The 129,677-nt window shown below is 39.6% G+C and overlaps 8 protein-coding genes, 1 long non-coding RNA gene and 1 pseudogene across 10 annotated transcripts; 4 read left to right on the top strand and 6 right to left on the bottom strand.

The window, feature by feature from the left end:
• Window positions 1–289: 289 nt before the first annotated feature.
• LOC139950022 (33 kDa inner dynein arm light chain, axonemal) lies at window positions 290–27,448 on the bottom strand. Its single transcript, XM_071948647.1, has 6 exons — window positions 27,252–27,448; window positions 25,340–25,488; window positions 17,006–17,175; window positions 4,382–4,560; window positions 3,385–3,549; window positions 290–1,130 (listed from the first exon to the last, which is right to left on the bottom strand). Exons 1-6 carry the CDS (start codon window positions 27,330–27,332, stop codon window positions 1,095–1,097), a joined length of 780 nt encoding a protein of 259 aa, XP_071804748.1. The 5' UTR covers window positions 27,333–27,448; the 3' UTR covers window positions 290–1,094.
• Window positions 21,754–23,757, bottom strand: LOC139950050 (uncharacterized; annotated as a pseudogene).
• A 57-nt stretch (window positions 27,449–27,505) lies between the features above and the next one.
• Window positions 27,506–38,465, top strand: LOC139950021 (ER membrane protein complex subunit 2-like). The gene is made up of 10 exons (XM_071948646.1): window positions 27,506–27,536; window positions 28,676–28,786; window positions 29,826–29,976; window positions 30,092–30,149; window positions 31,323–31,408; window positions 31,884–31,943; window positions 32,409–32,490; window positions 34,948–35,058; window positions 36,181–36,285; window positions 36,885–38,465. Exons 1-10 carry the CDS (start codon window positions 27,512–27,514, stop codon window positions 36,963–36,965), a joined length of 870 nt encoding a protein of 289 aa, XP_071804747.1. The 5' UTR covers window positions 27,506–27,511; the 3' UTR covers window positions 36,966–38,465.
• A 133-nt stretch (window positions 38,466–38,598) lies between these two features.
• Window positions 38,599–53,001, bottom strand: LOC139950020 (tRNA (guanine(10)-N(2))-methyltransferase homolog). 2 transcript variants are annotated; one of them, XR_011787608.1, is made up of 10 exons: window positions 52,887–53,001; window positions 51,451–51,519; window positions 50,387–50,773; window positions 49,484–49,757; window positions 48,592–48,723; window positions 47,557–47,683; window positions 46,931–47,062; window positions 45,726–45,846; window positions 43,665–44,472; window positions 38,599–43,614 (listed from the first exon to the last, which is right to left on the bottom strand). XR_011787608.1 is itself a non-coding variant. In XM_071948644.1 (9 exons), exons 1-9 carry the CDS (start codon window positions 52,950–52,952, stop codon window positions 44,344–44,346), a joined length of 1,437 nt encoding a protein of 478 aa, XP_071804745.1. In that variant the 5' UTR covers window positions 52,953–53,001; the 3' UTR covers window positions 38,599–44,343. The 2 variants fall into 2 exon arrangements, 1 of the variants encoding a protein (XP_071804745.1); XM_071948644.1 differs by having other exon boundaries at window positions 38,599–44,472.
• A 254-nt stretch (window positions 53,002–53,255) lies between these two features.
• Window positions 53,256–60,346, top strand: LOC139950024 (uncharacterized). Its single transcript, XM_071948649.1, has 5 exons — window positions 53,256–53,852; window positions 54,653–54,773; window positions 55,208–55,331; window positions 56,241–56,401; window positions 57,638–60,346. Exons 1-5 carry the CDS (start codon window positions 53,300–53,302, stop codon window positions 57,804–57,806), a joined length of 1,128 nt encoding a protein of 375 aa, XP_071804750.1. The 5' UTR covers window positions 53,256–53,299; the 3' UTR covers window positions 57,807–60,346.
• A 5,114-nt stretch (window positions 60,347–65,460) lies between these two features.
• LOC139949768 (aquaporin AQPAe.a-like) lies at window positions 65,461–90,254 on the bottom strand. Its single transcript, XM_071948303.1, has 5 exons — window positions 89,665–90,254; window positions 86,951–87,113; window positions 70,106–70,310; window positions 69,573–69,665; window positions 65,461–67,056 (listed from the first exon to the last, which is right to left on the bottom strand). The coding sequence occupies exons 1-5, from the start codon at window positions 89,924–89,926 to the stop codon at window positions 66,856–66,858; spliced, it is 924 nt and encodes a 307-aa protein (XP_071804404.1). The 5' UTR covers window positions 89,927–90,254; the 3' UTR covers window positions 65,461–66,855.
• Window positions 90,255–103,612: 13,358 nt separating this feature from the next.
• Window positions 103,613–120,443, top strand: LOC139950023 (uncharacterized). The gene is made up of 3 exons (XM_071948648.1): window positions 103,613–103,798; window positions 117,583–117,716; window positions 118,194–120,443. Exons 1-3 carry the CDS (start codon window positions 103,753–103,755, stop codon window positions 118,404–118,406), a joined length of 393 nt encoding a protein of 130 aa, XP_071804749.1. The 5' UTR covers window positions 103,613–103,752; the 3' UTR covers window positions 118,407–120,443.
• On the bottom strand, window positions 108,989–110,362 carry LOC139949910 (uncharacterized). The gene is made up of 2 exons (XR_011787592.1): window positions 110,272–110,362; window positions 108,989–110,047 (listed from the first exon to the last, which is right to left on the bottom strand). It is a non-coding gene; the product is annotated as an uncharacterized lncRNA (long non-coding RNA).
• A 1,457-nt stretch (window positions 120,444–121,900) lies between the features above and the next one.
• LOC139950189 (perlucin-like protein) lies at window positions 121,901–122,611 on the top strand. The gene has a single exon (XM_071948826.1). It carries the CDS (start codon window positions 121,901–121,903, stop codon window positions 122,609–122,611), a length of 711 nt encoding a protein of 236 aa, XP_071804927.1.
• A 3,516-nt stretch (window positions 122,612–126,127) lies between these two features.
• On the bottom strand, window positions 126,128–126,853 carry LOC139950134 (perlucin-like protein). The gene has a single exon (XM_071948761.1). The coding sequence runs from the start codon at window positions 126,851–126,853 to the stop codon at window positions 126,128–126,130; it is 726 nt and encodes a 241-aa protein (XP_071804862.1).
• Window positions 126,854–129,677: the final 2,824 nt, after the last annotated feature.

Raw genomic sequence — 129,677 nt, forward strand, 5'->3', positions numbered from 1 at the left:
ATAGGAGATGTAGGAGAATGCAGGGGGTGATGTCAACAAAAAAGCAATTTGTTTGTTTCTTTCATTTAGAGAATCTTACACTCCATCAAATTATAGATGTTGTTTTCTGAAGTAGTTTTGTTACAACTGATGAAAATGGGTCGCTTGTTGCACAGCCCACTTCCAAGAAGAGGGCTGCTGAGTGTTTGGAGGGTGAACAGAAAAGTTGAAACAAATGTTTGTGAAAAGCTGTGTCTTGCCTCTGAAGGGTTTGTACTTTTATAGTGCTGAAATATGGAGAAAAAAAAAATTCAATAGAGATGAATAAAACAGGTTTTCCACAGGACCCTTTTGTTTTGTTTCATTGTGTACTCTGTGTCCTTATGTGTTTTTTATTAAACAGGCTGTTTCTTCATTATAGAGGTCATTTTCAGATAAAGACATAAATTATCTTTCATAACTTTAGAGCCAAAATTGACACAAGTGTGTAAGATATCACAACGAAGCTTGTTTTACCCTCTTTCCAACCACGAATAAAACTTGATTTGTACATGTGCAGCGTATTGGTGTAATACTGGAATGCATTGAGTATGATCTGTTAATTAATTGCATCAACGCTGTGGATAACTTTATCAGCAATGGATCTTATTAACTGGTGTGAAACATAATAAATTTCGCTTTGTTTAAAAACAAGTGTCATTAGTAAACAATTTTATGTCAAGTTATAAAACTTGAATGACGACAGTGGACGGATGCACATGCTTAACTGCCCAAGGAGCAACCAAGATTAAGACACACTGTGGTGATGGTGGGAGGACTTGTAACCACTCTACTCTCAAAGAACAACAACAACAACAGGCACTGGCGGGTGTGGTTGTATAGTGCCATGATGCATTGACAATTATTATACGTCAAGCTATAAAATTTGAATGACAACGGTGGACGGATGCACAGCTTGATTGCCCTAGAGCAACCAAGATAAAAATGAAGACACATTTTGAGGATGGTGGGAGGACTTGTGACGTCTCTACTCTCTCAGAGAACAACAACAGGCACTGATGTCAGGTGTAGATAATAAGCGCCATGGTGATGCAGAGAAGACAGCTCCATTCAGTTTACTTCTTAGGGGCAATGATGCCTTCAAGTTGAGTCTAAAAATAAAAATAAATTTAAGAGAAAGTGTCAATTTAGCACTGACAGTTGTCATGACAGCGCAAGGAAAACAAAACCATTCAGTTATGCTTGGATTACTTGTATTTCAGAAAAGAAATGCCAAGCGTTAAGGGGAACATGTACATGTAGGCCTACCTTTGGTTTTGGAACCTTTTTATTGTTTTAATCCTAATACAAACTTAGATGTTTAAAACTAACACGCGACAATTTCATTTCAAAAGGTGGTCCCGTTTTTTTATATCACCGAAAATCCGGAGCAAAAATGCCCATTCAGGAAGACTAACTGTAATTGGAATACACAATCGGAGAAGCGTTACTGATAGGAACGTTTCACGGATTCAAATTTTGAGCCACTCAAATTTTGTTATTCAAATTCTGGGCCATAAAAACTGATATCGTTTTTACATAACCACATTACTTCGAAATGAAATGTTTCTCCAAATACTTCATACCATCATAAGCTGCTGAAGGCTTCCAACCCAAAATGTTTGATTGTCGCTAATTTTAAGAGTGATTAACAAACGTAAAAAATTCCCTTAAAGGCAGTGGACACTTTTGGTAATTGCCAAAGACCAGTCTTCTCACTTGTTGTATCTCAACATATGCATAAAGTAACATCCTTGTGAAAATTTGAGCTCAATTGGCCATCGAACTTGCGAGATAGTAATGAAAGAAAAAATACCCTTGTCACACGAAGTTGTGTGCGTTTAGATAATTGATTTCGGGACCTCAAGTTCTAAACTTGAGGTCTCGAAATCAAATTCGTGGAAAATTACTTCTCTCTAGAAAAATATGACACTTCAGAGGGAGCCGTTTCTCACAATGTTTTATACCATCAAACTCTCCCAATTACTGGTCACCAAGAAAGGTTTTATGCTAATAATTATTTTGAGTGATTACCAATAGTGTCCACTGCCTTTAAATACATGTAGGCTAGATTAAATTAATTTTTTTAAATATTAAAAATACTTAAAAATACAACCATAAAAATAGAAAAAGCTGCAGAATTAATAAAATACTGTTTAACAAATTACATAAATGAAAATTACAACAAAATAAGTACAGGCAAACTACAGCTTTACACTACACACAAAAAAACAATGACAGCAATTAACTCATAACAAAATGGTCTGAGTAATGACACCCTCAAGTTGAATCTACAACTAAAATAAATTGAAGTAAAACAATATGTCAATTTAGAACTGACAGTTGCCACGACAATACAAGAAAGACAAATCCATTTAGTTTGCCACTACGGAGCAATGATGCCTAGGGGTTCAGGCTAAAAATATGATAAATCTCAAAAGTGTATCAATTTGCGAGTGTGCAAGGTCTTGCAACCGTAGTACAAAAAAATGTTGGCCATTCAAAAAAACGTTAGCGTCCCTGAGTAAAGATGGTGAACAATCTGTCACCGCTTTCATAATTTTTTTTCAAAACCTAAGAGCAATAATTCAATCAAACTATGTTCAAATGACTCAATTATCCAAACAAGTGTGTCGATTTGGGGGTTGAAAGAATTTTTTCCCCAGAATTTTGAAGGTTGCTTGGACAGGATGACTTCCCATTCATTCTAGCACCGCTGAACGATGTTTTTAATTTAAACATTCTTCTGTGACTTGAAGAAGAAGAGAAGCAGAAAAAAAAGTAGTAGTATATATAACTGTACCTGTATTAATTATACAAATGTAATAAAACAATTCGAGTATTTGAAAAAAAATTCTCTCAATTGTCACCCTACGAATAATAATAATCAAACAGAGAAATTTATAAAGCGCAAAAACAAAAGCAGAAAGAATCCGCCTCAAGGCGCTGGAAAAGAACAAGAAAAAAAACAAGAAAAAAGAAAACAAATCTAGACCAGACAAAAATTATACAAATCAGGGTGTTACACAGTAAAATAATTTAAGGAATCCAGACACAGAAAGCTGGCAAAAAGTTAAAAAGTTATCAAGAATACAATTCCTTAAAATGAAAACAAAACAACAGGTTTTTTTTATGGCCATATGACAAAAAACAATTTATAGCTAAAGTCAAAACGTTAGATTCAGTTTAAACTTTAAATTTTTGGGGAAAGTTACAAAATGTATCTTGTGCTACCAGGAGAGTGCTATTGCCTCAGCAATGCCTGCCTGCCAAAAAGATCATTAAAGCAAACAAGATCATTAAAGCAACTGCCCAAAACCGGTCCCATCTGGTTCCAACTGGTCTTGACCGGTTTACTACACATACCTTCAGTTGCTGATTGGTGCGTTTCAGGAACTGGATCTCCTCTGTGTGTTTCTTCTCCTCAACCTGACGTCGTTCGGCCTCTCGCTTCTCGATAGCATCACATTTGGCCTTCAGTTCGTTGACCTGTCTCTCTAGTTCTCGCTTGTCTTGCTCAAGCTCAACAATCTAAGAAAACAAAAACATTTTAAGTTAGAGGATCATACTGTACATTGGCGTGTCGTGGCTGAGTCTGAGGTCAATCTGAGCACTTTGAAAATGTCCGAATACGCTGAGATTCAACTAGTCGCTTTAAAACACACATGTTTCTTAGTAAAGAATTAATGAGCATCTCTAGCACTTTGACAACTTGCCGTCTCAAATAAGCTGAGATTAAAATTGTAATTTTACTTTTAAAACATCTTTCAAAATTTGTTCCGTACAGAATTAATCTGAGCCGATAACAACATCTGACTCAAGCTCTGGTGTTTCTGATCAGCAGAGTGTTAGTTCGAACCCAGGTCATAACACTCATGTCTTTGAGCAACAAACTTAATTAAAGTTGATTTACTTCAGCCAGGGGTATAAATGGGTAAATGCGAGGGTAGAGGTTGATATTGTGCATGAAAAGCCTTTGGAGCACCACAGCAGCTCTTGGCTGTATGCCGCTACATACCTTCCAGGTGCTGAGAAAGACTTTAGAAATGTCTATGGCCCGATAACCAGGGCCCTACAGAAATAACTGTTGAGCAAATCTCTTTGCCAAGCAAAAGATGAGTGGGGCACAGTTACAACAATGTTAACTTCATTGAATTTTGGCTGGTAACCAGTTTCTGTTAAGCAAGATTTTTCTGTGCTTAGCAAATCGTTTATGCTTACAGCCTTTATGTAATTGGACCCAGGGAACCAATGAAAACAACAAGTTATAGTAATGCTGTATAAGAACTCGTTATTATTTACGGAGCATTATTTTAAAGTACAATACACTATTGTTCTAGATTTTTGGGTCTGCCCTTTTTACCTTTTTCTCCATGTCAGACTTGCCCTGCTCGGCCTGGAGGGCTTTGCGCATCCCGAACGCCACACTGCTCTCGTAAAGTGTCTGGTACGCTGCGACTGTCATGCGGATCTCGTCACGTACTCGCAGCAACAGGAGGCCACGCTCGGCACATTCAATCGTCACCTGACGAATTAGCTCATCTGTAATTAGACAGAGTGAAAAAATATGATGGTCAAACAGAATAAGTTTCGAGTGTTCAGGACAAAATTCTAAGAAATGCTAAAAACAACCTTTTGTTTTAATTAATCCTAAATAAAATCTTAATAAATTCTCATTAATATGCTTATAAATTGTGTAATTATAATCCACTTGCGGGTAATATTTTTTCAGGAAAAGTATATCTTCGGATTTTGGAACCGTTTAATAAGTTTAATCCTATATGCAAACAATAAAGTATTTGGGGTGGCACAGAGAAACTTCATTGCCAAGAGTGGGATTTGAACCTTTAAGACCTTTAGCTGCTGTCAACCAACTGAGCTTTCTAAAATTTCACAGCCTTAAAGGAAAGTACACTATTGGTAATTACTCAAAATATTTATTAGAATAAAACCTTAATTGGTAACGAGTAAGGGGGAGAGGTTGGTAGTATAAAACATTGTGAGAAGCAGCTCCCTCTGAAGTGGCGTAGTTTTCGAGAAAGAAGTAATTTTCCACGGATTTGATTTTGAGAACTAAGAATAAGATTTTTGAGGTTCGGAAATTAAGCATTCTTTCATTATTATCTCGCAACTTTGTCAACCAATTGAGCTCAAATTTCCACAAGTTCTTTAATGCATGTGTTGAGATACACCAAGTGAGAAAACTGGTCTTTGACAATTACCAAAAGTGTCCAATGTCTTTAAAGGGAAGCACACTGTTATAAGCTTTGGTTTCTTGAACCGTATAATTGTTTATGTGAACATTTGTTTTCAGAGGTGGTCACCTTTTTGAGATTTTTTGGAGATGTTGCCGAAAATTTGATGTGAATATGTATGTCCATGCAGAAAAAACAGCCCCTAATAGGACTACATCTGAGTCTCATATTCAATTGCTGGGGGGCATACAAAATTTTATTTTTTTACATTACCACATAACTTCAAAGAAAAACATTCTTTAAAGGCAGTGGACACTATTGGTCATTACTCAAAATAATTATCAGCACAAAACCTTTCTTGGTGACGAGTAATGGGGAGAGGTTGATGTTATAAAACGTTGTGAGAAACGGCTCCCTCTGAATTGGCATAGTTTTCGAGAAAGAATTTTTTACCACGAATTCGATTTCGAGACCTCAGATTTAGAACTTGAGGTCTCGAAATCAACCATCTAAACGGACACAACTTCGTGTGACAAGGGTGTTTTCTTCTTTCATTGTTATCTCGCAACTTTGATGACCGATTGAGCTGAAATTTTCACAGGTTAGTTATTTTTAATGCATATGTTGAGCTGCACCAACTGTAAAGGCTAGTCTTTGACAGTTACCAATAGTGTCCACTGCCTTTATCATGTTTATATTATACACTTTCGGCGAACACAAATAAAAGTTCACAGATTACAAATAACTTTACAGGGTTTACAGAAGGTAATGGTGAAAGACTTCTCTTGAAATATTATTGTTCCATGAAATGCTTAACTTTTTGAGAAAACATTAAAACAATTATCAATTCTCGATATCGAGAATTAGAGATTTATTTTAAACACATGTCATGACACGACGAAACGTGCAGAAACAAGGGTGGGTTTTTTTGCTATTTTCTCCCGACTCCGAGCCTAAATTTTCACAGGTTTGTTATTTTATATATAAGTTGTGATACACGAAGTGTGGGCCTTTTGGACAATACTGTTTACCGAAAGTGTCCAATGGCTTTAAAATGCTTTATACTATCAAAAGCTCCTATAGGCTTCTAACAAACAGTTTTTATTGCCATTCAGTGATTATACCCTTAACTGACGTACGTAAGTTCCCTTTAAGTTAGCGCAGGACACAACCAAAGTATTTTTGAAAAGCTTTTAGTCCAATTATTTAGACATCGACAAATAATAACCCACTGATGTAGGATTCAAAATCAAAATTATAGTTATCGGTCCATGGAACAGACAGGTTAAAGGCACAGGACACCTTTGGTAATTGTCAAAGACCAGTCTTCACTTTTGGTGTATCTCAACATACACGTATGCATACAATAAACAAACCTCTCAAAACCTGAACTCAATTGGTCATCGAAGTTGCGAGAGAAAAACAAAAGAAACAGCACCCTTGTCGCAGAAGTTGTATGCTTTCAGAAGCCTTGAATTTGGAGACCTGAGAAATTACTACTTTCTCAAAACTACACTACTTTCAGAGGGAGCGGTTTCTCACAATGTTTTATACTGTCAACAGCTCTCATTGCTCAGTACTAAGTAAGTTTTTATGCTAACAAATATTTGGAGTAGTTACCATTAGATAGTGTCCACTGCCTCTAATGTTGGAAAAAAAGTTTGCACGCAATCCCAATTTGAATGTTTTTTTCTTCTTCAATTTAAAAACAAAATCACAATGTACAATTTTAAGTACGATTACACAAACTTTGACAACTGAAAGAGGCACATTTTCACCTCATTATTTGAAACTGAGAGAGGCTTCAGGCATCAAGCTTTTCTCAGCCATTTGTAAAAGACACAATTCAACGCAATAAGGGTGTCTTTTTGTTGTTCTTTTTTTTTATTGCAACTTCGATAACCAAACAAGCCCACATGTTCACAGATTTTTTTATTTTATGCATTTAAGGGGTACACCAAGTCTTTGAAAATAACCAAAAGTATACCCTGCTTTTATTGTTTCATTTAAAGAGGGGAAACTAGAAAATGTGACCTTCCTATACCACAAGGGCACAAGAAAAAAAAACAAGGAGAAAAAAAACAAGCAAAACAAAATCTCAAAGCTTTTTACTTGCCATGATAATTTTAAAAGCCCCTTGCAAACCACAAAGTAAAATGATGTAAATAAATAAAAAGTCTTAACTAAAATCTAAATTTAAGACAATTATGCTTGGAAATACAAATGCAATGCGTCCATCTCTATTTGACACTGCCAAAGAATTTTAAGAAAGCTTTTAGTCTGATCATTTAGACCTTGACAAATAATAACCAACTCACGCAGAAATTCAAAGGTATAATTGTTCCATTGTACACATATAGATCAATGTTGGGAAATTGCAGTATTCAAGGAAGGAAAGTTTGCACACAATCCCAATGAATGCTACATGTATTTCCATCAGACGGAATCTTTTACGAAAAAGAGATGTGCAATTTTAAAGGAACATTACAAAATTGTTTTTTTTTACTAACAAAACAGTTGCTGACAATGTGAGCACTTTATGTAATCCACCATACATACACTGACAAACCTGTAGAAGTTTGAGATCGATCGGCCATATGGGTCACGAGACAATGGTGGAAAACAGATTACACATTTTGCATTGAATCGATGCCAAAATGAAAATGAATAAATTGCTCACTGAGCGATAAACTCCAAACGCGAAGTTAGATTATTTATTTCTCATCAAATATGACATTTCAGACAGAAATATTTCAAGGGATGTTTTCTACTATCATCATCATTAGACCGTGTAAGTTTTATGTAAATCTGTGATCACAATTTTTGTTTTTTACCAATTCTGTAATGTTCCTTTAAGGAAACACAAACCTGGCCAACTGAAAAAATTATTCACTGCAGACTTTTTAGGGGGAAGGACAGTGTAAAAACAAAGTTCAAACTAGACATTAGGTGTTTGTGAACAAACACAAAGCTGTTCCGTGTTCTTTTGCTTGGATTATGTGCTAAAATGACCAAGGAGCCTATAACTGAAAAAAAAGTTTGAAAATGTTGAATAGTGTTTTGAGTTATGGTGCCACTTCCGGTTGACCCCAAAGTAGAGGTCGACATGGGGTCACGGTAACCTAAGGCTAATCTCCAATGCCCAAGGGGTCTAAAACTGAAAACAAGTTTTAAAATCGGTTGAATAGTACTTGAGATATGGTCCCACTTCCAGTTGACACGGAAGAAGAGGTCAAAATGAGGTCACGGTTTTTCCCAACAAATTTTAAGTCCTAAGGAGTCTATAACTGAAAATTTGTTTTTTAATCGGTTGTGTAACTCTTGAGATATGGTCCCACTTCCGGTTGACCCGGAAGTAGAGGTCAACTTGATGTCACAGTTTTTCAAAATTAGTGTCCATGCCCCACGGAGTCTTCACTACAGTGTAAAAATTGGTCCTACACTTCTTGAGATATGGTGTTGCAAGGATTTTCAGTCACTCGTCAATAGAGGGCGGTATATAAGATAAGTGGTCTCTAGTTGAATAATGTAAAAACTTGCATTTGACTCAGGATTGTTTAATTTGGTTGGTTTCTTGAGTTCATGCTAGTATCTTTAGAGTCCATTGCCATGTGACAAACTACTTAAGGATAAAATCCTTGTATTTGGTTGGTGGTTTGATGTTTGATCTTGTTCGAGTGGATTTTACTGAACTCGTAACCACCAAACTCTGCACCTACGATCACCATTTTCGGCTTAATGTGCATGCGCGGAATAAAATGTGCGAGCTTAGAAGCACACAAACAAAAGAAATCCCTGCTAAGCAGTGTATTTTGCTTGACGTAAGCGCAGAATTCACTGCTTCTGCTAAGCACTGAATCTTTGCTTCCAGAGCAGAGCACGACATTGGGCCCATTTGCACAAGATTTTTTCATAAGGTTTATTGCGATTCAGAACCGCAATGCATTTTGGGAAGGAATATGGGGCGGTTACTATGCAGTTTCTACGACTCGCGCTCGCAACGCCCTCTCTTGAAATTTTGCAATTCGCGATAAAACCTTAATAGGCAAGTTCCCATCATGATAGGCCTGGGTGACTAGTGAAATTTACAAACTCAACTAATCGCCCCTCAAACCCAACTACGACGCTTGTCGTGATAAATTACGGATTCTCAAGACTTGTGCTGCAAAGTGTTGCAAGCGCACGTTTTATTATATGTTGCGAATAGTAAGAAGCAACACAACCATATTTCACCAGGCAGGTAGTCGGGACAATTTTTGTAGTCAACGTTTGAGCACGATTATAACAGAGTAGAGAAAAATAGTAGTCGCGACTCAAATAATAATTTGTAGTCGTAACTCAAATAATAATTTGTAGTCGCGACTTTAACACTAAAGCACACTAGTCGCCCCGGCCTACTTTTGCACGTAAGTAAACCACGGGTATTATCCTGAGAATGCAAATTAAGTTTTTAAGTCACTGTTGTTTTCAGTTTTGCAGGACTTGAGCACAATTAGTCAACTGTAGATTTTTTTATTGCGAATTGTGACGCTCAAGAACACATTCCCTGCTAAGCTGTTAAATACGCTTAGCGTAAGCACAATTCCATGATTACGCAAGCGATGCGATTCTTTCCTTTAAAAGCCATTGGCCCTGGACCAAACTACACTAAAGATTTTTAAACACAAAAAGCAGCTAAACACAGCAAATACAAGTACAAGTTGTGAATCAAGGTATTCTGCTGATCTGCAATTTTTTTTAAAGCAAAATGTTTGCCTATTGATTATATTAGCAGCTCTATAACATTAAGCCACTATTCTGCTCAATTTATGTTTTTTTATAAAGCAAAATGTTTTGCCTATTTATTATAAGCAGCTTTATACAAATGACCCACTCAACCACAAGAGAAACGTCAGCATAATAAAATCGCTGCTTTTGTATTCCTGCCAAAGAGTTTTTGTATGTCATGGTATAATTTCCGAAAAGAAAGCGAAATACTTGAATTAGTTTAGGCAAGTGGTCCCCGACGCAAGCAAGGTGACTTCACCCGTAAATGATTCAAAATCCCTGGCGTTCTGTTTTCGTCGTTCACGCTCGTCGCCTGAAACGAAGCCGGTCAACTCGGTCCCAAACCAACTCGGTCCCAGTCATACGTTGACAGTTTTTTCACTAATTTCTCAAAAACTACAACACCACAGCAAGTAATATGTTAAGGGAAGCTTTCAACTATCATTATCTTCAAACTGTTTAAGTTTAGTGTAAACATGGAGGTAGAATGTGTGGACACGATGGTGTGTCGTCGTCGTCAAAAACCCCTATTCAATTGCGCACGTTCGTTAAACGAAAACCCTATGCCTTCGTGTACGTCCAGAACTCGGTTAGGAAACGAATAAAAAGAGAATTCGCTGTGGTCCAGAACGTAAGTAGAAAAACAACAAAAGGAGACTTGATTAGACTTCTCTCAAGAAGTCACAACTCATGATAGGTACATACTGCTTGGCATTTTCCATAGAGAATGTTTAACAATAACATGGAAGTGACTGCATCCAGTTATATTCAAACGCGCAGACTCATCTCAAGAAGTCACAACTCATGATAGGTACATACTGTATGGCATTTACCAAAGAGAATATTTAACAATAACATGGAAGCGACTGCATTCAGTTATATTCAAATGAAGATTACGTGGTTAATTAATTAAGATTTTCAATTTTTTTTACGTTTAGAGTAAAGCTTATGTTCTAAGCTACAATTTGGTATAATAAACTCACTCTTTCGTATTATGGTTTGGGAGATTAGGCTTAAAGAAAAAACGTGTACAAATGCAATGGGGTTTTGGCGAGAAACAAAGAATAATAATAATAATAAAAATAATAAAAATCTCGACGAAAACAATACCTGTTCCGACGGTAGGTCGGAACAGCTAAATATTAAAACCTAACTCAAATCATTTATATAAATATGTTTTTTTAAATTGTCATAGAGAGTAATATTTTCATAGGGATAAAAACTGAACTAGCTCATGCAAACTGCTTAATACCAACCAAAAGGACCTATGCAGCCCCGTATGCTTCCTTATTTTTTTTAAGGGCAAGGGCACCAAAGCATTTTCTCTTTGGTAACAGGAACCCCATGAGGAAATTCTAAATTTCTACTGGCAGAGCATTTCTACTTGACTGATTTCAAGGGCACCAAGGCAATGGCCTGGGGCAACGGAGGCAATTGCCTTTGTTGCCTCCATGAAGTATAAAAAAAAAACACCTCACTGACTATGTACATTACAGGAATACAGAGACAAAACACATTACATGATGTACTTAGGCCTACATGATATAACTTGCTTTTAAGGCCATTGGACACTTTCAGTAAACAGTGTTGTCCAAAGGCCCACACTTCGTGTATCACAACTTCTATATAAAATAACAAACCTGTGAAAACGGGAAAACCCACCATTGATTTCGCACGTTTCGCCGTGACATGACATGTATTTAAAATAAATCCGTAATTCTTGACAATGAGAATTGATAATTGTTTTAATGTATTCTCAAAAAGTAAAAATCTTTCACTATGACCTTCTGTAAACCCTGTAAGTTATTTGTAAATCTGTGAACTTTTTTTTTCCGTTCCGAAAGTGTATAATGGCTTTAAATCATTCTCCCACGCCTCACATATAATAAAGCTAAATGAGTTATCACCATTAGTGCAGATAGCTAGACAAAGGGTCAAATTAAATTGTCGCGCCATTAACTATTTTTGTGATAGAAACATGGCCGACATTGGTCCTTGCGTAAAAGCTAGTAGGAACATTTTGTTGAGCAGAAAGGCTGACCCACAAGGTGTAGGCTTTAAAAGACTTTTCATGCCTGCCATTTGGTCAAAAAAACTCTGATTTTTCAAAGGACCCACAAATTGGGAATCAGGATGAATTCGCCTGCTAGTATTAATAGCTTTATAGTTGCTTCAAATAGTGATGGTTGTATGTTAAATTGATGTCCTTTTCAACCTTACAGTAACCCCTTCACCTCCATAAAGATTCCAAGGAGCTTCTGTGAACAGTATCCTAAGAACTAGAGAAATGAATCTTAAAGGCACTGGATTGGTAATCACTGTCAGCATAAAAACTCATTGTTAAAGGCAGTGGACACTATTGGTAATTACTCAAAATAATTACTAGCATAAAACCTTACTTGGTGACGAGTAATGTGGAGAAGTTGACGATAAAACACAATGTGAGAAGCGGCTCCCTCTGAAGTGCCATAGTTTTCGAGAAAGAAGTAATTTTCCACGAATTTGATTTCGAGACCTCAGCTTTAGAACTTGAGGTCTCAAAATCAACCAATTAAATGCACACAACTTTGAGTAACAAGGGTGCTTTTTTCTATCATTAACTTCGATGACCGATGAGCTCAAATTTTCACAGGTTGGTTATTTTATGCATATGTTGAGATACACCAACTGTGAAGGCTAGTCTTTGACAATTACCAATATTGTCCACTGCCTTTAACAATGAATGGAGAGCTGTTGATAGTTTTTTTCTTTCATTATTATCTCACAACTTCGACGACCAATTGAGTTCAAATTTTCACAGGTTTGTTACTTTGTGCACATGTTGAGATCACCAAGCGAGAAGACTAGTCTTTGAAAATTACCAAAGGTGTCCAGTGTCTTTATTAAGACATTAAACAAGTCTGAATTCAGAGAAAAGTTTGGAATTTCTCATGTCACCTGATTGATTTACCATAAAGCGTTTTACATAAAGCTCCAAAAACGTTGTAAAGCGTTTTACATTAAGCTCCCAAAACGTTGTACACGAAAACATCACCAAATAGGCCTTCCAAGTAAATCAGTAAATAAGATAATTAATTAAGTTTTATACCCTAGAGAAGAAGCGCATAATGAAAAGGCAGTACAAAACAAGATAAAGGGAGGGTATACCTTTGTTACATGTACTCAGCTAATGACCATAAAGCTTACTTGGTACAGAGCACTGGAGAGCTGTATGACATTATATAAACATTATGAACGATCCCATTTTACCTACTCTAGTTTCAGAGAAAGGGGTATTTTTGAAAAAGAAAGTGAACAGAAAAACAAGAATCTGAGAAAGGCTTCAGTCTCAGACATCTAAAGGATGCAATTTTAAGGGTTGTTAACCGTTTTTCTTTCATCGGTTTTTGCAACTTCGATGACCACTCGAAATGATAAGGCCATGTTTGATTTATCATGCATTCAATCATATAATGTATGTTGGGATACACCAAGTGAGAATACTAGTCTTGGACAATTACCAAAAGTATTACCAGCAAGACAACAACTTAAAAAAATTATTTATAAATTCAGATTAAAGTTTTCAGTTTTTTATTTATAAAGATTTCTCAAGTTTTTTTTTTAAACACTTGCCCATCAAGTGAACAAAAGGTTTTTAAGCAATCGCAAAACATCGGTAAACAGTATTGTCCAAAGGCCCACACTTTGTGTATCACAACTTATATAAAATAACCACTCTGTGAAAATTTAGGCTCAATCAGTCATCGTAGTTGGGAGGAAATATCGGGAAAACCCACCCTTGTTTCCGCACGTTTCAGGTGTCATGACATGTGTTTAAAATAAATCTGTTATTCTCGATATCGATATTTTGTTTGAGTGTTTTCTCAAAAAGGAAAGCATTTCATGGAATAATATTTCAAGGGAAGTCTTTCACCATTACCTTCTGTAAATCTGTGAACTTTTTTTTTTTCTGTTCCGAAAGTGTCCGATTGCCTCCGTGTCCCCTTGTCATTGCCTTGGTGCCCTTGAAATGCTCCAGTACAAATTTGCAATTTCATCATAGGGTGCCCTTTACCAAGGAAGAAAATGCCTTGGTGCCCTTGCCCTTTCAAAAACGAAGCATACAGCCCTGGTGTCCAATGGTTTTAATCCGCAGAGTGAGTAAGTAAATTGAAGAGTCATGATCGCAAAGCCTTGCCATTTTGCCATACATTTGTACCCCCACCCCCCAATCCCAAATCCTAGAATGAGCTTTTATAATGAAGCCTACAAAGCCTCCCCTCATTTAAATGGATCCACACAGGACCGATTTGAAATCCTTTGAAATTGATTTTTATTACCTCCATTTGGAATAGCAGAGATTATAACTGAAATGCCAGAGAAAAACATTTCAAATTAAATTTGCCCTTTTTATTACCGGTACCGAGGACAAATTACTTTGAGTTGGCCAAGTCATAGCCTTCTAAATCAATCAAAGGAAGGAATACAACCAATTTCCAAGTTAATTGGCACACACTTTCGCCAAAGGCATAACAGGGGTGGACCTACTAATGAAAAATAAAAAAAAATAAATAAAAAGGAAAAAAAACACTGAAAAAACCTCAAAGGGAAGGTACACGTTTGGTAATTGTCAAAGACCAATCTTCTAACGTGATGTATCCCATCGTAGCCATAACGTAACAAGCCTGTGAACATTTGGGCTCAATTGGTCATCGAAGTTTTGAGAAAATGGTAAAAAGAAAGAACACCCCTGTTGGATGAATTTGTGTGCTTTCAGATAAGAATAAAAGACTTCTAGCTAGAAGTCTTTTACTATTTTAGTGAGAAATTACCTCTTTCTCAAAAACTATGTTACTTCAGAGGGAGCTGTTTCTCACAAGGTTTTATACTATCAACAGCTCTTCAACGCTCGTTACCAAGTCAGCTTTTACGTTAATATTTGTACATAGTAATATATTTCACCGTTCTAAAAAATTTAAGCTTACAGCAACAGTTTTAATGTCTGTTGTTTTAACACAGATAATTTCCCCAAGGGATCCATGACTTAGATATTTTTCAGGACAAAAGCAATACAAATTACCCAAGTCCGAGACTTGATCATTTTAACCCAGAACGCTATCACTTCTCAGTGATGCACAATAGATTAATCCTATTAGATTGCGTTGCTCCGAGTTATTAAACCTTGAATTGCTCTTCAATCAAACCACCTCAAGGTCAGATTGTTGTTGTTGTATGAGATCTTAGCTGAGTTAGTAGCGATGTCCCGCAGGATGATATAGGCCCTACTTGTGTTAATTAGTTCTCTGTTGGTTGGACAGATGTATCCCCATACTTCTGTTTGGGCACTGGCCTGGTGACCATTTTTTAATTTTTTTTTATTCCACTCTGTACTTTTTAACATGTGTTCTTTAATCATTTTGTATGTAAGGGATGCAATATAAATTTTAAATATTATCATTTCTGTTATATTTAAAATGCTGTGACAGGATGCACTGTAAACTAGGCCCGATTTCACTTAGTCCTAGGAGATATTAAAAGCATATGGCTAGTCCTAAGTTAGGACGAGTAACTTGTCCTACATGTAACTCAAGATAAGACTATAGTCTTACTCCTGGTGAAATCCACCTCAAATCTACCCCTCGCATGGACTTCACAAAGAGTTAAGACTATTCTTATCTTGAGTTAGGAAAACATAGGACTAGCTAGCCATACGTTTTTAATATCTTCTAGAACTAGTCCTATAAAGTTAGGACTAGTCTTTACTCTTTGTAAAATCAACCCAAGCTACTAGTGCAATAGACCGATCCATTAGGCTCCGTCCATGATGCACATGTGAGCAAGAACATGTGAGCCTCTCCAATGCCTTTCTGCAGCGCGCACCAACCATACGCGCACTCGCATGTTGGACTTATTTGTCAAACCTTTGTTGCGTTGTGATTGGTCAATATGCAATGGGGCGGAGCTTTATGAATCGGTCTTCTACTCGATTTGTTGCGCCTCAAATTAATTCCCTTGATGCATTGCGGCATATTGTTTACCGCAAGCGCAATTAGTAAAATTCACACTGAATGGTTTGAAGGTTTAAATGTTCTCGAAAATCAATTAGGGCGTTTTCTATATCCATAGCAAAAACATCCATTAAGAAAAGACAAAAAAAGAAAAGAAAAGACAAACCAAATTAAATTGCATTCAAAAATAACCTTATTCCGATCCCGTATCTCCTCAAGCAATCAAGACTGCTCTTCAAATTGCAAGGTGAAACCTTTTTATTCAAAATCGGTTCACGACTGATTACATCTGGGCTTTATTTCATAGAGCTGTTTATCCGCCAACTTTGTGATCATTGCATTGAGTTTTATGTCATACATGTCTTGTTCAATATGCCATAAAATTTATATCTCTTTTTAAAGTCACATTACTTTTCCTAAGACTCTTGTTGCTGTGGTGTGCTATTTGGCAGTAGTACACAGCTAATAGGCCCACTGCAGCTACAAGCCTATTACTATTAGTTTATTACTACAAGTGAAGTACCTTATTATTTTTGTTGGCGCAAGTATTGCCCCCTTTTTGTTTATATACAAACACGCCAAGAAGCCGAGCTCATAACACCTTTTGTAATTTCATCTAGTTATAAAGCCTTCCAGCAAAGAACGCGCTGCTAAAAGTGCAAACTAAAATTTTGTTTGGTGACCTACATGTTTTTCTGCTAAGCCTGTGTTTTGCAGGCAATTTGTTATCCTTGAAGTCTTATCAACTTGGGCCCTGCGGATGTTTTTTTTGTGGCAATTGAGCCAGTTGGGAAGGAAGATTCATCGTTAGTGGATTGTGTACAGTGGACTGAAGCCCAGTTCATACTTCTTGCGAATAGTTCGCAACAGTTGAACTATGTTTAACTCCTCCGAAACAATTGACGGGAAAACAGCCATGTGACATAAAAGTGAACTTCGCATTTGCATTTACAAGAATAAACTGGGCTTTAGACACCACAATCTCCAGTGGTATTTGGTGGCAATTGGGCCAATTAGGCAGAAGAGCACGAGACTTACCGAAACACTGTGAGTAGAGCTCTCTGCGTACTGGACAGATCCCAGTCTCTCTTGCTTGTCTCTGTTGCAGTCTGGTATCAAGCTGCTCCTGGAGGTTCACAACGTCCAGTCTGGTGGCCGGAGTACTGGACACCTGCTGCACCCACAGCTGACCATTCTCTGTCCATTCTCTATTTATCAAAGCAAATATTTCAATTTCAATTATTTCATTTCATAAACTCTGATTGTGAAGGAAAAGACTTTCAGAAAAGCAAACTTAAAATCACTGTATGGCCAAGAGCCGAAAGGAGAGACGCGTAGACGGAAGTTCAGATTTAGTTTTTGTAGGAAAACCAAAGAGAATTATTCCAGGGAAAACCCACGCAGCAGGTAGGAACTCAAAACCCAATTCCAGCGTGATTCAAACCAGGGTCCGGTCATAGAGGTGGAAAATATACCACTACGCCAACCCACCTTTTTGGGAGTCCAAATGAACACGGAATTCACTCCAAAAATGGTGGAATAGGTTGATATTGTGCAAGGGTCAATAAGAACATGCACTGTTTTAAAACAAAATTGTATAACTTGGTTTTAGCCTTACACCAATGTGTATTAACTACTAGGTGCACAAGGCGGTCGCTAGAGACCACCAAAATACGTTCAAAATGTACTTTTAAAAAGCACCACAACTTAAAAACTAAAACACCTATATCCTCCTTTTACCAGTTTTCACACTATTATGCCTTTTTCTTTGAATTGGGAAAAAAATAATGATGCCATATATATCAACCGATGCCCTAATTATCTTCATTTGTTAATACGAAGTATGCAAACATGTATTAAAACTTGATGGACATTGAAATGTTCACACTACACACCGATCTTCAATGACTTCAACTGGCCCCATTTGTTTTGAATTTTTCCTGTTTTCACGGCAAACAAGAAAGTATGGTTTCCCGGTGAAGCCATACATGGAAGAAACATCTACAGTGACTACAAGTGTTCTTTGAGACTCTGTGTATGACTCTATAGCCACCAGTTGCCTTCGTTTTATTCAAAATATTTTTTAATGAAATTTTAAAAATTACCATGGTAATTTGCAAAAAATAATTAAATAAAAAGTGTGAATAATTATTGGCTTTCAAATCCGATTTTTATTTAGTTTTTTCCCCTTTTTTTCTTAAAATTTATAATAAAGCGTATAAATAAACAGTGATAATTGAATCAACAAGCTGATGTTTAAATTTTAATATTAATCATAATATTGATATGAGGGTTAAAAAATAAAAATCTCCAACAATATTAGAAAATGATATAAGGCACATGGCTTCTTTAAGCCTCTGTACTTTTTTTCAGAATGCTCAGCAAAATATTTAAAAAATTATATGAAAGAATGAAATATAATTGTAATTCTATGAATAATAATGAAGTACAAGTCAAAGAGGGATTGCATTCCTTCCTACGTGATGGCATGCGGATCACACAATACATTCAAAGGTTGTATTGTTATTCAAATAAGTCCATGGGGCGATGCCCGTATATAAAGGCCCGGACACAAGTCCTGAGCCATCTTTTCTGAGGTCAAATAGTTTTTTGACCAAACAGTATTGGGAGGGTTCAAAACCCAGCAGCGGGCGGGACCCTCTTCGACTTGTACTTCATTATTATTCATAGAATTACAATTATATTTCATTCTTTCATATAATTTTTTAATTCTATTTCATAACATTCGTACAAGTCTTCAGAGGGATTGCATGTTCAAAGTAGATAAATAATCTGTGATGGTCAAAAAATGAAAAACCAGGTCAACAAACCGTATGAGGAACTCTTTATTTATTATATTTAACATATAACAAAGTATTACATACATGTACTAGAACTAAGCACTACTTTACCGAAGGATACTTCCTCGGTTGGCTTATTATAAAACTTAGCAAATGTACTTGCATTTGACCAGTCGGCTGTTTTCAGAATTTCTTGGAGCTTTATCCCATGCGCAAAAGCTGTCGATGTAGCTGCACTGCGAAAACTATGACTAGTGTAAACAGAGGGAACTATTCCCGCTGCACATAAAACGGCTTTCATTGATCGAGCCAATGTTCCATTGGCTACTTTTTTATGTGGCTTCTTGGTTGATATGAAAAATTTAGTTTCCTCACTAACTGTTCTAAGAGACTCAGTACGATCAAGTAATCGTTCAATGTGCGGAGAACACATAACTTTGGGTTCTCATCAAATTTTTGTATAACTATTTTGTTATGTCCCAATCCTCTTTTTGGGCAGTTCCTTTTCAATAAATCCAAAACGGAAATAACACAGGAATTAACTGATATGTTCAAGTGACTAGTATCTATACTAGCCAGCGTTTGGGTTCTTTGAGCTGATACAAGAGCTATTAGAGTTAAAAGTTTCTGACTTAAAACTAATAAAGAAAGTTCATTGTTAACTGGCAATGATTTTAAATAATCTAAAACAATTGAAACTTTCCATGTTTTTTTTAGTATCTCGGTTTCGGGGGTGTTGTATTAAATGCTCCCCTCATTAAACGTACTATTAGAGGGTGTTGTCCCGCTACATGTCCCTCAATTCTAGGTAGGGCTGAAGACAGAGCTGATCTGTAACTGTTTAACGTGGAATATGATTTTCCGTTTGAATGAGCCTTGGCTAAGAAATTTACTAAGTCTGCTACAGTGGGAGATAATGGATTAACTTGTTGTCCACTACACCAACTAGTCCAGCTTTCCCAAGCTGATTCATATTGCAGCTTTGTACTTGACCGCCATGAGTTTGCGATGAGGTTGGAAGCTTCTGCCGAAATGCCTTTTGTTTTCCAACATTCCCTGAGATGACCCAAGCGACCAGGTGCAGGTTTGGAACCAGCAGTAGTGGTTGATGCATCAGACAAAACTCTGGTAGTTTGATTGGGTTTGCAATTACCATCTGTAGCAACTGTGGAAACCACGGTTGGGCCTTCCATAGAGGGGCGATGAGAAGGCAAACAGGAGTTTGCTGTCGTGATATTTTGTAAAAAATTCTACAGAGCAAACAGAAAGGTGGAAAAATGTAAGGTGTTATACCAAACCACTGCATTGAGAAAGCGTCAATGGCCCATGCGTTAGAGTCTGATTTCCATGACACATAGCAATCTATCTTATTATTAATATAAGATGCAAACAAATCAACATGTTTACAACATCCCAGAATATACTTGAGTTGAGACTCAATTCTTTATTAAATTTCTTACGAGAAAGGTAATCTGCAGTGGTATTATCTACTCCTGCGATATGGGTTGCGGATAGAGTAATATTTCTTTCGATACACCAAAGGAAGATTTTTGATGCGAGGTCATTTAAGGGACCAACAGTTCCCCCCATTCTCGAAATATAAGACACCGCTGTGCTATTGTCTGATTTGATCAGAACATGAACATTATTGAGAGTTTCACAGAGAGTTAGCAATGCATTTTGAGCTGCCAATAACTCTAAAATATTGATATGCAACTGTTGTTGGGTTTTGGACCACGTACCCTGTGTGTAAGAGTTGTCCGTTTCGGAGACTGCATCCCCAGCCGGTATTACTGGCATCTGTACAGATAACAATAGTAATGGGTGGTTTTTTAATTGACGATTTTACATCATCGCATGGAATATCCAACCACCATGTAGTCTCTTCTCGTATAGTTTGGTTTACTGCAACATTTGCATCATAATTGCCATACTCATTTTTTAGGGTATTCGATTTGGCAGATTCGAGTTTTCGAAAATGCAATTTTCCTCTTGGAAAAGCATCAAATGTTGCAATAATCATGCCTATGAATTTTGCGAGATTCCGTAAAGTCAAGACTCTCTTTTCCAGAATTTGTGTTCCCTCCGATTTCAATTGTGTATTTTTGACTTTGGAACATTGATCGTCATTGTTTTGGAATCGATCTCAACGCACAGGTACGTTGAATGGGTCTGCGGTTTCAAGCAGGATTTTCCCTTGTTTATCTGGAATCCCAAATATTCCAATCACTGTACCACAAAGGTTGTTTGTTCATTGCTTTCAATTCTCAGATGAAGCCGTGATCAGAATATCGTCAATAAAAATTACCAACCGAATTCCTTTACTTCTTGCTGCTGCAATGACAGGTTTCATCTCCTTTGTGAAAATTCGAGGGGCTGAGCTCAGCCCGAAAGGTAAACAGGTTAATCTATAGAACTGATTCTCCCATGAAAAGCACAGATAAGATTGATCAATCTCACTCATTGGAATTGTGAAGTACGCATCTTTCAGGTCAATGGAAGTCATTGGATTGAATCATTTCCTCAACTAGTTTTATATTTTCCATTTTAAAATGTTCATATCTTACAAAAGTATTCAAATCTTTCAGATTTATAACCGGTCTCAGGCCACCAGATTTTTTAGGAATGAGGAAAATGTTCGATACGAACCGACAGCTAGACCTTTTAGTGGGCTGAATTGCACCCTTTTGAAGGAGTTCTTTTATCTCCTGATTTACAGTCTGAATTTCCTCATCAGAAAACATTATTCTTTTTGGTTTGACCGATTGTACAGGGCGTGCAATGAAATCAATTTTGCAGCCTGATATGGTGTTTAGAATCCACCCGTCGGAGGCAATCTGAGACCAATTATAACGGTGAAACTTTAACTGCCCGGCACAAGCCGAAATTGCAGTGGAGTCATGTTTTACATACCAGTTTTTTGTTTCAGTAAATTGCCCACTTGTAGCTGTTGCTGTAGGTTTATGGTGGGAAAACTTCCCACTATCATTTCTCCCGCCTCGGCGGTTGCCACTTGGGTAGTAGGGTTGCGTATACCGCGGTTGAGTTCTGTTTTCCAGGGGTACGCCCTGTCGTGAAACCCTGGCGAAATCCACGGGTTCTTTGGGAGTAAGGCTCAAACCGACGGTTTTGAGTACTTTTGTTATTTTCTGAATAAGTCAGCTTTCTACCGGCTTTAAAAGCCTCGGCAACCTGTTTCATTGATGAATTTAGATCTTGTCCAAATAGTTTATCAGACACAGGTGTGCTCCTTGAGCACAAGCCCTTATACATAGGGTTAAGGCAGGGTTTCAAATCATCCCGTCGCTTCATACTCAATTCATATGATGCATTTCCCGACAGTGTAATGCCATCAATCCCAACAAACCTACTAGTTTTTTTTTTTTTTTTTTTTTTTTTAGATCCGTTTTTTTTCCTTTCATCTTGTTTATATAAATTTTGTTTTTATTTGTTTATTTATTTATTTATTTATTTATTTATTACTTTATTTATTAATTGATTGTTTGATTGTTTGATATATTTATCTATTTATATTTATATATTTATATTTATTAATCCATTATTTATTTTTTTGGATATATTTATGTTGGAAAAGAGCTCATTTCCGTTGCGTGCTGTTTTATTTTTTTGTTATTTATTCATTTACTGATTCACCTATTTGTTTAGCCATATTTTGAATTTTCGTTGTTGTTTTGTTGTTTTGTTGTTTTGATTGCTTTATTAATATTTAATCATCTGTTTATTGATGTAAGAGTTTAAGTGGAAAAGGTGATTGCTTGATTAACTTTTTCGTTGATTGACCTATTTTTTGTTAAATCCATCCCTTTATTGAATTATTTGTTGCTTTATCTCTTTTTGACATGTACTTTTCTAATTATTTATTCATTCATTTGTTAATACTTTTTATTTATTTGTTTTAATTAACTATTTATTTGTTTATTTATTTATTTGCTATTTGCTTGTCTAATTTCTGGTTTTGGTTTTGTTATTTTAATTTGTACTTTGTGTAAACAGATTGTTTATATTAATATTTATTTATAATTATTATTATTTTCCAAAGAGAGTATTTTATATAGTGTGTTTGCTTCCCTATGTGACTGGATTAACAGGCTTTCGAGCTACAGTGTTTAATTATACTTTTGTTGATCCTGGCCATCACATTAGGGTTGTTTTATAATTTCCTGTGCCCTTTTGTTTTTCTTGCTTTGTATTTACTTTTGAACATGTACTAATTATCTATTTGACATACTGTCTGCTTGTATTTGTAATTGTTTATTGGCCAAATAAAGAATAAGAATAAGAATAAGAAAGGGCATACCGTTTGATTTTGTCGGTGTCTGCTACGGTACCCGCCTTGGCAGTGTCCCGTAGTTCATTTAGAATATGGAAGTATGTTACTGAATTTGCTGAGTGCCCACGTCTTTGGAGCGGGCCGATTCAGGAATAGTGCCCCACAAGTCTGCGTCCACTCTGGGGGCAGATACAGCCGGCGCATTAGCCGGTGTCGCATATTTTTCTGCGATCTTTGTATATATCTCCTTTTTGATCAGTAGTGTTACCGCTTTGGTTGCTCTGTCGGCCAAATTTGAGAAAATTTCTGCGCCTTTGGCTTCAGAAGTCTCATAAATGTCTTCGCAAGACAATAAATCAAAATTATCATCCTGTTTGGAAGGAGAACTGGCTGCCACGTTACTGGTCAGCTCGAAATTTTGGTTTGGGTCATAACAGTTACCCTGTTGCCCAACGAAATCATCAACGTCAAACATATTGTCGACTGGGATTGCAGCCGACTGTTGGTCTTTTACCATGTTCGTCAGCATGTTTTGCATGCTGGCGATGGAGAGGGAAAGCTTGTATTCCCGTTGAATTTGCCTGAAGCTTCGCTTCTAAGCTTACATTTGGTGTAGTATCTTCATCACCAGCGGCTTGGCCGCACTGAAACTCAGACTCAGTGTCTGACGGGAGCTCTAAATCAATCGAATTTTCCATTTCGATGTCCGCAGTGCTGTTACGCACGAAGAAAAGATGGCTCAGGACTAGTGTCCGGGCCTTTATATACGGGCATCGCCCCATGGACTTATTTGAATAACAATACAATCTTTGAATGTATTGTGTGATCCGCATGCCATCACGTAGGAAGGAATGCAATCCCTCTGAAGACTTGTACGAATGTTATGAAATAGAATCAGTCACATGATTTGATCATCATGAACTGTGAATTGAAATAGTGTTTGATGAAACTTTTTGGGTGGGCAAATATTTTTATATGGCCTCAACAGTATGACATATTTTTGTACCTTGTAGAAATGCCTAAAATACCAAACTTTTTGCATTTACAAGTGCAAATAACCAGTGGAGCCTTACGTGTTTCTAAGTTTTGGTCAATGGAGAGGAGACTCTTTGCTTGGCAAATAAAACCACAATTTTTTATCTAGGGACTGTTTACATCGCGCACAGAGAGGTAAAAGATTTGCCACGATTTTAGGGACACCTCGAAAACAGGACCTCCTACGATATATCACTTGGTTGTTTACAGTTGATTATGAAAAATTTCAAGAAAAACATGGATGGACGTGTTTTTTAAATTAAAAATAAAACTAATACAAGTGCAGCAAAGGGTTAAAGGCAGTGGACACTATTGGTAATTACTCAAAATAATTATTAGCATAAAACCTTTCTTGGTAACGAGTAATGGGGAGAGGTTGATGGTGCAAAACAATGTGAGAAAAGGCTCCCTCTGAAGTGCCATAGTTTTCGAGAAAGAAGTGATTTTCCACGAATTTGATTTCGAGACCTCAAGTTTAGAACTTGAGGTCTCGAAATCAACCATCTAAACGTACACAACTTTGTGTGACAAGGGTGTTTTTTTCTTTCATTACTACTCGCAACTTCGATGGCCGATTGAGCTCAAATTTTCACAGGTTAGTTATTTTCTGCATATGTTGAGATACACCAATTGTGAAGGCTAGTCTTTGACAATTACCAGTAGTGTCCACTGCCTTTAACTTATTAAGCAATTGTAAAACTCGGTGTTTTTCTGAGTTCTAGGAGAAAAAACCCCAGCCAAATCACTCGGGTGGGATCTAAATCCACGACCTGTGTATTGATAGCTCGATGCACACAAAAATCCAGTATTAAAGGTAGTGGACACTATTGGTAATTACTCAAAATAATTACCAGCATAAAACCTTACTTGGTGACGTGTAATTGGGAGAGGTTGATGGTATAAAACATTGTGAGAAACGGCTTCCTCTGAAGTAACATAGTTTTCGAGAAAGAATTAATTTTCAACGAATTTGATTTCGAGACCTCAAGTTTAGAATTTGAGGTCTCGAAATCAAGCATCTGAAAGCACACAACTTCATGTGACATGGGTGTTTTTTCTTTCATTATTATCTCGTAACTTCGATGACCAATTGAGCTCAAATTTTCACAGGTTTGTTATTTTATGCATATATTGAGATACACCAAGTGAGAAAACTGGTCTTTGAAAATTACCAATAGTGTCCATTGTCTTTAAACATTGTTAGTGCTTTAGTACATAGAATCAACCAGAATAGAATGTTCAAACCTTGGTGGCAAGATGGAGTTTAGAATCTCGTCTGTCTGTTGTGCCTTCTGAGCCTCAACTGGGGGCAGTTTGCTTCCTCCCTTTGGTGGTGGGTTTGGTACGGGACCAGCATTGGTGGGAGGCTGTGGGCTAGTCCTCAAAGCCCTCGCCTGTAGGTTCAAATACAAAATTCATAATAAAATCAAAGGTGGGCTTATAATAAACTTGTAGTGGTTATTATGAGTAAATGAAACTGATGGTATTATGAGGATATTCATGTATTGACTGCTGAATTATATAACTTGAAATATTTTCATAAATTGTGCTCTCGAAACGAGCACCAAAATTACACAGAGGCCTCGGAGGTGCTCTTTTTGCAAAATAAAAAATGGCCCTTAGTCCTGACCTATCAAAGTTTAGTTCTAGACCTGGTGTTTATGGAATTTTAAACTGGGTACTGCAAGATTCTTGTTTTATCCCTTTCATTTTCTGCCATTGCTGATTTACAAAAGTGTTAAGAAAACTGAGGTTAGGCCAGTCTGTTATTATTCCATGGAAGTTATCAGTAAGGGGGATAGCCACACCTGGACCCAATTGCATGGCTCTGCTTACAGAATCGGCGCTTACGGAAGCAGGGAATTGTGTGCTTATGGCAAGCGTATTTCACGGGTTAGCGGTGAATTTTTGATTCTGCGTGTGCGTACTCCCTTCTACTAGGCATTCTGCGCTTACAAGGCTAGCGCAGAAATTCGGCTGGGAATCGTGATTGCAAGCGCAGATTTGGCGGTAAGCAGAGCCATGAAGTTGGGCCCAGGTTTTTGTACAGTATTTAACAGATGCAGAATTCCAATAGCAATGGTGGCAATCAAAACCCCTTTACAATTTAATGATTCTTCTATTGTGCCATCTTGTTCAAGGGGGAATATGCTTTTCAAACGCATTTTGAATCAGAATTTCATAAACGCATCTGGACATGTGTGTGAGTTAAACTTTTGATTTTGAAGACAGCATTTGAAAAAACCCACATCATATGCACCCTGTTATACTTAAAACTACGTTAAGGAGAAATTTCTGTATCCTGCCACCACTTTTTCATTTGTTAAAATGTTATGAAATAAATGAATTAACTCAAATCTAATGACAGTTTGTCAGTAGTGTCAAATGAGATTCTTTTTGGTTCGTCTGGTAAAAATTAGTGAAAAAGTGGTGACAGGATACGGAAGCCTTTCCTGTGAAGTGTTGGCGTCACCAGGGCCCAATTTCATAGCGCTGCTTTACATACCTGACATACGGTAAGCAAATTTGCGTGCTAACTGTACATTGTACATGTAGCAGAAAAATTTGCTTAAGCCTTGGCCTATTTCACAGGTTAGCAGAAAAATTGGGCGGCCATATTGCGTGTTTACCATGGATTTGCACTGTAGTAAAGTCATTTATTTTCGTGCGGTAAGCACCGGAAGGTTAGCATGCTTTCTCGTGTACTTAATTTAAAGACAAGTTACCGTTTTAGCAATAGCAGGTTAGAAGCGTTATATGAACATTATGAAACAGAATCTGCACCGGGGCGTAAGTGTAAAAAAAATCGGCCGCTAAGCAGCGCTATGAAATTGGGCCCTGATTATTCAATTTCAAAATGATAAAAATAAAATTAACAATCGGATTTCGGAATAAAAAAATAATAAAAAAATATTTAGGTCCCTACTCCTGTACTGAAATTGCTAAAAATTAGGCTTATTTGAACATAATAATTCAGTAAACTTGTAGAGTTGTACATTAATCATGCAAGAATCAACCAAATTTAGCAAGTTTGACAAAAGTACCCAATTATTCCTCTCTTGTCAAGTAGATTGTTTTGTGAAGGTCGAGTTGACTACAGAACTGAAAATCTTAATAAAATAGTCAGACAAATTGTTTATCTAAAAAAATTACTTACCCTTGGTGTTTTCTTGTCCGTATTTCGACTGACGAGGACGGGAGTGTCATATCTGACAAGGGAAGCATTTGGAGGAATCATTATTAAATATAGTAATCGGTGTGAACACAGCTGAAATGCGCAATTTATAAGGGGCAAAATCAGTAAAAAGTCCGAGCGAAGTTCGTGGTAAAAAGTTGTTGACGGGCAGGTTCCATGGAAACTTGCCTCTACATACGCATGCGCGAATAAAAACGATCCCACAATGCTTGGAAAACAAAATGGCGACTTGCATTTCGTGGGATGGTAAGAATTCTCTTATATTTTTTGCATGTAACTTGGATTTAATTGAATTTTGTTGAATAAAATCTTGATTTAGTGTTGCAACCAGGTATAATTGTTAGGATACAATGGCTTATTTTGATAAAGTTTGCTTTTGTCGGTACACAAACACATTTTGAAAAACGCGAACGTGTTGGTTCACGTTGCTTCATTTGTTTAGCGCACAGATTTTCGACCCGCATATCGCGCACACACACACACCGTGCGCTCTGCAATGCAATAAATTTGCCAGTCATTGAATGATACGGTGTATTGTAATGGGAATGCTACCCATCGTAATTTCATAATACAATAAAGTATGCACAGCTTTTTACGAGGAGGAACGCAAAAACAAAGGTTCACTCGATGTTCTTTGTTGGGCCATGCATAGGAAAGAAGCAAAGTTTAATTTGACAATGGCCAAAAATCAAATAAATAAAAAATATGCACTTTTAATTAAAATAGTAAAAAAAAAATTAATATAAAAAAATGAGTTGAGTTGAGCAGGGCCTCAAAAACTTGGTGGTTATTTCCAATTTCAGTATTTCACTTTCAGTATTAACAAAGTGTTACTGTTATTGTTTAATTAACCTACTTGTTGTTTGCATGACTTTTGTTTGTTTTTGTTTTCTTAAAATAAAAATCAATTAAAAAGACAAGTTAAAGTTATAAGTATAATTTTTAAATTAAGTTTTAATTTTTCCTATAAAAATAAAATAAAAACAAAATAGGAAGAACAAAATTGCACCAAACAAAAGACAAAATCAGTCTTCCTCCTTGTCCTTGATTGGTTTGTAAAACTAAATATATTTTCAGGAATCAGTGTTATTAGTACATTTGTTGTGTGTTAATAACCTACACTTTCAAAGGCAGACCAGTCAGTAAAAAACAAACAGCCATATACTTTAATAATAAATATAACAAAATGAAGAAGGAAGAACTTTTTAACAATAAAATAAAAAAATCACTGTCAATGTATAAATCGCCGATGACGGCCGGGCTAGAGGGCACCCTTTAGCCTGGCCAGCGATAACAGTTATTTTATAGCGAGGGTGCGATAATTTCAAGAGTTGCTCATGATGTACACTGTACCTGCCCCTAACGATTATTATCTTTCATTGCAGAAGCGAGGGAACAGCTGAAGAAATGGAGAGAGGAGAATGCAAGACAAAGTGCAGAAACTTTGGAGCTAGGAGAGTACGTTCTTTTAAATCACAAGAAACTTGGTGATGAAGGTGTGTTAACATTTTGTAAAGAAAAAAAAATGGGATTTGCTGTGTAATCTAAGAGCGCCCTCTGGGGACCATAATCATTACTATGTGTTTTGACATAGAGTTATATATAAGAACTAGAGGGCGCACAAGTGATGCTTCGTGCACAAACGCCACGGGACCGCAAGATGACAAGCGCGTCATTCTGCACGCGCGTTGAATATGAAATACACGTTTGAGGTTTTTTTTATTGAACGCTCATGCCATGCTGTTTGTTCAACTTACAAAATGGCCGCACAAACACACGCTGTGAGATGCCAGTTTTGTCAACTTAGAAAATGGCCGCCTGCGCGCATGCCGGAGCGCGTATATAGGCCGGTGCGCCCTCTTGTTCTTATATTATAACTCTATGGTTTTGATGATCCTGTTTATAGCCTAGCCTGAACATCAGACATCACACTTGGAGGCTTGTGAATCGCCAGAGACCAGCCTCCAGTCGGCGTGTACTTTCACCATTGACCTACACTGTACAGTACAGTCATTTCACATAGAGACACAGTCTAATTCTATAGAACGTGATAGGAGTGTACTGTTAGGGCATCCAGGCCTGATACTTCACGGAGGCAACGGAGGTGATTGCCTCCGTTGCCCCTTGTCTTTGCCTTGGTGCCCTTGAAATGCTGCAGTAGAAATTTACAATCTCCTCATAGGGTGCCCTTTGCCAAAAAAAAGAAATTGCCTTGGTGCCCTTGCCCTTTCAAAAACGAAGCATACAGCCCTGGGCATCTATGGAAAGCTCATGTCACTGTGCATGTGTCCAATGGGATCACTGAATCTGAGTAGCAGGTACATTTGTGTACCTGTCTTCATCCTTGCGGATAAAGACAGGACCCCAGTCTAGTAGTGGTGGTCCCATTCAGACTTCTTCTTTTAGCCGTTGTTTAGCTTTCAATTACATGTATGTGTGTTCTTACCTTTTTCTGAACAGCACCTTTGAGCAATTTATTGGATATATCACGCTTTATAAATGCTGTTATTATTACGTTGCTGGTTTTGTTTTTAGTGTGGGCTGTTTATGAACAAGTCTGTATAGCAGCATTGGATGTCGGTGACATAGAAGAAGCAGTTGGATGCATCGAAGCATTAAAAACTAAATTCCCACAGAGCAAGAGGGTTAAGAGATTACAAGGGATGAAGCTTGAGGCTCAAGGAAGGTAAGTAAGAGGAAATGTTTTGTTTTCAATGGGAAATACTTTTTTTTTGCTTTTTTTATGTGATAATCGTCAAAATGTTTTGGTAATTGTATTGTTGACATTTCTGCTGTTGTAGATTTGAGGATGCCAAACTAGTCTATGATGAGTTACTGAAAGAAGATCCCTCCAATGCAGTAAGTAATCAATTCTGCCCCATCCCAAGGCTTGAACTCTCACTATTAATCCCTTCCCTTCATGGTGGCCAGAGCTTCATGGAGCCCCACGACAGTAACCAGGCATTCCCAGTACCACTCAGGCAGGCCATTGTTTTTTTTATTATTCACAAATTTAAAAAGTAAGGTCTTATTCTTGTTTTTCTTTTTCAAACAGAATTCTCCAGAAATATTGAGCATTGGGAGATAATTGATTCCCTCACGATTTACTGTGCTGTGCTCATTTCGGTGGATATACACCATCTAGCTTTATGACAAATTTTGAAATTTTTTACTTCACTGTAGTACAGGGGTTTGCCTTGAAACTTTCCAGTGACTGGCCAGCAGGACCAGTTATCTTGTGATTCCACTAGTCCATCACCTTTGTTACTGGTCCTTGGTTAGGGACACTTTCTAACACTGAACAAGCGAGCTGGACCACTTGGTGTAAATTTAGTTTGGTCCTAGGGTGCTTTAACTGGCATTGGAACAGCAGACCACTGTTAAAGACACTGGACACTATTGGTACTTGTCAAAGACAAGTCTTCTCACCTGGTGTATCTCAGCGCATGCATAAAATAACAAACCTCTGAACATTTAAGCTCAATTGGTCATCGAAGTTGCGAGAAAGTAATGAAAGAAAAAACACCCTTGTCAAACAAAGTTGTGTGCTTCCAGGTGCTTGATTTCAAGACCTCAACTTCTAAACTTGAGGTCTCAAAATTAAATTCGTGGAAAAATTACTTCTTTCTCGAAAATTACTCCGTTTAAGAGGGAACAATTTCTCACAATGTTTTATTCTACCAACCTCTCCTTGTTACTTGTTACCAAGTAAGGTTTTATGCTAATAATTATTTTGAGTAATTATCAATAGTGTCCACTGCCTTTAAGGAAGAACACTGATTGATGGGCTTTGGGGTGGGCTCTGCCAGACTGTTTGAAGCACCACAAAGACGGCGCGTGTTTTCTGAATATTCCTGGTGGAGCCTGGGCCCAGGCCCAATACATGGTATAGAAAACAACACATGATTCGACATCCATAGACCATTTGTGACAGTAGTTGCTTGTGACAAAGTGCCAGGGATCTGTAGCTGTACATATTATGCTTTTATGTATGTCATGTATGTAGTGTGTCATGTTTTGTTTGACCTCCAGATGATTAGGAAAAGGCTCGTAGCCATCTTGAAGGCTCAAGATAGAATAGGAGATGCTATCAAGGAGCTGAATAGATATCTAGAAAGGTAAGTAAAAGGAAAAATTATACCCTTTTTTTGGAACTGTTTGATTATTTTTAAATATACAAATGTATATGTACACAATAAAGCAATATAATTTCAAAAAGGTGGTCACATTTTTGAGATGTCGCTGAAAATCAGGCGCGAATAATGTCCATGCAGGAAAAGTAATCCATAAGAGGAACACACGATATGAGAAGTGTTGCGACAAAACGCTTCTCAGCTACAAATTTTTGAGCTTAAAAACTGTTAATCTTTTTACATACACATGTAACCACATTACTTTGAAATGAAATGTTTCTCAAAATGCTTTAAATACTACCGACCGTTGCTGTAGGTTTTTATTGACATCAAATTAATTAGCGATTACTAGTTGTTCGTATACCTTCCCCTTAACCATTGTAGCTATAAAATGATTGATTAATTTATTGATTGTTACTCATTAATTGATTGATTGATTTTAATGATGTATCTTTTGCAGTTTTATGGCCGATCACGAAGCATGGCTAGAGTTATCAGATTTGTATATACAGGAACAAAAGTAAGTTGAATGACCATCTGACTATCTGCAATAGTTAAATAGTTCAGTGGAACAATTGTTTTTAAATTAACCCTAATCCTATTACCCCTAATTTGAGTATTTATTTTGTATCTGTGATTATAAACATAATGATCACTCGGTTGTTGCCCTTTAGTTCAAGAGTGTGTTTTATTAGGCAATGTACACTCGGTTCGTTTCCCAGAGCAAGTCAACATGCATACCACTCAGCAGATGTCTTACCACTAGACCACCGAGCTGGCCCCATTATAATTTTAATTACACCTCTGCAAAACTAACATCTATCCTATAGGTTTTGAACCAACTTGTATTTAGAGGTTAATAAGTGCATACTTTATCAAATAAAATAAAAACACTTCTAATTCATTATCATAGGACTTCAAAATATTGTTTAAGGCTTTTTGATATGATGGTCTTATCAAATGTGTTGTATTACTTTCCCTGCAGTTACAGCAAAGCAGCATTTTGTTTTGAGGAGTTAATCATGTCCAATCCACACAATCATCTATACCATCAAAGATATGCAGAGGTAAAGTTACTTGAACCATACAAACTCAAACTCGCCCCTCTTGTCTTAAGCCCGGTTCATACTTCCTGCGAATGCGAAGCGAATTTGACGTGAATTTGACGCCACACCCTCCTTTCGCAGCAATTATTCGCAAGGGAGTAGAGCAGAGTTCAACTGCTGCGAATCGTTCGTTGCGAATTTGTGACGTCAAGATTCGCTTCGCATTCGCATTCGCAGGAAGTATGAACCGGGCTTTAAATGCTTATACTTTTTTGCAACAGCTCCCATTGGTTTTGTACACGTTTTCCCAACTGTGGATTTCTTCTGAACCGTGGACTCTATTGTCCTCTTTTTGTTATAGGTCCCTGGTTTTAATGTGCATATCTACTCATACTCATAGCCGCGAGTGGCATTTTTAAGTTACTCAATTGACCCCTTGCACGCGCGTCACACGCGGCGACTGATGCCAAGCTCACCATGTTGGTGGGCAGTTAGGTTTACGTGTATTAACGCCGCGTCGCCTAAAATCCTCACTTTACTGCATAACGCGCAGCATAGAGTTATATATAAAAAACGCACAGTGAAATTGCCCACCAGTATGGCGCATTCAAGATTTTTCTGCTGATGACGTCAGGTGAAATGGGTCAATACCCAAACTTCTACACTCTGCAGAGCTCATAAAGATTTTACTTAATCAGGTCACCTGTTATTATTCAATTGAAAAAGGCAAGACCACAGGACTTGCCCATGAGTTAACTGGCCTGATGCTAAAAACCAGTAGTAAGTTTTCTAGCAGAGTTTTGGTTTAACGGTTTGGGGGTTGAACAAAGAAAGATTCATAAATACCTCAGACAGTTTCGCTATTCCTTTTGAAGAAGAGCGCTTCACGTGGGTGTGTATAAACCTTTGTTTATGACTGGTAAAAAGTGTTAGTTCATGGGCGTGACAGGCGACCTTGCACCTGTTCTTATAAGACAGTTTCTTCATTCCTATTGGTCGAGCGCAACGGCTGAAACAGTTGTGCCACATCACGCAATACGCGCGACGCGCACAGCATTCCCATATAAGGAGTTGTTTACCCGAGGGCGGCGGAGGGCTTTACCATTTCATAGCTGGAGGGGTGTTGTGTTGAAAGAAATCATTTAACAATTATAATTTTTGCATTTATTTTACTTTTTGACCAAAAAGTGATGATGTGTTTGACCGAAAAGGTATTTATGAATGGGAATCAAAGTGTGTTGAATCGGTTTTCAACTAGTGGTTTAAACCCGCCGAGGCCTGGTTCTTTATAATTTACCTCGACTTCGTCTCGGTAAAATTATCAAGAACCAGGCCTCGTTTGGATTAAACCACTAGTTGAGAACCTCTTCACCACACATTGATTCCCTTATTGACTAGAGCGAGACTTGAACCTTGCGACCTCTGCAATAACATGTTGGCAGTTGGTGCTCAACCAGCTGAGCTATCCAGTCCCTTGTTGGCAGGCGCCCTATTTAGTCAATATCTTTGTTGCCAATCAGAAGCCATTCAACCTGTAACTGCCGTGAAGCCATGGATCACACCCAAAATAACACTACAACCTGGGAAGCAGCAGCCAGGGGATCACATTGAGGGAATGCACATAATGATGTTGTGGAGTGTCTAAGGAAAATTATGTGAACAAAGAAAATTTGAATGCCTTTTTAATTTTTGAGATTGCGTGGCACTGGTTGCATTTAAATTGCCTTGTGGGGTGTCGTGGCTGAGCGGGTAAGAGCATCAAACTCAAGCTCTGGTGTTTCTGTTCAGCAGATTGTGGGTTCGACTCCCGTCATGACACTTGTATCCTTGAGCAAGACACTTAAAGGAACACGTTGCCTTGGATCGGTCGAGTTGGTCTTTGAAAAGTGTTTGTAACCGTTTGTTATAAAATGCATATGATTAGAAAGATATTTTAAATGTAGAATTTAATGATCCACACAAGTATCACACAAAATTGCGTGGTTTTCCTCTTACCTCGTCGACAAACACGGTCGGCCATTTATGGGAGTCAAGTTTAAAGGAAAACCACGCAATTTCGAGGCAAATTTGTGTGGATCATTGTATTTTCCTTTTAAAACATCTTTCCAACCATATGCATTTTATAACAAATGGTTACAATACGCTTTTTATAGACCAACTCGTCTGATCCAAGCAACGTGTTCCTTTAAGCATAAGCTTCTGTCCACCCAGGGGTAAATGGGTTCCTGTGAGGGCAGAGATGGTTCTTGTGATTGATTAGCTTAGTGCGCTATATATTTGGCAGCACAGGCTGTAAACTCCCTAGGGAGCTGAGATGGTTTAAGGAATGATTTAAAGCCCAGTGACCAGGGATAATAATATAGAAGTGCTTTGAGACGCCCTTCGGGTGTATAAGACGCCACATAAAAAAACGACCATTACAATTATTATTTGTGGACTAAACAGTTTTGTTTTCCTCTGTTACTTGAATGTGTACAGATCCGCTACACTCAGGGAGGTGTTGAATCTATGGAGATTGCAAGGAAGTATTTTGCTCAGGCAGTCAAGCTTAATAGCAACAACATCAGGGCTTTGTACGGGTTGTTCCTGGTAAGCTTATAAATACTTCAAGGAATAGTTGTACCTTGGTTTCTCTATATGTTTTTTCGGATCACCATTTTTTTTCTCTGCCACATAGTGAATAGAGCTACGACGGTACAACGTATAAACAACCTAGCCTTCCTTAAACGTTTTAAAACCAACGGTTCGTTTCAGAACCACCCCAACTCATTAGAGATAGTCATTACATGGTGTTACCGCAAACCTTTTATATATCGTATTTCCACCATGCAAAGTTTCAAATCCCACGAATAGAGCTAACTTGTGCCTAGTGTACTGATTTTTTTCTCCTCTAAATTTGGCAAAGTCCAGACATGCTTAAACACTTTGATTTTAAGGAATAATTGTTGATTGGTTTCTCTTTATGTTAAAACGCCTGTCTCATAGTGAACAGAGCAAACTTCTGCTTACCATATTAAATTGTTGTCTCAAAATTTGACGAAGTCGCGATTCTTGGGACAAATTGGTTTCTTAGCAAACTCCTGATGTATGGGACCAATGCCCAGCAAATGAATAAATGTTAAATGTATACATGGCATATTGATCATTATGTTTAACATTTTTCCTACACCCCAGTGCACCTCTGAGAACCCCCACGAATCGCTAAGGACTAAAACTCATGCCAAACGTGTCACAAACGTATGACAGCTTTACACAAATGTACACCCAAATTTCCCAAAATATTGGGAACACTTGCAATAGTGTGATGAGCCATTATTTTAGTTTTGTTTTTCTTTTCTTCTGGGTGGTGGTTGGGTTGGGGGGGGGATACCATGTACGCGCACTATGTTTTTTGTTTGTCGTTGCTCAGTAAGGTGTGTGTGTTTTGAGCTGGCTGTAGTACTAGAGATGGACAGCTTGAGATTACACCAGACAGCCTTTGCTTTATCATTACTTTGATTTCCTCCAGAAATGAATCCCCCTTCATTTATGGTTCTGTAACTTAGTTTTATAACTTTGTTGATTTACTTGTAATCAATATTCTGTACTTTTTTGTTGTACATGTACAAAAGGAAATAAAACAAATAGTATGAAGAAAAAAATTGAGGCTGACATATTCATTACCATAGTCAGCGTACATGTCATCTTGATTACTTTTCTTCTATTGTACAGGCTTCAACACATTTGGCATCTCAACAGAAAGCCAGCGGGAAAAGCAAAAAAGACAACACCAGGTATGCTACCTGGGCATCACAACAACTAGCTCACAGATATAGGGTGAGTAATAGGGGTCTGGTTACTTTTTGTAGGTCACAAAAGACAATGTTCACAGATTACAGATTTACATTAAAGGCAGTGGACACTATTGGTTCTTCCTCAAAATAATTATTAGCATAAAAGCTTACTTGGTGTCAAGTAATGGGGAGCTGCTGATAGTATAAACAGAGTTTTTGAGAAAGAAGTAATTTCCACGAATTTGATTTCGAGACCTCAGACCTCGAAATCAAGCATCTGAAAGCACACAGCTTCGTTATTAGACAAGGGTGTTTTTTCTTTCGTTTTTACATGTATCTCGCAATTTCGAAGGACCAATTGAGCTCAAATTTTTACAAGTTTGTTATTGTATGCATATGTTGAGATACACAAAGTGAGAAGACTGGTCTTCGACAATTACCTTTAGTGTCCACTGTCTTTAAAACATTACTTACTGGCTCGTTTGGGCTCTGTATCGGGTTTTGCTCAGCACAATAGTGTTAGGAAACATCATTGTCTGCTTAAGTAGCTCAATTTGGGCCAAGAGCACAATTCCAGTGCTCTTGACCACTCAGTCACGACATGCCATTGATTAACTTATTTGTGTCTGTTTCTGTTTCCAGCTTGCTGAAAGGAAGGAGCCAGAGCATCAAGTACTGCACCTGGAGAAGATGATCGATTCATTACAGATTACTCCCTCATAACTATATGTCTTTAAGTTTAAAAACTTCATCTCTGGCTTAAGCTCTGGCTTTGGCTCCGGCTTAAGCTTTGGCTTGGGCTCCGGCTTAAGCCTTGGCTTGGGCTCCGGCTTAAGCCTTGGCTTGGGCTCGGGCTCTGGCTTAAGCGCCGGCTTTGGCTCCGGCTTAAGCGCCGGCTTGGGCTCCGGCTTAAGCCTTGGCTTGGGCCCGGCTTGAGCCTTGGCTTGGGCTCCGGCTTGAGCCTTGGCTTGGGCTCCGGCTTGAGCCTTGGCTTGGGCTCCGGCTTAAGCCTTGGCTTGGGCTCCGGCTTGAGCCTTGGCTTGGGCTCCGGCTTGAGCCTTGGCTTGGGCTCCGGCTTAAGCCTTGGCTTGGGCTCCGGCTTGAGCCTTGGCTTGGGCTCCGGCTTGAGCCTTGGCTTGGGCTCCGGCTTAAGCCTTGGCTTGGGCTTTGGCTCCGGCTTAAGCCTTGGCTTGGGCTCCGGCTTAAGCCTTGGCTTGGGCTTAAGTACCGGCTTTGGCTCCGGCTCAAGCTCTGGCTTGGGCTCCGGCTTTGGTTGTATATTTATTGGCTCTCAGTAGTTACTTGTGAATCAAGTTTGGTATGCAAATTGAGTTTGGTCCATGCAAAAGACCAAATCTCAAAAAAACTACCTACATGTACACCGACCGTAAGACATTGCTGAACAACTGAACTAGCTATGCAGCAACTCGAAAAGAGTCAGTTCCAAATAAGATGAGATTTCTTGGATGTCAACATTCCTGAAAATTGGCTTACTGGCATGGTTTCCCCTTATTTTATACCTAGGATCCCCTAGATGTTATACTACAAGAGGTTTACAAACTATAAGTGTTGGCACAATGTGGACAATTTCTTTCTCCTTCCGTCTGTTTTCTTCCATTTTGTGCATGTTAAAACGTGTTTGAACAAATCTTAAATAAGAGAATTAAGGGGTAGCGACAAGTTTTTTCACGGCCGTGTAGAACCAGCAGGGTAGTTGCCGTGTGATAAAGGCCCTAGCCGAAGGCGAGGGATCGAAGGAGAGGGCCTTATCACACGGCAACGACCCTGCTGGTTCTAAACGGCCGTTAAAGAATGAGTCACTACTCTTTTATTCCCATTCATTGCCTTTTTGGTTGAAAGGAACTCTGTAAAACTTATCCGTTTCCGACGTGCTCGTTATGTACATGTACGACGTCCGTGTGTTGCATTGTTATGACTGAGACGCCTATTTCCGACAGCTTCTGGCTCCGTTCGTGCACATGCGCGTGTAGTCTTGGTGCAACACGTTCTTGTTTTCCTTTCACACACAGCGCGGCCAACTTATCGACAGCATCCGCATCGCCCGCAACAAGAAATGTCTTGCACCAAGACTAGCGCGGAGTATCCGCTCACAACCGGTTATAAACACTGGTCATTATCAAAGGTTCAAACACCCCCATGTGACGCGCTCTCCACCAATAGGAATAGCGAAACTGTCTGAGGTATTTAGTAATGATTATTTAATGTTGTGAAGCAGGGAAATTCGCTTCACTGTGCCAATCATATGAACTATGAATGGAGCTAAAGCAAAAACCAGGTGTAATTATTTATAATTCTTTAATATAGGTTTTGGTATAGTATTACTTTGTAAAAATAATTTAGTTTTTTTTTGGGGGGGGGGGAATCTTCCTGCCATAGGTGCTGGAGTTTGTCAGAAGCAGAACACATATTTCCATTTTGATACTTGGCTTTCCGTGGAAATCATTTTAATTCCACCAGAAAACTTAAAATCTTAAATGTTTTCGCATTATTGAAAAAAGGACAAAGTAACAGGTTAAAGGGAATGACACTCTTTTGGTAATTACTCAAAATAGCTTTTGGCCTAAAAACTGACTTGGTAACGAGTAATGGAGAGATGGTGATAGTATGAAACATTTTAAATAATGGCTCCCTCTGAAGTAACAGTTTTTGAGAAAGAAGTAATTTCTCACTAAAATATTTGAATCGAATTTGAGACCTCAACTGAGGTCTCAAAATCAAGCATCTGAAAGCCCACAACTTGTGTGACGAGGGTGTTTTTGCTTCCATTAGTCTCTCAACTTCGACGACCAATTGAGTTCAAATTTTCACAGGTTTGTTATTTTATGCATATGTTGAGATACACCAAGTGAGAAGACTGGTCTTTGACAATTACCAATGGTGTCCAGTGCATTATAAATCTTTAACTTCAGGTTTTACTTCCCATTTTGTAACTGACAGGACAATTCTGTGTGATTTTGTTCATTCAAAACTCAATGAAGTGTAGTTTGGTGTAAAATTTGTTTGTGGATTTTTCTTGTCGGTTGATAAAAGTACTCTGTTTAGCAATCCACCATAGAGGGCATTCTGAACCTGCCTGTCTGACGAACAAAACAAGTCCACATCAGGGGTGCGGTTTCACTATCGTAACCAATTACTGTTCCGGTTGAACTTGCCATTGGTTGATCACTGACCATTGACCAAAACAGTAATTGGTTTAACCAATTATGACTGCGAAAATTGCACCCCATATCGTCTTGCACCAAGACTGCTTCTTGTTCCTTACAACTGGCCAGTACCGAATAATTTGTTAACAGTCTTTGAAATGTAAACAGATTTTTCACAGTTTATTTGTTATAATGTTGTATACATTTGATTTATTGGTGTTTTATAACTCAATATCATAAAGCTGTAAAGCACAAAGTTTTGCTTAACAGAAACGGGTTACCAACCAAATTGATGTGTATGTATGTATATTGTTTATGACTGGTTCTTTACGACTGATTGCTTTAAACATTAAAGGCAGTGGACACTATTGGTAATTACTCAAAATAATTATTAGCATAAAACCTTACTTGGTGACGAGTAATGGGGAGAGGTTGATAGTGTAAAACATTGTGAAAAACAGCTCCCTCTGAAGTGACATAGTTTTCGAGAAAGAAGTATATTTCCACAAATTTGATTTCAAGAGCTCATATTTAGAATTTGAGGTCTCGAAGTCAACCATCTTAAAGCACACAACTTTGTGTGACAAGGGTGTTTTTTTCTTTCATTATTATCTTGTAACTTCGATGCCAATTGAGCTCAAATTTTCACAGGTTTGTTATTTTATGCATATGTTGAGATAGAATGGTCTTTGATAATTACCAATAGTGTCCAGTGTCTTTAAGCATACTTTATTGCTAATCTGAGTTTTGTGATTTAAACTGAGAGCCCACTGTGCTGTAGTTTTCATGCAAGACACTCGTACGTAAGTGGTATGTCACCGCGCACCACAACTCCACCAGTAGAGGGCGTTTCATGGCTCGGCTTTTTGGGTTATTCTGCGCTAACGGTCACCATTCTCCCCTTGCCCACAAGGCACACAAATTCTGCGCTAGCTGTGTCAGCCAATGCCGAGTAGCCTCATTAAAGCATGCACACACACAAAAGACACTCTTTCCTTACTTGTAAAATATGTTAAGCGTTGATTTTTAAGCTTACTGTAATGTCAGCAGAGTCATGAAAATTTTACCCTGGTTTGAGGCTCGTACAGCAATGGAGTTTGGTGTTCTTTGGGGTGCAAAATGCAATGGTCCGAAGGACTTGGTTACTTTTTTTTACTGTAAGGGCATTTAATAATTCAAGTTATGTGAAACAAATTATGTTGTTGGCAAATGGTACTGGTAGATGATATGAACGCTGACACAATGTGAAGCATTATATAATGGCGCCTTATAAATATTCTTTGTATTATTATTTTATCATTATTATTTGAACCAAAAAAAGATAAGAGTGCCTGATGCACAAGATGGGGAACTGGAGCTCTATCTTTATTTGGAACCTGAAACAAGAATGGGCGCTATTTCAGCAAGCAATGGACCGTTCCAGCTTTCCACTAAGCTCCGCCCACCGCTCATGTGAGCAAAACACGTGTACGAGCACTCCCAATGACATTCTGCACGATTCTGCCGTGCATGCCCGAGTTTGTCCGACCACAATCATTGCTGTGATTGGTCAAATGGGTGAACGCGTACAGTTTGGATGACAGGCCGGATCGGTCCATTGTTTTGACATGATTGATAGCAAAGGTCTGCGCTCTATGGGTGCGTTCGATTAGCTTCCCTGTGTTGACCCGCGGTGGTCATTTGGATGAGCCCCTGACAAGAGCTAATCGAACAATCACTCAACTTTTCGTGGTGACGCTATGCATCTTGGGCCAGCCCCAAGTGACCCACTCCACAAGCAGGGCACTGGTGGCTGACCCGGTTGATGAACCCCTGGAATGACGCCAAAGCTATTCGAACGTACCAGGGGCAGATCGGGTTACCGGCCAACATTCCATTAATTTTACATTGTTTTGCTTGCCAACATTAACTTGCTAAGCACTGGCCAGTTGAAGGCAAAATCACTGGTTTTTATACAATAATTCTGACGTCGTTTGATCGCCCTCTTGTGGTACAGTAACGGTGTAGTGTACATCACTTTTGCCGATAGAGCCTTCTCGGTACATGTATATGTACCCAAACTCTGGAATAAACTTCCCAATCACATCAGGGGCACACCATCATTCAACACATTCAAGTCACGATGACTTTTTATTTCTTCTGTGCCTCAGCGCCTTTGAGAAAACTTTTGATTTAGATGCTATAAACAATGCGACCTATGTTTACATTCAAACCACCCTCGATGACAAAACACTGTACACGTCATGTTTCGCCGGGCAAAAAGAACCGTAGTCATGGCAAGGATTGCGTGTACTTTCTAGCTGGCTGCCAAAACACAAAGGTTTTGCCCGGCGGTATGCGTGCGAATCATGTTATGGTTTTCGAGTGACGTCAGAGGTCACATCGTCTATGCAAATTATTTATGATTGATTGATTGATTGATTGAGTGCAACAGTAGACTGTATTATATACCTCTTCAGGTTTGTCAAAGTAAAGCAGGTTCATTACATCAACACAGGTTAAGATTGTAGATTTTATTCACATTGATCAATGAAAAGCACATGCACATAATTGCAGTATTATGACATAATTTAATTTTAAATCTTGGATGAACTGCATCCGAGACTATCATTTGAGAACATGAAATAAATAAGAGTTTTGGTATTGTAACAAAATGTAAAGGACAGAAAATTGTTTCTATTTCTCTTGTTGTTTTTAATGTTTGTATTTGATATTTTAATATTGTTGTCCATTGACTTGCCCAACTAGCAAACTACATAGTAAATAAGCATTTAGTCTGTTTTCCCCTTTTTGTACCCCTGGAACTTGTTAGCATCAGGGATACAGAATATATTGTATACTCGGTATTTTCCCCAGGTTCTGTATAACAAATTCACAGGCAAATCACTCGGATGGGATTCAAACCCACAACCTTTGCATTTAGAGTATTGTGAAGTATTGCTCTTTTGTTGAATCCAAACATATGAAGTCTAACTCAAATCCACAGTACTTATTAAAGCAGCATGCAGCATCAGAGTCCAGCTTTCTCCAGAAGACGATCAGAGCATACTGATCGAAAGGTCGAGTTGAAACCAACAACGGTTCTTTTCAGAACGAGATTATTGTGTTACCGCAAACCTTTCTACATCATATTTCCACCATGCAAAGTTTCAAATCCTACCAAACAAATTCCTACGTGACGCAAATCTGCATTGCTTAAATGAATAATCTACCTGTCAAATTTTGGTCCCTGAAATATACATGTAGACCGATTTACGTTTTTCTAATGGTCAGATTCCCCCAAAAAACTCCTCAAAACGAATCTACCTGCCTTTCCACTGTCTGAGTATTATCACAAATCCAGCCTGCTATACAAACAGGGAGGTATATGACAATCTACCGCCACTATCTGAAACTGTAAAGCAGAGACGTCTACAGTTAGCTGGCCACTATTTGCTTACAGGTGATCAACCAATATCCCACCTGATCTTCTAGAATCCTTCTAGTGGACATCCAAATCATGGCAGGAGGAAAATGAGCTACCCAGACACCATCACCAAAGACACAAATCTCAATCAAAACGAAATCCAACAACTCATGAGGGATAAAGCAACCTGGCACCATTTCATCAAAGCTGCTTCTACTATTCTTATGAAGGATGATGATGATGTACATGTAAATGTATCACAGTGATTGTCTCATTTGATGGACTCCAAATTGTGGACCGTTCTCCTTCTACTTAATGGAGTCAGATTCCAACAAAGTAAATCTCAACACAAATCTCTCTGCTTGCTTTTTCCATGGCCTGGAATTACACAGAGGCCCTGACCTATGATGCCCTGGTCTTGGCATTGGTGCACCTTCAGAGGTTCCCATGCCCTATGATGCCCTGGTCTTAGCCTTGGTGCACCTTCAGAGGTTCACATGCCCTATGTTGCCCTGGTCTTGGCCTTGGTGCACATTCGGAGGTTCCCATGCCCTATGTTGCCCTGGTCTTAGCCTTGGTGCACCTTCAGAGGTTCACATGCCCTATGTTGCCCTGGTCTTGGCCTTGGTGCACATTCGGAGGTTCCCATGCCCTATGATGCCCTGGTCTTAGCCTTGGTGCACCTTCAGAGGTTCACATGCCCTATGTTGCCCTGGTCTTGGCCTTGGTGCACATTCGGAGGTTCCCATGCCCTATGATGCCCTGGTCTTAGCCTTGGTGCACCTTCAGAGGTTCACATGCCCTCTGTTGCCCTGGTCTTAGCCTTGGTGCACCTTCAGAGGTTCCCATGACCTATGATGCCCTGGTCTTAGCCTTGGTGCACCTTCGGAGGTTCCCATGCCCTATGTTGCCCTGGTCTTGGCCTTGGTGCACCTTCAGATGTTCCCATGCCCTATGATGCCCTGGTCTTGGCCTTGGTGCACCTTCAGAGGTTCCCATGCCCTATGATGCCCTGGTCTTGGCCTTGGTGCACCTTCAGAGGTTCCCATGCCCTATGATGCCCTGGTCTTGGCCTTGGTGCACCTTCAGAGGTTCCCATGCCCTATGATGCCCTGGTCTTGGCGTTGGTGCACCTTCAGAGGTTCCCATGCCCTATGATGCCCTGGTCTTAGCCTTGGTGCACCTTCAGAGGTTCACATGCCCTATGTTGCCCTGGTCTTGGCCTTGGTGCACCTTCATGAGGTTCCCATAGACCTTTCATCCAATGGAATTCCCCTTTTAAGTTGTAAAGTGCCTTGCCCTCTCTAAGATGAAAACTCCAGTTGTCGATTTCACCAAACTCTCCCTAACTTAGGATTAATCTTGGGTCGAGCTCAGTTCCGGATCTGAAAACGTCAGGACACATTGAACCCATACTAAGTTAGGACAAATTACCCGACCTAACTCCAGGTAGGATTAATCCTTGCGGTTTGTGAAATTGGCTGCAGTCCTGCTGTTTTCCACTGTCCGTATGTAAAACAATTCCAGCCTGTCATGTTTTACTACATGTCTGTTTAATCCGTTGGATCCTGAATTGTAGACCAATGACCTTCTCCCTGATGGAATTGTGGTCTTGGTAACAGTCTTGTTGGATTTCAGCAGCCACGTCTTCCTCAAGATCCTGTACGGAGAGAAAAACCAGTAGGCAAGAAAAACGTCCAGGTCAAATCTCAAACACCATCTTGCAGAAAATTGCTGGGGTTTGCCTAGGTTTAGTAATAATAACATTAAAGGCAGTGGACACTATTGGTAATTACTCAAAATAATTATTATCATAAAACCTTTCTTGATTACGAGCAATAGGGAGAGGTTGAAGGTATAAAACATTGTAAGAAACGGCTCCCTCTGAAGTGACATAGTTTTTGAGAAAGAAGTGATTTTCCAAGAATTTGATTTTGAGACCTCAAGTTTAGAATTTGAGGTCTCGAAATCAAGCATCTGAAAGCACACAACTTTGTGTGACCAGGGTGTTTTGTTCTCTCTTTAATATCTCGCAACTACGACAACCGATTCAGCTCAAATTTTCACAGGTTTGTTATTTTATGCAGATATTGAGATACAGCAAGTGAGAAGACTGGTCTTTGACAATTACCAATAGTGTCCACTGTCTTTAACTAGTTCTTATAGTGCATTTTACAGTAACTTATCAAAGTGTTTTACATTAGTGCCCAGGTCATGGTACCAATAATAATCATAATATTAAATATTAATAATTTATTGTATTCATATTGCACTCTCTCCAGAACCAGCCTGTTAGAGGGTGCATACCAGTAACAATGGCAAAAGAAAATCAAATTAATGTAGAAACACTTTAAGAATAGTACACCAGTGTAAAATTTAGGCAAAATAAAAAAACAAAGCCTTACAGGCAAAAAAGGTGCATGAACACCATAAAACTATAAAAGCTGTAAAAAAATGAAACTTTGGTACAATAAAGCATTTAAAAAGTTCAAAATGTAAAAAACAATAACCCTTTAATCTTTCTGAGGTTCCCGGGGAGTAAACAACCCTGGGCTGTCGTGGTGCATTTCAAACACAATATCAACCTCTCTACCCTCGCAGGTAAAGCTGCGGTCAACGCTACAGAAGGTGCGCTTGATTAGCTCCTCTGTGTCGACTCCGCGGTGCTCTTTTGAGTGAGCCCCTGACATACCTAAAAAGAGAGCTACTCAAAAGATCACTCGCCCTCTCGAGGTGATGTCGTGCACCTCGGGCCAGTTCCAAGTGACCCGTTCCAAAAGCTGGGCTCTTGGGGCTGACCGTGGTGAGCCCCTGGAATGATGTCAAAGCTATTCGAACGCAACGGGGGCAGATTGGGTTGATCCGGGGAAGCTAATCGAACGCACCCAATATGGTAAAAGAACAAGTGCCTACCTCTAAGTGTTTTGTCTTCTCCATAGTTATGAGCCGTCTACCCATATATGAACTGAGGGGCTGCTCACTGTTAGCGATCAACTTGAGGCATGGATGGTGGGGTACTTGGGCCTCGGTGTATCTTGAAGAAGGAAATAAAAGTATAATAGATGCTAAATTTGCATCTGGAATAAAGAATATTACTTTTGTTTTTACCAAGGCATCGATGTGTGCGAGCACTGTCTATTAAGTACTTTCCCCTAGTCTTGTGAACCAAATCACAGGCATATTACTCGGGTGGGATTCAAACCCACGACCCTTGCCATTCTAGTTCAGTGTCTTACCAACTAGACCACCGAGATTGCCCGGTAGCTAGAGGCAGTTCGAATCCTATGTTATTACTATTGTTATTATTTATTTGGCATAAAAACACAAACAAAATACAAATATCAACAAAACAAAAGCCAGGGACGTATGCCTGGAATTAAAAGTTTACCAAAGAAACTGTAGACCGAAGGCCTTCAATTCCAATATCCATGGCCATGTATTAAAAATCTATAGTTATTTACAATAAGTCTGTAAAGACCTTAAAACATTAGACAACAATAGAAATATGCTAAAGAAATAACGCAGAATGAGCTAAAATGCAAAATATCCCCCAACAGGCAAATAATTAACCAAAACCCATCAACAATTGAAAAAAAAAAAAAATGTTTATACAAGATTTGAAATTGGCAAGAGAGACAAAGGTTTAGCGGCGAGTACGGCAATAATCAATGCTAAATTTGCGATGGGATAAAGAATATTTAATTTTGGTTAAAAAAAAAGTGTTTGAAAGAAGAGCTTTTAAGTTTGAAGATTGTATTCTGGGAAGTATTCAGAATACTACAGAATGATAGTAAAAAAAATTAAAATATGTACAGGCAGTAGGTAGCTTGGTATAGCTGGTAGAGCGACGGCACGATAATGCGGAGGTCGCTGGTTCGAATCCCACTCCAGTCACTTTTTCTTTGTTCAACCCCAAAAGTCAAAGAATGAAATTGTGAGGTTTGCAGTTTTAAGTAACAGAATACTACTTGGGAATGCCAGGTTTGCAGTAATGGTAATCTGCATTTTTGTGGCCAAACTCAGAAAATTCTTTAATGGGCGTTTCACAAAATCATTCCCTGTTGAAAGCTCCTAACATGGTAAAAAATACTGTCAACTATAATTTTTGGGGGACTTACTCTGGTCTATAAACAGGCAACCAAAAGACGAGCCTGCCGTTTAAACAGAGATACTGAGCTGAGAAATTCAGCAGATCGGTGAAGATATCTGACAGGACGTAGGAGGTCTTTGCTGGAATGTGCTGCTCAGACCTGGATTGAGAAAATATGACAAAAATCGTACATTTCAGAAAGATCTGTTTCATTTTTAAAGGCACTGGACACTATTGGTAGTTACTCAAAACAAAAGTAAGCATAATAACTTACTTGGTAGCAAGCATTGGAGAGCTGTTGATAGCAGAAAACATTGTGTAAAATGGCGCCCTCCGAAGTAATATAGTTTTTTTGAGAAAGAGGTAGATTCTCACTAAAATATTAAAAGACTTCAGGCCTGACGCCTTATATTAGGCATCCAAAAGCACACAAATATGTGCAACAGGGGTGTTTTTGCCTTAATTATTCTCTTCAAACTTTGATGAACAATAGAGTCAAAACTTTCACAGATTTGTTATTTCATGTACATGTTGGGATACACTATGTGAGAATACTGCCCTTTAATTTGGCAATTACCAATCGTGTCCAGTGCCTTTAAAGATGGTGGTTTGACCTTGTGTTTATCAAGTCAGCAAAGAACCACTTGTACTTACTGTTCATCAGTTCCTGTTCCTGGTTCTGTGGCTGGTATTGTGGTTGGTCCTGTGGTTGATTCTGTTGGTGGTTCTGAGGGTTTTGCAGTCCCAATCTTTCTTGTTGATTCACGAATACCATATGGAGCTGGAAAAAGGGGTCATTGACAGGGTCAAAGTCAAGAGGAAATACAATAAATCCTCACAGCTGTGAAGTGAATGCTCAGATGTGTTAAATTACCCTCCAGCGATGTGGTGTTAAACACTGTGTACTCAGGACTTTCCCCCAGAAAGCTGTAAACCTCTGTACTAATAATGTTCTGGCGCTCTACCACCTGTATTTTCTGGCGCTCTGCCTATTTTGTCAATATCTTTGTTTGGGGTACCAGTGCCATACAACCATTAACTGGTGTTTATGAGAAATCACACCCTAGTTTACAATAAAACCTGGGAAGCAGCGGCGAGGGATTAGCTGAAGGGATGCACTTTCTATATCTGATATCAAATAATAAACCACAAGTTAAAGTGACAAAAAATACTTACTTAAAGGGAAGGTACATGTTTGGTAATTACTCAAAACAAATATCAACTTTAAAACTGACTTGGTAACGAGCATTGGAGAGCTGTTGATAGTATAAAACATTGTGGGAAACGACTCCCTCTGAAGTAAGGTAAATTTTTTAGAAAGATGTAAATTCTCACAAAAATAAAAATAAAAACTTCTAGCTAAAAGTCTTTTATTCCTATCTGAAAGCAAACAAATTCGTCCAACAAGGGTGTTTTTTATTTCATCATTTTCTTGCAACTTCGATGACCAATTGAGCCCAAATTTTCACAGGCTTGTTATTTTATGGTTATGATAGGATACACCAAGTGAGAACACTGGTCTTTGACAATTACCAAACAACCAATGACCTCTGGATTAAAGTGCCGCCTCTACCAAATGAGCTATCTAGCCTGATATTAACATCTTTGAAATTATGCTTCATTTGTTGTTTTCCTGATTCTAAATTCAAACTTTATGGAACAGATTTTGAACATGAAAAATCAACTTACGATCGGTGATGATGGCATCGAACAGAGGACGCTCCCTCCATACTTGACTGGAGAAATCAGACACGAGGACATCCAAGTAGAGATGCTCCAAGCCGTACTGTCTTAAGTTGGCTCGGATGTTCTCATCATCACCTCAAGATAATCACATAGAATAACAATAATAATAAATAGTGGCTTATAGTGCTCATATTCATCACTGAGTGACACCCAAGGCGCTTCAATGTTGTATTACAAGTATTCATTCATTCATTCATTCATGCGGAGCATCGGATGATGGCCCTCCAAACACATTGGTCCTCCACAGCTGTACGCAGCTCTTCCCGACGCAGTCCAGAGTCCCGGCACAAGGTGTCCACATAGGTGGTTTGTGGTCTGCCACGGGAACAGTGACCCTGAGTAGGGGCCCATAGCACCAGCCTGTTCACTGCCAGCTCAGCATGTCTGAGACAGTGACCTGCTAATCTCAGCCTTCTTGCCCTTATCTTGGTGCTAACTCTCGGTAGCCCACCGTAGAGTTTCAGGTTTGTGACATGCCTCTCCCAATGATTCTGTTTAACACAGCGAAGCATTCTCGTATAGCTGCCGTCCAGTCTCTTCTCTAGACGACTGACTAGTGTCCAGGACTCACATCCATACAGCAGTACTGATTCCACAGTGGCAGTAAAGAACTTCACCTTCAGGGACTGGGACATCTGACTTGACCATATGTTCTTCATGGAGTTGAGTGCCTTCCAGGCAAGTATTATAAGCATTATAAATCGGTTGTATTACGAGCATTACGCAACACATGGACTGAAAAAAGTTCCAGTCCATAATCTGAATGACGAGGCAGTAATGATCAAGTTTTTTGCTTAAGAACATAAAAATAATTGTCGAATGAGCACAGCCTTACCTCGGTACCGAGGAACTCCTTTCCTACTCGTCTTCCCCCGTCCGTGAATAATGTTTGCGTTGATGTCGCCCCCCATGACGTAACTCCCGAAATGCGCGGCGGCTATGAGCAGACTCCCCGTGCCAACGAACGGGTCAAAGGTCACGATACCGGGCTTGACCTTTGCTTGGTTTGCCATGAGGAGTGAGAGAGTGGCATCCATGCTTGTGTTGCCGATGAAGTGACGCTTCTTGATGGAGTATTGCTGTTCCAGTTGACGTTGGCCTTCGGAGATCTGGTCATTGGACAAAAAACAACCCTTTGAACTTTTTTATTTCAAATATTCAGTCAAGCAGACACTCCCTTCCCAAGCCTATGTTTTGTACAATTGTGAACGTTGCGGTTATTTTGAATGGTCCCGTAACTCAACAGGGCTTAAAATGAACCATGGATCAAAGGCCTGAGGTCAGTAAGTATAGTGTCGGGCCTGTGGACTCGAGATCAACAAGTCCAGTGGTTTTTACTTAAATTCTTTTATTTTTATGTTCAAATTTGACTCCGAGTGTGGTGAACATATTTCAACTCTGTTTAAGTATCAAAGTATATTTACCAGAAAGACAAATAATTTAATCTTCCGTTTGTTTTGTTCACAAAAACAGACTTAAAAGTATGCTTGTTGTTTATATGATCTTCCCAACAAGGGAACTTATGTACAGTCTTTTATCATGTTTATTATTTTGATTCTGGTCTTGAAAAATGTCATTCTGAAAAATGCTGACAACCTACAAGCCCTGCAGTCTTGTGAAGTTTTCACCCAAATTCAAGCCCTACTCAATCATGTCAATGGTATGTTCATGTCTTTAAGGCTTAAGGCAAGAGACAAATTTGAGACGCTGTACAAAGTTCCGGTACTGTGATACTCACCAAGCGGCCAAAGTAAACCTTGTATGGTTCTTTCGGACCTTGATTAGGTACCAAGCCATAGTCGGCGTACACATGAAATACATGCTCCGGATTCCTCAAATCAACTCTAGCTTTAAAGTCCAGGCACTCTGCAAGACCCTCGATCGTGGCCAACTTCTCTTCCATTCCGAGCTTTTTTCCAAGCGTCCGCATTTTAAAACAGAAACTCGTCTCCGGAAGGTTATACGGTGCCTTGTTCTCTTCGGGAACTTTATTGAGCGACTCGTAGAGTTCGGACCAGGAGTTTCCGTGACCCCAGACTTCTATCATGAAGCGACCCAGCATCGTCCTACCCATGATCTTGTGGGCACAGGATTCCGAGGGAAGTCTGAGAAGGAGGAACGGATTCTGTGGACGAAAATTAATACTAATAGTAATTAAGATCTTGCTCATGGCGCAGTGAAATGTTGAAAGAAAGGAAAGTTATGGAGTTCTCATTACATGAGTTTTGAGGGAAATTTTAAACAAAGCTAGTGATGAAGAAAGTTAAAAGGCACTGGACACTATTGGTAATTACTCAAAATAATTGTTAAAAACTTACTTGGTCACAAGCAATTGAGAGCTATACAAAACATTGTGAGAAAGAAGTAAATTTCCACGAATTTGATTTTGAGACCTCAGAATTGGATTTGCAGGTCCAGAAATCAAGCATCTGAAAGCACACAACTTCGTGTGAGAAGGGTGTTTTTTCTTCCATTATTATCTCACAACTTCGACGACCTATTGAGTTCAAATTTTCAAAGGTTTATTATTTTATGCATTACATGTATGTTGAGAAACACCAAGTGAGAAGAATGGTCTTTGACAATTACCAAAGGTGACAGTGTCTTTAATCAGGGTTCGAACTTAGCAGTCGCCCGAACCGGAAAATAAATGATTTTTCCACAAATTAAGGGTTTTCCGAAGACCAAAAATTAGTCACAGTTATATATCGCTAGTCAGAAGATAATTGTTGGTAAGACTCTCCACTTTTTGCAGCAATTCCACCTTAAAGAAAACATTCTATAGACTTTACAAAAACTTACATGGTGATCATACTCGGTGTCGTTCAACTCTGCTTTGATACCAAAAAATGAAGTAATGGCCCTTAGTTCCTGTATTGAGAAAATACAAAAAAAAGTTATAGTATGTAAAAGTAAAACAGCTCAGGTGACTTTTGACCATAACAGGGTTCGAAATTACCGGTTGCCCGATCACCAAATCAGGCGCGGATCCAGGGGGGCGTAGGGGGCGCACTCCCCCCTTTTTGTCATGCAAACAAAAATTTAAAAAAGAGGGAGAAAAAGAAAAAAAGGAGAGAGAAAAAAAGATGGGGAGGAGGGGCGACACAAAATAAACTACATACCTGGGTATTTTTGATTAAAAAAGCTATTAATAACCCCTGGTAGGCCTACCTTGTGCATTGTTTCATTAGGGACCACTATTATTTCACTCGCAGACATTGTCTCATGAGGAATTCATTGTGAATTTGGGCGTATGGAAAGCGTGTTTCCCAAGTGTAAACATCAGCGCGAAATACCTGCACCCAATTTCAGCTGTGTTTACCACCATGAATTTTTTGGGGCCCCATCCTTTTTTGTACTATTTACTATTTTTTTTTATTTTTGTAAAAAAATGGTCCATCTTTTCAAAAGGACTGGCCTACATGTAGGAGCTTTTCCCGAATCTAACTTGATGCTCTAGAACACTTGTAACCGTCTGTTTCATAAAACAATATTAGTGAATGCCTACCAGCAAATCTTTTTGTGTGTTATCAGACCCTGTTAGTGTTAGTGTTAACACAGGTCCTCATGCAACTAATGGGTATAAATAAGTTTGCGATTGATTCAAACTGAAGAATTAGTGGCCTGTTTGATTTAAAATACTTATATTAGCGGCCATCTTAAAAAAAAAAAGTAAATAGGAAATAGTAAGGCCCTCATCCTCCTTTTTTTTTTGAAAAATCCGGACGATCAACTGGTATTTTTTTTGTTATTTGGCCTTATTTCCTCTGAATACAAAGTTGACAGAGTTTACATTTTGCATTAGCTTTTTGAATAATATTATTATTAATATTATATAAAAATCTGTTTGTCGATGTTTTAAGAATTTTAAAAACAAAACAAAACTTTTAATTGACCATCTCGGACTAAACATGTGGTTTTGATAGTCTAGCTAGGCTACTGCCGCTACATTGTAGTTTTGAACATAATTATGTCATGTCTGTGTGTTGTATGCGCTGCGCTGCACTTCTTGCATGCGCTGCGCTGTATTTCTATTTGCTCTGTTTTGCACAGGAACAAGTTGCATGCTGTCAGCAATGGCAAAAACTAAAAAGGGGGAACTAAAAATATTAATAAAGGTCAAAGGCCATGAATAATGAAGGCCAACCATATTAGTTAACGTTGATGTTATCATAAAAACACTCATGTGCAGGTTAGAATCCTTTCACATAAACTGTATTTTGAATAAAAGAGCTTACCGCCAGTCTAAATTCAATGTGTTCCTGTGCAAAACAGAGCAAATACTGTCGCATGGAGGCCGCCATCTTGGAAAAGAGCAAGCACAAGTTTCAGTGAAACACCGCAAACGAGCGTCACAAACGTGAGCTCTTTCTTTTTAGTAAAATATTGATATTTTTCACTATTTTTCTTGATCTGTAAGTGGCAAGCACACGGTGATCCAGTGTGTTTTTATCAACGGATTCTGAAAATTGTGTAGTGTATGACTCGGGGTCTAGCTTAGACCCGAGTCCCCCCCCCCCCAAAAAAAAAAAATCACCCACGCCCCCAATGATGACGGTTGTTTACGGTATTTGACTCGAACTAAAGCTTGGAACTAATAGTTTCTATTCTGTACGTGGTAGCATCAAATTTGGTATGGGCTCAAATTTTTATGATTTTCATGTTTTTTTTTGCATATTGGTTGTCCATCTCGTTCAGTGTTCTAAGTATCATCTTCAGCAAAATGGAGAAAGAAGAGCCAGCAGTGGTGAGAAGGAAACTACAAGGAAACGAAAACACAGAGACTAAACCTACTTTAGAAAACATGGACAAGATTTCTGGTGAAAAAGATCATACACAAAATGAAGAGATTAAAAAACCCAGTTGCAAGGCGTACACCAAAGAAGTATCCCAGTGGTTGATGCAGTATCGCACACATCAATGGATGCATTATTGCTCGCAACATGCTCTCATGATGGCACCATGTTTCTTCGGTTCACCGTTTTCACCGATGCCTCCGCCTGGAGCAGACACGCCCACCTCTCCACCAGGATTCCCATCGATGGGTGGGGTTGCTGCTGGGCAGGGCCCCGCCCCTTTTCCAGGTCAGCAGATGCAAGTACCAGCAGCAGCAGCGCAGTTTCCATTCACCTATCAGCAACCACTGACTGTTCCGCAGCAGCAGCAACAGCAGCAAGCTCATCCTCAAATTTCTCAGTTAACAGGTCCGGCAGATGGCTGATTATCATTATTTATACAAAATAATTGTTAAAAGCGAAATATTGTATTATTAGCTTGTTGTTGATTAGATAAGCCAACCTTGTTGGGCTGTTGTGACTCTCTTTTTTTACCAAAGTCTTATTTATCAATATAAACCACAAAGTCTTATTTAGTCGGTGATAAGACCGATGTAAAAAGAGAGCCACAACAGCCCAACAAGGTTGGGTAGTTGTTGATAGTGTAGTTGCGATAATCGTAACTTTTTATTCTCTCCGACTCCGACCATCGTCAGGAGGATGGAGGAATACGATTATCGCAACTAGTTTGTTGCATTATGACTTGCATGTACTTGAACCTAGGTTGGACTCAGTCTGGTTCTACTCCTTAGTTGCAGCAGACCCAATACTGTGGCACTGTACTCCTTTTTTCGAAACTTGTCATTATCGGTCGTACAACCGATCAATAATGACGAGTACATTGCCCCAGTAAAAGACCCAGGTGTACTGTTGCAGTACTTCTAGAAACTATAGGCTCTCCTGTGAGACCCACAAGTACAGTTGCAGTCGCACTGACACTCTGCCTGCGCTACACTTAATCATAATGACCAAGTCATTAATTAAGGGAATCAATGTGTGGTGAAGAGGTTTTCAACTAGTGGTTTAATCCCAATGAGGCCTGGTTCTAGATAATTTTACCAAGACGCAGTCGAAGTAAATTATCAAGAACCAGGCCTCGGCGGGTTTAAACCACTAGTTAAAAAATGAACAGTAAAAATTAATTTCGTGAATTCTTGTTCCTTTCACAGCGAGTGAGTTCACGCTGCCCTCCTTGTACCGTCGCATCACGGCAGAAATCATCGACTTCGTCCTACTCTTCATAGTGAAGTTTGGCGTCACTCTGTTCATCATAGAATACATGGGCATTGTGTGAGTGTTGACTTAAAAAAATACCAGCAGGTTTTTGCTGTATTGTTAATATTTATTCTCTAGTTAAAGGGCACTGGACACTATAGGTAATTACTCAAAATAATCGTTAGCATACACCAAGTTAGAAGACTAGTTTTTGACAATTACCAAAGGTGTCCAGTGCCTTTAAAGATACAATATTTTTACCCAATTCAACTGACGTCATCGTCACAAAAGTTTATGGGTCATGTCTCACAAGGCAACTTACAGGCAACCAGCTCCAGGCAGTCTCCAAGCCTCTAAGCCTTATAACACCCTGTAATACATTTATTGGTTACTGGTCTTTGAAAATCACAAATGAGGGCCACCTGCTTCAAGTTCACCACCCGTGCTTTGTCCAAAGATAAAATTAAAGTTGTTGAAGTAATAAGCTCAAATGTTATTTTTAATTACAGAGATCCAAGTAGTTTCATGATGCGTTTCTTGATTGAAGAAATTGATGAAGATTCTACGTTTGAAGATCTACAACAGATGCTAGTGTTTGCTCTCATCTATCGGGTTGTGGTGTGTGGCTACGAGGTATGTTGACATTTTATTATTGAGTTTCTGCATGCGAACGGATACAGGTAGTGCGACGGATATGTCATCATTATGACGTCATACACTACTCGCTATCTGCTATCATAAGGTTTACGGATAGCTAAACGTGTGCAGATGCTTATCCGTCTGCGGGCGAAACCTCCCTATTATCTTCCAGTACGCGCTAATCCTTCAAATCAGATGCTTGAACCGGAGTGTGATATAAAAAGCTATAATCTACCCCCAGTTTCTATATTGCACGCTGCTTATTGTGAGTGCCAATGAGTCCTTCTCCGCATACGGTCAGTGCAAAAATTACATTCCTAACTTTGCGCGTGCAAAACCAAAAACAAAACCAAAACCTAACCTCAATGACTTAATGCGGCTGGAAGATAAATTATACGTTTTTGGGGTCGTTGGATATGGGACACAGAAGCCCTTTAGTTTTCCGTACATTCCACTCGCGCTTGTGTGATAACTTATAATGATCAGAAGAATAAATTACAACATTTCTAGAGCACTTAATATGTATGTCTCTAAACCACAACCAGAAAGCCTTGTTTTGGCAATCTGGCACAAATAAATAAAAAGTAAACAAAAAAGATGGGTTATAAGTAATGATTTAAAAGTATCCAATGCAGGCATCGTTTGAATGTTGGTGGGTAGCTTGAAAAAGCATTGATCGCCATAGCATATCATGTTGTGGGGTCCCAGGGAAAGCTTGAAATGAGCGCTGGAAGAAGAGCGAAGGCGTCGGGTAGCTGATTAGTGAAGATTAACAAAGGCCCAAGAGATCTTGGAGACTGGGGTCAAATTATGATCAATTTTATACACAAGAAGAAGAATTTTGAAACAGATACGTTGTTGAATTGAAGGTCACATATTATCCAACTTCTTTCTTCTCCGCAGACTTTTTTCCTGAAGTACATGCACGGGCTTGGTAACACAGTAGGCGGAGCGACCCCCGGCAAGTACTGTATGGGACTGCGAGTTGTGTCATGCGATCGAGTACAAGGTCTAGGTGGGAATAAAGCACTGGTTGTTAGCCCAGAGAATTTGACGTACCTACAGTAAGTATCAATGTCTTACTTTTTGTTCTTGGCCTTCATGTAATAGACCTTATGCACATGACGTCATTTCAGTAGGGCGCCCTCACCTAGAGGTCAAAAGGAGGTTGTTCATTGGCCAATCCTGTGCGCCGCACGTACAAATCTGTGCGTTTCGATTGTTTCGTCACCGTTTTTCAACTAAGATGGCCGCTGGATGACGTCAATGCATAAGGTCTATATCTTCCAAAGAGACCAAATTCTGCGCTTACAATCGCCATTCTCCACTTACGTGCAAGCGCCGATTTTTTGCACTAGCTGCGTAAGCATAGTCAAGTGGAGTATGCACACGCACTTGTAGCCAAAGTTACCTGCTATCCCGTGAAAAAACATCTATGATTGGCCTACTCTGTGTGATTAACTTATTTTGTAATGCCGGTTTGCTGTTTTACCAAATTGATATTTTCATTTCGGTAATGTATCTATTTATTTATCCCTGTATTTGTGGAAGTGTCATGGCCGAGCGGTTAAGATCACCAAATTCAAACTCTGGTCTTTCTGATCAGCAGAGTGTGGGTTCGAATCCCCAGCCGTGACACTTGTGTCCTTAAGCAAGACACTTCACCATTGCTTCGTCCCTCGGATGGGACGTAAAGCCGTTGGTCCCATGTGTTATGTAACGCATGTAAAAGAACCCAGTGCACTTATCGAAAAGAGAAGGGGTTCACCCCGGTGTTCCTGGTCCGATAGGCAGCAAATTGCGCCACAGCACCTTGTAAAATATAGCATGGTGCTATCAGAATTAGGTCTCATAATTCAAACGTAGTCCCACATCTTGCAGGAAATATATTGTATGTTACAGCGCCAGGAGCGTCACTGAGTGACGGACATGTGCGCTAAGAAGCCACAATTATTATAATTATTATTATTTCATGGTTAGGCCTATGTAATAAGTAATAGTTCTCTATTTGGGGGACAGGCGTATCCCCATAGTAGGGAACTGGCCTGGTGACGAGTCCTGTTTCTTTATCTTTTTTCTTGCATTATGTGCATTTTAAAATGTGTTTTCGATCATTTTTATGTGATGGGCACAACATAAATTTTAATTATCATCTTGTTTAATAGTCAGTGTTGCTATTTGTTTATTACTTTAAGACATATATGTTGACCGTAGTAGCCACAAGAAGCTTGTCTTGTAATGTTAAAATCAAATCAATTTTCTAAAGTCTCCATATTTTTGTTTCTTTATTTTTCCTGCAGAGCACTTCTCCGAGCGGTCATCAAGAATTTCTCCATGGCGTTCTTTTTCCCAGCATGCATCACGGTTTTTTTCAATCCTCATTTTCGTGCAGCGTACGACATCCTCACAAGGACGGTCGTCGTTTCTGTTCCCAATTGGGCAGAGAGACTCAGACCACAGAATAGGTAGTCAGGCCTGAGGTAGTTCATCAAGGTTCAGAATGTAGATAGTTCCCAATTGGGAATGGCTGGGGAAACATTGAATTTACATGTACTAGTCTCTTTTCCAGACTGAATTCTTTGGGGAGGCACTACAATTAACCCCAGCAATAAAAGATGCAACTGGCTATTGGGAAACAAAACTTTGAAGAAAGAAATTACAATTAAAAACTTATGTCTGGAATTTGGGTGATGTGATTCAAGCACCGGCGTCGCATTCAGTGTGAATCACGCTGGTAGTACTGGGACTGGGGACCCCAAAAAAATGATGAACCAAGCCCAGTAGTTTTAGTGTAGGGCTAGAAAACTTGTGACCCCACAACTTGGGTGGTCTTGTGTTTTCAATTTAATAATAATAATACATTTACCTCAATGTGTGAGATCTGAACAGACACAAATTTTTTCAAATGTTGACTGTGAATTTGATAAAATACCTCTTAATTCAAATGCAGTATACAGGGTATGCAAAGGGGCAGATTAGATCAATCTTCTCTTGCATGTCATCATCATCGTCAGGCTATCTTGTCAGATGTCTTCTTGTCAGGCCATCTTGTCAGATGTCTTACATGTACATGTCTTATTATACACATTTTGACTGAAGTGCACTATTTATCAAATTGTGCTAGTCTCAAATGTGAAACAGGAAAAGAAACTTCGAAAAGAAAATTAATTTTGTTTTTTTTACTCATACACCGATGTGTGTTAGTCCTTTATACTCAGTACTTTCCCGAGTCATGTGAGAAAAATATCACAGGCATGTTACTCGGGTGGGATTCGAACCCACGACCTTTGCAATTCTAGAGCAGTGTCATACCAACTAGACTACAGGTTGCCCGGTAGCTAGAAAGAAAGGAAGTTTTATGTACATGTAGACGCTGTTCACTGTTCACTGTTCACTGTTCACGTCAAGAGAGGGGGCGTTAAAGGGAAGGTACATGTTCGGTAAATACTCAAAACAAATATTAACTTAAAAACTGACTTGGTAACAAGCAATGTAGAGCTGTTGATAGTATAAAACATTGTGGGAAACGACTCCCTCTGAAGTAAAGTAGTTTTTGAGAAAGAGGTAGTTTCTTACTCAAATAATAAAAGACTTCTAGCTAGAAGTCTTTTATTCCTATCTGAAAGCACACAAATTCGTTTTTTCTTTCATCATTTTCTCGCAACTTCGATGACCGATTAAGCCCAAATTTTCACAGGCTTGTTATTTTATGGTTATGATGGACTACATTAAGTGAGAACACTGGTATTTGACAATTACCAAACGTGTACCTCCCCTTTAAAAGACTAGTGCCTGCTCAGGCATTAGTCCCGCAAAACGAGCACGACAGGATCACTCGACTACATATAATTAGTTCACCCCTCCCGACCGTGTTTCAGCCAATCAGAATACAGAACAAGCAAGAGGTGTATTATAATGTGTAATATAGTTGTTATAAAAAAGTTTAATGCATGCAACCAGGGGTGGATTTCACAAAGGTAGTCCTAACTTAGGACTAGTCCTAGGCAATGCTAAGAGATAGGACCAGTCCTAAGTTAGGATGAGTTACTGGTCCTAACTTAGGACCAGTCCTATCTCTTAGTATTGCCTAGGACTAGCCCTAAGTTAGGACTACCTTTGTGAAATCCACCCCAGGACCTCTGAAAGTTTTCTCATATTTGACTCTGGTCTTGTACAACAAATTGTGGTCCACTAAATTTGTTTAGCTCAAGCCTTCTGGTCTTGAGGAGTTTTTTAAAACAAATTTGAGTCCTGCACAAAAAAACTGAACATTTCTTCTTGTTTCCTATTCACCCTGTAATTGGCAATTGTGCTGTTGGATGTGTAAGGGAATAAATAAATAAATGAATTGATAATTATTAACTTAAAGGCAGTGGACACTATTGGTATTTGTCAAAGACTCATCTTCACAGTTGGTGTATCTCAACATATGCATAAAATAACAAACCCGTGTAAATTTGAGCTCAATCGGTCATCGAACTTGCGAGATAATAATGAAAGAAAAAATACCCTTGTCACACAAAGTTGTGTGCGTTTAGATAGTTGATTTCGAGACCTCAAGTTCTAAATCTGAGGTCTCGAAGTCAAATTCATGGAAAATTACTTCTTTCTCGAAAACTATGGCACTTCAGAGGGAGCCATTTCTCACAATGTTTTATACCATCAACCTCTCCCCATTACTTGTCACCAAGAAAGGTTTTACGCTAATAATTATTTTGAGTAATTACCAATAGTGTCCACTGCTTTAAATATTAGGTGGATGTTTCTAAAACTTAGTCAATTTGGAATGAAATTTAATATATTATTTGTATGTTGGATACTTGTTGTCTTTTTTTTTTCTTTTTTTTTTTCGAGTTGTTTTCTCTTTATATTTAAAGATCCATGATTGGTGTTTATATTAATGTATTTGTTTCAATTGAGTATTCACTATTAAAGGTTCACGTTGCCTTGGATCGGACGAGTTGGTCAAAACAAAAGCGTTTGTAACCGTTTTTTATAAAATGCATATGGTTGGAAAGATGTTTTAAAAGTAGAATACAATAATCCACACAAGTTTGCCTCGAAATTGCGTGGTTTTCCTTCTACTGTGCGAACTAACATGGTCGGCCATTTATGGGAGTCAAAATTTTGACCCCCATAAATGGCCGACCTGTTAGTCGACAAGGTAAAAGGAAAACCACGCAATTTCGAGGCATGTTTGTGTGGATCATTGTATTCTACTTTTACAACATCTTTCTACCCATATGCATTTTATAAAAAACGGTTACAAACGCTTTTCAAAGACCAACTCGACCGATCCAAGGCAACGTGTTCCTTTAATAACAAACCAGTACCCATCAGGAATGCCACTTGGGAATAACTCAATGTAAAAACTCTAGTAGCATGCGATACGCACAATCAATGCACTACTAACAAGCCTTTTTTGATGATGACGTCAGGGCCCAATTTCATAGCGCTGCTAAGCACAAAAATTTGCTTAGCATGAAATATCTTCCTTGATAAAAACAGGATTACCAACCAAATTTCCATTTGTTGCATGTTGCGTTCTTACTGGTATACAGCTGTTGTTTGCTTGCCCTGAAAATCAAGTGGAAATCTGGTTGGCATTCTTGTTTTTATCAAGGGAGAAGTTTCATGCTTATCAAATTTGTGTGCTTAGCAGCGCTATGAAATTGGGCCCCAGGTAGAGACCCCATGCACAACTCCCTATGCCTATTCTGTCCGCCATTTTGTCAAAAATCATGAACAAAATACGTGACCCCCAAAATGATAGCAATGGTCAGATGGTAGACGACGTGCATTGATGTCCGGGGTGTGTTCCATGATTACATGGGTTCTATAGAAATCAAGACCCCTTGCATATTGCAGAACAGTACCAGGTACGCTGAGCCATGCGCTGAGGTTATGTGAATACTTTTAACACACAAAGAACAGTCACATCATCAGGCATGTGAGTTTTACTACCCATGAAAAAAGAGGAAAAGAGAATATCAGGCAAGAAAAAAAGAGGAAAGGATAATATTCCTATCCTTTTGTACACAGAAAGTGAAGGAAAAAAAAAAGAGGAAAATCAAGACCAAAAAAGAGGAAATCAGCTGAAAAGAAGAAGTCTCACATGCCTGCATCATAATACATAAGGGTTACATGTATTAGGTTGCCAGCTGGCCATTGTCAAATACCATCATCTTCCAGTACGCACTAATCTTCAGATGCTCGAACCGGAGCGCGACATCAGGCGAACACTTACTCCTAGTTTTATTATTGCACTCTGCGTATTGTGAGTGTCAATGTGTCACGCTCCGCATCCGGTGTCAGTGCAAAAATTACATTCTAAACCATAAACTTTGCGCAGGGAAAACCCAAAACATAACCTAATCTCATTGGCTTGATGAGGATGGAAAATTTGTGACCAGTCACACTCGCCCTCACTGAAAACGAAAAAAATATAGCACGTCTACAGCCCATATCAGATGCCCTATACTTGAGTGTCAATGTATTGGACGCAGAAGCGTTTTTTTTATCCGTATTCCACTCGCGCTTGTGTGATTGTGTTCTAAGCATGCTATAAAAAATTTCTATTACATTTGTACATTAAAAAAAAAAAAAAACATCAACTCAACAACAGTAACTTACTCATTGAAATAGAACTTGGATCTAAAAAAAAATGTCAAAGATTTATTAAAAACTCAAGTTGTAAATATTATTGCTGTACAAAATAATGAATTATTATATAAATATATCTACACATTTCACCAATTTTTGTTAATCTGTTAAATCATTGTACTGTAAACATGGTAAAGTTTTAAAAAATACAAAAAGTGTCATACAAAAATACTATGTTATACTACTGACTAGATAACTATTAAAATTTGAATTTGTGGAAATTACAGAGATTACTAAGTGGATTTTTCATTTATTTTTAGTGCAATTTTGTCTTGGAATTTGAAGCCATTTACGAGCTCGATTTAATAAGTGTCTGGTACAATGAACGCATGATCACAAGATACCACTTAAATATGAATTCCTTACACTGCGGCAGTATGGGGACATGTCACCTGATTACGTTGCAACTGTCTATAGTCCGAGGAATTGGATGTAAGCTGTAACTTTTAACTGCATGTAAGCAAGTCATTGTACAAGACTTTATTCAAATCTAACTAACAAGTTTGTGACTTTAGTAAAATTGCAAAAATACAAGGAAACGACTGTTTACACCCAATTTTGCAGTGTTTTCCTGTTTACTTTGGCACTGGAGAACAGCAAAAAACAAGGAAATCAAAAAAAAATTCAATGATATTATTCCTTTGAGCTCATAGCATTCTATAACATTTAGTGATGCAAAACACAAGGTAAGTAGGATTTGAAACTTTGCATGGTGGAGATAAGATATAGAAGAGTTTGCGGTAACACCATGTAATAACAATCTCTAAATGAGTTGGGGTGGTTCTGAAAAGAACCGTTGGGTTAACTCGACGTTTCGATCAGTATGCTCTGATCGTCTTCTGGAGAATGCTGGACTCTGATGCTGCATGCTGCTTAAGGTGTGTAATTTCTCAGGATTTTTCCTAAATTCAGGAGACTCGGATCTCCTTGAGCCTTAAAATTTTCTTGAAAGAAGTGAGGCAGTCACCAAAGGAAGAAATAAACAGTCTACATTGTGTCCAAACATGTAGTTTTGTATTTCTGGTGATGCACAGAATCTGTAAACCTGAAATTGTAACATCTGGGAGGCTTTGGGTCTAGACAAAGGGAAACCGAGCTAACAAGTGACAATATTTTCTAGTTTTTAAATCAAGTCAGTAATTGTTAATCGATCCCAGTATGTGTGTAATCACTACGAACCTTGCCACGCTCTACGTATGACCGTTGCATGAATGTATATTCCCACTGTGACTGTTGCATGAACTGCAGAATGTGTGTTTGTAACAGGCAGTGCTAACAACTTGTCATCAGGTCTATAGTCATTTTCAGGAATTCACACTTTATTCATCAAATCTCATCCCTTAAAAAGGTTTAAAAAATCCCAGCCAGGGCTTCAAATTAACACTGAACTGCAGGCCTGTGGCCGGTGATCAGAGCATTGGGGCCAGTAGACTCTCGACCGGACAAGTTCAGCAGTCTTGTGTTCTTCAATTGAGTAATAATTCTACTTCAATGTTCACTAAGGAATACCTCTGGTGTTTCTGATCAGCAGAGTGTGGGTTCAAATCCCCAGCCATCACACTTGTCCTTAAGCACGACACTTAACCATTGCTTCGTCCTTCGGATGGGACGTAAAGCCGTTGGTCCCATGTGTTGTGTAACGCATGTAAAAGAACCAAGTGCACTTATCGAAAAGAGAAGGGGTTCGCCCCTGTGTTCCTGGTTGTGGCTGCTTCATGCGCCGTAGCATTTTATAAACCCTTATAAGTGCTACATAATTGGGTCTCAGAATCCATCACTGCAATAATCTATCTTTCTGAAAGTTTGTATATACTCAGCGCCTTGAGTACCTTGTTTGGTAGATACGTGCGCTACATAAGACTTCGATATTATTATTACCTCTATTAAAACTAAATGTTTTAAATTTACCACAAATATGACAGTAAAAACTCTGTTTAGTAATGTAATTAATACTTGGTACTTAATACTTCAACATCTAGACCCATCTTTCAATGTCAGGGTCCGTTTTAAAATGAGAGTGTGTAAGTTTTCTAATTTGTTATTACTCTGGTCAAGTAAGGATTTTAAGCTACAAGCCCGGCTTGTAATACCCAAATGCTTCCACAAATTTGGATACCAGTTTCAGACCTTTCTACTGTCTGCAAAGACTCTCACCCCTGATTTAGAGATGACGTAAATAAGATGCTGATTGTGAGTTCTATGTTTGGTTTGTGTGAAGAGAATGTCAGGGCATTGTCTTCAAGATCTTGGTCTCAGCTCTGCAGCAGCGACATTTTGAAATAGAGAGATATTCAGGCTCTTTTATTTAAAAGATTCAGGTACTTTTTCCCATAACCTGGTTCATACATTTTTACATGCTAAAACAGAGAAAACAATTATTTTTGTGACATTATTATAAGCAGGATTTGAAACTTTGCGTGGTGAAAATACGATATAGAAAGGTTTGCGGTAACACCATGTAATGACTACATGTTTCTCTAATAAGTTGGGGTGGTTCTGAAAAGAACCGTTGGTTTCAACTAGACGTTTCGATCAGTATGCTCTGATCAACACTGTATCAAGCATATCGCGTGATGTGGCACAACTGTTTCAGCCGTTGCTCTCGACCAATAGGAATGAAGAAACTGTCTTATAAGAACAGGTGCATCTCACGTGTCACGCCCATGTTTCAACACTTTTTACTGGTTATAAACAAAGGGTTATACACACCTACGTGACACCAATTATAAATACTGTTTGACATTCTCAAACAAAATCTCACATGAACTAATAATATACAAGGAAAGAAATTTTAAAAAAATCTTTACTAATCAGGCACTTGTGGAAAAACTTATCTTAAAAATTATTGGAAGTCAAAACAGTGAGAATTTCTTTTTTTTTTTAATAAAAAAATATAAAAGGTCCTCCTCACTTTCTATGGTACAACTTTATTATATACTATGTACACACTGTTCGTGTATGGCACTGGGGTTAACTCTGGAGAGCTGCTTACCAGCAAATTGTGTGTTTACTGTGGGAGTTTCCATTTGACAACACTGGTAACCGTAAGCACAAAAAAGGCATGCTAATCTTCCATAAGTAACAATGCAAATTCATGGTGAATGCGCAAGCTGGCTTTCTTATTTCCTTGCTAACCTGTAAAACTTAGCAAGAAAATAGTTACCACGAAAAAAATTGCTTTAAAGCAGTGGTATGTGAAATTGGCCCCTGAAGATAACTGTTTACATGAAACTTGTCTTCATAGGCATCTTCAGGCCTACAAGTTACAGTGCCAGGCACTTTTGCTGGTCCTATGGGATTTTGTTACTAGAGAGATAGATGTATTTAAAGGCAAAAGGGTGGATTTCACAAAGGTAGTCCTAATTTAGAACTAGTCCAAGGCAATGCTAAGAGATAGGACCAGTCCTAACTTAGGACCAATAACTCATCCTAGCTTAGGACTGGTCCTATCTCTTAGCATTGCCTAGGACTAGTCCTAAGTTAGGACTACCTTTGTGAAATTGACCCCTGGACACCTTCGTTAATTGTCAACGTCTCAAACAGCTTGAGCAAGTACTTTGTGAGTTCTACTGAAAGGTAAATCTCTCCTGTCATACACACCAAATATCTCCTTAATAAGCAGCAGTGCACATTAAGTACCTTCGTGGTTCAGCCATCGTAAAATTTCTTCCATTCAAATCAATGTGTTCCAAAAAGACGGATTGAGGGAAAAATAGTCTGTGCGTTTTGAATTTAAGTCTTAACTATGTGAGTATACAGGGAACAAGACCATCGGGGTTCTTCAATCTATCAAAAAATAACTCTGTACAGAAACTTTTAGTTTGATGTACACAAAACAAAGATAGACGCTAACTACATTCTACAGTCTAATCAATACATGTTTTTAAACATACAGTTGATGTACATGTAAGCCTAAAATAGTTAGTACTGACCCGTAGTCTAGTCCCTGCATCTTTGATAAGAAGCGCAACTTCCTGAAATGGAAAAAACTACTTCCCGGCGACTCTGTCGTTTTCCTCACAAGCTTTTGGAACCCGACTATTTTATAATATTTCAGCTGATTTGGGCTCAAATACTGGTGGGAAACAACTTAGTCGCAGCGCCATAAGAAAATCAAATCCCTGTACAGGCCTGTGTGCTTCGTTTTTAAAAGTGCAAGGGCACCCAGGCATTTTCTCTTTGGTAAAGGGCACCCTCTGGGGAAATCGTGAATTTCTACTGGTGCATTTCAAGAGCATCATCAAGGCCAGGGGGCATGGAAGCAATCACCTCAATTGCCTCCATGAAGTATCGGGCCTGTCTGTACTTTTGTGACATCTGTGTCCGCTTAAAGCCATTATACACTTTCGGTAAACAGTATTGTCCAAGTCCCACATTTCGTGTATCACAACTTTTATATAAAATAACAATCCTGTGGAAATTTAGGCTCAATCGGACATCGGAGTCGGGAGAAAATAACGGGAAAACCCACTCCTGTTTTCGCGCGTTTCGCCGTGTCATGACATGTGTTTATAACAAATCCGTAATTCTCGTTAACGAGAATTTATATTGTTTTACCGTTTTCTCAAAAAGTAAAGCATTTCATGGACTCATATTTCAAGAGAAGTCTTTCACCATTACCTTCTGTAAACCCTGTAAATTATTTGTAAATCTGTGAACTTTTTTTTTTTTTCCTGTACCGAAAGGGTCCAATGGCTTTAATAATCACACATCATAGGTTACCAGCCAACTTGAGAAATCCCAATGTCCACTTTGGTCACATTGTGTTTCGAATAATGTTTTCTTTGTAGTCTTTTTCATTCTGGGAAGTTACGCTCTCCACTGCACTTTTGTCATATTTTTACTTCGGTTAAATCTAGATCACACCCCTTGTTCCCCTCTCGTCCTTCCTGTGCGAGGAGATGGCCTGCAGCGCGATATTATTGTCATCTTCTGAGTCGATGGTCGAGGAGGAACGAAATGACCTCATGCTACCCGAGACGAAGGTCGGGTCAAAGATGAACTTGTAGATGAGCGATGCCAAGACGCCTCCGGCGACTGGACCGGCGAGATAAACCTGCGAAAATAAACAATGTAGATACAACTCAGTTAATGTTATAATACTGGGTTCATAAGTAGCACATTTTTACTACTGGACCGGTGAGATAAACATGAACAATGTGGGAACAGTTCAGTTATTGTAATAACAGTGGGTTCTTAAATAGCACACAGGTGTCCTAGTAGACTTGTGGACAAGACATTAATTGTACGTATGTATGTCAACGGTGATAGCAAAACAGGTGTCTTGCAACTACCTCAACCGACCGCTCCTCTACAAGAGACTACATGTATAATGCTCGAGACTACAGCAGTATCACGAGGTAGTTGCAAGAGAGCTGTTTCGCTATCACCACAACAGACATTAAACAGCTTGTCCATTATTCTCATGTTCTAGTAGTATACAATATTTGTTTTAGAACACCCCAACAGACTACTTGTCATCTTCGTACACGTTACGTTCGTATGCACGCCGTATCACACGGCAAACGATGCACTATCACACGGCCGCCGTCTAAGTAAAACTAAGACATATCATGTGACGCATGGCGCTCTAAATCAAAGAAGAGGCAGAATATTTGTAAGGGGTGTTATAATATGTACTAGCTAAGCTAGATCAAGGAGCTTTAGATTATGGTTATCCATGTTCATTAGGCTTACAAAGACCAATCCTCAAACTTGCTAAGCATACAACCCAAAGCTGCTTATACTAGAACCAAGGGGTTAATCCAACTTGGTACCATAATATGCATCCTATCCATCGCTGATTATGATTCCCATTTACACATGTGTTATGACCGGAACAATTAATTTTAATATGGATATTAGTGCTGGGCGAATAGTGAAATTTTGTTATTCGGATACCGCTGGCCAACTATCCGAAATTAACCGGATATTCGAATAGTTTTTTCGCCGCTAGAGGGCGCTGTTTAAAAAAAAAAAGGTTTTTTTGCCGCTAGAGGGCGCTGTTCGTTTGTGAATGAGATCTTTTGGGCGGATTGATATTAGTTTTAGACAGTGTCACTCGGTTCATTCATAAAAATGACCGGATCTAATTTAAAGATGGCGATTTGCTTTTTCTTTTGATCGTGATTGACTCTACGTGAAGGAAAACTTTTGTAATCTTTGAACAAATTACGTCAGAAATGTCATTGTTTTAACTCTTCACGGAGGTGAGCATAGTTAAATACTTAATATATGCTGTTTTATGCTGTCTTAATAGAAGTTTCATAAGGATTCAGACAAAACATTCATATCAGTTGTCGCCCGACGTCCGCGGATATTCGGATATTAAAGAATATCCGGTTACTCGGTTGTAATTACAGAATTATCCGGTTTGTAAATAGGTATTCGCGCCCTATGCGGATATCCGGATAAGAAAAAAAAGGCATTCGCGGTTACGGATAGGAAAACCTATTCGCCATTAACCGGATATTCGAATAATTCGCCCAGGCCTAATGGATATTGATAATTTCTTTCAAATTTATAATTTTGCATAATTTAAAGGCAGTGGACACATTGGTAATTACTCAAAATAATTATTAGCATAAAACCTTAACGAGTAATGGGGAGAGGTTGGTAGTATAAAACAATGTGAGAAACGGCTCCTTCGGAAGTGACATAGTTTTCGAAAAAGAAGTAATTTTTCTGCGAATTTGATTTCAGATTTAGCATATGCATAGTGTTGAGATACACCAAGTGAGAAGACTGGTCTTTGACAATTACCAATAGTGTCCAGTGTCTTTAATGCTTTTTTGATCATTACAGATATGAAATAGCAATTAACAACCTTATGGTAAGTTCAACCTATGAAATTGCCCCACTCATCAAGGCCTTATCACTTCATCCAAACCTGCCTTTTGATAACTTTTACTGTCGGCAAAACTAATTCCTACTTTTGTCACTCTGCCAAAAGCCATAACATGAAGACTATAAACTTTTAAATGGAATGGTTGTTCATAAATCAATGCTGTGGAAATATTTCGTTTCTGCACCACTGACAACATAAAGTAAATTTTCAGGTCATAGTTTGTAAAAGGTGAAAGTACTTTCAAGTTTAAACTGTTTTGGTGAAAAACACTAATCCATGCTCCACGGAGTATGCAACCATGTGAACAATTCCCACGGGCAACTTCATAAACAGAGTAGGCAATTAACATTTTAAAAGGTAATCAACTTCAAGGGATAGTTGAGAAATTTTATTGGTGCAAATTTTTGCACTCTCCAAATTTTGTGTTGTATCCCGCTCTCTTCAATTTATCCCTTTTCTCCTCTGAGTTTCTGTAATTCTATGTTTTCTCCCTTGCAGCCCTTATTAACCTAGAGTGGCTTTTTGCCTTGTTTTGGGCGAACTTGAAAAAAAAACTTAAAAAGAAATTGCTGTTGTGTAACCCAAAATTATTTAGACTTTACCAAGTCAGTTTCCCTTGTGGTAATGAATTAAACCACTGAATGTCAGTCTGTGGTTGACAGCAGTGCTTTATAAAGTGTTCAATCTTTAACAAAACTATTAAGCTACATGTATGTACTATTTACCTCAAGAAGGACCGGCCAGCCTTCAGATTTTCCGAGGACAACCGCAGAACTGAGCGACCTGGCAGGATTCATGCTAGCACCGGTGAACTCGTACTGAAATAAAAAGAAAGATCGAAAAAATGTAACAAACCAATTTGAAATTTTGCATTTTGGGGTAAAATCTAGACCACTAGGTTTGTATATTGTATTGCACCCTTAACAACAGTAGTACATGTAGCTGTACAATGTTGCTGTAGGTTTGAATAAGGCCTTACATCAATTGTCAAGTGTATCGTTGCACACCTTTTTGCCAACAGAGGGCGCTAGCGCAGAAACTTCATGTCATTTTTCTATTGAGCACACCAGATCAGTCGCGTAGCAAGTGTAGCACATTGCACGCCCAAGCTGGTCTCTGCATTCTTATGTGTAAATCACTGATAGTCAATAACTGATCAATCTATATTGAATCCAAATTAATGAGTCTTTGAGCAATTTCATCAAAGATGTTTCACTTGACCTTGGGCATTTTTTACTATTGGCTAAAATATACTTACTCCCCATAACGTATTTGTGAGGTAGGCCAGGCCGATGGGCAGAGCAACGAGCTTGGAGGCGAACCTGGTGGCCTCGATGGACGACACAAACGTAAACACAAAGAGAAACGTCATGAGAAACTCCAGCCCCATTGCCTGATGGGATGTGATCTGGGAGGTGACCATCGTGCTGCCCATGTTTCCCACGACCGACGTTGGCAAGAAACTGCAAGAAGAAAAGAATACGAATAGAAATATAAACTTAATATTCTGTATCCCTGACATGCCTGATCTACGTATGCAAAATTAACATCCCCTATTAAACCATTGCGGTACCCACTGCTAAAACATAGGATTCTAGTTGGCTCTAGCTACCAAGCAATTTCGTTGGTCTAGTTGGTAAGACACTACTCTAGCATTGCAAAGGACATTCCTGACATTGGTTCAAATCCCACCAGAGTAATATGCCTGTGATTGTTTCCATAGACCTCGGGAAAAAAACATGTACTGTGTATTCAGTGCTAATACACATCGGTGTAAGGGTAAAATCAAAACTAATATGCTTTATCCTCAAATGAAATTTAACATCCTATTTATTAAGAATAGAAGTGTTATGATATAGAAAGGTTTGCGGTAACACCATGTAATGACTATCTCTAATGAGTTGGGGGTGGTTCTGAAAAGAACCGTTGGTTTCAACTAGACGTTTCGATCAGTATGCTCAATATGCTCTGATCGTCCTCTGGAGGAACCCCCCCCAAAAAAAAAAAAGTGTTTATGGTTTCTTACTTGTGGCAGGTCATGGCTAGGCATTCTAGCCAGGTTAAACACACTTCAAAAACTCAAACTGTAAGACCCTTTTAATGCCACCCTAAACAAAATTTGAGAGAAAAATAACTTGTGAATAAAAAAAGGGGAGAAAGCCCAAACTTTATGCAACTTTATTACAGACAGCTCATCTTCGTTCTTTACGAGCTGATAAGAATTCCTTTTTACATTGTACAAGCTTCATCCATATTTACGAACGCAAACTCTGCAAAAACAAATTTGTCTACAATGTTAAGATGTCTTGCTAGTTTGGAAAACATTAGGTGGAATCCTGACACAGTTTTCCCGCTTCAGAAATTTGTTAAGAACGCAAATACCCTGCACAGTTATGGACAAACATAAAAATAAAAATAAATTTAAACCTTAGGTTGGAAAACATTGTGTGCAATTCTGACACAAGTTTTCCGCACTTGAAACGCCTTGTTGATGGTCGCCTGGTGCGCCAGTGAACTTGAGATTCCATGAATGCTTGACATGGAATCTCCAATAACCTCTGACCCACTGCTGCATTCTAACTCAAGCACAGCCCAGCTGCAGTGTTTTACCAATGTGTAATGTATACATCGTACTCAAAGAAGTCAGCTAGGGCTCGTGTTGAGTCCACGTAAGACTGGAGGGCTTGTAATATGTACATTGTGGAAGCTCAAAAATGTTTAGGCTACTGAACCAGAATTTATTTTATAAGACTAGCATCAAAAGAAGTCGAACAAGTACTCTGAGAAGATCGATCTTATTTGTCTTAAAATGTACTTCGATAATCAACAGATTTGAAAGATATACAGTACATGTATCTGTTATCAGACTCATAATAGTAAACTACAGCGTACTTGTTTCTTTACAATGAAGAAGCTTAAATCATTAGTGATTTGAAAAACACAAGACCACCGGTTTTGCTTGGCTATGAGTTTACTGGCCTGATGTTATGATCACTGGCCTCAGTCAGGCCTTCACAGTCCAGTGTTAATTTCGAGCCCTGGGTACAATGGACCCTTCCCGTGAAATATGCTAATCACATTCACGCATGCGTACAGACCCTGTTGGTTGGCAAACGCCATAGAGTTGTGCACTAAGCAGACGCGCAATCACATCACGCACCCATTAGCCGTGTACAAAACAGCGTAATGTTCCCTCATTTTGCCAACCAAAATGTTAGTGCGCATGCGCTATGTGCAATTAACATATTTCATGTGAAGGGTCTATCATAGAGCAAGGACTAGTGAAGGACCACAATCATTTGCTGCCAATATATGTTTGAGGTCGTTTAGACACAGTACTTCAGTCAGTTTAACTCATGGTTCAACCCGATCGAGTTCAACTCTGTGTGTCTGAACGGTACTTAAGTTAGAGCAAGTACAGTTCAACCCACAACAGATAGACGGTCCAGCGAGGGGGTTTATCTTTTAACACTGTGTGTGGACAGAATAAAAAAGACCACATCCGGTTTAACTCACAACAGACGACCCATTGACCTCCATAATCATTACGTAAACACACGGTGACCAATGAACAGGACAATAAACTGGATGTTAGAGTAACGGGGTGGCGTTTGCTTTTGAAACCAAAGATAAACCAAATCGGGTTTAACTCAGTGCTGTCTGAACGCAAGGGGAACAACTTTTTACAACCAACTCGTAAGTTAAACCGGTTTGGGTCTGACATATGTAGTACGCTGTCTGAACATCCCCTACATGTACATAGAGTTTTTCACCAATCGTCCATGAAACAGTACCAGTGAACAATTTCCCTTATACATATATAGCCGAGAAAAATGCTATGCAAAATGTATCCAGTTGCTACTCAAGATCATCATTCACTACTCAATACCAGTCAGTGTGCATAAATCTTTTTCAGTCAAAATATTTTGCTATGCAAAAAAAAATAAATACTGGATGAAATCATTCCCTGAGTAACCAAAGAGTCTATTATAAGATTAAATGTCAATTATCATCACTAATGTGTGGATGCTTGGGTCAAAAGAAATAAATGAAAATCAACTTTGTTTTTATTTGAAAAAAAAATTTAAAAAAATAAAACCGCTTGCCAAGACTCCTGATAAACTACATGTTGTAGTAGAATGTTGTTTGTTTAAAAAAACTAAAAAAACAAATACATTGGAAACTACTGATGTTGGGAACCTTGGATCTAAAATATCTGGATCATTTAAAGTACATGTGTAATATGTACATGTGTTACGTTGTTCATGTAAGCCTACACAGCCCTGATACTTCACAGAGGCAACGAAGGCGACTGCCTCCGTGTCCCCTGGTCATGCCTTGGTGCCATTGAAATGCACCAGTACAAATTTGCAATTTCCTTAGGGTGCCCTAGCTATACCAAGAAGAAAATGCCTTGGTGCCCTTGCCCTTTCAAAAACGAAGCATACAGCCCTGCCTTCATTTGATGCATGTACAATTAAGATGATATTATAAAACCAATAAATATTTAAAAACTGAAATTTAGGGTAGGTGGGTCCAAAAAACAACAACTTTTTTGAAAGGCCCCTAAATCAAAACAACTGATCTTATCTTGAAAAAAAAACGTGGAAGGCCTATTCATTAGGAAAAAATGTCAAGTGCATAAATCTCTACTGATTCAATCAATGCAAGTCGCAATCCGGCACGTGAGGTCAGCCATCATAAACTCTGTGAAGAGCACAGGGGGCGAGTCGGTAATAAATCTTCAACTTGTAAAAGAACTGGAATTTATAGCGGCTTAAATATTATATGTGGGCTAAGGGCAGCTTTGAGGCATTGCATGGTGAGGTATCAATATTGGTTTGCGGTAACACCATAGTGTGTATCTACTTGCCAAGTTGATTATGTTCTTTTAAGAACTTGTGTCTGCTTGGTATACTAACGCAGAGTAGATTTTTCTGAGTTCAGGAGACTTCTCAGTTCTGAAAAGAACTGTCCTTCTTTGTAACTACTACCTGTAGCGGCCGAAGGTAGAAAATCGGCCCAGACTAGTTTTAGCTTGTAAAAGTAGATCGAGGGGACTTCTCATTATTAGCTTCACTTAACACTACGACTAGCTTGCTCTAGTCATCGCCAACTAGCTTGCTCTAGTCATCGTCAGTAGACTGAAGATGTAGGGCCTAAATTAGACTTTTAAAATGTTGACCTTCCCTGCACACTCAAAACATTTTTTTTTTTAAGTTTCCAATAACTTGTCTGTCAACATAAGTGACAATTCATGTTTAGTTTTGTCCAGTGAACTTGTGAAATGGTTTTGCAAGGTGTAATGAGTAATGCAATTTTGTAATATTTTTAAGTGATGGTCAGCCGAGTAGATCGTTTGAATGCAAGAGTCTTTATATATATACAAAATCTGTCCATCGGCTTAAAATCTTCACCATTAACCTCTCGTTTTTCTCAAGTTCCCATCAGTTACAGACTGACAAATGCAAGAAGGTCGTAAGAACAGCATTTCATATTAAATTCTACCCCATAAATCCTCATTTTTCTTTAAATTTTGTTTACCAAAGATAACATTTTTCAGCAATTTTGGGTTTCTCTTCTTTTTTCCTCTTCTTTTTTGAAATTGAAAACTTAAATTAATTTTTCCGTTATTCCTTTTGACCCAACCACCCACAATTTTGAATGACCCTGCTAAAAAAGGAGGTCAATTTTCAGAGTGGATTATTTTCTTAAAACTTAATACTTTTCCTGTGTCAGGAACTGTTTGTTATTTCGTTTTTATAATACTCTGAAATCAAAGTACGTGAACTTGGCTTAAAATGATATTATCACGTTTCTAAAAACTTGCCTCTCAGCAAAAAACAACAAACCCAGAAACTTAATTTGTTGATTTCCTGACAAAACAAGTTTACTTCCACTAGGCCAAGACTTTCCAGAGGTACAGTATTTACTATTTTGATCAACCCCTTACTTTTTAAAGCTCCAGGCATAATTATGACCTCCTGTGATCCCAAACGGCATCACTCATGCAGTCACAACACAAAAGGTATCAAGCAGGATTGTCAAATGCTAACGTGAATTTCATATTAAATTCTAACCCCAAAACTCAAATTTTTTCTGAAATTATTTTACTTAAAATGCCATTTTCCCTGGCCTACCCTTTCCAGAAGGTATTTTGATCATAAAACCTCTTTTTTTTTCCAAACCCCTTTTTCGAAGCTCCAGGCATTATGACCTCCTGTGATCCCTTAACAGCATCACTCATGCAGTCACAACACAAAAGGTATCAAGCAGGGTTGTCAACTCCAATGTGGATTTCTCCCTCAAGGCAGGTTTTGCCAAAGCTTGCTCTGTAGGAATTTCTGGCGTAATGCTTCTGATTAGCGTATTATGAATGCCATGCGTTGGTAGTGTGCTACTGATGTTGGTGTGCGCTGGACCCTATTAAAAAAGCACGCGGCCAACATGATAATTGTCAAAGACCAGTATCCGCACTTTGTACTTGTCACTGTACACGTATGACCCAATTAATAGTAAAACCTGTGAAACTTTAGGCTCAAAGTTTTATGGGGCTCTTATTAAAGGAGTGTTTTTTATAGTGTAAGTACATGGCCGAGCGGTTAAGAGCACCGAATTCAAACTCTGGTGTTTCTGATCAGCAGAGTGTGGGTTCGAATCCCCAGCCGTGACACTTGTGTCCTTAAGCAAGACACTTCACCATTGCTTCGTCCTTCGGATGGGACGTTAAACCGTTGGTCCCATGTGTTGTGTAACGCATGTAAAAGAACCCAGTGCACTTATCGAAAAGAGAAGGGGTTCGCCCCGGTGTTCCTGGTCCGATCGGCAGCAAATTGCGCCACAGCACCTTGTAAAACATTACATGGTGCTATAAGAATTAGGTCTCATAATTCAAAAACAGTCCCACATCTTGCAGGAAATACTGTGTTACAGCGCCAGGAGCGTCACTGAGTGACGGACATGTGCGCTATATAAGAAGCCACAATTATTATTATTATTATTATTATTATGTGATAGGATTTCTTACAATCCTCATAACCTATTTTGATTATTTTGTAACAATACATACACATAAATTGTACATGTTTCTAATATTTTTTCTTTAATAATAATGTAATAATAATAATAACGAAAACTCTCAAGGCGCTTCACAGAGAAACAATTTGAAAATCATTAAGGCCAAAAAAAAACACTAATCTTAGTAATTAATCGTTAACAAACCTACAAAATTCAAAAACAGCAATACAATTATAAAAACACACTAAAAAGTCTAAAAATGATCCATCCCTAAAACCTAAACCGGCCAGAAGCAGTTCTAAGCAAACAAATTCATATTTTTAATATTTAATACAAATGTCACGAACACCTTGTACGTGTACATCTGAATGCAGTCTTCCCAAACTGACTAATTGTAAAGGAAGAATAAACATACCATTGCATGCATTGTACAAACACTGCATTGTGGACAATATCCATGTAGACTCCCAAGAATTAATAGGCATACACCATACACACGTGCGCCTTTCATATAAACGAGCAATGTGTGCGGTCGGCAAGTGTGTAGGCCTACAGCTTTAAAAGGGCCACACTTTTTAACAAAACCAATCTAGCATGACCATACATACATGTACTGTTCTGCGATACATTGTACCCCATAGGCCTAATGTTACGTTTTGTCATTTATTGCACTTTTTGTTGAGGTTTTTTTACCATCGTTTTATTTTAGTCTTGCATAGATTACTCAATGAAAATGTCACCGCACCAACCACAATGTTACTTTTTCTGCTCAACAATAACTTTATGAGCAACACCTGTATGTTAATGAGACGACCTCACTCTAAGGTCACAAGATGTCTCCCGCAGATAAGATAAGATCCCCCCCTCTATTTGAACTGCAGTGGAACTCACGTTCACAATCACACACACGTTCACAATCACACAAGCCTGTTTACCAAGCTTGCAATCTCCACCATCGCCCTTGAAGTATTACATTGTATGCACACTGACAGTTCGCTGTTTGGGTTAGAGTTTACTCTATCTAGTCAAATAAACAATGACTGTCAATTATGGGTAGGGTGGACACAAAAAAAACATGGCAGGCAAAAATAGAACTACCATGAACCATAGCCTATAGACATTTAGTTAAAAACACACGGTCTGTGAATATGTATATATGTAACTTAAGGCCCTTTTGCGAGCCATGGCTTCGGCTTTCGTCTCCAGCCATGCCCTCTTGAGCTCCACTGTATTTTTGAAATACTTTTGGTTTGGGGCTTGGTTCCATTTTTTGAAGCCAGAGACGAAAGCTCAAAATCTATATTTGCTTCTGAACCAATAGATAAACTGAATAAGTGAACTTACATTGTAATGACTATACCTACAAGCCTGATGAAACACAGTAAAACAAAAGGGTGCTTGTTACAAACGTATGTCATACATACATATTTTTTATAACAGTGGGATGGGTGGTTTTTAACAGCGGGGTGGGTATTAGGGGACATTCTTTATGGCAGGACGGCGTTGTAGAGGTGCTGGTCACCTGTTCCTCCTCGCCACTCACTGGCTTCGGGGTATTTTTTAGCTATTTTGCTTCTTTGTTTCTTATCGATTTGTATATTTGTATTTTTATACCAGTTTTAAGTCTAATAAAAGTAAAACAATGTGTACGTCCAGAAACCCCTGCAACCATTACTCAACCAAAAGTGTTCAAGGTTATTACACACAGGACTAACTTAAAGGAACACGTTGCCTTGGATCGGACGAGTTGGTCTATAAAAAAGCTTTTTTAACCGTTTGTTATAAAAAGCATATGGTTGGAAAGATGTTTTAAAAGTAGAATACAATGATCCACACAAGTTTGCCTCGAAATTGCGTGGTTTTCCTTTTACTGTGCGAACTAACACGGTCGGCCATTTATGGGAGTCAAAAATTTGACTCCCATAAATGGCTGACTATGTTAGTCGACGAGGTAAAAGGAAAACCGTACAATTTCGAGGCATGTTTGTGTGGATCATTGTATTCTACTTTTACAGCATCTTTCTACCTATATACATTTTATAACAAACGCTTTTCAAAGACCAACTCGACCGATCCAAGGCAACGTGTTCCTTTAAACAGGACCTACACATTATGGCTTTAAATGTCCCATCTGTACACAAAGCAAGTACAATTGTGTCTTCTTTCCCAAGGACACAATTAAGGCCAAGATCAGGACTCGAACCCACACTCTGTTGATCAGAAACACCAGAGCTGGAGCTCGGTGACTTTAAACTGCTCTGCCACAACACCACATTGTCATAATTGGTCTTTAATTGACAGCAAAGATAATTTTGATGCAAATTTCAATGAAGCCTGCCTTTAAACACCTGTTACAAATGTAGAGGTATTGCAAATATACCGCTCACTGTAACCACACAATAGATATCGGCAGAAAAGTCTTAAAAGATATTTCCAGAATGTGATCTGACTTTCCTTGTTCAACTGGTGTTTTTCCAAAAGATCTCACAACCAAATCAAGGCCACTGCAAGAATTGTCAACAACCACACTTTTTCTATGGCTCGTGGATAGGCCTCGATGTGTACGTGCCTGCTTGAACACACACTAAAACGAAACAACGTCACGGTTAGACGGTTTTGAATTTGACATTTTTCAACGATTAATAGAGTTTAATCATCCGAACAAGGCACACTTCAAAACTACACAAACTTTGTTGATGCGCGCTTCAGTTTCCATTGTACAATGTATGTAAACAAAAAATTACTGTAAACACGCCTATTAACACAATGGATTTTGAGTGCATTTTAAAAGTGCAAGTAGAATGCTAAAGGAAGGTTTAGTTTGGTTATCACTCTAAAAATGGATGGCAAATGCAATCAAAACTTTGGTTAGATTTGATTAGCCTCTACAGCAGCTTACGATAGTATAGGGCATTTTGAGAAACATTTCACTGCAATGTAATGTGGATTGTGGTTAGGTAAAAAGATCACTTTTCATGCCCAAAGAAACTGTCTCTGAGAAGTATCACTGGCAGTAACGCTTCTGAGATTAGTAGATTTGAAACTTTGCATGGTGGAGATAAGATATAGAAGAGTTTGCGGTAACACCATGTAATAATCTCTAAATGAGTTGGGGTGGTTCTGAAAAGAACCGTTGGTTTAACTCGACGTTTCGATCAGTAAGCTCTGATCGTCTTCTGGAGAATTCTTCTGAGATTGTGTATTCCTACTTGGGATTGCTCTTCCTGTGTGGACATCTGCTCCGAATGGTCAGCAATGTCTCAAAAACACAACCACCTTCCAGGCCGAGGACAAGATACATGTACACTTTCCCCGTATCACCTGAAAATGTCCCAGGCAACTTTGTTTAAAATAAATTGCCTCATTAGAACTTTAAAGGCGATGGCAATATTCAATCAATCAGTAAAACATTTATTTCCACATTCACATCACATGGAGGCATCATCCTAAAAGCCGAGGCTTGTGGCGGATGTGCCCGTTACAAGATTACAGAACAAAACAGGTAAACGGCACTAAATAGACAAATAAATAAATACATACCACTACGGTAGATAACTACACAAAGGTTTAACCATGGTTAAACAATGTAAATATAACTATGAAGCAGAACATGTATGTGAAGTAAACAAAGGGACAGCAATTAAACAAACAATACAAATTAGAAAACATAGACGAGTAAGTAGGTAGGTAATTAAGTAACGGCTAAGCCAACTACCAGTATAAAAAAGCAAATCGATCAATTATGTTGGGAATTTAGTAAAAACGTTTTTAGTCGGTATTTAAACGAGCTAATTGAGGGGCAATTAGTAATTGGTGGTAGAAGATTCTTCCAGTTTTTTTGGTCCAGTGAAAGAAATTGTGAGTTGGGAAAGAGTTGATCTAAATAGGGAAACATGTTATATTGGTAAATGCTCAAAGTAATTGTTAGCATAGGCCTTCATACTACGTAAAGTACATTGTAAAAACTTACTTGGGTATTGAGCAATAGAGAGCTGTTGTTAGTACAAAACATTGTGAGAAACGACTCCCTCTGAAGTAAAATACATTCAGTTTTTGAGAAAGAAGTAATTTCTCACTTAAATATTTGACTTGAAATTGAGACCTCAGCCGAGCTCTCAAATTCAAGCATCCGAAAGCACACAACTTGTGCGACAAAGGTGTTTTTTCTTTGATATTCTCTCGCAGCTTCGATGACCAATTGAGCTAACATTTTCACAGGTTTGTTATTTTATGCATACATGTACATCTATGAGATTCATTGTACACCAGGTGAGAAAACTGGTCTTTGACAAATACCAAAGGTGTCACTGTCCAGTGCCTTTAAAATACTGTTTGAATAAAGCCTAACAATTATTTTGTTTAAAGCTGCATCAGCTCAATTAATCATTTATACTTCCCGGTCGGTGTCAACTCTTTTGTTTTGGTTTACTTGTTACTTTTTCTCTTTCAGTTTGCCAAAATGTGTATTTCATTGTCCATGACACAATGCTTTCGATTGTATTTACTCAAAAACTCGGCATTGATTCACCATCTGGAGAGCTTGGTGGAAAAATCATTTCAACATCTGGACTTGTTTTCATAAAGCTGTAATAAATCAGGATGTACTTTTGTAATGTACATAATGTACAATGTAATACCAAATGTACAATAGCTTGTGTTTTAGGCATTTCCTTGGCTAAGTAACTGTCAGAAATGGCTCTCCACTACATGTTCAGTAGGCCTACATGTACATTACAGTCTACAACGATCTTTATTGGCTGACAGTCTCCAACCGCTGCAATTTCATCTTTTAGAGGGCAAGGCTATTCTCATCTAAACCTGTAAGATGTGTGAGAAAACTTTTGATCAGGGCACAAAGGCTAATACAAAAGAGGCCATTACGCCCCCTGTATTGCCTGGTCTGACCTTTAAACCTGTTCAGTGTGCGGGAAACTTGCTAAGGGGCACCAAGGCTTAAGACAAAAGAGGCCATAGCCCCCATGTATTATTGCCTGGTCTGATATATTTATAAACCTGAAAGTGTACAGGAAACTTTCTAAGGGGCACCAAGGCTTAAGACAAAAGAGGCCATAGCCCCAGGCTGTATTATTGCCTGGTCTGATCTATTTATAAACCTGAAGGTGTACAGGAAACTTTCTAAGGGGCACCAAGGCTTAAGACAAAAGAGGCCATAGCCCCAGGCTGTATTATTGCCTGGTCTGATATATTTATAAACCTGAAGGTGTACGGGAAACTTTCTAAGGGGCACCAAGGCTAAGACAAAAGAGGCCATAGCCCCAGGCTGTATTATTGCCTGGTCTGATATATTTATAAACCTGAAGGTGTACGGGAAACTTTCTAAGGGGCACCAAGGCTTAAGACAAAAGAGGCCAGGGCATCCGTGGACTCCTGTCTTATATCGACAGCCCCCGATTTCACGAAACTCATCACAAGTAGCGATGCATCGTAGGGTTTGCGATGCGCCGCAGACCTATAAGACACTACGCGGCTGCGACGAGTTCGCAACTTACGACGTGTAACCGGTCGCAACTTGCACTTGCGACGCGTCGCAGCGCTTCGTGAAATCGGGGGCTGGTCTAACTGAAATACTCATAGGAGATTCGTGTAGTCAATAGATTCTCACCCACACAAGTTTGTACACACTCGGCCACTATAGTATTCCTTTGAAGCTGACGCCAACATTTGCAAGGCTTTTGTTTAAAATCTAATCCATAATAATCCGCCAGGCATTTTCTTTTTATAATGCATTCCACAACTCGTAACTAAAGTGACAGGCGTCTGTTATTGTTTTGTCCAAAAATCTTCCAAAAGCGCCACTGGGGCATCTTTGTTTAATTGTTGTCCAGGGCCGCATAAACTCACAATTCTTTTTACAATAAAAGAGGATGGTGCCGTTCCCATGGCTATCCATACCTCCATACCTCTGAGAGTGAGCGCAGGGGGTTCGTTTTTTGGCATCGGTCCGTCGCCACATCTGTCAGTAATCACAGCTTGACCCACACTTCGCCCTGCGTCACACGATAGCTGACCTACCATCATGTTCAGGGTCACGAGTGTCGCATGTGGCTGGAATACACAGGACTGGGGTGAGGGGGAGCTTTGTAGCATCAAGGTCTAAGGACAATAGGCCAAATCATATAGACCTGTATTTTGTGTTTGCATTAATTGGGCAACACGTGCGCTTGATATAGACTACTAATCCGTGAAAAAACACACACAATGATTTGATCTATTTATACAGTGTATAGCGTAATTGTTTGATTATAATACTGTATGCAGTGTACACCATGGATCAATTTCAATAGAAACTGGCAAGGTCCAGTGTCAGAGACCTTTCAGGAATACTTTTTTGGTTCAATGGTAAATTGAAACTTGCAAAAAAAAACACATAAAATACAAAATAAGTTATATCATTATTAATCATGAATCATACGGACAAGGAATTTTTTTTACAATAAGCATGAGGAAAGCCTGGGACACAGTCTTTCAACAAGTCTGAGAGAAGCTGCGTCGTTGGCTGGGTTCAAACGACTCCTCAAGATGCTTTTGTTCCAAGAACCATCCTAATTCGCTCCCTTTTTCTTCCGTTATCTTTTGGCTTGTCGTTGGTCCTTTTTTGTTTGCTTTTGTTCTTGTGTTGCCCTCCCTATGTAGGTGATCTGTTCTTTGTTATAGCGCCGTATACACTGTTAATGCTTTGTATTATTATTATTATGAATGCAAGTTGCATCAAGGATGCTTACGGGCCACCAGGGCCACCCATTCCTAACGTATTACAACCTGTAGCACCACTCCATGTCCACTTCCCACGGACAATAATCATTCTCTCCCTGTCCCCATGCTCAATGTTGACTGTAACACGCGAAGACCGTGCAATCTGAACCAACAATGAAAGGGGGCAGGCAGGGAGGGGGGCCCAACGAGATATGGCCGCGATTGTAGCTCTAGACGCCTACTGCATGGCGTCATAATTCTTACCCAAAATGAGGTTATGGACGCACGTCCCCCATCACTTGCAGTGCCTGCGCCCATCGCCTCGTTTTGAGTTACACTGTAGCACTGTGACGTACATGTACCTCATGCATAAATTATTAAGAGAGGCATGTACTTAAACTACATTTGTAAGCGAATGGAAACATCACCAGTTTAGCATTCTCCAAAAGAAATGAAAAAGTTTAATCTTTTGCGACCACGCCAGCTCTTTTCAGAGCCAACACTCCTCTCCTAAAAGAGATTACACCCGTGGTTGTACCAGCAAGTTTACATCCTAAATTGTCTGCATTACCCACAGCACGCCAAGCGTCGAACATCAATCATTTTGCTGTTTAATGTTCAATACAATACAAAAATGTTGTGGATCATTCATTCAAATTCATTTCCTGCAGAGGAAATAAGTCGAGGTACATGTAAATTTCAAGAACCAGGCCTTGGCGGGTTTAAACCACTAGTTGAAAACCGATTCAACACTTTGATTCCCATTCATAAATACTATTTCGGTCAAAAAACATCAACACTTTTGGGTCAAAAGTAAAATAAATGCAAAAATTATAATTGTTCAATGATTTCTTTCAACACAACACCCCTCCAGCTATGAAATGGTAAGGCCCTTGGGTAAACTAGGGAATGCTGTGCGCATCGCTGCCCGCACGTATCGCGTGATGTGGCACAACTGTCCCGGCCGTTGCTCTCGACCAATAGGAATGAAGAAACTTATAAGCACAGGTGCAAGCTCGCGTGTCACGCCCATGTTTCAATACTTTTTACTGGTCATAAACAAAGGTTTCTACACACCCACGTGACGCACTCTTCACCAATAGGAATCGCGAAACTGTCTGAGGTATATTGTATTTATGAATGGCTTATTATGCAAAAGGGCCTTAATGTATTTGTAGTTGGTTTTACAATGTATGTTTTGTTTGGCCTTCCTCAAGTTCCTCCTTAATACTCTATATTGCACAAAATACTTTTAAAATCTAGTTCATAGAGTCACAATTTTTGGTGCCAGGACTCTTCAAAAACATAATTTTCTACGAAACAGTTATAACAAAACAAAAATACAGTTAAAGGCAGTGGACACTATTGGTAATTGTATAAGACTAGCATTCACAGTTGGTGTATCTCAACATATGCATAAAATAACAAACCTGTGAAATTTGAGCTCAATCGGTCATCGAAGTTGCGAGATAATAATGAAAGAAAAATAACCCTTGTCACACGAAGTTGTGTGCGTTTAGATGGTTGATTTCGAGACCTCAAGTTCTAAATCTGAGGTCTCAAAATCAAATTCGTGGAAAATTACTTCTTTCTCGAAAACTATGGCACTTCAGAGGGAGCCGTTTCTCACAATGTTTTATACCATCAACCTCTCCCCATTACTCGACACCAAGAAAGTTTTTTTTGCCAACAATTATTTTGAGTAACTACCAATAGTGTCCACTGCCTTTAAGTAGTAGCCAAGCTACTAAATTGGGGGTTTAAAACAATGTTAACAACCTTTTGTGGTCAAATCAACAATTTGTCTGAGCATCTTTGCAGGCACTACTACATCATGAAGACATATTGCGAGAATGCGAGTAGAGAAAAATGCAAATCTAACAAATTGTGTCACTTTTATCAGTGAGGAAGGATTAATGTTGTTTCAAAAGCTAATTTCAATATATAAAACAAATATAAATTATTATGGTTAAATTTTAAGTGGGAACATTGATGTAATGCAAGTGTATCTCGGTTTTTTTCTCTTTTTTTTTTCTATCATACTACAATGTTAGACAGCTCTGAAATTGGCACCATGCATGTCTGAAAAAATTGGAGGGAAAACAACATGTGGTCTGCCTGTTCATAAATCAAAACACTATATTGGTTTTAAATTGATCGGCATGATTCAATTGTTTTTGTTTGGCTGATTGCCAAGAGCTGTTGAGATTCTTCCTTGCATTATAGTGTATTGTGATTTTATTTCTCTTTGTCTTGAAAGTCTAGGATTCGGGTACTTTTCAAAATGTCCACAGATTGACATTAAACTTACAGGGTATGAAGACAATGATAGTGGGTCATTCCATGTCAAATCAACCAGTGGTACCCAGGTGACCCCCTCAGATTTTGATGAAACTTCATCAGAATGATTGGATGTGGCTCAACGGAACACTAGAAAGCTTCCCTTCAAACATTACTGACTGAGGTTGTGTAGTTTTTGAGAAATGAGTAAAACAAGTCGCAAAACAATTTTCGTCTCAGGAAGACAAACATTATTTTAGCAAGTAAAATCCAATTAACCAATTATGATATTATACCAAAACCATAGCATAACTGGTTAATACGTTTTTACATGCTAAAACTGAGACGAAAATTATTTGTTTTACTCATTTCTCAAAAACTACAGCACCTCAGTAAGTTAAATTTCAAGGGAAGCTTTCTACTATCATAATCTTCAAACTGTGTAATTTTAATGTAAATCTGTGGACAATGTGTTTTGTTAGGAAAAAGTACATTGATGTACATGTAGACCCTTTTAAATGCATCTTGCTTTTTTTTTTGCAAAATTTATTCTATACAAAAAATTATTTTTAATATAGGCCTATCATGTAAATGCAGGGTATGCATCTTTCCTTGTAAGGACACTGGACACGTTTGGTAATTGTCAAAGACAAGTCTTCCCACTTGGTGTATCTCAACATAATAATAATAATAATAATACACAGTTATTATACAGCGCTTCACACAAAAAAGCCTTGAAGCGCTTTACAAGAGAAAACAAGTAAGGACCCACTCTATATCTCATGCATGAAATAACAAACCTGTGAAAATTTATGCTCAATTAGTAGTCAAAGTGGCGATAGAATATTGGAAGAAAAAACATCCTTGTCGCACAAGTTGTGTGCTTTCAGATGCCTTGAATTTGAGACCTCAATGCAGATTTTTCAGAGAGAAATCACATCTTTCTAAAAAACTATGTTACTTCAGAGGAAGCCGTTTCTCACAATGTTTTATACTATCAACAGCTCTCCGTTACTCGTTACCAAGTAACTTTTTATGCTAAAAATTATTTTGAATAATTACCAATAGTGTCCTGCCAGCTCCTTTACTTTTAAAGCCATTGGACACATTTGGATCAGAAAAATAATAATAAATCACAGATTTACAAATAACTTACAGGGTTTACAGATGGTGAAAGACTTCTCTTGAAATATTATTCCATGAAATGCTTTACTTAAAAAAAAAAAACATATGTCATGTAGGCCTGGGTGAATTATTCGAATATCCGGTTAATGGCGAATAGGTTTTCTTATCCGTAACCTCGAATGCCTTTTTTTTCCTAACCGGATATCCGCGAATACCTATTTACAAACTGGATAATTCTGTAATTACAACCGAGTAACCGGATATTCTTTAATATCCGAATATCCGCGGACGTCGGGCGACAACTGATATGAATTGTTTTGTCTGAATCCTTATGAAACTTCTATTAAGACAGCATAAATCAGCATATATTAAGTATTTAACTATGCTCACCTCCGTGAAGAGTTAAAACAATGACATTTCTGACGTAATTTGTTCAAAGATTACAAAAGTTTTCCTTCACGTAGAGTCAATCACGATCAAAAGAAAAAGCAAATCGCCATCTTTAAATTAGATCCGGTCATTTTTATGAATGAACCAAGTGACACTGTCTAAAATTAATTTTTTTTTTTAAATAGCGCCCTCTAGCGGCAAAAAAACTATTCGAATATCTGGTTTAATTTCGGATAGTTGGCCAGCGGTATCCGAATAACAAAATTTCACTTTTCGCCCAGCACTAATGTCATGACACCACGAAACGTACGGAAACAAGGGTGGGTTTTCCCGTTATTTTCTCCCGACTCCGATGACTGATTAAGCCTAAATTTTCACAGGTTTGTTATTTTATTCAGTTGTGATATTACAAAGTGTGGGCCTTTGAAAAATACTGTTTCCCTAAAGTGTCCAATGGCTTTACAGGGAGAAGGCTTTTAAAAAAAAGTGAGGACAATGAATCAATGAGGCCATCACTTATTCAGCACAGACTACAATTGATGTCAACAAGGCACTGATAGTTAATAGTTTGACTTACCCCTTTAGAAGAAGAACGGCAGTCGCAGCACCTAGGAACTGAGCTGCTATGTAGAACAACCCTTGTATGATACCAGTATGTCTGATGAGCATGAACGCTGCAGTGACTGCTGGGTTTAAATGTGCTCCGCTGATGTGCTCAAAACAGTGTACCAATGTCACCACTGCAAATCAAAATGATTAAGAAATCCACAGTCAAGATTCAACAGTCAGAGTTAACAATAAATAGAATTGAAAAAATCCATTTATGTTTTTTAAAAACCTCATAAATTCAACCCCCTTGACGAGAACCAGAGGTTCAACAAAAAGGTGGTGGGGTGGGGGGTTCCCAATATTAGTACACCCAGGCAATAAATAAAATTGAAAAAATCCATTTATATTTTTTTAAACCTTTTTAATAAATTCAACCTCCTCGTCCAGAACCAGAGGTTCAACAAAAAGGTGTGGGGGGGTACCCAATTACAGAGTCTTTCAGAAACAACCTGGGTCCAATTTCATTAGAGCTGCTAATCACAAAAATTTGCTAAGCATGACATTTCTTCCTTGATAAAAACAGGATTACAAACCAAATTTGAATTTGTTGCATATTCTCTCTGTTACTGGTATTCAACTGTTGTTTGCATTCTGAAAATCACGTGGAAATTTGGTTGGTAATCCTGTTTTTCTCAAGGAAGAAATTTCATGCTAAGCAAATTTGTATGCTTAGCAGCTCATGAAATTGGGCCCTGCACTTTCTCTTTCATTCAGGACCAGTTAATCAGAAGGGTTTACCCTCCTGTACCCTTCCTGAGCCCACTTCCCTAACTTAATATTAGCATATTAATGCCACAAACCGCACTAAGCCCAATACAACCCGTTCTTGCCTTGAGGGATCAATTCAATGCAATAATTTCAAGCTGGCGAGTTTATGGACTTATTGTCAATGAATGTTTCCACAAGGTTAGCTTTTATACTCCTGACCGTAAACGACTTTAAACAAAAATAGTATAGAAAATACTCCCCGCTGGATTGAACAGCGGGTGTACTGAATGGCTTTATCAAATTCATCAAAGTGCATTAACAGGTCTTTGTAAAGTAAAAGTGCGAGCCTACCTACTTGATCTGAGTGAAATGTGGAGTACATGTTTTATTTTATTTTATAATAGCGGTTGAACAGTTTGAATATTGGGAAAACAAATAAAACGGGACAAATATTTAAATGGGACTGTGTACGTACACTTTGTAGTCCTAACAATTTGATTCCAGTGAGTTTCCTAATGGGGGCAATTTTACACTGGATCACACAGGCTAGATGCCAGTTGTTTTAGAATCGGGGCAGTAAATAAAACTTGTTAGCAATTCTTGTCTTCAAAATCAGACTACTTTTTTCATATTTCATACTAACTACTTCGAATTTGGGTAACAGCGTCACGGCCGAGCAGTCTAATGCACTAAATTCAGGTTCTGGTGGCCAGTGGGCCGAGTCATCACAATAGACCTTTATCACGCTGTCACCATCTTCATGATCTTGGTCATGTTCTCTGTTTCCATTAACAGTAATGAATGCTAACATTCATTGCGCATGGCATCTGACTATTATTTCGTCCAGCCTCAGTTTGGTTACAATGAGTTGGAATGGAATAAAATCACACCGTGAAAAAGGTCTATACACTGTGGTTGGATGGTTTGTTGTAAGCAGCCGAGTTTGCAGGTCAGTTTATTCTGTAGTGCGATTATGTAACTGTCAACCTCCAATGTATCGCACCTACTAATTCTGTTGACTAATGATTGAGTTAAATAAAAACAGAGAAAAATTAAATAATCAGGAACACATTTTCTAGACCCAGTAAAAGTAAGGTGTTGCACTCTTTTATTTTCCAATTTTGACATTCCGGTTGTACTACATGTACGTATACGACAGCCAGTTACCCAGAATAGATGTCAAAAACAAATGAACACAATTAAATTAAAGGATAACATTGCAGTACACTACAGCCCCCTAGTTCTGTAGTTAATGGTTCATAGTTAAATTGTATGTTTTTTAATTCTTACCGGTTTGTCAAAAACAGTAATTTTAATAAGAGTAGACATACCTCCAAAGTTTTTAGAATTTGAATTTTGGTCAATTGATTGATACAATAATGTTTTAATAAAGTCCCCCCTGTTGCTGCAGATACACTCTGTCTTGTAAAAGGGTGTTTACACATGTCATTGTCAATGTGGTCAAATGTGTTAACTTAAGAATAAAACTTTACAAATTAAATCCCATTCTCGGAATCCCAACACTCAATCAGCATCACAACCAGTCGAGTTAAAAAAGGAGGCTTCTTAACATTCATGACATTACACATGTTAACGTCACATTGAATCTTGTTATTGTTCAATAACTGGATAAAGTTATTGTACAAGTTATGTTTTCTGAGGAATATATTAATTAGCACATTTTGTATTGATTGATGTCGGCATGAAATAAAAGTATCTATCTGAAATGAATAAAAAAGGTCCCGTGTGAGTGGTGAGCCTTCTAACTAATAATAATATGTCTAAGAAAATTAGAGAAATACTGACTTGGACCATCATGGAGGTAGAATTAGAGAATTTGATATGTACGTCCATGATTCAACTATCATCAATCATAAATCATCATATTTGATTATCAACCAAGTTCATATAACAACACTCTGCTGACTAAATGAATTAGACTACTCAAATTTGAAATAGACAGCATAAACTTACCTGCACAACCAAGTGTCAAGCCTAGTCTGACAACATCTACCCCAATTGTTGAGTCCCACTGTAAATCCACCATGCATGCCACCACCATGAAGAAGAACGTACCGATGCACTCAGCCACAACGCTCCGGCAGAACTCGGCCGAGCAATACCACCCCCGCTCGGTAGACTGTTTGCCCCCAGCACGGCGACGCGACGACGAGCCCGGAGTTGTATTCCGGTTGGACGTTGTCGAACTTCGTAAATCGTACGAAGTGTGGGCCATTTTTTTCGTGGGAATAAATCGGTTGATCAAAACGTCAGTGTCAACTCCTGTTGAATCGGATCCCTCCTTACACCAAATCACTCACTGGATCAAAAGAATTATCTCCATGTTTTACTCTGAAAACAAGAAAGTTCATAACTTCTAGCAAGTGTATAGATGCCTAACTTCACACACTCTCACTATAGTGTGCAGCACATGCGATTATACGAAATAATGGACGGTTGGTTGCTTGCTACAGAATTTTGTGTATGTTTTGTGTACAAGATACATCCCATTGGAATTGCGCACACACGTTGATTGCATTGGCCTCCCATCCACCACACACACACTGTACTCTCATTGCATGACCGCCGTGTGTTTACGTATGAACTTTGAACTCAGTACCACATCGTTCACACACAATTATCGACCCCAAACATTGAAATGGCATCTCTTGCAATACAATGGGTTCGAGTATGAGTAGAACGCCCTCCTGTGCGATGGGCCTCAATTTTTACTACATGAATGAATGAAATAATATCGAAATAACTGAAGCTGAGTTTAAAATAATGCTGGTTTAAAAAAATGAAAGTGACAATTTTATTTGGTCACACATGTCCACTTACTTCTTTATTTTGTTCATTATCTCATATTTTTTTCGACCGGGCGCCATCACTACAGCAGTTAATTGGATCGCCATCCTCAACTAAAAACATGCTCAAAACGTTTCCTTATTTTTTTTAAGGATTCCCATACTATTTTAAATCGAAGCAGACAAAAATGGGGGGGGGGGGGGGCTAAACAAATTGCACTTTAGAATTTCCATCCTCAAAATTGTAAGGCCCCCTAAATGATTTTGTTTAGGGAAACCATGTCATTTCTCGATGAAACCTGTCCGTCCCAGAGTAGACTCCCTGGAAACTTTAACATGCTTTGAAGGAGGGTGACTCAAAAGAGGGCGCTGTCAGAATTTGAGAAGTTGATACACCGACCGTACGTTTGCGTTATGATGTTTGTGTGGGGGACAGAATCTACTGCCACCCGGCCCTGCGGACGACGGTGTCACATGCAAATTGTTATGTCCTCTATGCAATACAATCCGGAGGACATTATTGCATATGCATTATTGTCCGCCGGACGGTTTGCATAATATGCAATCGTGTCCGCCCGGACGCTGCTGCATAATGCAATTGTGTCCGCCCGGACACATTTGCATATGCAGTTGTGTCCGCCCCCGTGCAAAACCGTTCTTGCAGTAAATTAAATGCACTTGGTCGACGGAAAACGCTCCCAATAAGCTAAGCGCATGTCATGAATGACATGGGAAATGTTCAGCCGTTGGGTATTCGCTGCAATCATAAAATACCGTGAATATTGATGCTGCATATTATACGTAGGTTCAGTGCATGCAATCTCGCTTACGCGCGCACGTATGTACAGTCATGTACATGTCCACCGACGATTGTTGCAAAGCCCCGGACACGATTGCATATGCAAAACTGTCCGGGGCGGACAGTATTGCATCTGGCACCGGTGTCCCTGGGAATTCTGTCCGCTGGAAATGAAATTTCTGAAACTCCGCCGTAGGCTACCTCAAGTCATAATATAGCACAAAAGCAATGAGAGACAGACGCACATCTCAATTAGATACCAGTTAAATGCACAGCAGAATACGAACGAAAACGTGGAGTTATAGAGACATCATAAGGACAATGTGGAGATGGGCTTGATACACTGCAGGTGGAAGGAGAATTCTGCCCCTTTCGGAGATTCGGTCCCTCGATGTCAAATTAACCTGAGGATGGTTCAAAAGAGGGCGCTAACAGCATAATGATGATGGTGGAAAGGTAAGAATGATAAAAATAATGGACTTTTTTATAAAGGAAATATCAAACTTATAGGAAGTAGTTCAAGATACAGACGTTGTAAACTCCAGGGAAAAGGAAAAGCAAGAAAACAAACAAATGCATTGTGATAACTGAGCAGTGGCTCCATAATATAAACGAATTTAAACTAGTATTATTGTAACTGTCAGATAATTTTTTAAACAATTCTTTTTACTGTCCCGCAAGAAATAAGTATCCGTATCTTATCAAATTTATAATAACAGTTTGTAAAATAACGGAATAAAAAACAACAAGTTCTGGTAATTTTGCTGCCGGAATTATTGTGGTTTTTTTTTTTCATGCTGAAAGTATCCCATCTTTCTAGTTCAATAATTTGAGACTAACAACTGTTTCAGTTGACTTTGCCATTGGTAGACTTGACCATGGAGGAAGAAAATTACACCGTGACTTGACGTTAAGTCCCAATACCGCTTATTTCCCGTCCCATCGTCCACTCGATAGGGCTCAATTTTATAGAGCTGCTTAGCACAAAACCTTTCTTAGCATGACCTTTTTGCCTGGACCTGATTACCAACCAAATTTCCACGTGATTTTCGGGATAAGCAAACGAAAGCTGAATACAAGAACAAGCAAATATGCAACAAAATATACATTGGTTTGTTCTCCTGATTGCCTTTTCAGAACCAGTGATTTCATTGGATACCATGATTTCATTAGTCTTGGCCCAAGACGATGGTGCTTGATTCTGGATAGTGTACTACGCGCGGTTGAATCGCCAAAGCGCGCCCGCCATGGTATGATTTAGTTACGTGGACGGCTCGAAATCTAGACTACACTGTGCAAGCTACCATCGTCTTGGCAATCCTGCAGCGCTGTGTTAACTTTTTCATTGTTTTCTTCTACAGCTTTCTGTAGGACCAATCACCGTGCGATCGTTGTAATAAATTAACATAATATATTAGTTGACCCTGGGGTCATTCATGTTATGATTACACGGCATTGGCAGCTCCGTGTTTGTCGTGGGGGAAAAATCGTAAGAAAATAGGAAATATTCACGATTATGAATGCTAAAGATGAACAAGTGAGCCGAAGCTATATTGATCTGCTATCTAGATGGCAATTAATGAACGACTATGTCAAAATACACCAGCTAGTGCCCTCTCTGCGGACGGTCTGGTTTTGCGATAAACTCCGTCAGTTCTCGTGTGCTTCGTCTGCTGCATGCAGGCAGTTGGACCATGTCCGGGTGTGAATAAACTAGGGTAAACCAGAGCATGATACATACGACCAACGTTTGCAACTGAGCAAGTCATGGATCCCAAGTCATTATGTAACTGTCAGTGTCACAAAGTGGTGAGTGGAGAGAATCTTGTTTATATTGATCGAATCTGTATAGAATTAGAAAACGTAAAGTCATAAGTAGTCATTGTTTGTCATGTTTGAATACTTCAAAACTTGTTGTTATTTATGTGGGTAGACCTCCTTCCTGCTAAATAGCAGTGCTATTTCATCATGCGAAGCACAATTTTCTTGTGTCTCACTTATGGAAGGGCAGCTCGTAAAAGTATTGCCTCACCAAAATCCACTTCGCATTCGCATTCGAAGGAAGTATGAGCCTACTCCTTGTTTTTTTTTCGGTTTGGAACGAACATAGCCCAGCTTTATGTGAGATTGGATTTGTCTGACTCGAGTCGCCAACACTTCAATGCACACAGATACATATCCCTCGATTTGAAAATGGCTCATTGGCTGACATTTTTTGTTTTTAACTTACATTTTTCTTTTGTGCACAAGCAATTAATGTAACTGGCGGCTTGGCGCATTAGCTAAATCATTCACTCGACTTAAGGAAGTCTTTGACTAGCGCCCTCTCGTAATCATGGGTTTATACTTTTTGTCATGCTTGAAGGTTGTAAACATTAACTTTCCGTTAGTTTTGGATGAACGTTTTTGGCTACTTGCCCCCTTTTGAATCGTGTTTATGGGCTAAATAGAGTCGAAGTAGTCATTAAGTGATCAGGGTTGAATGCTGGAAGTTTATCAGCTGGTCTCAGGCGTGAACGTTTTCACGGTGATTTGAAACAAAATAAACCAGTTTCAACATCAGTAGAAGCTTCACAGCAGATTTATTATAGACCAGCCCCCCCCCCCTTTGAGTGCTCATAGTGCGCTACAGTGAAAACGGTGCCTTCATGTGAATGTACTACAATTCTACCCTGCCTCACCTTGTGTTTGATGTTTCTCCATGCTGTTGGCCATGATGTGCTACATGTACTTGGAGCTGCTTACCCCCGTGCTCTGATCTTTGCTGTTATCAACTCGGATGTCCAAGCCATAGTTCTGATGCTAGTCTAAACTCTACCGTCTTGATCTCAAGAACAATATTGGTCTACAGTGTACTATACGGACTTGATGCAGTAAAGTTCCACAAGGACTTGAAATGAGTGACTGATTTGTATTTTGTTGTTGTAAATATACTGCTATAAATCAGTTTAAGCTATAGTTAATTTAGCAATTCTTGCCTTTTGAACGTTAGTTTCCCACATCACAAAACGGTGTGTTTCTCCATTTGAGCCTTAAAGTAACAAAAGGTTTTGCATAATTTTCTCAAGTCGTGTCAACTGAAGACCAAGAAAGGGAAATTGCTGCTGCTATGGATCAAGGTCCACGTCGCAGTGAACGAGAGAGAAAGAAGACAGAGAAAGCCCAAGTACATCTTGAGCAAGCCATACAAGACAACGAACGAAGGTTCAACAACGCATACTCAAGATGGAAGGCCGAAGCACGGTTAGTCAGAGATGCCCTTAAGAACTTTTTGTCAGAAGAAGAACTCGAAGATCAATTACGTAAGATCCACAATCGCCATCACTTCGTAATGAATGATTATGAAGAACTACGAAACCTGAGAGCACTTAATCCGCAAATTCTTCGTCAAGTAGATTGCGCCTCTCAGATATCCGAGGACATTGAATTACTGATCAAGAAACGACTCAGAGAAGTCAAGGAACAATACTTAAATACAGAAGTCGCCTTGTTCAATGTTCGTGCTAGTCTAGACAAGAAAAAATATCCATCTGTGTTTGGAAGCAACACAGAGTCTCATGTCTCGTCATGTGTTTCCAAAGCATCACATGCTTCGTCAAGTAAAACTGAGGCAGCTGCTGAACTAGCTGCAAAAAGGGCACAATTTGAAGCAGTCCAAGAAATCCAGGCCCAACGTGATAAATTGGTCCAAATTCAGGCAGAATTTGAAAGAAAGGTAAAAGAAGAGGAACATAAGTTAGAAAAAATCAAGGCAGAGAAAGAGATGCAGATTGCTGCAGCCCGATATAAGGTATATGAAGAGGAAGAGGAAGAGCAAAACACCTCCAGTGGTGATAGTCATGGAACACCAGCATGTCAGGAAGAGAGTAGCCCAACTCGCACCTCGCTCCAGACTCCTAGTAGTGGTGGTTCAACTCCCCCCAATTCCTCAAAGGCATCGCCCGTTAATCTTTCGACAATGCTGCAAGCTTTCCAGGAAAGTATCTCCCTTGGAAGACTGCCTGTACCGGAGCCAAACATATTCAGTGGAGATCCCATGCAATTTCCTGAGTGGAAGAATGCATTTACAGCGCTGATCGCACGCAAAAATATTGGAGCTGCAGATAAGTTGTTTTATCTCCGAAAGTACACCTCCGGAGCCGCAGCTAAGATGATTCAAGGTGCTTTTCTTCGCTCAGATGAAGCAGCCTATAAGGATGCCTGGTCTAAGTTGAACACTAGGTATGGAGATTCCTTCATCATCCAGAGGGCCTTTAGGGAAAAAATTGCTCACTGGCCAAAGGTGGAAGATAATGATGCCAAGGCACTTCGAGACTACTCTGACTTTCTCTCAGCTTGCAATGATGCCATACCACATGTCAAGGGTTTATCCATCTTAGATGACTGTGAAGAGAATAGAAAAATGGCAATTAAACTACCTGCATGGGTCGGGAACCGATGGAATCGTCGGGTGACTACTTCACTGAAGAAGCAGGAGTATCCTTCCTTTAAGGTTTTCTGTGACTTTGTAGCAGAAGAAGCTGAGGTAGCCTGTAACCCGATCACATCGCCATTTGGGTTAAAGTTTCAGGAGAGTAAAAGGAAGGAAGCACGACAAGACAAACCAAAACATCAAGTTATGGTAACACAAGCATCTAATCCAATCGCACCATCTCCTTCAACCACTCCTCAATCTCAGGCATCTACCAACCAAGCCAACCCTCCTCCCCCCTGCGCATTTTGCGATGGCACTCACTCCATCCACAAGTGCTCAAAGTTCGGAGACAAGTCTATGGAGGAAAAGACAAAGTTCATTCAAGAAAATAGTCTCTGCTTCGAATGTTTGAGAAAGGGTCACTACTCCAAAAACTGTAAGCGGCGATCCACATGTGCGAAGTGCAAGCGATCTCACCCGACTGCTCTCCATTATGATAAACCGCTACAAAGTAAGATACCCGCTAAGGAGACGAATGAAAAACACGTCTCTGCTGTGTCATGCGTCACAAACAAGGGAGATAGCACAACATGTACGTCTATGATAGTACCAGTGTGGGTAGCTGCTACCTCGGATCCAGCTCGTGAAGTTCTCACCTATGCCATGTTGGATACACAGAGTGACGCATCCTTTATTCTGAATTCTACGGCAGAGAGTCTTGGAATCAAAGGGCAACCAGTTCAGCTGAAATTAGCAACAATGACTGGGAGTTCAACAGTATCAGAATGCAGTCTCCTTAAAGAAATCACAGTTAGAGGTCTGCATTCAAGCAAGGTCATTTCCGTCCCAAAGGTATACACCAGAAACTTCATTCCTGCTGAAAGGTCACTCATTCCAACTACTCAAACTGCCATGATGTGGTCTCACCTTGAGCCGATTGCTGGAGAAATTTCACCTATGCAAGACTGTGAAATTGGTATGCTGATAGGGTTTAATTGTCCAGAAGCCCTTACACCCAGAGAGACTGTGACTGGTCAACATAACCAGCCTTATGCCGTGAAGACCGATCTTGGGTGGTCAGTGGTGGGAGGCCGATCTAGAGTTACAACCATGTGCCATAGAGTGATGTCTAAAGAGAGCCCCGCTGTTTTCAGGAGCATTTTGTCAGTGCTTGAAAGGGACTTCTCAGACGACAAAGGGGCCAAAGTGTCACAGGAAGATCTCAAATTTTTGCACATCCTAGAGTCTTCCATCACGCAGCTTAAGGATGGTCATCTGCAAATGCCCCTGCCATTCCGCTCTCGTCCATGTCTACCGGTTAACAAAGCTCAGGCATCTCTCCGTCTCAGCCATCTCAAACGCAAGTTCGAAAGAGACAAGAAATATAAAGATGATTATGTCAGCTTTGTTCAGGATGTCATCGCTAATGGTGATGCAGAGGAAGCCCAGTCTGATGTGAAGGAGGGCGAAGTGTGGTATATTCCCCACCACGGTGTTTACCACCCAAAGAAGCCAAACAAGATACGAGTTGTGTTCGACTGTTCAAGTCAGCACCGGGGTACATCCCTGAATGATCATCTACTGAGTGGCCCCGACTTGACGAATGCCTTGGTGGGAGTATTGAGTCGATTTAGGATTCATCAGGTAGCCATATTCTGCGACATTGAAAGGATGTTCCATCAATTCATCGTCAGACCCGAAGACCGAGATTACTTGCGATTTCTTTGGTGGAAGGATGGGAACCTCACACGAGAGCCGACAGAGTATAGGATGAAGGTCCACTTATTCGGAGCTACTTCATCACCAGGTTGCGCAAACTATGGTCTGAAGTATTTGTCTAAGAAGTACGAGAAAGAGTTCCCCTCCGCAGCCCCGTTCATCAGACATCACTTCTACGTAGATGATCGACTGATCAGTACTGAGACCAACAACGAGGCAATCCAACTCATTGATGAAGCCAGAGAGTTGTGTAGCAAAGGCGGCATTCACCTGCATAAGTTCATCTCCAATAGTAGAGAAGTACTGGAATCGGTTCCTCTAAAGGAACGTGCTGCATCAGTTAAGGAAGTAGACCTTAACAAGGATGAGCTCCCCCTGTCCACCACACTGGGGATACAGTGGGATGTGGAGAATGATAAATTCTTCTTCAAGATTGAGACCAAGGAGGCAACTTTTACTCGTCGAGGAATTTTGTCGTTAGTTGCGTTAGTTTACGACCCTCTTGGACTGTTAGCTCCATTCGTCCTCACAGGCAAATTGCTGCTGCAGCATATGTGTCGCAATGGGACTGGATGGGATGATCCTCTGCCTGCAGAGTTAGGACCACGGTGGGAGAAGTGGATGTCAGACCTTCCGAAAATTGCAGCGATCCGAATTCCACGCTGCCTAAAGCCGAGTCAATTTGGTGAGGTTAAGTCTACTCAGTTGCACCACTTTTCAGATGCCAGCACTTTGGGTTATGGCCAATGTTCCTATCTCAGAATTCAGGATCATCAGGACAGAGTATGCTGTACACTTCTGATGGGCAAGTCGCGAGTCGCTCCAACCAAGATCACAACAATCCCCCGCCTGGAGTTGACTGCAGCTGTTGTATCAGTGAAAATAAGTCAAATTCTGAAGGAGGAGCTCCACCTGCCAAAGGGTGAAGAAATCTTCTGGACTGATTCTAAGGTAGTCCTAGGATACATCAACAATGAAGCGCGACGCTTCCATACATTTGTGGCCAACCGTGTGCAAATGATCAGAGAGAGTACAGATGTTGATCAGTGGTTCTACATTGAGTCTAGTTCTAATCCTGCTGACCATGCTTCAAGAGGGCTCACTGCAACAGCCCTTCAGGAGTCATCCTGGTACACGTGTCCTGATTTCCTGTGGAGCCCAAAGTTCAAGATCACGAAACAATCGACAACTGAACTGTCACTTGAGGATCCAGAAATAAAGAAATCGACAGTACTCAGCACAACCACAGTGGAGTCAAGTGATCCATTTCTCCTACCACTACTGTCCAAATTCTCCAGCTGGCCTGTGTTGGTTCGAGCTATTGCTAGACTTCGTAGAAGAGCAAAGGGAGATACAGATAGCAATATGAGCAGTGTTGAAGAACGAAAGGAATCGGCCTTATTCCTGGTTAAGTTGGTGCAGAAGTTTGAGTTTAAGGAGAGACCCCCTAGTAAAGATCTTGATCCCTTCACCGATGACACTGGGATTCTGCGCGTGGGAGGTCGCCTCAGGAATTCCTCACTACCTCTCTCCGTCAAACACCCAGTAATACTTCCAAAGGACAGTCACATTTCTCGACTGATCGCCGCTCACTTCCATGAGAAAGTTCATCATCAAGGACGTGGAATTACTCTGAATGAACTTAGAGCCAATGGGTTTTGGATCATCTGCGGTGGCGGTCTAATATCGAGTCTTATTCGTAAATGTGTGATCTGCAGGAGAAATCGACGACCCACTCAAGAACAGAAGATGGCGGATCTACCTGAGGATCGTGTGGAATCATCTCCACCATTCTCGTATTGCGACATGGACTGTTTTGGTCCTTTTATAACCAAGCAAGGTCGCAAGAACTTCAAGAGATACGGCCTACTGTTCACCTGTCTATGCTCAAGAGCAGTTCACGTGGAGTTGCTTGATGATCTATCCACTGATGCCTTCATCAACGGACTGCAATGTTTTATCGCTATAAGAGGAAAGGTTCATCAAATCAGGTCGGATCAAGGCAGCAACTTTGTTGGTGCAAAACATGAACTACATTCAGCCTTGAAGGAGCTTGATGCAGATAGAGTGGAGGCCTACCTAGCAAACCAAGACTGTGACTTTCTCATGAATGCTCCCTGTTCCAGCCATGTCGGTGGAGTATGGGAACGTCAAATTAGGACAATCAGAAATGTCCTTAGCGGAGTAGTTGCACTATGTCCTGGAAGATTGGATGACTCGTCACTTCGAACACTGTTTTACGAAGCGATGGCTATTGTAAACAGCCGTCCTCTAGCAGTCGACACCATCTATGATCCAACCAGTGTAGAGCCTTTGACGCCAAATCATCTCGTCACAATGAAATCCCACGTACCACTGCCACCTCCGGGTAAATTTGTACAAGACATGTACCTTCGGAAGAGATGGAGGAGAGTGCAGTACCTTACAGAACAATTCTGGAGTAGGTGGCGAAAAGAGTATCTTCAGAACTTAAATCGCAGACAGTGCTGGGCCAAGCCAAGAAGAAACATTGAGGTTGGAGACATCGTCCTCATACTGGAACCAGAGGTGGCTCGGAACAGATGGCCCATGGGTGTAGTAGTAGTAGCTGCCAAAGACAAGGACAACTTAGTGAGGAAAGCCAAAGTCCAAGTTGGGACAAGGAAGCTCAATCAGCAAGGGAAGCGTGAAGAGAAGCTAACTTTCCTAGAACGCCCGGTGCAGAAGCTAGTACTCCTTCTGGAAAGCACTTAGGTCGTACCCCTCTGGACAGTGAAATTTTGGAATTGATTCTTTGTTGAGTTGTTGTTTATGACCTAGTTGTTTAAACACCTATTGTAAAGAGTTACTTATGATTTATTTCGCAGTTAGGAATTTTAGTTTTGGAAATCATAAATCAGTTAAGTAACTGGTGGGAGTGTAACTGGCGGCTTGGCGCATTAGCTAAATCATTCACTCTACTTAAGGAAGTCTTTGACTAGCGCCCTCTCGTAATCATGGGTTTATACTTTTTGTCATGCTTGAAGGTTGTAAACATTAACTTTCCGTTAGTTTTGGATGAACGTTTTTGGCTACTTGCCCCCTTTTGAATCGTGTTTATGGGCTAAATAGAGTCGAAGTAGTCATTAAGTGATCAGGGTTGAATGCTGGAAGTTTATCAGCTGGTCTCAGGCGTGAACGTTTTCACGGTGATTTGAAACAAAATAAACCAGTTTCAACATCAGTAGAAGCTTCACAGCAGATTTATTATAGACCAGCCCCCCCCCCTTTTGAGTGCTCATAGTGCGCTACAATTAACACTTGTTTGCAATTGCTATAGTTGGGTTGATTGATGATCGTAACCCTCACTGGTCAACGGTGTAATATTAATAATCAAAACAGATATACATTTTACATTAAGCTTGATGCAGAAAAAGTTTAGCACAATGAGACCCAATATAATCACTGAATTTATTTGATTTGTATTTGTTTCATTCTTCTGATAGGGCACATTTCCAGGAAAGGCTTTTAGAGAACTGCTGCATGCCCACCTTGGAGTACTGATACTTTTTAGGCCTCGTCTTGTCAGATGAATGGGTAGTCGACTGCTCTGCAATTAAGGAATGGAGTTCTTGATTCAAGAGAGGCAAATCTGTGACAGAATCAAGATTCAAGCGTATATAATTGTGGAAGAGATATTTTGCTGTTTTGCAGAGGAAGTCTCAAGAGAAAAGGAAAAGATGGAACATCATATTAACTGTGAATCAAGAAAGACGTATGTGAAGAACTGTACTCTACATTTTGCTGCAAAGTTCCACCACTGTATCACAATTTATTGTCGACTTGTATCATACCATACCAATACAGAGATTGACTTTCAAGATGAGTTTACATAGCTTTTTCAACCCTGTTGGAACTGTTGTGTGCATACTCTTAGCAACCAATGCTTTTGGACTGGGGTTGATGTTTGTCATTATTTTGAACAGCAAGATGAAAATGTACAACTAAGTGGAAGAGTTGGGCGAGATGAGCAACATGGTCTTTCAACTGCCATAAACTATCCAAGACACAGAGAATCAGATGAAAACTGCATTGCACCCCACAATGTAGAAGCTCTAGTGGTCGTAGGCTCAGCCACTCACACAAGTACATAGTACAAACAGTATTGTGTATAACTGCTGTGATACCTGTGCACTTTAAATGCTGCTGTGGGAAAGCCTGTGATTGGCGACTAGTGGTACGCACTACGATTGATGTCGAAATTGCAACTAGTTATTGCTTAGTCGAGTTGCGACTGCCATTATTCACCTACTCCGTAAATCGAGCCACCACAACAACTAAAATAATTGCGACTATTCCTGCTTGCTGAAAAAATTGTGTCGCTTACAGTCACGACTTTTCACGACAACATAATTTACCTATGAAACACAACCAGACATCAGTAAGCCTGGGCCACTAGTGTAAGTTACTACTCGACTATTCACACCTCAAAAAGTCATGACTACGACACTAGTCACGACTTGTTTGCCGCAGGGGCAATATGGTAAATTTCGTGCCTAGAGGATTGACGGATTGTCACTGGTGTCACTGACTGTGTTTCGTAAGTAGTAAATTATGTTGCCATGAATAGTCGTGAGCGATACAATAGACAGTTCACCAAACAGGAAGTTGTTACTATTTTTGTAGTACATGATTATTCAATTAGGAATTAAAAAAAGTAGTCGCAACACGACTAGTGATTTTAATAATCTCGACTGTGCGACAAGTTTGACAGTGTGTCGCACTAGTCGCCCAGCCCTAGACATAAAGTGACACAATCCTTAAATCCTTTCAGCGTGAGTTTTACTCTATTGCACCTGCAGCAAATAATACGCTGCACTGCATTTTGGGGCATGAAAAATGACTAGTGTGTTGAAGTTGCGACTATTTGAGGCACGAATAGTTGAGAAGCAAATTTCACTAGTTGCTCAGGCTTTAATTGTGGGGTATTCTTGTTATAGCCTGTTTACAAACCTGATAATTTTAATAGCCACTGTTCTGTGAAGAATTTGTGTTTGGCAATAAAGAAATCAACTTTATGAACAAGTAATTTGTGTTGGCCTTTATTTAGAAATAATTTTAATTAAACTGTATCAATTGTTTTCAGACACAATACATCATTGTTAATTATAACATACTGACTATTAGGTATTCATGTGATTGTGACACAATTAGTAGCCCTAAAGTTTAATACATGTGCAAAGTCGATGAGTCGATGCCTGAACGACAATTAAATTGTGCATGTACAGTGAATAGTGTTTTCTGTAGTAAAACTACTATATACGGTAGTATCATGGAGGTTTCTACCTCCATGTGAGTATAATATATGCACTGCGGGTAGTTCGTCTGTCTGATGGTCTGTGGTTCATTTGATCTGCCCACGACAAATCATTCGGGAAGTATAAAACCATAAAACAAACACGACACGTAACGAAGATGCAAGCATTTAGTTTCTTATTTCCTCCTTAGTCAGTTTTCTCTCAGACATTCTGTAGTCAGCTATTCTTCAGAATAACGACAATAATTATTATTTGGTTTTCTGGGAAAAGGGGATGTAGAATTTAAATCCCTGCATTGCGTTCGATTAGTATGGCTAGGCAAACCATACTATGGTATCACTCGTTCGTCCCGTACGTCCGACCGTGGCCCGACTTCATTTCATTTCATGCTGCTGGGCGCTGCCATGTTGTTCACATATTGAATAAATGCATTACACAACCTTGACAATAATACGGCAACGCCCACAGTGCACGCAGCCCTGCAGGATTGCCAAGACGATGGTAGCTTGCACAGTGTAGTCTGGATTTCGAGCCGTCCACGTAACTAAATCATACCGTGGCGGGCGCGCTTTGGCGATTCAACCGCGCGTAGTACACTATCCAGAATCAAGCACCATCGTCTTGGGCCAAGACTATGATTTCATTGGATAATGTGCAGGAAGAAATGTCCTGCTAATCAAATTATAGTGCTCAGCAGCTCTGTGAAATTGGACCCAGAAAACTCCTTTCATTTTGACCTCTCGTCGCACGAGAAGGGACTTGAATAAAGTTTAGGCCTCTCAGTGATGACGTGACCGAAACATTCGCAGCTGGGACAGTGTGATTGGTCAGTGCACTAGTCGCGGTGTGCGACAAACGCGAGCGTTCGTTTGGGTAACTAAGTTCGGTATCTATGGTAAACAATTCAGCCAACGCGCCAGAAAATATTGCGCGGCAACTCGGTAGGCCTAGTAACAAATTGAATAAAAATCATACACACTACATTTTGACATAGGACTAGACCTATTGTGTATTTGTTTACCTTCCGTTATATTTTATTTGTTTATCATGAAAGGTCCAGTGTTTCTGCTCTTGGGATTGACTGCCAGTTTTGGTGAGTTTTAATTTGTATTTTTCATTTATTTTGCAAATAAGGGAATGAAATGGTAGCGACGAATTCTTAAACTGCCGTTTAAAACCCGCCGTCCGATAAAGGCATCAGTATCTGACAAAAAAGGTCAAGGGTGCCTGTTTGCAAAGTCAAAGTCAAAAGTTTCAGGATTTAAAATGGTCGTTTGAAGAGGTGAGTTTTGAGCAGTGGTTTGAAGATGAATTGTTTTTATGTCTAGGCCCAGGGTCAGTTGATAATGAATTCCACGGACGAGGTGCAATGTTAGAGAAAGCTCTGTCTCTATAGCAAGCGATGATCAATATTTTCGTCTATATTTCCACGGTAGACGAGCGAACGTGACTTCTAGCCGTAGTAAAAAAAAAAAAGTACCATAAAAATATATTTTTGTGACATTTTGCTTTCGCAGCAATAAATCAATATCCACAGTGAGTGGGTGATACTGAGTTGAATGAGGACGGTTGCTTTCAAAGCTAACCGACCATCTTCGTCGGCTTCAAGGTTTCGTTTATTGAAATATGGACGCTCTCCACTGACGTCAATCCAGCCGCCATTTTGGTAAACCAAAAAAAAAAAAAAATAGACATTAAGTGTTTGTGAACAAACACGAAGCTGTTCCGTGTTGTTTTGCTTGGATTATGTGCTTCATTGCCCAAGGAATATATAACTGAAAAAAGGTTTCAAAAAAGTTGTGTAGCTCTTGTTATAAAGTCTTACTTCCCGGTTGACACGTAAGTAAAGGTCAACATGGGCCCACAGCTACCAAAGATTAATCTGCAATGCCAAGGAGACTATAAAATCGGTTGTGTAGAGTTTGATATATAGTCCCACTTCCGGTTGACCCAGAAGTAGAGGTCAACTTGGGGTCACAGTTTTCCAAAGCTAATTTTTATTGCCTTAGAGTCTATAACTGAAGTTTGAACATTAGCTTTTTACTTTTTTAGATATGGGCTCACTTCCGGTTGACCCAGAAGTAAAGGTCAACATGGGGTCAAAGTTGTTTCAAACTAATCGTGAATGCCCAAGGAGTTTATAACTGAAAATATTTTGAAAATCTGCTGTATAGTTCTTGAGATATGGTGACACTTCCGGTTGACGCGGAAGTAGAGGTCAACTTGAGGTCACAGCTTTTTCAAATTAATTTCCAACCCCTAAGCAGTCTTTAAGAACAAACAGTTGAAATGTCGGCCGTGAAGTTCTTGAGATATGATGCTGCAAAGATTTCCTAATTAATATGCAAATGAGGGTCACTGGTGGTTAATTAATAAAGAATTTTAATATGTTTTATGATAGGAATTAAGCTAAACATCCTAAAGCTTCCATTTGATATTATTTTACGTGTTTAAAAACACATAATTAATTTGTAGGATACTCCTTTATTTTCCTACTCATGCCGATAGGGGGCGCGGGCGCTCTAATGAGACGTTTCAATTGCACGATTTGTGCACGGTAATGTCTGTATCTGACTCTGTATTTGTATGTGTACGTCGCAAAGCCCAAAACTGTCATAAAATGTCAAGCTACAATTTCCCCTATAGAACACGGCCCAGTTTTATGGCTCTGTCTGCTTCAACCAAACTCTGCCCACTTATTATACAACCACCATTCTTCGCTTACTGTTCAGGCGCTGAAATATCTGTGCAATTAGTTCAAAGCAAAGATTACATATGAAAAGCTTCCCCGCGCACAAGCAAAAATATCCCTGCTAAGCTGTGAAATATGCAAGCTTGGAAAGCACACAAACAAAAGAAATCCCTGCTATAAGCAGTCTATTTCGCTTGACGTAAGCGCAAAATTCAATTCTTCTGCAGAGCACTGAAACTTTTTCATTAAGCAAGTTCGCATCATGACTTAACTAGTCGCACCTCAAACCTAACTACGACACTTGTCGAGATAAAATACAGATTCTCAAGATTTGTGCCGCTATGTGCCGCAAAGGCAATATTAATTATGTTGCGAATGGGTGTGACTAGTAAATTTTACTACTCGACTAGTCGCACCTCAAACCTGACTACGACACTTGTCGAGATAAAATACGGATTGTCAAGATTTGTGCCGCTATGTGCCGCTATGTGCCGCAAAGGCAATATTAATTATGTTGCGAATGGGTGTGACTAGTGAATTTTACTACTCGACTAGTCGTACCTCAAACCTGACTAAGACACTTGCCGAGATAAAATACGGATTGTCAAGATTTGTGCTGATATGTGCCGCAAAGGCAATATTAATTATGTTGCGAATGGGTGTGACTAGTGAATTTTACTACTCGACTAGTCGCACCTCAAACCTGACTTCAACACTTGTCGAGATAAAATACAGATTCTCAAGATTTGTGCTGCTATGTGCCGCAAAGGCAATATTAATTATGTTGCGAATGGGTGTGACTAGTAAATTTTACTACTCGACTAGTCGCACCTCAAACCTGACTACGACACTTGTCGAGATAAAATACGGATTGTCAATATTTGTGCCGCTATGTGCCGCAAAGGCAATATTAATTATGTTGCGAATGGGTGTGACTAGTGAATTTTACTACTCGACTAGTCGCACCTCAAACCTGACTACGACACTTGTCGAGATAAAATACGGATTGTCAAGATTTGTGTCGCTATGTGCCGCAAAGGCAATATTAATTATGTTGCGAATGGGTGTGACTAGTGAATTTTACTACTGGACTAGTCGCACCTCAAACCTGACTACAACACTTGTCGTGATATAGTACGGATTCTCAAGATTTGTGCCGCTATGCCGCAAAGGCAATATGGGCAATATAAATTATGTTGCTAATAGTAGTAAGCAACAGAACTGGTTCACCAAACAGGTAGTCGGGACAAATTTTTAATTATGTTGCGAATGGGTGTGACTAGTGAAATTTACTACTCGCCCTTACAGAAAAGTACCATGAGGATCCCATGGGAAATTTTCCCATGGGATTCCCATGGTGAATTGGGCATGGGAAACCCATGGTGAATTGCCATGGGAAATTGTATGGGTATCCCATGGGAAATCGTATGGGAATCCCATGAAGGAACCCCATGGGATCCCATGTAAGAACCCCATGGGATCCCATGGAGAATCCCCATGGGATCCCATGTAGGAACCCAATGGGTCCCATGTAGGATCCCATGGGATCCCATGGAGGAACCCCATGGGTCCCATGTAGGATCCCATGGGTCCCATATAGGATCCCATGGGGTCCCTTGTAGGATCCCATGGGATCCCTTGTAGGATCCCGTGGGATCCCATGTAGGATCCCGTGGGGTCCCATGTAGGATCCCATGGGGTCCCATGGAGGATCCCATGGGGTCCCATGGAGGATCCCATGGGGTCCCATGTAGGATCCCATGGGGTCCCATGTAGGATCCCATGGGATGCCATGTCGGATCCCATGGGGTCCCATGTAGGATCCCATGGGGTCCCATGTATGATCCCGGGGTCCGCCCGATAGTTCGAAGGTCCGTTAGTCCGAAGGTGCAATAGTCCGAAGGTTCGATAGTCCGAACGCGCAAATTTTCCATAAGAGGGGGTTCATTAGTCCGAAAATGTAATAGGGTTCGTTAATCCGAACATATGATGCGATAGTCCCGAAGGTTTATTAGTCCGAAGGTTCATCGATCCGAAGGTTTACTGGTCCGAAGGTTCGGTAGTCCGAATTTAAAAAAGGTTAGTTGGTCCGAAGGTTCGATAGTTCGAAACAAAAACGAGGTTCAACAGTCCGAAGGTTCATTATTCCGAATCGACGATAAGGTTCGATAGTCCGAATCGACGATAAGGTTCGGTAGTCCGAATCGACGATAAGGTTCGATAGTCCGAATTGACAATAAGGTTCGATAGTCCGAATTTACAATAAGGTTCGATAGTCCGAACTGACAATAAGGTTCGATAGTCCGAATCGATAATAAGGTTCGATTAAGGTTCGAAAGACGCACACCGTAGGGAAATTTAAATAAGAAGTTCGTTTTGTTCATAGATATAAATTAAAATAACTGAAATAACTAGATCGGCCGCGCGTACATACACGGGTTCTGGCATGGGTCCGCCATTGGCCTATCTCCCCTGTTCACTTTCTGTGCGTTGCCGTGGTCACGTGACTTGTTGCCGTCGGCACGTGACATTTAGCGCGTCCAAAGCCTATCTCCCGTGTGCATTTTCTGTGCGTCGGCTTTCGAACGTGAAATCGTTACCGCGTCGTCCATGGCGAACCAAAATAAATTCTACACAGGCAATGGCGCGTGTGTATTGTCGATTCGGACTATCGAACCTTATTGTCGATTCGGAATAATGAACCTTATTGTCGATTCGGACTATCGAACCTTATTGTCAATTCGGACTGTCGAACCTTATTGTCAATTCGGACTGTCGAACCTTATTGTCGATTCGGACTATCGAACCTTATTGTCAATTCGGACTATCGAACCTGATTGTCAATTCGGACTACCGAACCTTCGGAATATTTAACCTTATCCTATTTTCGGACTTACAGGCCATTCGGACTATCGAACCTTCGGACTGTCGGACCTTCGAACTATTGAACCTTCGGACTAACGAACCTTCGGACTAACGGACCTTCGAACTATTGAACCTTCGGACCATCGAACCTTCGGACTATCGAGCGGTAACCATGATCCCATGGGATCCCATGGAGGATCCCATGGGGTCCCATGTAGGATCCCATGGGGTCCCATGTCAGATCCCATGGGGTCCCAGGTAGGATCCCATGGGATGCCATGTCAGATCCCATGGGGTCCCATGTAGGATCCCATGGGGTCCCATGTATGATCCCATGGGATCCCATGGAGGATCCCATGGGGTCCCATGGAGGATCCCATTGGGTCCCATGGAGGATCCCATGGATCATCCATGGGGTCCACGGCCTGTACGAAATACTCTCATAAGAATCTTATATTATAAGAATCTTATTCAAATTTTATAAGAACCTGTATTGAGCTGCTAAGAGCAGTCTTATAAGAATCTCATAAGAATATTATAAGAATCTTTAAGTAGTGTTCACAAAAGAAATCTGAACGTTATGAGAATATTTAAATATCATTTTAAATAAAAAGTGTTATTAAAATGTCATTGATAGCTCCGTGCTCAGAGCTAGATGAGCCTAAAGCAAACCAAATCTTTAAACAGATTTAGGACCAAACAAAATTTCAACTTGAAAGGCTGCACTAAGAATGAAGCGTCAAATTTATTTTGCATACAATTTTGCTTACAACGAATAAAAATAGTAGTTTTCATGTACATGGACTGGCTACAAGACACTCAAATAGAGAAAATAAATTGTGCTTAAACACGTGTCTGATACTACGATAATTGTGTCAAATAAATCTTTAAATGGATATTCAGCAGAAACTGATTGCTGAAGGGACCTTTTTCTGTGCATGCATTTAAATTTTTCTCAAGATGGTGCATACATTGAATACATTATTTTCGGCTAAAGTTTGTCTCATTATTTACCTACAGTTCTTCACACAGTCTTCCCTATAAACAAACATTTTTGTGTGTGAGATAACAACTGATTATGCAATGAAGATGGTATTACAAAAATGAATGAAAATCTTTCGTGTATTAAGTTAACATGCACTCAGAATAATGTAAAATGTTCATGAGCACATTGCAACCGGAATTTGGAAACCAAACACAGGTATTCAATGTAATATAAAGTTTAACATCACAAAGAAAATTATTTGCAATCATAATTAGTCTGACATAAACATATCACAAAACAAACATTTGTTTTATCTGTTTGTCACTACCACTGAAGTGTGCAAAATAAACTTTCAACAACAAATTTACAGCAATTGAAGACAGAGGGGGTTTGTACATACTGAACAATTGCATTTTAATTTTCTAAGACCTTTGAGCATGAAGGGTTTTGTTCAGCAAGCAAAGAAACATAGAGTTGAATTAAAAGAAATTTGAGTAAACAAGCACCCTGTTGAAACAACTGACTTGAAGATGCTTGAAGTAACACATTTTGTTTGCAAAATACATCATTTTTAATTTTTTTTAACATAAAGACATTTCTTTTTAAATTAACTTTTGGTGAAACTTCTGATGTGTGTTCCTGAGAATCCTGACAAGAGTTCAGCCTTGGTTGAGAATCTTGACTCGGAAATAATTACACTCGCACCAGGAGTAACCAATCTTGCAATCATCACACTGCATGTTATAGTTTTGGGGCTTGGAGCCACGTGAACTGACAGACCATCAATAAAACTGTTGCATCTGAAAACAAAAAAATTTACTCCATTGATTTCACAACTAAAAGAAATTAAAACACTGTACACTGTTGTATACACTATGGTTATAAACATGGAGCTATGCTCCATTTGGTTGTACATGTACCATGGAGGTACCTCCATTGTTGAACATTGTATAAAGTGACACTAGCTTCTCCTCTCATTGACTATAAAATGTATACATTTAGAAAATTACAGAAAACAGCTCACCATGTGTATCTCTTTCTGGCTACTGTTGATGTCCTTGTTGTAGACATGCTTGTTGATCCTTCTGTAATGTTTCATTCCCACTGAATAAAGAGTATATCTTCCATTTTGGTGTAAAAACCAACACACAATAATGTGTGTGCAAGCAGCTTGCAGTATGAATGACTATGAGTGTCAGTTAGAATTCAAACTCCCCCCCCCCCACCCACACAGGAAGTGTTATGTAATTGACAGCATCAAGTTACACTTCCTGCCGGCCCTGAGGGAAACCAACAAGTGTTCATCAACAGATTTCTACTGAAGTAAGAAATGGTTTAGAAATGGTTTCTTACTGAAGAAGTAAGAAATGGTTTCTTACTAATTGTTACTTTAAAAGTCACAAAGTGTTTGTTACTGTTTCTTACTGAAGTAAGAAATGAGCAAGATGTTTTTCTCTGAAACTTCTTTGAGGAATTGTTTGCAAAATTCTTACTTGATGAAACAATTTTTTATTCAATGTCTATTCTTAATAGGATTCTTATATTTCGGACTCTCTAACAAAATCTTATAAGATCTTATAAGTTGAAATCGTACGGCCTATGTAGGATCCCATGGGAACCCATGGAGGATCTCATGGGGAATCCATGGGATCCCATGTAGGATCTTATGGAGATCCAATGGGATCCCATAACCCCAATGGGAACGCACCATACCCCATGGTATTTCCATGGTGTTCCCCTGGGACCCAATAGTAACCCTGATGACTCAATGTGAACAAATCATAAACCCATGGTTTTCCCATGGGAACCCCATGGGAACAACTGTGACCAACGAGAACAAATCATAATCCCATGGGGTTCCTATATGGTCTTCACATGGGACCCCATGGTCTTCACATGGGATCCCATGGGGTCCCATGGTCTTATCGATGAGACACCATGAGACACCATGGGAACAAATCCCATGGGGTTCCTATGGTCTTCACATGGGACCCCATGGGATCCCATGGTCTTCTCGATGGGATACCATGGGAAAAAGTCAGAATCCCATGGAGTTCCCATGGAGTTCCCATGGGATCCCATGGGAACCCATGGGAATCCCATGGGAATCCCATGGGACTTTTTTGTAAGGGCGACTAGTCGCACTTCAAACCTAACTATGACACTTGTCGAGATAAAGTACAGATAAAGTACGGATTCTAAAGATTTGTGCCGCTATGCCGCAAGGGCAATATTAATTTAAGCAACACAACTGGTTCACCAAACAGGTAGTCGGGACAAATTTTGTAGTCGATGTGTGGACACGATTATAACGGGAGTAGAGAAAATTAGTAGTCGCGACTCAAATAAGAATTTGTAGTCGCGACTTTAACACTAAGCACACTAGTCGCCCCTGCCTACTTTTGTCTCAAGTAAAGCACGGTTTTTCCTGCGAATGCAAATCAAATTTTTAAGTCACTGTTTTCGCAGTGAAAGTTTCGCAGGATCGAGTTGAGCACAATTAGTCAACTGTAGCAAATTTTTGTATGCGAATTGTGACGTGAAGAACACATTCCCCGCTAAGCTGTAAAACACGCTTAGCGTAAGCACAGTTCCCTGATTACGTAAGCGCTGCGATTTTTTCCTTTAAAAGCCATTGGCCCAGGACCAAACTACATAATAGCTTTTTAAACACAAAAGCAGCTTAACCATGCCTCATGTTCAAGTTGTGAATCCAGATGTTCTGCTCAATTTCTGCAATTTTTGTAAAGCAAAGTGTTTTCCCTGTTTGTTATAAGCAGCTCTATAAAACTGAGCCACTCAACCACCAGAGAAACGTCACCATAATAAAATCTCTGCTTTTGTATTCCTGTCAAAGAGTTTTTGTTTGTCATGGTCTAATTTCCGAACGTAACGCGAAATATTGGAATTAGTTTAGGCAAATGGTCCCCGGCGCGAACAAGGTGACTTTACCCGTAAATAACTCCAAATCCCGGGCGGTCTATTTTCGTCGTCCACGCTCGTCGCCTGAAATGAACCCGGTCCACGACGCACCATGCTCAGGCTTGTCAAATTTTGGGAACAAGTTTAGACTTGTGCTAGTCGGTGACCGTAAGAAATCTTTGTATATTGAACAAAAAAACGCAATAACACCGGTCGAAAATGGGATAAGGACTTGGTCAAGTCAACAATTTACAATTTTGACTATTCAAATCAAGTTTTACGCCGTACCCATGATCTTTGAAAAATCTTCCCCGGAAAAACAGGTTTTTAAAAATAGTTACACTGTTTCTATAAGTTCTGATGCTTTTAAAATGACCATCAATAAAATATATCTTAATCTAAAGCAGTTTTGGGAAGTGTACAACATGTAATTTAATTTTAATCGAATAAATTATGTTTCCGAAAGCTGGGTTTGTTTACACTTCAAGAGCCATTGTGTTTGTGCACAGACACAAAACGTGCAATATATGACGTCATGGTGACGTCGTCCAGATTTTTATGTCGGAAATCACATTAACAAGACCTGAATAGTGTATAGCTGAAAAAAGTTTCAGGATTGGCGGTCTACTTTTTGAGATATGGTGTTAACTTGGTTTGCTAATTAAATATTCACAAGCTTAATTAAGGCTTATTAGTTAACAATTTTACATTTTTTACGATAATAATTAAGCTTATGTTCTAAGCTTCAATTTGGTATAATAAACTCACTCTTTCGTATTATGGTTTAGGAGATTAGGCTGCCGCAAAAACGTGTACAAACGCTATGGGATTTAGGGAGAAACAAATAATAATAATAATAATAATAATAATAATAATAATAATAATAATAATAATAATAATAATAATAATAATAATAATAATAATAATAATAATAATAATAATAATAATAATAATAATAATAATAATAACTAGACATTAAGTGAAGCTGTTCCGTGATGTTTTGCTTGGATTATGTGCTTCATTGCCCAAAGAATCTATAACTGAAAAAAAAAGTTTCAAAAAAGTTGTGTAGCTCTTGATATTAGGTCACACTTCCCGGTTGACCCGCAAGTAAAGGTCAAAATGGGCCCACAGCTACCAAAGACTAATCTGCAATGCCAAGGAGTCTATAACTGAAAAAGTTAAAACAATCGGTTGTGAAGATCTTGATATATAGTCCCACTTCCGGTTGACCCAGAAGTAGAGGTCAACATAGGGTCACAGTTTTCCAAAGTTAATATTTATTGCCTTAGAGTCTATAACTGAAGGTTGAACATTGGCTTTGAACTTCTTGAGATATGGGCCCACTTCCGGTCGACCCGGTAGTAAATGTCAACATGGGGTCAAATGTGTTTTAAACTAACCTTGAATGCCCAAGGAGTCTATAAGTGAAAAAAGTTTGAAAATCGGTTGTATATTTCTTGAGATATGGTTCCACTTCCGGTTGACCCGGAAGTAGAGGTCAACTTGAGGTCACGGTTTGTCAAAAGTAATATTTTATGCCTAAGGAGTTTATAACTGAAAACAGTTTTAAAATCTGTTGTATAATTCTTGAGATATGGTCCCACTTCCGGTCGACCCGGAAGTAGGGGTGAACTTGAGGTCACGGGTTTTCAAAATTAATCTCCAATCTCCACAGAGTCTTTAGCCACAAAAAGTCTTAAAATCGGCTGTATACTTCTTGAGATATGGTGCTGCAAAGACTTTCTAATTTAATATGCAAATGAGGGACATGTAGTTAATTAGTTACTAGTTGACATTTTTCAAAAACAAATAAAAGATGCCAACATCACGACATCATCTTCTTAGACTCTCCGCGAGAGTCCTCAACCCATATAGGTCCGAAATGTGTGTAGCAAGAGCCATAGAGAAGTTTAAACATTGCAATGAAAGTGACTGCACCCAGTTTATGAAGTACTACGTTGTACCCATGACGCCAAGATTCTAATTGATTAATTAATTAAAAGACGAACATTGATTGCTTTTATGGACTGAAACAAATCTTATTAGATTCAGTGTATTTTTCTACACATAATATGATATTTAGGAAACTAACAGATAAATTATTTTGAAGTTATTGTGTTTTTGACCAGTTTAAAGTATAGATTTGAAGAGCCATTGTGTTTGTGCACAGACACAAAACGTGCATTACATGACGTCATGGTGACGTCGTCCGAAATTTTATGTCAGAAATCACCTTAACAGGACCTGACTAGTGTATAGCTGAAAAAAGTTTCAGGATCGGCGGTCTACTTTTTTAGATATGGTGTTAACTAGGTTTGCTAATTAAATATTCATAAGCTTAATTAAGGCTTATTAATTAACAATTTAAAAATTTTTTTCGATAAGAATTAAGCTTATGTTCTAAGCTTCAATTTGGTATAATAAACTCACTCTTTCGTATGATTAGGCTGCCGCAAAAACGTGTACAAACGCTACGGGATTTAGGGAGAAACAAAGAATAATAATAATAAAAACAATAAAAATCTAGACGAAAACAATACCTGTTCCGACGGACGGTCGGAACAGCTAATAATAATAATAAAAATAATAAAAATCTCGACGAAAACAATACCTGTTCCGACGGACGGTCGGAACAGCTAATAATAAAAACAATAAAAATCTAGACGAAAACAATACCTGTTCCGACGGACGGTCGGAACAGCTAAAAACGGCAATGAGCCACCTTTCTTAGCCCTTATAACTTAAAACAATTCAATTAGTAGCCTTGCTCAAGGCAGTCGCATTATTCGCTCCGAAAAGACGCAGCTGTAAACCCACCCGCCGTATACCCTGTGCATGGTGTGTGCGATCACACCGAATGACCCCACCCGTATACACACTGTCACATCGCACGAATACTGTTCACACAAGCCATCGCACTCGTACACCACTAACCGCATGCGGAGGCCGTCAGGCCGACAGCCTTGTCGGGTCTGTATCTTCCCGTTTTAATGTGTTGTATTGAAAAAATTCCAATAGTGGACGAAATTGGGGGGGCTCTAGGATATGCTAGTATGCAGCTCATGAATATTTACATCGTTCGTCAGATGACCTATCAACAACACAGGATGTGAGGCAAATGAATTATTCATTTTGACGTCCAATCACACACTTCCCTTATCGACCTTTGGACCCTATCATGCGTCCGTGGTGGTGGTGTGTGAGGTAAACATGTCTCGTCTTTCGCGGGCATTATGGTAATGAGCTGACCGTGGGAACTCTTCGCTTATTATAGTAATGAGGTCAGTGGCTTTAACACGGATCCTACAAGGCTGTCGGCCTGACGGCCTCCGCATGCGGATAGTTTACGGGGGCATCGTGTCGTGCGATGTTACGCACAGTGAATACGGGTGGGTTTTACGCACAGTGAACACGGGTGGGTTTTTACACAGCGGCGGTCTTTTTTCGGAGTGAATAATTCGACTGCCTTGAGCAAGGCTATTCAATTAGTCGATAATGTAGCGTAGTTTAAGCACGAGATTTCACGAAAACAAATTCATGATGACCTGTATAATGATCTGCATTTGAACTGATTTTGATTCTGCAATCAATAGCACATAACACAAATAGTATCACATAGTCACCTAAAGGTAGTTTTTGAGTACTGAGTAAAACAGTGTCACGAAAATACGTTCTATTCTACATGTTGATAAAATAATTTGTTTCCTCATAACCGAGACGATTTTTTTTTTTCGTGATTTGTTTTACTCATCTTCAAAATTATGTGAGTTTAATATAAATCGTTTGGCATTGTGTTTTGTGTCATACAAAAAGTACCCAGACCCTTAAAGGCCGTGGACACTATTGGTTATTACTCAAAATAATTATTAGCATAAAACCTTGTACTTGGTGACGAGAAAGGGGAGAAGTTGGTGGTATAAAACATTGTGAGAAACGGCTCCCTCTGAAGTGACATAGTTTTCGAGAAAGAAGTAATTTTCCACGAATTTGATTTCGGGACCTCAGGTTTACAACTTGAGGTCTCGAAATCAACCATCTAAACGCACACAACTTCGTGTGACAAGAGTGTTTTTTCTGTACTTATTATCTCGCAACTTCGACGACCAATTGAGCTCAAATTGTCACAGGTTTGTTACTTTATGCATAATGTTAAGATACACCAAGTGAGAAGACTGGTATATGACAATAACCAATAGTGTCCACTGTCTTAAATGCGAAGGGCAAAATGTCTAAATGAGTCTGACTGCACAAGTTTACAGGGTTAAAAGAGGGCCGCCTTTTAGACAAAACAAGGGCGGTTGTTAGTCGCGCTTAAATACTAACTATTTACATAAAAAGTGCAAAAGCTTTCGTAGCAATAACTAGCCTACACTTCAATGTACCCGCTGCCAAAACATAGGATTCGAACTGCCTCTAGCTACCGGGCAATTTCGGTAGTCTAGTTGGTAAGACACTGCTCTAGAATTGGAAGGGTCGTGGGCTCGAATCCCACCCGAGTAACATGCCTGTGATATTTTTTCACAGGACTCGGGAAAGTACTGAGTATACAGTGCTAACACACATCGGTGTAAGGGTAAAACCAAAATTAATATTCTTTATCCCCGATGCAAATTTAAAATCTATTATACACTTCATCAACAGATGCATTCAATTAAAGGTAAAAGTATAGGCAATGTTTTATATTAATATACACAAGAAGTAACCAGTGACTGAATACAAAAGGTGAAGGTGGTTACAGAACATACAGTGGGACAGGAAACCACGGCCCCTTATGATCAGGGCCCAACTTCATGGCTCTGCTTACCGTAAGCACAGAATCGGCGCTTACGGAAGCAGGGAATTATGTGCTTACGGCAAGCGTATTTCACGGGTTAGCGGCGAATTTTGGCTTCTGCGCATGCGTACTCCCCGTTATAGGCATTCTGGGGTGGATTTCACAAAGATAGTCCTAACTTAGGACTAGTCCTAGGCAATGCTAAGAGATAGGACCAGTCCTAAGTTAGAATGAGTTACTGGTCCTAACTTAGGACCAGCCCTATCTCTTAGCATTGCCTAGGACTAGTCCTAAGTTAGGACTACCTTTGTGAAATCCACCCCTGGGCTTACAAGGCTAGCGCAGAAATTCGGCGCTTGCACGTAAGCGGGGAATCGTGATCGTAAGCGCAGAAGCAGTAAGCAGAGCCGTGAAATTGGGCCCAGTATAGGCCCATATATACTCAGTACTTTCCAGAATTCTGAGAATTTAATCAAAAGCATAACTCGTACCCACGACATTTGCAACCAGAGGCAGTGTCTTACCAAACCGAGATTGCCCGGTAGCTGTATTAGAGGCAGTTCGAATCCTTTTAAGTTTTAGCAGCAGATGCCGCAACAAATGTTACTTTATCTTAATGTAAATTCCCTTAAATAGTTGGAGTTGATGGGATCCGTTGCTACAAATGTGACTATTCCAATGCCGTTCCTAGCTACAATTCATACTGTGGGGATAATTTCGATGCGGACGGTGCCGTAGTCTCTATTGTGACATGTGAAGGAGATTGCTATGTAAGTACAGGCCAAATATGTTCAGCTGTTGTTGAAAGACACTGGACACTATTGGTAATTGTCAATCACCAGTAATTTCGCTCTTAACATAATAATATGCACAAAATAACAAACCTGTGAAAGTTTGAACTTATTGGTCGTTGAGGTTGCGAGAAGTTTTTTATTTTTAAATTTTGGGGTAATATTACAGCAACTTGTCTGTGAAATGCGTTTAAACCTTAGCAAATTTGTCTGCTACAGTAAGTACGAAAATTTGCTTAGCGTTAAGCAGCGCTATGAAAATGGGACACCGTAGCTCTTTTTGAAATCGAGCCAACGAACAACGGCAAAAAAGGAAACACTTTTTCATTTGTAAAGATTTATAATTAGGGTCTATGCCTGTGAAGAGCCAAAATAATAATCGTTTTTGTTTATTTTCAAAATGTTTAATAAATTGTTGTGTATTTGTTTGTCTGTTTATTTGTTTGTTTTTGACAGAAAAGTAGAGGTGAAATCTTGAATGTTTACGGCTTGGATCGTGGTTGCCGTGAGAATTCAACCCTTGACGGATGCGCAAACGCATGCGGTAGCTACGAGAACGCGTCCGGGTGCGAGCACTGCTGTGACACGGACCTCTGCAACGCTTCATCCACGCTGACCTTTCACCTCGCAACGTCTGGCGCCATGATGCTCTTTTCTTTGATCTTGTAAAAAAAATAAATGTCGTTAAGTCTTTGAACAAATTGAACAACATCAGACTATACACTGTTAAAACTGTGAGTGTAAAATAATAATATGCTGTGACTTTTTCAACATATTGAAATGGTTAACTTTAGCACGATAATTAATGACACAACAATTCAAATCAATGGTGAACGCAAAACAAGATGGCCGCTTAATTTACTTGCAAACCTGTGTCTGTTACACCTAAGCAATTTTGTTCTGCTACAGTAAGCACGAAAATGTGCTTACCGTTAAGCAGCTCTATGAAATTTTGCCCTGCTCACATGGTATGTAGCATTCAAACACACACACAAGAATCTAAACATGTTTTAGGTTATAAGACATAAACAATGAAAAAAGTGGGTACAAAATGCTTCGAAATCTGTTGAACCTCAACACTGTTTTTTATTTTTTTAGATTGAGTGTGATTCCCATTTTCGAAGAAACTTTTCAACTCTTAAATCTGCGAACACAAAATTAGGTCTTTGTTGGTTTTAACCAAACCTCCACATCTGCTCTCATCTTTAAGTACAGGGCCCAATTTCACAGCGCTGCTTAGCGGCCGATTTTGTGCTAACTGTGCAATTTCTATTTCATAGCGCTGCTAACCGTAAGCACACGAAAAGGCATGCTAACCTTCCGGTGCTTACCGCACTAAAATAAATGACGTCACAATGCAAATCCACGGTAAACACGCAATATGGCCCCCAATTTCTCCGCTAACCTGTGAAATACGCTAAGGCTTAAGCAATTTTTTCTGCTACAGTAAGCACGCAAATTTGCTTACCGTTAAGCAGCGCTATGAAATTGGGCCCAGATTGTTCGATAATGCATGTGGCTCTTAAATGCCACCGTAATTTTGTTTAAGAAATCATGCAACAGAGAGTTTACATGCAAGCTAGGACACTGAGGCTGAAATAAAGTTACGTATAATGTGTAGCCCCTATGAATTTATTTTTGTGTGTTTTTTATTTTTAAACACTTTAAACACTCTCTCGCCCTCGATTGGTCGAAATGCTACGCGCAGAACGCACTTCGCTCGGCCCCAGGGATGGGCTAATCCGCTTGCACATAATTATTCTTGTTCAGGAAGTACGTCATGTATGCAGTGCATAGAAATATGGAGTGCGTTTTGGCGACCCCAACGAAAAACGGTTTCGGTTGTTGGTCGTTGGTCTGCTGTTCAGACTGAACGATAACCGAGTTGTGAGCTCGGTTACCGTTTTGGTTATGACGTCAGAAACAATTATTGGTTACAGCCGCCAAAACGCACCCTTGGTGGTGCAGTGTGAGTGTGATGCATGATGGGACTGCGCATTATTAAACAAGTTTGCCCATCCCAGCGCCTTTGGTTATAGCAAGGCGCGGATGGGGACGAGGGAAAATACGCCCACACTTATTCAACCAATCTCGTTTTCGTTCTCGTTATCGGGGCCTGTGTGACTGTATCTTCAATCGAAGAAGAATAGAACCAGTATCAAAAGTAATGTTTTATTATACTATAGGATATAGTGGTTAGCATTCTGGCAGTATTGTTCTCTCGAGATCGATCTTGGTTTCAAGGAAAGAAAAAGGGCGGGTTGAAACTTTTGTTGGTGACTTCCAATGTGTAATTCTTTTATAAATTTCCCAGTAAGCCTAAATCACCATTTCCCCTGAAGACGAGCAGTGTACACTGTTCGAAACGTCGAGACCACACCGCTTCTTTTCAGATCATTATACATGGTTTTTACCATCGCCTAGGAGGATGGGGGGGATAATATGCAAACGTTGCATGTTTTATACGCGAGAATCACATATTGATTAAACTACCTCGCGGTGGCCAAAAAACTCAGGCAAGTTAGTGATGATTTATGCCAATATTCTACACAATGGGAAAAATTATTGCCATGGTCACCGAAGTAGAGGCAACTGAAAAATGCAGCGACTTAAAGATTCTAGGTCTTCAATTATGTTTTATTTTTTATTTTAGATTTGATGCAAAAATCTAGATTTAGGTTTGGTCGTATAGCTTTTGCCAACAAAGTGGTGATAAAGAAGTAACTATATAAATACTATAAATAGTAATCATGCTGGAACACAATGTCATTATGAATTTGTCATTATTTGATCGTCACGGCTCTATTTGCCTTCATGTCACATGACTCTTAAGCAACAGTTTCCCTGCGTTGCCATTTTTTTCAAACTACTATACGTGCTCCAAACTATTTCAATAAATTCGACCTTTTTTCACCGATTCGTATTAATTGCCGCACTTTTGTCGTGCGAAAATCATGTTGAGTTCGCCTGTTCGCCACAGAGCAACGTTTAGCGCACAGGCCTTACTGCGTCGCCATTTTGAATTACTTTAGTTGCGGCAAACTATTTTAATAAATTCGTCGTTTGTCACCGATACGTTTTATTGTCGCACTTTTGTCGTGCGAAAACCATTTTGAGTTCGACACGGCAAAAGAGCAACGTTTAGCGCAGGATTGTTCGTTCAAAGAACATTATAATTTATATATGACTAGTTTTTTAGCAGCATCAACTGTCAAAATTCATTCCCAGAAAAGGTCATTTACAGTCAATCAGTTAGCAGCATCAACTGTCAAAATTTATTCTCCTCCAGGTGCATTGTTTTGGTTTTATATTACCACAAAGATTTTTCTTTTGAAATGATACATTCGGTCAGCTGCTCAGACCGTTCTGGCAATCGTTTTGTTTCATACTTTGTCAAGATGGTGTGGGGGTCGTCCGAGAGTGTCAGGTTATCCTTTTATTTCTTTCATTACGTGTTTATGCGCTGCAAATTTGATGTATTTTTATCTTTTTATCTTCTACATTTTTTGAGGTTTTGAGGAAATAAATAAATTAAGTATAGGCCTAGTCAAACTTTTAAGTCACCATGGCCGATATTATATCTTTGCATTCGGCATGTATATAATGATCTTCATTGATTCCTCACAGCTCCCCCATGTAAAATGGTTGGGTCTGGGGGGGGGGGGGTCTGTTGTGCAATTCAGCTTGAAATCACCATGGAAACTTATACGTTTCCCTCAAAAGCGGGGGCGTGGGCCTTAAGCCAGTGTTGTGAGTTGCGACATGGAGGGACCAGTTTTCTTCGGTCTAAAGTGCAGCACAAACCAATGTACCAATGTGCAGTCTAGTCTGGTACCCAAGCTGTCACGATTTTCGCAGTACACGGTTCAGATTTAAGCCAACAGCGCACTCGATGTTTCCTCACTGAGCTTTCTTACCAACCTCGACTGCACCGGAGCCAAACTGAGTTCCGCTCTCTGATGATTCAATGCAATGGTTTTTTGAAAAGGCAACAACCACTGAGAAAAACAGACCCAGAGATATCGTTTGAGCTTTACAAGATTTAAATACAGTATTGAGGTGGTTGTGAGTTGCCGTTTAAAGCCACTGATTGGGAGCAAATAATATTGTTGGTAATTTAATTGCTAATTAACGACAACCCATTCATAAAGACTGTTGAAATAATGGGAGGATTTTGTTTGCCTTCAGTTTTGTTGATTCTTTTCACCATTCGTGTGAGTTCTGCTTATTCGTGTAATCTTCAGATGTTGTGTCCATTCGGCTGGGAGTCATGGGGCGGCTCTTGCTACAAACTTCTTAAAGGAAGACTGAATTGGCATGAAGGGAGATTGAAATGTCGGGAGTTGGGAGGGGAGATGGTTGCACCTTCTTCGCCGGAGGAAAATAACTATATAGTGAACAAAACTACCGATCGATTGTGGATTAATTGCAATGATTTAGAGATTGAAGGGCAGTGGGACTGCACCCCAGCAGACAACGGCGGGTATATGAACTGGAATCCGCCGTCTGAGCCAAACGGCCGCACTAGGGAAAACTGTGCTGAGCTTGTACCCTCATGGAGCGGAAAATGGAATGATGATCCATGCTCAAAAATTGTTCACGTTATCTGCAAAGGCGAGGAAGTCAAGTTAAAGCAATGGCGCCTGCTTGCGTCGTGTCTGATCGGCCACACCTTACGAGAGATACAGACCAGCAACGTCCATGCCTGCGCCACTGAGTGCCACTACGACCCCAGATGTCGCTCCTTCAACGTGCACCATTTCGGGAGTGGGGAGCGAATTTGCCAACTCAACAGTCGCACCCGCTACGAGGCCGACCGCACCCAGTTTGTGAAGTCCAAGAAACCTTTCACATGTATTTACGGAGAGAGATAATTTCAATCAACACTGTTTAATCATCAACAGAACATGACGCTCAAGTGCCAGAAGCAGCCTATCGTGGACATTTTAACTGAAAGATTCATTGTACAACATTTTGAGAGCAATTCAAGAACTGACTACGCGGTTGTGCTTACGATCATTTAGTAGCATGTCCCAGCAAATTTTCTATACCATATCCGCCCAGGTATTTGTTATAAAGCAGGACAGTTCTTTTCAGAAGTGAGAAGTCTCCCGAGCATCCGATAAATCCGCTTCGCGGTTAGTATAATAAAGAAATACAGTTATCTAAAGAACGAACTCTACCTAGCAAATAGATACACGTGTTACCGCAAACCAAATAATTATGTTATTTAAATTAGTCACATAATACATAAACTTTGTTACTCTCCATTGCCAAGTACACTTCGCACACACCGAGAAGATTTAAATTAAGCAACACAAATTTATAGTAGGCGCTGTTGTTCTTGAATTTGAAATACCATGTTCATCTAGCACAGAGGTGAAACTAAGGGTTGAGATGACGTTGGCTTTTTGAGGCAAAATTTTACTGAATGACATGAAGCAATACATCCTCATTTTGTGAGAAGCGCGAGAGTTGTTCTTTGAATTTGCGCTATACGCAATCGGGGCGGGGAATTAGAGTTGAATTTACCAATTCCAAAGGTCGGCCTATTGGCCCTTTGCTCGACGCACCGTGTCCTTTTTGGGAGTCAAAGTTTACACAGAAGAATTGGAGACTTTTGAACGCTAGGTGACAGCCAACCTCGTTCCTAGGGGTGATCGATCCCACCGCGCCATTTGTTCCAAGCATGCCTTGCTCGATCATAACCCCTGGAGTGCGTTTTGGCGACCCCAACCAAAAACTGTTTCGGTTGTTCAAACTGCTCGATAACCGAGTTGTGAGCTCGGTTACCGTTTTGACTTTGACGTCAGAAACAGTTTTTGGTTGGGGTCGCCAAAACGCACTCCTGGAATCGGCAAATTTAAATGTGCTATAGACCAATTCGACGAAACAAAATTGGTAGCGCCCTCTATTGAAAAATCACCAACTAGGCATTGAAGACATGAATTGAAGAAACCGCATGCAGCAGTGGCGCTTGGTGCGCAATACCTGTGCAACAAGCCACTAATTTCAACAGATTCACATTCCATGGCGGCATACATTTTTCTGCGGTGTGTTTTGGTCGTCATATATTCTTCACAAATCCGTAATTTTCGTGAAATAATGAGCTCCCAACGTAACAAAAACCTCCCGTTTTGATCGTTTTCTCACAGTGTTGTCTGCTGCCGTGCGTACGCGCATACATTCGCGTGCAAGACGCAAGATGCAAGACGCATGAATTCTTGGTCACCGTATCTTGACTGCACAGCGTTAACACGCAAACGCAACGCAAGATTTGCGCGTCGTGCGTCTTGCGTACACACGGCAGACTGTGAGAGTACGAACAAAAATTTGAATTTATTAACGTTGGGAGCTGCATTATTTCATGAAAATGACGGATTTGTGAAGAATATAATATGACGATCAAAACCCACCGCAGAAAAATATATGCTGCCATGGAATGTGAATTTGTTGCATATTGCTTGTTACTGGTATTCAGCTGTTGTTTGGTTATCCTGATAATTACGTGGAAATTTGATTGGTAATCCTGTTTTTATCAAGGAAGAAATTTCATGCTAAGCAGCTCTATGAAATTGGGCCCTGCTGTGTAGCCGGAGATTCCGCCCAGATAGCGATTCGCTCGGCCCCAGCAGCCAAGTTAATCCGATAGACCGCCGGGATAGGCTAATATGCTTGCACAGATTTTTGCCCAGGAAGTACGTCATGCGTGCAATGTATTTCTTTGGTGCAGTGTGAATGTTATGCACGATGGGACTGAGCATTAACCAATGAGCGTGCTTAATACGTTTGCCCATCCCAGGGCCTTTGGTTAAAGACAATGGACACTATTGGAATTATTTTATTGTCAAAGACCAGTCCTCTCACTTGGTGTATCTCAACACGCATAAAATAACAAACCTGTGCAAATTTGAGCTCAATATGGTCGTCGAAGTTAGTTGCAAGATAATAATGAAAGAAAAAAACACCCTTGTCACACGAAGTTTTGTGCTTTCAGACGCTTGATTTCGAGACCTCAAAATCTAATTTTCTCGAAATCAAGTATGTGGAAAATTGCTTCTTTCTCGAAAACTACTCCACTTCAGAGGGAGCCGTTTCTAGCTCACAATGTTTTATGCCATCAACAGCTGGTCCATTGCTTGTTTCCAAGTAAGTTTTTATGCTAATAATTATTTTGAGTAATTACCAATAGTGTCCACTGCCTTTAAGGCATGGCGCTGGGGCCGAGCAAACATAACGAACTGTGTACACATTTCTTCTGATAGCGCCCTCTTTTGAAACATCCTCCTCCAGCCCATATCGCAATGGAGAACAGAATCTCCATCGTCCGACCGAACTCCCTAGGACAACGCAAATGCCCTAATACCCCCTTTTTAGTTCAGAAGCAGGCTTCAACAATATGAGCAAACTATTTTCATCCATTAAAAAGAAAAGGTGGAGCCCCCCCCCCCCTCCCCCGCCCCCAAATATCCGAAGACTGGGTGTCCGGGAAGACGGCCAATAGGCTGAACTGGACAACCGGTAAATTCGAATACTGGTAAATGGCAACTCCCCCCCCCCCCCATCCTCGTGGTAGAAGTGGCACAGACAACCCACGCTTCTTCCAAAGCGATGATTATTATTTCACGTCGTCAGCTCAATTCTTTTCGCCTAAACAAAAACCCTCCCGGGCCCTTTGCTTCAACCCTTTGCAGGTGTGGATTTCACAAAGTTAAGACTAGTCTTATCCTAACTTAAGACTAGCCTCGAGTTTTTAATATATCCTGGGACTGGTCCTAAGTAAGGACTAGTCCCAACTCTGTGTGAAATCAACCACAGGGTGTTTGAAGTCCAAAAACAACAGCGTCTATCTGTCGACTGTGAACGGGTTTTGTTGGTAAATAATCTTCTCTATTTTTGTGTGTGAATTGTACTTGACAGTGGATTGGTAATAAAATGTTTTTATAACGTGATTTATTTTCTCTCGGAATCATTTAATGGTTTCCTAGTCATTCGTTAAGAAAACAACTTCCGGTCCTTTGTTTAGAAAGAAGAGTTTGATAGTTGTCCCCTCACACATTCCGTGTCAGAAGTCCCTCTCGGAGATTCCGTCACGATGGCTGATTTAATATTATTATTGATTTAATGAAATATAAAATGTTCGTGAATTTTCTGTTTGCGAATAAACTGAAAGATTTGATTGCCTTTCACTCAACGTTTCAAACTGAATATTTTATATTGTACTACTTTACTCAAATCTAAAATACAGCAACATTTAACTCAAATTATGAAGAAATCCCAACCTTGGGCTGTACATTATTTTCTGAGAAACAAAAAGTCAACGATCGGCTAGTGTTCTGTCACTTGAGCGTCATTTGTTTCTTTTTGGTGATTATTATTGTTGATTGACATTATCTCTCTCCGTAAATACACGTGAAAGGTTTCTTGGACTTCACAAACTGGGTGTGGTCGGCCTCGTAGCGGGTGGCATTGTTGAGTTGGCAAATTCGCTCCCCATTCCCAAAATGCTGCACGTTGAAGGAGCGACATCTGGGGTCGTAGTCACACACGGTGGTGCAGGCACGGACGTTGCTGGTTGGTATCTCTCGTAAGGTGTGGCCGATCAGACACGACGCAAGCAGGCGCCATTGCTTCAATTTGGCCGGTGTAACCATCTTGCCTTTGCAGATTACTTGAAATTCAAATGAGCATACATGATCATTCCATGATCCGTTACCCCATGAGGTTAAGGTTTCAAGCTCAGCGCAGTTTTCTATAGTTTCGCCGTTTGGCTCTTCTTTGTGCCAGTTCATGTACCCGCCGCTGTCTGGAGTGCAGTCCCACTGCCCTTCAATCTCCAGGTCATTACAATTAATCCACATACCATTCTCGAGTTTACTAAGCAAATATTTTGTTTCCTCTGATGATGAAGGCACAACCACCTCCCCTCCCATCTCCTGACATTTCAATCTCCCTTCTTGCCAAGTCATTCGTTCTTCAAGAAGTTTGTAGCAAGAGCCGCCCCATGACTCCCAGTCCGATGGACACAACATCTGATGAGGCTTACACGAATGAGCAGAACTCATACCAATGGTGAAGAGAACCAACAAAACAGAAGGCAAATAAAATCCTCCCATTATTTCAAGAAAGCCAACGGTCTTTAAGATTCTCACCCGGGTTGTGGATTAAAACACAAATCGTAACTTCATGATTTAACAACAACTTTATTAGCCCAATCAACGACTTTGAACGGCAGCTCACAACCACTTCAATACTTTTACGTATCTTAATCTTCTGTATCTTAATCTTGTAAGTTTAAACGATCTCTTGATCTGTTCTTCCTCGGTGGTTGTTTCTTCTTCTGCAAACCATTGCATGAAACCATCAGAGAGCGGAACTCGGGATGGCTCTGGTGTTGTCGAGGTTGGTCAGAAAGCTCAGTGAGGAAAATCGTGTGTGCCAATGGCTTAAATACGCAACTTGTTTTGGAGGGAAACGTACAAGTTTCCATGGTGATTTTAAGATCAATAACTGGCAACGAGCCAAACAAGGAGGGAGGAAACGTTCAAGCGAGGATACGAGTCTAATTCCCACAACCAATAATTAAACACGCTGGTTTAGTGAAGTTTTGAGAAATTAATGAAAATACTTGTTACAACAGGCACGTTTTGCCAAGGTGACCTAATTTAATTGACCACTTACTCACTTAGTATAAACAATTAATTAAAGCATGTGTGGAGGCAGCGTTGTGCGGTCTTTGAGGCAGCGTGCGGCGGAGTTTGGTTATGCCATTCTAATGCCTCCGTCGCTGGTCGGTTGCTTTTCCGACTTCCAATTACAGTTATCAAATTAAAGAGTCAATCCGAACCCACTGATGTTTCGAGGTTTCAAATTATTTTAGGCCTCGTTCGTCACCCCCTCCACACATGTCTTCGGGAATATCAAACCAATTAATTTACTCTTTGGGAAGTAGGGCAATTAAAAGTGTACTGCTACGATCATTATCGACCAAGGTGACTGCTGTAGTGGCACACCGTGGCGCAGGCACGGACGCCTGCTGGCCGGTATCGTAAGGTGTGGCCAGTCAGACCATGGTCAGACACGATGCAAGCAGGCGCCATTGCTTCAACTTAGCCTGCGTTGCAACCTTGCCCTTGCAGATAACTCGAAATGTATTTGAGCTTGCTTCATCGTTCAATTTACCCCGGCCCCATGTGGATACAAGCGCAGCAAAGTTTGTCTCAGTGTATTGGTACCAGTTCAACACCAGTCGCTCACATTCTATCTAGCGTGCTTTCGCAAGACGACGGTAGGCACACAGGACGGGAGGTAGCAGGGTAGTCCGTATGCCCTCGCACCAGTGCTCCCGTCTTGTATGTTGTGGACCGCCCGTTGACATAGAATTGACTCAAGTCCTGCTCCCGTGTGGGTCCTTTTATGTCCAGTCCCATCACCCATATGGAGGAACTGCATCACCTAAACATCAGACAACTTTTGCGAGGCTTGCATCCCCCAGGCTTTGACTGGCCATTATCGGGACCACAATAGCTACATGTTGACGTCGGATATGGTTAAGGACCTTTCACACGAGACAGGGGCTTGTTACAAGTCTATCATAAGGCTCCCTCACCATACAACGTGTACAAACGACATCACTCCGTTGGCGTTCAGACCGGACGTTGTTTCACCAAAATAGCGTTCCCATTATTTGCATGACGGAGACTACTTCAGTTTGACGCATGCGTCGATCGATTTTCCTGCTCCCTTACACTGATATCTATTATAACCAGTAATCCCTTATAAAAGCTGATTTTTTCCCCAGGAGAGATGAGTTCACTTAGCATAAATGGGCGTGTTGTACCTTCTTTCTCACATATGGGCGCAACCAACCAAGCCTGTCAAGAGTACCCTCTACTTGTAGATTGCATACAAGTCAGTATGTACTGTGTCTCCATTCCAGCTCCATGCGTTAACATGCAGCCTACATTCCGTCTTAGGTCTTTGTTCAATATACTTGACTGTACCTATGTTCGTTTGGTAACGGCGCATTGCGTGTATCTCTTCAGATTATGCGGTCTCTAATTGGGTTGAAATGGTATCAATAGGATACTTTCTGGGACGATAGGTGGCAGCAGATTTACCGGGTAAAGCCATTTTTCTCATAATTATGCGCATGCTCAGAACTACGTCAACAATGGAAATTTACCCGGTAAGTCTGCTGCCACCTAGCATTAGAAAGTCTCCCATTACTGCTAATCGTTATTCATAATTATAAGCTATTTATAGATTGCCACGGGGCACGGTGTCGCTTACCACTTAATGCTGGGACCAGTTATTTATAAACTGTTCAGAAACTGACAAAGTTGTGTTGATGTTTGTTTTATTTGTACTTAGTAATATTATTGTTTGTTACAGATAAATATTGTCCAGTAAGAGGTTTCATTTTTACATTGCCTAACGTTATTTACCCATCCGAGCAGAGTCTTTCTCTAGGCTTAAGTGGCACTACAACACACCAACAAAAATGCAGCTATTAAACACATTTGACACTATTGGTAATTGTCAAAGACCAGTCTTAAGCAGAACGTGTAGTGTATTCCGGATTCTCGAAGCACGACAGCTCGAAGTGTTTGCTGCACAGCGCTGACAAAAAGACTTGCAAACTGACCCCATCTTTAGTTGTTTTGCTGCATCCAGCAGCAATACACCTGGTCGACATCGCCGGAAAAATGCAAGAAAAAAACCTTTTTCTAAACGTACAAACTCATGACTAGTAGGACTTGAATATACTTGCACGTACGTGTGTTCGATGTTCGATCGAGGCAAAGTCTGCCTCGATTGACGTCACAATTTTTTACATATAAACCGGGTTTTTTTTACATATAAACCGTTAAAAACAATTACTCAAAAAAATATTTTATTGTTCAGAAACATATACTCTATTGTTTAAAGGCAGTGGAC

The sequence above is a fragment of the Asterias amurensis genome, chromosome 17, assembly GCF_032118995.1.
Source record: "Asterias amurensis chromosome 17, ASM3211899v1".
Classification (NCBI taxonomy): domain Eukaryota; kingdom Metazoa; phylum Echinodermata; class Asteroidea; order Forcipulatida; family Asteriidae; genus Asterias; species Asterias amurensis.

Excerpts from the sequence above, each read along its gene's own strand:
- LOC139950022 (XM_071948647.1), bottom strand. The coding sequence starts at position 27,332 with ATGATTCCTCCAAATGCTTCCCTTGTCAGATATGACACTCCCGTCCTC. Across the intron at positions 25,489-27,251 it reads CGGACAAGAAAACACCAAGG|GCGAGGGCTTTGAGGACTAG; the intron begins GTAAGTAATTTT and ends TTGAACCTACAG. Across the intron at positions 3,550-4,381 it reads AGTCTGACATGGAGAAAAAG|ATTGTTGAGCTTGAGCAAGA; the intron begins GTAAAAAGGGCA and ends TTGTTTTCTTAG.
- LOC139950021 (XM_071948646.1), top strand. The coding sequence starts at position 27,512 with ATGGCGACTTGCATTTCGTGGGATG. Across the intron at positions 28,787-29,825 it reads CAAGAAACTTGGTGATGAAG|TGTGGGCTGTTTATGAACAA; the intron begins GTGTGTTAACAT and ends TTTTGTTTTTAG. Across the intron at positions 31,409-31,883 it reads CTGAATAGATATCTAGAAAG|TTTTATGGCCGATCACGAAG; the intron begins GTAAGTAAAAGG and ends TATCTTTTGCAG.
- LOC139950020 (XM_071948644.1), bottom strand. The coding sequence starts at position 52,952 with ATGGCGGCCTCCATGCGACAGTATTTGCTCTGTTTTGCACAGGAACAC. Across the intron at positions 51,520-52,886 it reads ACATTGAATTTAGACTGGCG|GAACTAAGGGCCATTACTTC; the intron begins GTAAGCTCTTTT and ends TTCTCAATACAG. Across the intron at positions 50,774-51,450 it reads ACACCGAGTATGATCACCAT|AATCCGTTCCTCCTTCTCAG; the intron begins GTAAGTTTTTGT and ends TTTCGTCCACAG.
- LOC139950024 (XM_071948649.1), top strand. The coding sequence starts at position 53,300 with ATGATTTTCATGTTTTTTTTTGCATATTGGTTGTCCATCTCGTTCAGT. Across the intron at positions 53,853-54,652 it reads TCAAATTTCTCAGTTAACAG|CGAGTGAGTTCACGCTGCCC; the intron begins GTCCGGCAGATG and ends TTCCTTTCACAG. Across the intron at positions 54,774-55,207 it reads ATAGAATACATGGGCATTGT|AGATCCAAGTAGTTTCATGA; the intron begins GTGAGTGTTGAC and ends TTTTAATTACAG.
- LOC139949768 (XM_071948303.1), bottom strand. The coding sequence starts at position 89,926 with ATGGCCCACACTTCGTACGATTTACGAAGTTCGACAACGTCCAACCGG. Across the intron at positions 69,666-70,105 it reads TCACAAATACGTTATGGGGA|TACGAGTTCACCGGTGCTAG; the intron begins GTAAGTATATTT and ends TTTTTATTTCAG. Across the intron at positions 67,057-69,572 it reads GCTGGCCGGTCCTTCTTGAG|GTTTATCTCGCCGGTCCAGT; the intron begins GTAAATAGTACA and ends TTATTTTCGCAG.
- LOC139950023 (XM_071948648.1), top strand. The coding sequence starts at position 103,753 with ATGAAAGGTCCAGTGTTTCTGCTCTTGGGATTGACTGCCAGTTTTG. Across the intron at positions 103,799-117,582 it reads GGGATTGACTGCCAGTTTTG|TTGGAGTTGATGGGATCCGT; the intron begins GTGAGTTTTAAT and ends TCCCTTAAATAG. Across the intron at positions 117,717-118,193 it reads CATGTGAAGGAGATTGCTAT|AAAAGTAGAGGTGAAATCTT; the intron begins GTAAGTACAGGC and ends TGTTTTTGACAG.
- LOC139950189 (XM_071948826.1), top strand. The coding sequence starts at position 121,901 with ATGGGAGGATTTTGTTTGCCTTCAGTTTTGTTGATTCTTTTCACCATT.
- LOC139950134 (XM_071948761.1), bottom strand. The coding sequence starts at position 126,853 with ATGGGAGGATTTTATTTGCCTTCTGTTTTGTTGGTTCTCTTCACCATT.